Raw genomic sequence first — 136,778 nt, 5'->3', positions numbered from 1 at the left:
ACCAAACAGTACCTGGCAGGTTGAAATCCCCAAGAACTATTAAATGGTCTTTGTCAGATAGCGAGGAAGACACAGTTTTTAAGGCGGACAAGTGCTGCTCGTATATTAATACATCCGAAGTCGGTGGAATATACGAGCAAGTGACATAAATAGACTGGCCGGGAAGAATCAGTCTAACACAGAGGAATTCCAAGTCTTGTGAAACCTGGACTATGAAAAGTTCCGACGTGAAGTAAGAGTTTACTGCAATCAGAACGCCTCCTCCAGGCCGAGACGAACGATCATTCCTATAAATTGTGTACCTATCTGCCAAAACTTCGGGACTAAGAATGTCCGGCTTTAACCAGGTTTCGGTAAACACAATAACATGGGATGAAAATGTGAAACTATCCATAAAAAGAGTGCTCAGCTTACTACGTAAGCCGCGAGCGTTTTGATAGGCTACAACGAGGGAAATTAGTTTTTTGACTGCGAGGAATTGCAGTGGGAAGAGGTGGGCAGAGCAGTGGAGGAATGAGCAGAGGAGGAAAGAGTAGAGGAGGAAGGAGCACTGGCCTCACTACTAGGAAGAGTTATGGGGGGCCTATTTTTCTTTTTAGCCTTAAACTCTTTAACAACCAGGTGCTCTGGCCAAAATTTGGAAGAGCAAATGGTCTCGAAATGAGTTGGAGACACGCTAATCTTGAAAGAGGATATCTCCCTGGCATAAGAGAAATTAAACTTCTCCACCTTTAAGCCATCGGTTTTATTTTGCTTTGTATAAAAAGCAGTTACATCATTAGATGTGAGGTCAGGGCAAGCCGAGAGACAAAAAAACTTGCCGCTTTGGTGGGACTCCCACCAGAGGTTTTGGCACCACAGGTCTGATACCTGTGACGGCAATATCCGGTGGTCCGGGACGTTTATTAACTGGTGGGATCGAAATAGATGGGATGGGCTTTGGAACGGACTCGACAGACACGGACGCTACAGTGCTAACTGGCTGCATGTTCTCCGAGATGATCGATTCGGTAGCCGAAACTTGATCACCAGCAGCTGTCGTTGCCATTGGAGTGGCAAACGAAATTAGCTGCTGCACTATCGGAGTGGACGGAGACAGTTGATCAGCAGCGAGCGATCGAGGGACTGGCACTTGCAGATCACGAGGAGTGACTTTTTTGCGCCTAGGAGACTCATTCAGCAGTTTAAAACCGCTGAATTGAGACTCCATGGCTAGAAGCCGATCGTACTGCTTCTCAAAGCCCACGGTCAGCTCCTTAAAGCCCTTTCGCGTCTGCTTCATAAATGTGACCATGTCATTCTCGACAGACCGACATGCCTCGCAACTGTAATGCAGACCATTACGCTTAGAAATTGCGTCACCCACGATGCCTGAAAACCCAATACATTTTGCGTGCACTACATTATCGCAGAGCCAGCATGGGATGTTCGGCTGGTCGTGGGTGATCTGCTTCTTGTAGGCCTTAGCGGAACACACAACCACGTATTCCATTATTTCTATTATTTATATTAAATATAGAAATAAACGAGAAGGGACGTGTGAGACGCTTCTTACGCGTCACAACTTTTATACCCGGCACTCAGTACTACATCTGCACTTTAGCGGTTATTTGTCAAATTTTACATTTTTTCTTCATCTGTCATCTACATCAACAACACTACTCAAGCCAACACGCTCCTTTAGCTCGCCACCCTCCCCTAAAGACACACACTGCAGAGTCGCGGCAGGGGCAGTGGCAGAGGCAGAGGCAGCGGCAGAGGCAGCGGCAGAGGCAGTGACGTGTCAGGGGCCAGGCCATAAACAGCGCGAAGCAGAGTGTAAATGCTGCGGGACGGGGTGGGTTTGGCCACTGAAAATTAATTTCTCCATTGTGGCTATAATAATGATCCAATCGGATCCCAATTTGGTGATCTGATAGATATGGTCATTCCCTACGGAATGGCGTTTTTAGTTTTCTGTTATCTTTAAAATTGGGGATTTGGGAGGTTTTCGCCCTTTTGCGGGGGCGGAAGGGGGCGGGGCTCATTTTTGAAATACACTGGTTTCAGTGTGAGCATACAGCAGTCTGGTGCCAAAATTTGGTGGCTCTAGCTCTTATAGTCTCTGAGAACTAGCCGACAAACAAGACGGACAGACGGACAGACGGACGGACGGACAGACGGACAGACGGACAGACAGACATGGCTCAATCGACTCGGCTATTGATGCTGATCAAGAATATATATACTTTATGGGGTCGGAAACGTTTCCTTCTGTGCGTTACATACAACCGTTATCCGCACAAATACAATATACCCTATTTACTCTTCGAGTACCGGGTATAAAAAACGAAATAAATAAATGAAATAAATAAAAATTATTTTCTCAAAAAAAAACAAATAGCAGTGAAACCAGTGTGCCGACAAATGCAAATAAGCAGTGCTTAAAACGGGATCGAAAACAGATGAGCGCAGAGAGTAGAGAAAGAAGAAACGCAGCGACAGCTAGCGCGCGCTACTGCACAGAAAGTATTGAGAGCGAGAGAGGGAGAACAGTTATTCGAGCTAGAGAGTGGAAGGCAGAAGCGCAACTACAAGAGAGAGCGGCTAATAGTGAGGGCGTACTTACAAAAAAGAAAAAGCACAAACACACAACCAACCGACGCACAAATTAACACGATTAAATTACAATTCTAAACAAATAAAAGGCATGCAATCGCGCATTAGAATATGTAAGAAAAGTGGCAAGTTATTAGGCAATTATTAGAAGAGTTATTTTGAAAAAAAACCCGTTGTTTATCCAAAATAGAAAGGAAAATACGGAGCGCAAAAAAAAAACACGTCTGGTCACTACGAAAGAGAACGAACTTACTTGAACTATCTATCAGATCACCGAATCCATATCAGACTCGATCATTATTATAGCCATAATGAAGAAATTAATTTGCACATTCACCCTCTGCTTCGCGCAGTGTGCGGCTTCAGGGGAGGGGGGCGAGCTAAAAGAGCGAGCTAAAAGAGTTTTGTAGATGTAGATGACAGATGCAGAAAAATTTTAAAATGTCAAATGTAAAATTCGAAAAAAAAACAATAAGGTACAGGTACACTGACTGAGTACCGGGTTGTGACGCGTAAGAAGCGTCTCACACGTCCCTTCTCTTTTTAGTTTCAGTTAACCATACATATATACATTTGATTTCCAGCCGTGTTTGTTTCCCGCGAAATGGGGATGCCAGCTCGGGCAAATATGTTAATTATATATGTTAGCATATATGTTAGTATTCATACCCGGGACTCGAAGAGTAAATAGGGTATATTGTATTTGTGGTGAATAACGGTTGTATGTAACGCACAGAAGGAAACGTTTCCGACCCCATAACGTATATACATACATTTATTCTTGATCAGCATCAATGGCCGAGCGATTGAGCCATGTCTGTCTGTCCGTCCGTCTGTCCGTCTGTTCTTCCTGATGAACTCCTAGTACTCAGAGACCATAAAAGCTAGAGCCACCAAATTTTGCATCCAGACTTCTGTATGCTCACACTGTTACAAGTGTATTTCAAAAATGAGCCCCGCCCCTTCCGCCCTTGAAGATAAAAGAAAACTAAAAACGCGATTCCGTACGGAAGGACCACATCGATTATTATTATAGCCAGAATGAAGAAATTAATTTGCAGTGGCTAAACCCTCCCCGTCCCGCCGCTTTTATTTGTGTTTTGCCCTTTCTCTCATCCACACTCTGCTTCGCGCAGTGTGTTGCTAGAGGGGATGGGGTGAAAAGTGTTGCAGATGTAGATGACAGATGAAGAAAATATTTAAAATTTGATAAAAACCGCTTAGGTACAGATGTAATACTGAGTACCTGGTATAAAAGTTGTGACGCTTAAGAAGCGTCTCACACTTCCCTTCTCGTTTTTTTATTGTTTCGTTTTTTATTTTGCAAGTTGCGCAAAAACACCAAGACCGACTGATTTTGTGGCCAAGCGATAAGAAGATCATCGTAAAGAGAGCTTCTGAACCGCAAGGGCGTAATGAGCAAGTAGTGGAAAGAGAACAAGTCATGGGTCCAACACAAGACATTGGGTTCTTGATCTCGATTAAAGCATTGGATTCATGATACATGATGTACACAAAAATCAACAACACCCTCAAATACCAATAGCTGAATTTATTTTAGGGAAAGCGCGTAAATGTGGGAGAAGCGTGATTTTACTCATAGTCATACTCACACTCAGCTCAAACACAACTGTTCGTGGTGTTTAATTTAAAAACGAATATATGTACATACATACATACATATGTATTTGCGCGGAACTCAGTTGCGCGCTAAACTTTTCAATCGTCGGGCCACACCAGTTTCACCAGGCTGTTCGAGAGAAATGGAATCGTCGGCGCTTACATCTGTAGGCCTCCTAATACTGCACGCCATTCTCCCTGTAGGGGAGGCGGCTCTACCGTATCGCTGTAAGCAGAGAATACGAAAACACATGCACACATTTATACATACATATGTACATACATACATACATACATAAAAAACACGCCTTATTTACCGAACTCGTACAAACATTTGCTTCCTCAGCATCTTCATCGTATCACTACAGTCAGCACTTTTGCATGGACACACAGACTGGGCGCCAGCTGTATGTTGGTGAGGTTTTCACACGCCTGGGCCTTTGCATTAGGGTTCAGTGCCTGGGCACTCTGCAGCTCTGGGAGGACAGGTGAGGTTTTAATGTTTTGCTATGGACTCTAAAATAGCTCAACACTTTTCCTGGTTCAGTTGCTTGGTGCCGAGCTCCATCAAGGGTGACTGCAAGCCCGTTCCGCCTACAGAGACTAATTTTGAATACCCCAGGTGCTGTCCGCTGTACGAATGCAAAACATACGAGTCGAACGCGGAAGGAACATTGAAGCAAACCAACACTTATGACCACAATGGTTCGCTGCGCATGTCGCACCTTACCGAAGTGATAGTCATAAACAAAAATTCGCGGTTAGATCAGGAGGACACTCCTATAGTGCCAATACGCAGAAACCATGTGTAAGCTATGCAACCTACATAGCTTTTTTGCGTTTAGTTCTAATTGATATTGTGATTGTGTGGGATTTAACCTTAGTTAGGTGTAGTATCAGCTATTGCGTTGTATGTGTATGGAAGGAAACAATAAAAAGAAGGAAATGTGGACATATGTATGTACATATGTACAGTGGCTCCATCGCATAATCGGACAAAAGTTTCCCCTGTACGAATGTGCTCAAAAAGTATAAAGAAATGCGTTAAACCAACCGTTTTTTCACTTTTTGTACAATTTTATAGTATTACCTATCCAAATCATAAATAAAAACTAAAACTTTTTAGTGAGAACAGTTAGTTTTAATCGAAAAACCAAAAAAGTCATGTTTTGAGACTCAACGCATAATCGGACAGGGCAAACATGACAAAGGAAAATCCCGTTTTTTTCTAAAAATCAATCAAAATCCCGGTTTTTCTTATCGAATATATGTATGCAATGGATGCCTGGATATATACCAGACAAAACAAAAACAATTTGTATGCCCACCTCCCCAGGAGAGCAATCCTTTTTCGAAATTACGCTTGCTATAGACATAGACCATGGAAGGAAAACTGCTCGGAAAATAGCCGAATGGGTTGAAAAAGGCTAATCTATGGTTCACTACATAAATATAAGGTTCCATAATAAGTTCAGGCTGGTCAAAATTATTCGGGAAGGCCACGGCTAAATTTTATATGAGCCAAAACGGCATTCGATAGTAAAAAAAATTAGTCAAAATAACGTTAAAAATTCATTAAAATTAGAACTTACTTCAAAATCGATCGGGAAAAGGTTTTCCCAAAGAGTGGGCTTAAGACATTAAATTGGTACCATTACTATGAGAGATTTCCCCGAAATAAGCCACTAGGGCATACCCAACGAAGCAAACGAAGTAAGTAAATCGACAACTTGTACTGAGAAAATTAATATGTCGAATAAGATAATTTGATGCTATATCACATAAAAATCCAATTTTTTCGATTGTGTTTATTATTAAAAGATATTATTGAATGAATGCTCCCAAAAAAAATTGAATGAAGAAATTTATTTGCAGTGGCAACCACCAGCCCGTCCAGCAGGGTTTTTATGTCTGGCAAATTCTCTCATTCCACACTCTGATTCGAGCTAAACGAGTGTGTTGGCGTGGGAACTGATGATGACAGATGAAGAAAAAATTTAAAATGTAAAATTTAAAAATAAAACACTAAGGGACAGATGTACTACTGAGTGCAGGGTATAAAAGTTGTGACGCGTAAGAAGCGTCTCCCTTCTCGTTAGCTCTATATACATATGTACATATGTACCTTTCGTAGCATTTCTCCAAATTTTATTTCCCTTAACATAAATGTAATTTGTAGAGGTCCTCAAAATAGGCATATTTTGGGAGATGATTTCATTATTGTTGGACTCAAATCTTTTTCCGCCGAGATATTTCTTGAGGTTTGGAAACGCGATATAGTCACTAGGGACTAAATCCAGAGAATATGGTAGTTAAGGGGATAATTTATTATGGATGGATTTTTGCCATGGAAACTGGACATGTCTGCAACCAAGCGCAGCAACCATCTTTCCAAAAATTGTTCATACCCAATTGATCATTCAAAACTAAAACCCCTTAGCGATGGGCAACCACATCACATATGTAGCTTCCAGAATATCTTGCAATTTTAATTTTGCCTGGGATAAAACCATAACTGGGACTCCAGGATGTGGGGCTATTGAAGTATATAGTGGTGAGTCCCCATAAAATGTATCAAGATTAGCCTTGGATTCATTGGCGGTTTTTTTTTCGCAAACAAATATTTTATATTCACATCAAATTCATATATTTCAATTTTTTTTTAAATCCAAAAGTGGCAAAACCGTGCAATTTCCACGTCTTTGTTGGACCCCTCTGGCATGTCCGAGAAGCTAGTGATTGCACTTTCCTGTTTACTTCTTATGAAGGTTTTAAAAATATTTACACTGGTCTTTGGTTTGTTATGATCCGCCTTTTTGCCGACCTGGTGTATCGTTCCCGGATAGCTCTCGGGGAAGTCAGGGGTGTTTTCGACCCGATATCCAGGGGACGGACTAAAAGCCTAGTACCACTAACCAAATAGTATAGTAGACTCTCGACTTGGGCCAAGCGAAACGTCACCGCTCAATGTGCGTCTCGGAGTCCCGGGCCTCTGCCAAAGTCCCAGCTACAAGTATTAGTGCGTGTAGAACACGCAGCTAGAAGCCCCAGCTACATTTGTATAAGTGCGTGTAGCCAATGATTTTTTAGCGCTCCAAACCTGTTTTGTCTTGATTCACACGGACGCTGCAAGTAATGTATGTGTTGGTGCGTTGACTTGCTGAACTGCGATGGAACGAAAATTCGCTTTGATGATTTGATTTTGTTTTCGGGGCTTGGCGTATGAACCGGACCTGCCGCAACATGTGCAGAATGAGGGGTGGGGGTTGGTGGACGGACCCTTGGGGGTTGGAAAAAATAAATATAAAAATAAAATATAGTAAATAGTAATAGATCAAGAATACAATACTATTTGGTTAGTGGCCTGGCGTACAGCCGCTAGAAAGTAACTTGTGCGCACAAAAATTTCTTATCGGTTCCATACGAATATCATCTCTGATTTTTTTAGCGTCCCCTTTTTTCGATCTGAGTACTAGGCTTAAGGCCATCAAACGGCAAAAAAGGAAACAGTTATTATAGATTAATGAGATTATTTTGAATTTATTTGCATTATAAATTTTTTTAACTTATTTGAACGCCAGTATCTTTATGTTGCCAAGACACAGACCCGGCTGGGCTGTTAACAAACTGTTTAAGATGTTTTCCGTTTGGGACCAAGTACTGCTCCACAGGGTCGTGCCAAGGGCCGATGGCGACAATTTGGACTCGAAACTATCAAATTTTGAATAGGAAGGGTGCTTGGACGCGCCGTTTTACATCTTAGCCACGAGCGCAAATATTCCTTGGCACGGCCACCAAAGAAGGCTGCAGATGTTATTCCCAGCCATATGCAAATTCTCTGTCATATTTTCAAACTGCGGAATATGCAAAGGGTATCGTTTCATGGGTTTCCATAAATGAACACATATTTACATATATGATTTATAATACTCAAATGTATGGACAACGACCGTCCTGGTTTCTTTCCTGCAGATATGGGTTTAATCAAAGTTGTCGTCGTCCTCCTCCTCCGATCATGCAAGAGCCGCCAGTCTCACTAAAATAATCTCGTGCATGGATTCATTTTGCATTCATTGTTTTATTAACCTTTTATTCAATTATCACACATTTTCAAAAAGGTAAACAAACCAACACAGCTGCCTGAGAAGTAAGAAGGAATGCGGCTTTCACCTCTGGTCACACTCTGCTGCAAGCATGGATGGACTCCGGTTACATTGATTGTACAAATGGAAATTAACGAAGAACTATAATTTTTTGTTGTTTGTTTCTTTTTCTTTATTTTATTTCATATTATTTTATATGTGACGAGTATGAGCCTGTGAAGAATTAAGTCCAAAGACATTATATTTGGCTAAGTGTGTTCCGGAAATAAATATACATATGTAAACTGCGAGTGAGGTTTGTAGTGAATGAGCTCGTATGATGTGTGATTGGGCTTGATGGGCGCTGGGAATGGTGTTAATATTTGTGTCTATGTTCTAAGTGAATACACGCGGGTGGGTGTAGAGTGTGTGTGTGTGGTGTCTGTGGCATGTGTGTGGTATTCTGGGTGCCGGTGCGGATCCGGAGTCTTCATCTGGATCTGGCCGCCGTTCTATCGGTTTTTGCACCTCCCTGCCGTGCTCCGGCCGGGCCAGTCTTGTCGCTGACCCAGCTGTCGTCTCCCTGCTTGGTCTCCGCTGACGCCGTCTCCTCCTTCCTGCGCCGTCGCCGCCTCGTTTCAACGGTTGTGGGATAGTGTTTTCCCTTGGTGTAGGGGTCTCTGAAAACGAACTCCTTCGTTTTTTTTTTTTTGTTTTAGCTGTTGCTGACGATGTACATGCGGCCTATCTTTGCTCTTCCCGGAAACTGACCCTCGCAATCTTCTCTTTCCTTCTCCATCCTTGCCACCGTGCTCCATCCATGCAACCCTCTTACAGCCTCCGAGGATCCACAATAGAGGCCGCTGTCTCCCCTCCTTCTGCAGCCCTGTCTGCCAACGGCTCCTTCAAAATCCGTCCATAACAGGTTTTGAGCCCTGACTTGATAGTTTTCGCTATTTGTTTTAGCCTGTTACCATTCTGGTACTGGGCATGTTGGCATTTAAGAGTCTGCGTAGAAATAAAATGCTTTTTATACACGGTACTCGAAGAGTAAATAGTGTATATTGTCTTTGTGCGGAAAAAATGTAACACACAGAGGGAAACGTTTCTGACCCCATTAAGTATATACATATGTCTATTCTTGATCAGCATCAATAGCCAGTCGATATACTATGTAGCCAATTCTGTCTGCCCGGCCGTCTGCCCGTCCTAATGAGCACCTAGTACTCAGAGACCATAAGAGCTGGAGCAACCAAGTTTTGCATCCAGACTTCTGTACTATCCCACCATTTCAAATTTAAACTCGATTCAGTTGAATGCTCTTTTGACTTATCGGTCTGTCCATTAAATGGAAAGAATAGTACAAGTGCCTATGTAGGTGTGGCATCAAAGAGCATACAAAAATTGGCAGATGTTTTAAGAAAGTTAAAATTACGCCAATATATCTTGGAAAATAGACATTCTCGCTAGCCGCTATTTTAAAAATGTTGATGTATTGGGAAAATAGCTGAAAATAAGGCGTTGCCACGCCCATGTTCTAACATACCATCGTCTCATTAATATAAGCTTATTAATATAAAACACTACATAGACAAATTTTGTTTCGTTTTCAATTCATTAAGTTTGGCCACAACAAGTGGTCAATTTCCCCATAGTGCAATGGGTATGCGAATTCGGTAATCAAAGCTTTAGTAAAGTGCGCAGTGCGAGTAATGAACAACTTATGTTTTTAACTGTAAACAAATTGCTGACTTATGGAAACAGAAAGACAATGACTGACCTTTGACAACATATTATGATAGCTCAAAACAAAAAATAAAGGAAAAAGTGAGATCCTTAAAATTCGTCCTTGCAGGGCATGCGATATATCACATGAAAGGTATTTTCTTAAGGATCAGGAATATATGTACATCTATGATAACAAACCACTCACTTCGAAGGATAATCAAGTTAACTTTTATTTTCAACTTTTAAAAGAAAAGTTACGGAATAACTCTTATTTTCAACTTTTATTATATAAATCAAGAAAGACTTATTTTTGATTTTTATTAAAGAAATCAAATTTAACTCTTATTTTTGATTTTTAAAGTATAAATCAAAAATAACTCTTATTTTTGATTTTAAAAGTATAAATTAAAAATAACTCTTAATTCTGATTTTTATTGAAAAAAATCAAAAATATGTGTTATTCGTAACTTTTATATAAAAAAGTTGTACATATAAGTTTTTGGCTAATATTGATAGCCATGACTGAAATATAATTTTCTGTATACTCCATGTTGCTCTAACATATGTCCTTCACACTGATTTATTTACTTCAATTTAGCCTTCATAACTGTTATTTGCGGTCTCTGGTATGTAAATTATCTTTATGTCGTGTTGGTCCGAGCTGCGGTATGCGTTGCGTTGGCTCCGGCGGCAGCGATCGGGTTCCCGTGGCCCGCTCTTGTAGCGGGGGACGGTGGTTGCCTTGGCAACTGGGTCTTCTACAGAAGAACTGCCCTCTATTTCGTTGGCCCTTGTAGCGGGGGACGGTGGTTGCCTTGGCAACTGGGTCTTCTACAGAAGAACTGCCCTCTATTTCGTTGGCCCTTAAGGCTCAACAATATAATAATATCAAAGCACGTTTTACGACTCGTGTCGGAGTTATGTGAACGCTCCGTTCATTTATTCGTCCAATTCTAAACTAAAGCTTACTTCTAAACCTACACCGAAACCTAGCCGGCAAGCCGGCCGCGCACACAAGAGATAAGAGCCGCCCGCGCGTAAACAAAATCACGCGATCGCTGGCGCCCAATCAGATAACAGAGCCGCCCGCTGCAACGGCATCTACTGCATCGGCGCCCTCCGTATCGGACTGGATAAGTTAGGGCGGCACATGATATTTCACATTTCTTGTGCGCTAAGTTAGGGTGGCCCATGTTATTGCTTATGTGTTAACTTGTACATACATATGTATGTACATCACATCTGGCTCCGCTGTACGAGACAGAGAGAGAGAATGAGTAAGCGCTGGAATACCATTGTTGGTTCTGGTTCCAGCCTGCAACTAACAATTTTTTTTTATTGCCAGCGTTTAAGGATGCTCGTTTATCTAATAAAACTAGAAGGGACGTGTGAGACGCTTCTTACGCGCCACAACTTTTATACCCGGCACTCAGTACTACATCTGCAACTTAGCGGTTATTTGTCAAATTTTACATTTTTTCTTCATATGTCATCTACATCAACAACACTACTCACGCCAACACGCTCCTTTAGCTCGCCACCCTCCCCTAGAGCCACACACTGCAGAGTCAGGGCAGAGACGCGGCAGAGGCAGAGACGTGTCAGGGGCAGAGGCCACAAACTGCGCGAAGCACAGTGTGAATGAGAGAATGTGTAAAAAACAAATATAAGCTGCGGGACGGGGTGGGTTTGGCCACTGCAAATTAATGTCTTCATTGTGGCCATAATAATGATCCAATCGTATCCCAATTTGGTGATCTGATAGATATGGTCATTCCCTACAGAATGGCGGGGGCGGCAGGGGGCGTGGCTAACGTTTCCTTCTGTGCGTTACATACAACCGTTATTCGCACAAATACATTGTACCCTATTATACAATATACCGGGTATACAAATTTTGACCTGCGGGAAATCCTCTCAGACTCCCTTGAAAATGCTAGAATGCTAGAACATTGTTAGGCACAGTCTTTTTTAATTTTCCAGTTGAGTTTTCTTATATTATTCAAATAAAAATAAAAATTTTGGGGTCTTAAATTTGCTGGCAATATGTTCCTTCATAAAAGAATATAATTCTGTTGGCTTTTTCGAGTCCGCAGTAGACGTTATATTTTTGAAGTTTCCAGCGATATCAGGGTGAAGCATCACAACTCCATTACATTATATTCTTACCCTTTTGCGATGTTTGAATCGATTTTTTTCCCAGCTCTAGGTGGCCTAGAAATAGCTAGATAGAAATTAATGATCCAAATTCATCGATCTGATAAATATGGTAATTTTCTACCATATTGTGACATTTTTATACCCGGTACTCGAAGAGTAAATAGGGTATATTGTATTTGTGCGGATAACGGTTGTATGTAACGCACAGAAGGAAACGTTTCCGACCCCATAAAGTATATATATTCTTGATCAGCATCAATAGCCGAGTCGATTGAGCCATGTCTGTCTGTCCGTCCGTCCGTCCGTCCGTCCGTCCGTCCGTCCGTCCGTCCGTCTTGTTTGTCGGCTAGTTCTCAGAGACTATAAGAGCTAGAGCCACCAAATTTTGGCACCAGACTGCTGTATGCTCACACTGAAACCAGTGTATTTCAAAATGAGCCCCGCCCCTTCCGCCCACGCAAAAGGGCGAAAACCTCCCAAATCTACAATTTTGAAGATAACAGAAAACTAAAAACGCCATTCCGTAGGGAATTACCATATCTATCAGATCACCAAATTGGGATCCGATTGGATCATTATTATAGCCACAATGAAGAAATTAATTTTCAGTGGCCAAACCCACTCCGTCCCGCAGCATTCACACTCTGCCTCGCGTTGTTTATGGCCTCTGTCCCTACACGTCTCTGCCGCTGCCTCTGCCGCGACTCTGCCCTGACTCTGCAAAGTGTGTCTCTAGGGGAGGGTGGCGAGCTAAAGGAGCGTGTTGGCGTGAGCAGTGTTGTTGATGTAGATGACAGATGAAGAAAAAATGTAAAATTTGACATATAACCGCTAAGGTGCAGATGTAGTACTGAGTGCCGGGTATAAAAGTTGTGACGCGTAAGAAGCGTCTCACACGTCCCTTCTCGTTTTGTTTCTCGTTGTTCTTTAAAGTTGTTCATGCCACAGATTTTAGTACTTTGTTGGGGTGGAAAAGGGCTGGGTGAATCTTTGAAATACAGTTGTAACGGTCTGCAAAACCATCAGCCATGATGAACAATTTTGTTGCTCTAGCTCTTCTAGTCTCTGGGTACTAGTCGCTCAACAGGACGCACAGACAGTCATGTCTATCCTCTGAGACTGACACATGATTTTTTTTTTTTCGACTTTTTCCGAGTGTTTGAATTGAATATTTCGTAAAAAATACCTCACAAAAATCAACATTTTTGCATTTCAAAGCTTAATAATTTCCAAACGGTAAGCTAAAACCCCAACGTGATTGGGTATAAGCACTAAGCAAACAACATATAGGGACTGCAAATCGACTAAAAAGTGGCTGCCTAATCAGTATAGTGGATTGGCTCACAGTGTCTTCGGCTCTTGGTGAGAGAGCCTGCGGCTGAAGAGTTTGGCGTGGGCTCTCTTGAGCATTGAACGCAAAGCGACTCTCGCAAAATTTCATTTCATACATATGTACATGATGGCAATGCGTGTATCTATTATCGACTTCATTTGCGTTTTCGTTTTTAGCGCTTGTATACATATTCAGATGTTTAAACCCGTTACCCCTTTCATCCTAAATTATATAAAGCATATAAAAGTCACACAAAATATATTTATTTTGATATTGTGGGGCAAGCTTCTTCATAAAGTCTTGAGGGTATTCATTGGAATGGTATGTGAGCTCAAAAGCAAAACAACTCGAGAAGGGACGTGTGAGACGCTTCTTACGCGTCACAACTTTTATACACGGCACTCAGTACTACATCTGCAACTTAGCGGTTATTTGTCAAATTTTACATTTTTTCTTCATCTGTCATCTACATCAACAACACTACTCACGCCAACACGCTCCTTTAGCTCGCCACCCTCCCCTAGAGCCACACACTGCAGAGTCAGGGCAGAGACGCGGCAGAGGCAGAGACGTGTCAGGGGCAGAGGCCACAAACTGCGCGAAGCACAGTGTGAATGAGAGAATGTGTAAAACAAATATAAGCTGCGGGACGGGGTGGGTTTGGCCACTGCAAATTAATGTCTTCATTGTGGCCATAATAATGATCCAATCGTATCCCAATTTGGTGATCTGATAGATATGGTCATTCCCTACAGAATGGCGGGGGCGGCAGGGGGCGTGGCTAACGTTTCCTTCTGTGCGTTACATACAACCGTTATTCGCACAAATACATTGTACCCTATAATACAATATACCGGGTATACAAATTTTGACCTGCGGGAAATCCTCTCAGACTCCCTTGAAAATGCTAGAATGCTAGAACATTGTTAGGCACAGTCTTTTTAATTTTCCAGTTGAGTTTTCTTATATTATTCAAATAAAATACAAAATTTGGGGTCTTAAATTTGCTGGCAATATGTTCCTTCATAAAAGAATATAATTCTGTTGGCTTTTTCGAGTCCGCAGTAGACGTTATATTTTTGAAGTTTCCAGCGATATCAGGGGTGAAAGCATCACAACTCCATTACATTATATTCTTACCCTTTTGCGATGTTTGAATCGATTTTTTTCCCAGCTCTAGGTGGCCTAGAAATAGCTAGATAGAAATTAATGATCCAAATTCATCGATCTGATAAATATGGTAATTTTCTACCATATTGTGACATTTTTTTGTTTCTCGTATCTTTAAAGTTGTTCATGCCACAGATTTTAGTACTTTGTTGGGGTGGAAAAGGGCTGGGTGAATTATACAATATACCGGGTATACAAATTTTGACCTGCGGGAAATCCTCTCAGACTCCCTTGAAAATGCTAGAATGCTAGAACATTGTTAGGCACAGTCTTTTTTAATTTTCCAGTTGAGTTTTCTTATATTATTCAAATAAAATAAAAAATTTGGGGTCTTAAATTTGCTGGCAATATGTTCCTTCATAAAAGAATATAATTCTGTTGGCTTTTTCGAGTCCGCAGTAGACGTTATATTTTTTGAAGTTTCCAGCGATATCAGGGTGAAGCATCACAACTCCATTACATTATATTCTTACCCTTTTGCGATGTTTGAATCGATTTTTTTTCCCAGCTCTAGGTGGCCTAGAAATAGCTAGATAGAAATTAATGATCCAAATTCATCGATCTGATAAATATGGTAATTTTCTACCATATTGTGACATTTTTGTTTCTCGTATCTTTAAAGTTGTTCATGCCACAGATTTTAGTACTTTGTTGGGGTGGAAAAGGGCTGGGTGAATCTTTGAAATACAGTTGTAACGGTCTGCAAACCATCAGCCATGATGAACAATTTTGTTGCTCTAGCTCTTCTAGTCTCTGGGAACTAGTCGCTCAACAGGACGCACAGACAGTCATGTCTATCCTCTGAGACTGACACATGATTTTTTTTTCGACTTTTTCCGAGTGTTTGAATTGAATATTTCGTAAAAAATACCTCACAAAAATCAACATTTTTGCATTTCAAAGCTTAATAATTTCCAAACGGTAAGCTAAAACCCCAACGTGATTGGGTATAAGCACTAAGCAAACAACATATAGGGACTGCAAATCGACTAAAAAGTGGCTGCCTAATCAGTATAGTGGATTGGCTCACAGTGTCTTCGGCTCTTGGTGAGAGAGCCTGCGGCTGAGAGAGTTTGGCGTGGGCTCTCTTGAGCATTGAACGCAAAGCGACTCTCGCAAAAATTTCATTTCATACATATGTACATGATGGCAATGCGTGTATCTATTATCGACTTCATTTGCGTTTTCGTTTTTAGCGCTTGTATACATATTCAGATGTTTAAACCCGTTACCCCTTTCATCCTAAATTATATAAAGCATATAAAAGTCACACAAAATATATTTATTTTGATATTGTGGGGCAAGCTTCTTCATAAAGTCTTGAGGGTATTCATTGGAATGGTATGTGAGCTCAGAAGCAAAACAACTCGAGAAGGGACGTGTGAGACGCTTCTTACGCGTCACAACTTTTATACACGGCACTCAGTACTACATCTGCAACTTAGCGGTTATTTGTCAAATTTTACATTTTTTCTTCATCTGTCATCTACATCAACAACACTACTCACGCCAACACGCTCCTTTAGCTCGCCACCCTCCCCTAGAGCCACACACTGCAGAGTCAGGGCAGAGACGCGGCAGAGGCAGAGACGTGTCAGGGGCAGAGGCCACAAACTGCGCGAAGCACAGTGTGAATGAGAGAATGTGTAAAAAACAAATATAAGCTGCGGGACGGGGTGGGTTTGGCCACTGCAAATTAATGTCTTCATTGTGGCCATAATAATGATCCAATCGTATCCCAATTTGGTGATCTGATAGATATGGTCATTCCCTACAGAATGGCGGGGGCGGCAGGGGGCGTGGCTAACGTTTCCTTCTGTGCGTTACATACAACCGTTATTCGCACAAATACATTGTACCCTATTATACAATATACCGGGTATACAAATTTTGACCTGCGGGAAATCCTCTCAGACTCCCTTGAAAATGCTAGAATGCTAGAACATTGTTAGGCACAGTCTTTTTAATTTTCCAGTTGAGTTTTCTTATATTATTCAAATAAAATAAAAAATTTGGGGTCTTAAATTTGCTGGCAATATGTTCCTTCATAAAAGAATATAATTCTGTTGGCTTTTTCGAGTCCGCAGTAGACGTTATATTTTTGAAGTTTCCAGCGATATCAGGGTGAAGCATCACAACTCCATTACATTATATTCTTACCCTTTTGCGATGTTTGAATCGATTTTTTTCCCAGCTCTAGGTGGCCTAGAAATAGCTAGATAGAAATTAATGATCCAAATTCATCGATCTGATAAATATGGTAATTTTCTACCATATTGTGACATTTTTTTGTTTCTCGTATCTTTAAAGTTGTTCATGCCACAGATTTTAGTACTTTGTTGGGGTGGAAAAGGGCTGGGTGAATCTTTGAAATACAGTTGTAACGGTCTGCAAACCATCAGCCATGATGAACAATTTTGTTGCTCTAGCTCTTCTAGTCTCTGGGAACTAGTCGCTCAACAGGACGCACAGACAGTCATGTCTATCCTCTGAGACTGACACATGATTTTTTTTTCGACTTTTTCCGAGTGTTTGAATTGAATATTTCGTAAAAAATACCTCACAAAAATCAACATTTTTGCATTTCAAAGCTTAATAATTTCCAAACGGTAAGCTAAAACCCCAACGTGATTGGGTATAAGCACTAAGCAAACAACATATAGGGACTGCAAATCGACTAAAAAGTGGCTGCCTAATCAGTATAGTGGATTGGCTCACAGTGTCTTCGGCTCTTGGTGAGAGAGCCTGCGGCTGAGAGAGTTTGGCGTGGGCTCTCTTGAGCATTGAACGCAAAGCGACTCTCGCAAAAATTTCATTTCATACATATGTACATGATGGCAATGCGTGTATCTATTATCGACTTCATTTGCGTTTTCGTTTTTAGCGCTTGTATACATATTCAGATGTTTAAACCCGTTACCCCTTTCATCCTAAATTATATAAAGCATATAAAAGTCACACAAAATATATTTATTTTGATATTGTGGGGCAAGCTTCTTCATAAAGTCTTGAGGGTATTCATTGGAATGGTATGTGAGCTCAGAAGCAAAACAACTCGGGAAGGGACGTGTGAGACGCTTCTTACGCGTCACAACTTTAATACACGGCACTCAGTACTACATCTGCAACTTAGCGGTTATTTGTCAAATTTTACATTTTTTCTTCATCTGTCATCTACATCAACAACACTGCTCTCGCCAACACGCTCCTTTAGCTCGCCACCCTCCCCTAGAGACACACTTTGCAGAGTCAGGGCAGAGTCGCGGCAGAGGCAACGGCAGAGACGTGTCAGGAGCAAAGGCCATAAACTGCGCGAAGCAGAGTGTGCTGCTATAAGCTGCGGGACGGGGTGGGTTTGGCCACTGAAAATTAATATCTTCATTGTGGCTATAATAATGATCCAATTGGATCCCAATTTGGTGATCTGATAGAAATGGCCATTCCCTACGGAAAGGCGTTTTTAGTTTTCTGCTATCTTCAAAATTGTAGATTTGGGAGGTTTTCGCCCTTTTGCGAAGGCGGAAGGGGGCGTGGCTCTTTTTTGAAATACACTTGTAACAGTGTGAGCAAACAGAAGTATGGATGCAAAATTTGGTGGCTCTAGCTCTTATGGTCTCTGAGATCCAGGCGCTCAACAAGACGGACGGACAGACGGACGGACGGACAGACGGACAGACAGACATGGCTCAATCAACTCGGCTATTGATGCTGATCAAGAATATATATATACTTTATGGGGTCGGAAACGTTTCCTTCTGTGCGTTACATACAAAGGTTATTCGCACAAATTCAATATACCCTATTTACTCTTCGAGTACCGGGTATAAAAAGCCAAACGTCTCAAGCGCTAAAAATTAAAACGCTTAGAGTCGAGAATAGATACACGCATTGCCATGAAGAAACTATATAAGGAGGTCTCGTCGCCAAAAATTATGGAAACGTGCGAGTGAAAAGTGCGAGTGAAAGGGCTCTCGCTGTAAGTGTGAGGGCAACGACAATGGATTGTGCTGATTAATCATTTAAAGGCAATGTGAAAAAACATAATAATTGTTTCATAATTTAATTTTTAATAGTTTGCTACATAATAGTAGTCTGAAAAAATTTTAAAAAAAATTTGTCCGCAACCAACCTTCCGCGTCGACAAGCAAACGAGCACTGAGAATTAGGATAACCAGCGAGTAACTCTGCCACCGACGAGATCTCCTTTTATAGTAGCTTCATGCGCCAAACTCTCTCAGCCGAAGGCTCTCACCAAGAGCCGAAGGCACTGGGAGCCAATGCACTATACTGATTAGGCAGCCAGTTTTTAGTCGATTTGCAGCCTCTATATGTTGTTTGTTTAGTGACCATACTCATGTACATATGCATATGTACAATTACTCTGCAAACAATTTGGCGAGAAGAGTCTACAAAGCTAGAAGATTAATCTTCGAAGCGATTGCAGACGATCGTTTGGCGAAAGTAAACGTTACAGCTAAGACGAGAGAATAAAAGAGTAAGCAACTAAAGTAACGGTGCCACGCAGCTTGTGGGCTTCAACAAAAACAAATTGCATTGCTTTGCAGATTAGAGCTTTGAGATCAGAGCTTAATCGTTTTGAGTTGCGCAAAGATCATTCATGATTTTACTTAAGAGCAGTTCGGAAGTGCAAACAAAAAGTGAGTAAATTAAGAAAACATTTGTAACAATAAATGAAAATTAAATGATTTAATGATGTTTGTAAGTGTATTAGTTTCAACGATCAGTGACAAAAAGGAAGGAATACAATAGATAAAACATAAAAATTAGCAGCAGCATGTGATGCATTAAATGCAGGCCCAGCTGCAGGCTGCTGCATCAGCACCATCATCCGCGGAGGACCCAGGTAGTGCCTCATGGTACTGATTGCATTGGTTTCGTAATTTATATACATTTAATGGTATTTATGTACATACATATGTATTAACAAGAAGGGACGTGTGAGACGCTTCTTACGCGTCACAACTTTTATACCCGGCACTCAGTACTACATCTGTACCTTAGCGGTTTTTTGTCAAATTTTACATTTACCCTACAACACTTCCGAAAGACTCTTCTGGAAGTGTCTTTCGACAGAAGATAAGAAAGCGATATCGCTGCCAATCATTTTAATCTTCTTGGCGAGTCGCCTGGGGACTCTTCCGCGATAGAAATTGTTTGCAGGTTACTAATCGTTGGCCCTAGAAATGTAAGCACGTCAGAGCTAGTCAGGTTACCAGTAAGCAGGGATTGCGAGATAATGGAAAACCCTTAGTAACTCATCAGTTTATTCAATAGTAATATAAATATATAATCGATCTGTCTCCGAAACATGTGCTCTGGAGGACTCATTATCGGCGCTGCCCTCCGCTCAATACGGTGGCAATACGGATGAATATGTTTAATACATCAAGGTAAATGGACATTGATCTGGAGCAGAAACAAGAATAATTAAGACTAGTTATGAAAAATATTTATATTGACTTACGCATTGATGGGGTCGAAGGTGGTATAAGAGTATTGGGGATGGACCTCAGCCTTTCGGACCATTCTCTGTGTGTCGTAAAGCAGAAAGCCACTGAAAAGTACCAGACCACCGTATAGGGATATCGATGCCAGACCTAGGAAAAGAATATTATTTAAGGGTGGATTAAACGATTGGATTTCACAGGCATTGTTGAGTACTTACCAACACCTAGTGCTGTTGTTGGCGGCAGCCACATAGAAGCCAACGAGGAGGCAAAGACAAATCCCAGTCCAACAGCCAACGGGCCACCCATGTACAGGAACTTATCGCTTGGCGCACATGCAGCTATTGTGGACAGGCCACCTGCAATGCCTCCCGTATAAAGAGCAGCACGACTCAAAATCGGACCACCAATGAAGCAAAGAGGTGCGATGACTGCACCTAATATGACGCAGTGGACTGCCCACGCGAGGTGCTTCGTCCCTAGGCCCGGATGGTACTCAATTGAACGCGCTACTGCCCCACTGCCAATCACCAGCGCTAGCGAAGCAATAGACCACTGTTCGAATAAAATAAATGTTTTATGTTGGCTTGGATTAGCATGAAGGGGCAGTTGCACTGGTGCGTACTTACCAGGAAGCCGCCGCGCGAGGCCAACGATAATATTCGGGGGGAACGAAAAACAGCAGCTGCAGTGGCTGCTGTAAGTAAGCAAGATCCACCGAAGAAGGCGTACGTGCTCTGGATGCGATCCTTTACATATTGTGGCCACATTCTTTATTGAAAAAATAAAACGGATATAGACTGCATACCATCTGCAACCAACTGACACTTACATCGCATTATCGGCAATGCTCGTATGCTTGCCCAGGCCCACGCCATAATAGCAGAGGGCTCCCAACCCGACAGCTGCTGCACCAGCAGCGGCACCTTTTCCCATCGAATACGCTAGAAGTTGGTGATATTGAACTGATAACACATGAACTGCATATATGTAAATATTATATTTACCTACCGTTGGCACTTGGTTTAGCCATCAGTTTATCTTTCAGAAATCGCTGGCGCAGCTGATGCTCCTGTACAGGAACGCGTGTTCGTACCGGGCCGCGAGCATAGTTACGTACAACAGTCAGATTAAGTTTAGATTTAAGAAAAACCTGCGAGATCTGCTGACCGAGGAGGTTGCTGCCCGGACGGGCTGCTGACAAAACAAGTCGCAACATTATGATGTTGTGATGAAATTCGCTGATCCAAACTGTGATAAGCTTTTCCCCTTATTAGTTAACTGGTGCAGTTTATTGTGTGTTCTTAAGTGTTATGTTGAGTGTTATATTCCTTTGATATTTTATTATTGTTTTTTTTTGTATTTAATCGCTACAGCGAATTGGATTGTCGAACGATGATGAATCCGGCAGGGTGACCGTTTACGGTATATTTTAAACTTTTCGGTATATTTTGACGTCGAAATTGAGTCGACGGTTTATGTACGGTATATCGGTATACATAGGCATATTTCGACAATTGTTCAGTATATTACGGTATATTTGAGAAAGTAGCACATTTTTGAGAAGATTACAAACAGATTTCAAACACTCACCAACAACCATCGATAGTCAAGAAAATATCGACAGCCCTATCATCGAACTGAAGTACCTGGTCAATGCGGACTCATCGTCGTGCGACCATCCAATATCGCGTCAGCGATTAAATACCAAAAAAAAAAAAGATTTCAAACAAAATTATAGACAGGACTGTGTTGCATTCGAAGGAGATGGATAGGCGAAATACTGGATATGGGAGTATTTTTTTGGAGGTTGGCAGGTCGATAGGCGAAGGGGCAAGGCGATCAACGGTGCCGGTAAGAGAGAGGGGAGATTTTAAGAGAGGCTCCAATATATTGCGGGATCCACGAGCCAGCTCACCCACACCCTCAAATGAATGCCATGCCATGAACCTAGTTCAAGGGCAATAGAAGAGAAGAGATCAGCTGCATTATGAGGGACTGCATAGACTCAGCTACGCTGAGCATGCAGTTAGTGGGGAAATAACCATCGCCAACGTGGAGCACCAAATTGGGAACAGATCAGAAAAACAACAAGCTGACCAGCTGGACAAGCAGAGGAGTTTTTATCCGCATCCAAAAATAGAAAAGATAGAACAGGCTGGCCTCCTGGATTTGGCAACATTTTGGCTCCCCTGTCCGGGCGCGAGCACAACAGCGCCACCAACAGACAGATAATAAATAAATAAAAACGCCCACCTTGCATACATAATTAACATATAAATATTAAACGTAATATTCAAAATTAATTAACCGTCCCATATATATTTATTCCCCATATTTATGTAACCATTTATATATAGTTTTCGTATATATATTTATTTCATTATTTATCTTTATTTTCTGTAACCAATTATTTTCCACCCAATAAAATAAGTTGAAGAGGCGGGAATAGGCGGACGCGCCACCAAGATTTAGTGTAGGGATTTATAGTTAAGAATGTGTTAAGTTTTTGAATTGAATATTATAACGTTGAAATGAATTGCTAGATGTGTTTAGAAGGGTGGGGGAGGGGACCACAGCGGCGAAATGGAGATCAGCCGCCGCACCTGGGAAGGAGATCTGAGGTACTCTGAGTCGGATCTCAGATTGAGTACGTAGGAGATAGACCATCGGCACCTCAGACTTGTCCGCGTCTGTGTCGGAGAGATAATTGTCCGTTAGATGTAGAGTAACGTCCGTTGTATTTTTTTGAATTCTCGTTTGCTTTGGTATTTGTTCGAGATGTCCGAACAGTTGGTTTGTTTGTGCGACTTGGGGGCCTGTGAAATCCCTATCCCTGGGATGACTGGCTAGCCGGCCTTGCCCCAAAACCAAAACAGGTTCGTAACACGTTTGTCGAGGAAAAACGTTTAGCTGCCAATGTCAGAACCGAATGATCGTAATAGCTCCTGCTTCAGAGCACTACCTACCGTTTCGTGAAATGGGCTTATATTGCCCGTATCAAAAGCTTTCGTGTGAGCGACTATGTTCTGAAGAGACTTGAATAAAAATCGAATTTAGAAATCGATTTACTAACAATAATGTTATATACAAATATGAGAGAAAAATGGTTGGACAAATTACCTTAACCCAAAGCAAATTGAAGGGATTACGATAGTGAATAGGGTGAATATAAAGGAAAATAAAATTTTGTATTTTAAGGTCCACGAAGAAAGGAAAGTTATCTCCAATTAAGATATAATATGGTGATGATACTTTTTATTTGAATAAATACATTTCCACGGTATCTTTTACGGTATATTTTTGGAAAATGAAAAAGTATATTTCGGTATATTTTAGAAATATACCGTAAAATATACTGATGAAAAATAATTTATTTATTTCAGCCTAGTACTCAGATAGAAAAACACGTTTGCTAGCAAACTGTGGAATATATTTTGCTTGCAGCAGAGTGTGACCAGAGGTGAAAACCGCATTCCGTACGACTACACTTCTCAGGCAGATGTGTTGTTTTGTTTACCTTTTTGATAAAACAATAAATGCAAAATGGATCCATGCAGGAGATTGCTTTTAGTGGGATTGGCGGCTCGTGCATGATTAAACCCATATCTGCAGGAAAGAAACCAGGACGGTCGTTTGTCTATACATTTGAGTTTTATAAATAATATAAATATGTGTACATTTATGGAAACCCATTAGACGATACCCTTTGCATATTCCGCAGTTTGAAAATATGACAGAGAATTTGCATATGGCTGGGAATAACATCTGCAGACTTCTTTGATTGGTGGAGCAGCAAGGCCGTGCCAAGAAATATTTGCGCCCGTTGCAAAGTTGTAAAACGGTGCCTCCAAGCACCCTTCCTATTCAACATTGGATAGTTTCGAGCCCAGACTGTCGCCATCGCCCCTTGGCACGACCCTGTGGAGCAGTACTTGGTCCCAAAAGGAAAACAACTTAAACATTTTGTTAACAGCCCAGTCGGGTCTGTGTCTTGGCAACATGAAGATACTTGCGTTCAAATACGTTAAACAAATTCAAAATGCAAATAAATGCTATATATATGTATATATATATATATTTATAGAACCAATAAAATTTGTTTCATTTTTTTTTTGCCGTTTGATGGCTTTGATGGCTAAACGAGCTTAAGTCGTTTAGAATCACTGTGGTCATTTATCTTTCAACTTCAGCGGCATTGTTGCCTCTATTTGATTGAGACTTTACTATCTGTTTGCTGGGTACCCTCTCGGAATATAGAACAGATCTATGTATATTTGTCGAGCTGCTAGCAACATACCACCGAATACCACACAAATACTATCAATCTATCTATCATCCTATCGTCTGATTTTTTAGATTTTAACGGCCAGTTAGTTTTTCGATCTGAGTACTTCCTGGCGTACAGCCGCTAGAGAGTAGTTTGTGCGTGACAACATTTCTTATCGGTTCTATACGAATATAATCCCAGATTTTTCTAGCGGCCCCTTCTTTTTATCTGAGTACTAGGCTGTAAAGTAGAATTTTCCGAATCTTATGGAAATTCGATTAATATATCCGATAAAATGGTTTATTCTTTTAAAATATCAATAGAAAAGCTCTTTAAATAGCAGGAAACTAAACAATGATTGCTGGTTGCTGATTACTTAAGTTGATTACCGTATGATGTGAATTCTAGTTTAGGAGCGAGTCTCATTTAAAAGTGTTATCCACTTTCAATTCATATTGCCAACTTCTCTGTCCTTTCAGGCGATACATTTTGATAATCTACTCAGAAGTGTATGGCCACAATTAAACGAATATAAAGAGGCTTGCACATTGTGCACCTATAATCCATTCAGAAAGGTACTCAATGTGCATTGTTCCGCGTGTGTTATTTTTTATCCTGCATCGCCGTAAAAGCTATTATTAAACCCGATTTCGAATCGTTGCACTAATCTACTCGACAAAATCCAACTTTTTTTCCGCTTCGAACCAAACCAACTTTTTCTGATAGACTGGGGGCTTCAAATGTTTTTTAAGAATTATAATTTTTTTCTATGGCAGAACTTTTTTTTTTAAGAATTTTTAAAGTCTGGTATTATTTTGTAACAGTTTTTTTAGAGGTAGCGCTTTTTTTCACGTAACTTAAGTATCTTACATCTGGTTGTAGTGAACTAATCTGTTCTAAGAAGCTGATAAATGCATCTATAAAGTGCACCCAAAAACTTCATGGTTTTAACTTACCGTTTGAAAAATGTAAAAGGGTTGATTTTTGGGAGGTATTTTTTACGAAATTTAGTCTTTGAAAACTCAGGAAAAGTCGAAAAAGAATTCTGTTCAGTATTTTTATGTACAGTTGCTTTAATTGGGAGTGGTTTAAGGTATTGCTCATTAAAATCTATGGAGAGACGGCTGAGCTAAAATTGTTCAAACAAAACTAAAAAAATAAAAAAAATCCAAAAAAGTACCTGTTGGAGGGTGAGCGCCCAACTGCCAGAGTATTTCTGACCTCACACTCGAAAAATACTGAAAATATACTAAAATTATAAAAAATCCTTAACTATGTCGGTATTTAACGGAAAAATACGGTTTTTTGTTGGTGGGTTGAACGATCTAGCTCAGCCGTCTCTCCATAGAGTTTGACAAGCTATACCTTAAACGACGCCCAATTAATACACCAATATATAAAATAAAAATAGTGGAGACAGGATTTAATTTTTTTTAGACTTTTCCCGAATTTTTAAAGTAAATATTTTTTAAAAAGTAACTTACTAAAATCAACATTTTTGCATTTCAAAGCTTAGTATTTTTCAAACGGTAAGCTAAAACCATAAAGTGTTTGGGTAACCTTTATAGATCCATTCATTAGCTCTAAAGAATGACTAAGTTTATTACAAACAGATTTAAGATACTTGAGATGTGTGAAAACAATACCAGTTTTTTTTTAATTCTTCAAAAAAAGTTCTGCCATAGAAAAAAAAATGTTTATCAAACCATTTCTGAGCCCCATATCTTTCATAAGAAGTTGGTCTGGATCGAAGCGGCAAATCGTGTCGAGTAGTGCTATCTGACATTGTGTTGCCTTATTTAGTGATAGGATATTTTTTCCTTCAATATCCTTACAATGTCCTCCGCGAACCATTCTGAAATTCTAGCAACAACAAATACAACCGGATAGACAAGAAAAGGTATTTTATATCTTCTATTGCCTTTAGTTAATGAATTGTTACCTTCGTTTCTTTTATTTTTTCCAAGACAAACACTGGGTCTTCATACTAATCAGGATACACTGCTAAAAAATCTTACGAAAGAAGCCCAAAAGAGGGTCCTATGTGAAGCATCAATTTCCTGGAAACAAGCACAGTTGCTTTCATGTAAACAACTTGTACCGAAATATTTGGATTGAACTTTGAATGCGCCTGTCGTTTCTATAATTTTTTCCATCACTCTACATATATGTATGTAGATGTCAATGCAAGTATGTATGTAAATATATGGTATGTATGTATATAAATATAATGTATATTCATGTAATATCTGTGTGTATAAGTTTTATGCATTATGTTAATTGCTTAGCTTAAAGCGAAAATATTTTTGATATGCGAATGACTGAGAACATTCCAGCACTTTCTGCGCTTACTGGTATACCTGAAATCGTTCTAAGATCATCTTAAACTGCGGCCCACCTCTATTTGGTTAACGCAAATGCCTTTGCGTTTGGCGTGAAAAATGACTAGAAGCCGTTTTAAGCATGCGTAGGCCGCGGATCTCGGTTTGATCCTTGTCCTTGAGGTATTCGGACTTTCTGGGCTTAGTGAAAGACATCCATGAAGGGAAAGTAAGCCTGTTCCGGTTCTAGTATATCTACCAAGAAGCAGACAGTGCCGGCGACTCCTTCATACAGGCTGTGTGGGTTATCTGGGATCCGAGCCCTATGTTTGAATTCAGAGTTGGTCAGCAGCTCCATGAACTTGTGCGCCCTGTAAAGGTACTTCATTTCGTTGGTTAGTCGGAATAGAAGCAAAAACACATAGCCGTTGCCAGCCACTCCGTGGCAGATGCCTGGACCTTTGCGAAGGAATCCCTTTTTCCAGACCAAATCGGCAGAGCGACGCAAGGATGTCAAGTACTTCTCCTCCTTAAATATCAAGTAGGCCTTTGCCAGCATGTAGACCGCCCCCGGAGCTCCGTGGCACCAGTGTACTAAGCGCTTGTCTCTTCCCGACCGCAAGTCTTCTAGCGCCACCGGAAAGTTGCCTTCGGCGTCCTGTAGAACGAGAAAGTAATCAATGGAGCGCTTGATTTCACGTAACTCGGCTGCCGGAGCTGATATTGGCACTGTGCGAAACCAGGGACTGTCTAGAAGCATATGAAGAATAGAACACAGTCCGTGGGCTGCTCCCAAGTACTCTGTTCCATGGTACTGGAACATCAGGGGCAATGGGGAATTGTTCATCTTGCTGTACTCGCGACCGCTTGTCACAATCATCTGGCAAATAGAGATTAAGTCGTCGTCGGTGATCTTCTTATCGGGTAGAACGTCGTTCAGCCAATAGCAGCCGGATAGGTAGCCGGCTCGTCCCACCAGCACCTCATCGCAGCCGTATTTTGTATGAATGAACTCCTTGCTGGAAGGAATACCTGACTTAAAGTTCGCCAGGTCGTTGGACAGCTCCTCGGTGTCCTTTGTTGCGTGTGATATGGCTACGGATACGGCATAGATTCCAGCATTGCCACAAAGAAAGGAGTAGCGCTCAGCAGACCGTTTCTTGAAGCGTTCAGCATTTGCCTTGGCATTCCGAATGAAGGCGGACGCATGCTGAAGTGCAGGAGGGTAGAGATCACGCGTCTGCTCGCAGCTGGCCAGCTTCCAGAACATGAAGGCGATGCCGGCATTGCCCACATACAAATCCCCACGGTCATCCTCGTCGTCACTGTTGGGATGACAATGCTCCAAAATAGTATCCACGTAGGTACAGATGAGATTTTTTATGTGTTCCTCATCGCTGGCGAACGCCGTGTTCTCGCCGCCAATGAAATCATGGAACGGGTTTTTTAAATATCGGCGTTCCATTTCCGTATGAGTACCACTATCCTGGTCAGGCGGTCAGTTGACTTTTCTGTTAAGCGTCCTGTTTTTTAGAACTTTTAATGTGCCTGTCAATGCAAAGAAAACTTTAGTAAAGGGCCGCTAATCGATCTGCCCGCTTAAGGCGCGGCCGGTGTCTGGCTCTCTCCTCTACACCCGCGTCAGGAACGAAATGTAGTTTTACCTGATATGAAAAATACCTGATAAGCGTATCGATTTGTAGACTATTTTGGGTTTGTTCTGTGGAAATATATGGTAATCCACTAATGTCTAGATAGGAAATGACTATATTTTTACAATATGCTAAAATTGCCGGGTTTTGGAGAGATTTCGGAAGTACTAACCAGCTCAATTTGAAACATTTACACAATAAATTGGAAATCCTGGCATCCTTAGCCCTGCTAAAGTCTACTAAAGTAGCGAGATGAGACTATCGCCTGCTAAACATATTTTAGCTTATCGATATATTCGTGCGAAAACATTAATCAATGGACGCATTTCATTACATTTAAGTGTCAGTCTAGTCTTAAAAATATACAACTATAAGGCCTGTCTCCAGCAACGCAAAAAAATTCCAGTCTGCTATATATTTTGTTGGTGCGTGAAACGTAACTAAAACAGGCTGACGAATCAGCTGTGTTTTATAAACATGTATACTGCAGTGGAAGTTTGAAATTTAAACTGTAAATAAACGAGAAGGGACGTGTGAGATGCTTCTTACGCGTCGGAACTTTTATACTCGAAAATGTTACACCTTTTCTTGATCTGTCAGATAGATGTAGATGTAGAACATCACTTGTCACGCCAACACGCAATTTTTGCTCGCCACTTCCGCTAGAGCCGCACACTACACTAAGCAGAGATCCAATCTGATCCCAATTCGGTTATCTGATAGATATGGTCACACAGTGGCGTTTTTAGTTTTATTTTATCTTCATTGTGGCTGTGGGAGATTTTCGCGTTTTTGAGGGGGCGGGGCTCATTTTTGAAATACACTTGTAACAGTGTGAGCATACAGAAATCTGGATGCAAAATTTGGTGGCTCTAGCGTTTATAGTCTCTGAGATCAAGGCGCTTAACAAAACGGAAGGACGGACAGACAGACAGACATGGCTATTGATGCTGATCAAGAATATATATACTTTATGGGGTCGGAAACGTTTCCATTTGTGCGTTACAAACATCCGTTATTCCCTACAAATACAATGTACCCTATTTACTCTTCGAGTACCATGTATAAAAATGCAAACGGTTTCCAGGTTTCTATACTATATGGTTATTGGCAGTACTCAGATCGAAAAGCTAACTGGCCGATTAAATCTAGAAAGTCAGCCGATAGAATCTTGTGGTATTCGTTGGTATGTTGCTAGCAGCTCGACAAATATACATGGATCTGTTCTATATTCCGAGAGGGTACCCAGCAAACAGAGAGTAAAGTCTCAATCAAATGGAGGCAACAATGCCGCTGAAGTTGAAAGATAAATGACCACAGTGCTTCTAAACGAGCTCAAGGCCATCAAACGGCAAAAAAATGAAACAATTATTATTGGTTATATACATATATATATATATATATATATATATATATATATATATTGCATTTATTTGCATTTTGAATTTGTTTAACTTATTTGAACGCCAGTATCTTCATGTTGCCAAGACACAGACCCGACTGGGCTGTTAACAAAATGTTTAAGGTGTTTTCCTTTTGGGACCAAGTACTGCTCCACAGGGTCGTGCCAAGGGGCGATGGCGACAGTCTGGGCTCGAAACTATCCAATGTTGAATAGGAAGGGTGCTTGGAGGCACCGTTTTACAACTTTGCAACGGGCGCAAATATTTCTTGGCACGGCCTTGCTGCTCCACCAATCAAAGAAGTCTGCAGATGTTATTCCCAGCCATATGCAAATTCTCTGTCATATTTTCAAACTACGGAATATGCAAAGGGTATCGTCTAATGGGTTTCCATAAATTAACACATATTTACATATATGATTTATAATACTCAAATGTATAGACAACGACCGTCCTGGTTTTTTTTCTGCAGATACGGGTTTAATCAAATTTGTCAGCGCTTATTTCGTTGATTGTCCTCCTCCTCCGCTAATGCAAAAGCCGCCAATTCCACAAAAAGCAATCTCCTGCATGGATCCATTTTGCATTCATTGAGCTGCCAGAATGGAGAAATTCATTTGCAGTGGCTATCCCCACCCCGCCGAGCAGCTTTTTTTTATTTTTTATAAATTCTCTCGAATATTAGCCTAAAATCTATGTATCTATCCTGCTTGCTGTTCGCGAACGGTTCGGTTAAACGTTCCGCACGTCATGCGGCAGCGCCCTTTGGTCGGTTGGACAGGAGGAGGGCTGAGTTCTGCTGTGTTCCGCGCATAACAGGCTTCGGCTTGGTGTCGCATGGGCCACTTGATAGTGCAGTCATTGCAAATCAACGTCTAAACAATCAATAGTCGAGTCGAGTCATCAACTTTCGCCTTAAAAAAATACGAAAATCTGTGGCAATCTCAAAGCCAGAAAGCCAAATGAGTTTCGTAGAAAATTACCATATTAACCTGATTGCCAAATCTGGATCAGATCAGATTAATTTTATTATAGTCAGAATTAAGAAATTGTTTTGCAGTTACAAGGCGTCCCCAAGTTGGATTTACTTACAATTCATACATAAGTATGTACATACATATGTATGTGCACAGACAATACATACATATGTACTGACTGAGTACCAGGTATACAACGTTAATTCTCGTTTTAACTTTTACAGCTTTCGTCGATTTCGAATAAACCCTATTATTTTTCATACCCGGTACTCGAAGAGTAAATAGGGTATATTGTATTTGTGCGAATAACGGTTGTATGTAACGCACAGAAGTAAACGTTTCCGACCCCATAAAGTATATATATTCTTGATCAGCATCAATAGCCGAGTCTATGTCTGTCTGTCTGTCTGTCCGTCTGTCCGTCTTGTTTGTCGGCTAGTTCTTATAGACTATAAGAGCTAGAGCCACCAAATTTTGGCTCCAGACTGCTGTATGCTCACACCACTAAGCAAACAACTCATAGAGACTGCAAATTGAGAAAAAACTGGCTGCCTAATCAGTATAGTGGATCGGCTCCCATTGGCTTCGGCTCTTGGTGAGAGAGCCTTCGGCTGAGAGAATTTGGCGTTGGCTCTCTTGAACATTGAACCCAAAGCGACTCTCGCAAAAACAAAGTTTTGTTTCCTCTTCAAGTCTGCTTCGCAATTTCATGTGTGCGGTGACACATATGTACATACATATGTACATGATGGCAATGCGTGTATCCATTCTCGACTTCAATTTTTAGTGCTTGAGACGTTTGGCATTTTTCTGTTGTTCTGAGATCACATATCCTTTTTTTCAAACTTGCGACTTTATGAAGCAGCTTGCCCCAAATAAAAATAAATTGATTTTGTGTATCCCCTCTATGCTCATATATTTCTTAAATACATTTAGGACGAAAGGGATAAACGGTTATAAACATCTAAATATGTATACATATAACAACAATTGACTTGGCGTTGCAAATATTTTCCATTAGAGTATTCAGCGTACACTGTGTGAATAAACATAAACATAAACATGTGTGAAGAGACACACACGAGACTGCGAAAGCGACTTGAAAAAAAAAAAAAAATAAAACAAAAAAATTGTTTTTCTTTTCAATCTCAAGAAGTTGGTTCTCCCTCTTCTCTTTCTAATTACTTAATTACTCGGTCAAATTTCACTGTACTTAATGTACAATGCTACAGGAACTACCTACTTCGATGCAGGATACGTTTTTCACAGGACCCTTAACAGTTCTACAGCTTTGTAAACAGTAAGCGTAGAACGTCCCCACATCCATCCTCGCTATAATTTTTGAATATGTCGCCAAACAATGATCAGGCAATCGCAGATCTTTTTGCAACATTTTTTCAAACCACCTATTCCCAGGAAAGCTACCCAGGTCATGTGTATCCATATAGTTTACCAAGGTCGATGGCATTTTTTGCCCTTTGGTTAATGGAAGCTCCTAACTTCATGAACTTCAATTACTTAAGCCGGTATTTTCACCGGGCCCTGACGGAGTTCCCGGCTGTGTACTCAGGTACTGTGCCGAGTCTTTGTGCGGACCTTTGCTTAAACTATTCACTCTATCCATCCATTCTTCTAGCTTTCCCCCCATCTGGAAGGAATCCTTTATAATTCCTCTCCATAAGAGAGGTAACAAGTCTGAGGCTAAAAACTATAGAGGTATATCCAAGTTATCCGCTATTCCTAAAATGTTCCAGCAAATTTTAACTTCGTACTTGCAACATCTTTGCAAATCACTTTGTATATCTCCAGCTTAGCACGGATTTATACGGCGACGATCAACAACCACTCATCTTTTAGAGTTTACCTCCTTTATCATTAAAGGCTTCCAAGGTAACTTGCAGACGGATGTTATTTACACTGACTTCAGTAAGGCATTCGATTCTGTAAATCTTGACCTTCTAGGGTTTCCGCCCAATCTTTTGACATGGATTTCTAGCTACCTGTGTTCTAGGTCTCAAAGAGTCCTCTTCAAAAACTCCTTATCTTAACCTGTTATGGTTACTTCTGGAGTACCACAGGGTAGCCATTTAGGTCCCTTACTTTTCACACTCTTTATTAATGACCTGCCTTCTGAATTGACAAATTCTCGAGTACTTATGTATGTATGTATGCGGATGATGTTAAGCTCTGCGTCCAGTATAAGGACATTTCATCTCACTCTCGCTTGCAATCAGATCTCAATAGCTTTCAGTCATGGTGTAGTGCAAATATGTTACACCTTAATGCTCGATGTTCAATGTAATGACTTTTAATCGCTCCAACCCCTTCCTGGCCCCTTACACCCTCTGCGGTAGTTCTCTTGAGAGAATTATATTGGTTGATGATCTAGGTGTTAAACTAGACCCCAAGTTAAAGTTTTCTGAACACATTTCTACCATGGTAAATAAAGCCATGGGTGTGCTTGGGTTTATAAAGAGGTGGTCAAAGGCATTTGATGACCCCTATATAACGAAGACTCTCTATATCTCGCTTGTTCGTCCGATTTTAGAATACGGCTCATGTGTATGGTGCCCTCAGTACAACATACATCAGGACCGTATTGAATCAGTACAAAACAACTTTTTGGGGTCGTTTGCGACCCCATAAAGTATATATATTCTTGATCAGCATCAATAGCCGAGTCGATTGAGCCATGTCTGTCTGTCCGTCAGTCTGTCCGTCTGTCCGTCCGTCTTGTTGAGCGCCTGGATCTCAGAGACCATAAAAGCTAGAGCCACCAAATTTTGCATCCATACTTCTGTGTGCTCACACTGTTACAAGTGTATTTCAAAAATGAGCCACGCCCCCTTCCGCCTCCGCAAAAGGACGAAAACCTCCCAAATCTACAATTTTGAAGATAGCAGAAAACTAAAAACGCCATTCCGTAGGGAATGACCATATCTATCTGATCACCAAATTGGGGCAGTATTGGAACCTCAATGAAGAAATTAATTAGCAGTGGCCAAACCCACCCCGTCCCGCAGATTATATATTTTTTTTGCATATTCTCCCATTCACACTCTCCTTCGCGCAGTGTGTGGCGTCTGCCCCTGCCGTTCCTCCGCCTCTGCCATAGCCGTGGCTAAACCCACCCCGTCCCGCAGCTTATATTTGTTTTTTGCACATTCTCTCATTCACACTCTGCTTCGCGCAGTGGCCGCACACTGGCCGCCGGCCGCTGGCTCTGCCTCTGCCGTGAGTCTGCAGTGTGTGGGTCTAGGGAAGGGGGGCGAGCTAAAGGAGCGTGTTGGTGTGAGAAGTGTTGTAGATGTAGATGACAGATGAAGAAAAAATTTAAAATTTGACAAATAACCGCTAATGTACAGATGTAGTACTGAGTGCCGGGTATAAAAGTTGTGACGCGTAAGAAGCGTCTCACACGTCTCTTCTCGTTTTAGCTTTGTCTTGTTTCTGATTTTGGTAATTTTTGCTTGCTTAGCTATAGTTGCTCTAGTTTAGTTGTGTTTAGCTCTAATTTTCTTCGAATTTTCCTCTTTCCTGCATGCTCGCGACCGGTTCGGTTAATCGCGCCGCGCGTCATGCGGCAGCGCCCTCGGTCGGTCATTGCATATCAACGTCCAGACAAAGCGAGAAGGGAAGGTATTACTGATCGGGTATCTGCCATTTCAGTTCAGATAGCCCGAATCCCATTGAGTTTTTGCGGTCATTGAAGTGCTTGAAGCTTTGGCCATTCAGTTGCTTTTTTGACAGCACCTGGATCGGGCGGACGAATAATAATTTTGTTGCGGTTTTTCGTTGAAAGCACTTATGACCGAGATAAAGATGCAGTTCATGTTCACCCGGCTGATGCGATCAGTAATAATCCTGGCACTTACGATTCGAGTAATGGAGGCTGCAGAGAACAGATTCCCCCTTTCTATAATACATATAAACGACTTTCATGCCAGGTAAAGTATTACAGTGTTAAGAGAGTAATAAAATTTAATTAAATTTATGGCCCCGCATCGCGACTGCCATCGCTGAGGCAGCCGTAAACAACGGCAGTCCATGCCAGGAGCTTATCAAAAACATTTACCGCACTCATGTGAAAGCACGCTGATACCCATAGTGATTCTGATAACGATAATGCCATGACAAAGATAGCTGATCCGAGTCACCCAACACCAGCCCAGTCCGAGTGGATTCTAATCCCGATTCCCTTCTGCAGATTCGAGCCCACGGACACGAGTGGCGGGGTCTGCGACGGCGACGAGGAATGCATCGGCGGCTATGCCCGGACCGTGTACACTGTTAAGCGCCTTCTCGAGCAGCAGAAGGAGTTCAACCCGATCTACATAAATGCGGGCGATAGCTTTCAGGGTACGCTCTGGTACAACATTGGCCGCTGGAACGTCACCCAAGAGTTCCTCAATATGTTACCGGCGGACGCCATGGTGAGTTGGAGCGGAGCACATCCACTGCTAGGATCTGGCAATGGTTTGAATTGTCGAAAAATTCCGATTTTTTATATCCAATGCTCATTTGTATTCGTTTTTTGGTGGATGTGTGTTACCAATACCAAGATGTTAAATGAGAGACCAAAAAGCTTTTCTATGGCGGTTTTTGATATTACGCCCCGTAGACAGAGGGAGGTTCATTTCTTCATTCTGGCTACAATAATGATTCAATCGAATCTCAATTTGGTGACCTGATAGATATGGTCCCTACGTATTGACATATGTATTTATTTCTCTTATCTTATTTTCCCTTATCTTTAAAATTGTGGATACAAAAGATTTTCGACCTGTGTGGAGCGGAAAGGGGCGAGGCGAAAATTTGAAACGAACTTGATTCAGTGTGATATCACATGAGTCTTAACACAAGTCTAAGCTCTTATAGTCTCTAAAAACTAGGCGTCAAACAAGAGGGACAGACGAACGGCCTGACATATACTATACCGACTCGGCTATTGATGCTGATCAAGGATATATGTATGTATGTATATACTTTGTGGGGTCGGAAACGCTTCCTTCTGTGTATTACATTTTTCCGGGCATGATAACTGATGTGATATTAGGAAAGAATGCAGAAGACTACCGTCCCTTGGCGGTGGCCCCTTTGGGCTATGCCAAAAAAGTGCGCCTTTTACTTTAACTCTATTGTGGTTATGAAATGAGTTACAATGATTCAATACACTTTTACACGTGTCCTTTTCTATATATCAGCAAGCGCAGACGCAGGGTGCTTGTTAGTTTGGAATAAATGGGTCGAATGCATGGCGTTTTTCTGCTGTTGGCTAGTGTTATTAATGATGTTTTCATTTTAGACGCTAGGTAACCACGAGTTCGACAACGGGGTCGAGGGCGTTGTTCCCTTCCTAGAGACCATTGACACAAACATGCTAGTGGCCAACATGGACTGTGCACACGAGCCCACCATGGAGAGTTTGTACAACAGTTCTATGATCATAGAGCGGGGTGGTCGCAAGATTGGACTTATTGGCGTTATACTGGAGACCACATACGTAAGTAGTAGATCCACTTGTTATCTATTGGCGACCACGATTGATTTCTTCTTTCATATAGGACCTGGCCAACACAGGAAAATTGATTTTCCGAAACGAGAGCGACGCCATTCGCGAGGAGGCACAGCAGCTAAAGGCCCAGGGGGCCAACATAATTATCGTAATCTCGCATTGCGGCTTTGACGTAGACAAGGAGATCGCAGCCAACGCCGGTGACTGGATCGACGTAGTTGTCGGCTCCCACTCGCACACCTTTCTGTACACTGGCGACCCGCCAGGTCCACACAAACCAGCGGGCGACTATCCCACCGAAGTCATCCACAGCTCCGGACACCGCGTGCTCATCGTCCAGGCTTCGGCCTACGCCAGATACGTGGGCAATCTGACTGTCTACTTCGATGACAACGGCGACGTTCTGGATTTTGAGGGTGCCCCAATTTACATGGGAGCAGACGTCCCCGAAGGTGAGTATGGTGCTAAGGCTGGGGCTTTATAGCGAAATCGCGCTCCGCAAGAGCCCTGGACTGATCCTCGGCCAATTCTTCCGTGCGTTGTGCTTTGTGTTCGCCGTAGATGAGGCCGTTCTTGATGTTATTAAACCTTGGAAAGAGGTCATCGATAAGCAGGGTAAGGTCGTTATTGGCACCACCAAAGTAGATCTGACTAAGGACGACTGTGGTGCCGGCGAGTGCAACCTAGGTAGCTTTTTCTGCGATGCCATGGTGCATTCCGTAAGTTGAGCTCTCATCCCAGTGCCGTCTTTGCATTACACCTCGCTCTCATACCTTTTAGTTCATCGGACTCTCGCCCTTCGATCAGAAGGCCTGGACAAATGTCTCCGCAGGCCTAATGAACATTGGTGGTCTGCGTGTGAAGCTCCCCCGGGGCAGTAAGTACATTGCGATGGCATGTCCACTGATCGTCAGTTGACGTTGACTGCACTTCCTCCATACAGATCTCACCTACGCCCACATGGTCAGCATGTCCCCATTCGAGAACACGCTAGTGGCCTACAATCTTCCTGGTAGCAGGCTCGTCGCAGCCTTAGAGCATGCGGTGAGCAAGATCGACCTAGAGAACGGGGTGGCCAGCTCTTACATTAACCTACAGTTCTCGGGCATTAAAGTCAAGTACGACTACACCAAGCCTGTCTATTCGCGTGTCGTTTCCGTCTATGTTCGCTGCGCTGACTGCGAAACCCCCGTTTACGAGCCCCTAGATCCGTACAGGCTCTACCGACTTACCTCGCCGGACTTTCTTCAACAGGGCGGTGATGGCTACATCATGCTAGCAGAGGGCACAGACATCCAGTACGTCCGATCCTCTCCTCCCTGAATCCCTACCCAATTACACTGGTCCAATAAATTAATTTACTCTTTGACTCCAGGCGGGGCGTAACGGACGTGGATGCTTTGATCTCTTACACGGCCCACATAGACCCCATTTACGTAGGACTTGAGGGACGCATTACTGCGCTTAACTGATATTTTTCGAGCCCAGAATGAATTTGTAATTGTTTAACTTTTTCCAATACATTTGTTTTTGTCGTAAAAATTAAAAATCAAATTGTTCATTATTCTTGAAATTCTTAATACTTATTTCTTAATATTGAAACCACGTAACACAAGCAATATGATATGAAATAATTTGGCTTGATTTCAAGATTTAACGGTCTTGCAGTCCCTGCGGCCCTGGCAAGCCAAGCTGGAAGTCGCATCCAATAGAATTGTGGGACAGAGCCGAGTGTATCTTCAGCAAAAAGAGTGCTCGATGGGGGAATGCAACCTGGGCAATCTCTACACAGACGCCATGCTGCATGCAGTGAGTCGACCATTCGATATCGAGAATGCAGAAATTCACCATTGCAAGTATCGTTAGTTTCTTAGGGATGCAAACGCTTTCAGCACTAATTGGAGCAATGTGACCATTGCCTTAACAACGCAAGGAAACTTCCGGGTGCCCATTCCAGCTGGTAGTAAGTTTGAAGTTTTTTACACGAATAGCACCGACAATTTATTTGAGCCCACTTGAATCACCCAACAGACATAACATACAAGCAGCTGGTTGCCATGTGCCCGTGGGAAAATCGCTTGGTTTCCCTGACTCTACGAGGCCAGCATCTTTGGGATCTGTTGGAAGACAGTGTGGCGTCGATGAATGCCAGCTCGTCGGCGCCGAAGTCGTCCCGCTTCCTACAGGTGTCAGGAATCCGCGTAGACTACAACTTAACGGCTGCCTCTGGTCAGCGTGTCGTTAGTGTGCGCGCGCGATGCTCCAACTGCGAAGTTCCCGGTTACAGGCCCCTCAAACTAGCCAAGACGTATCGTATAGTGGTCATGGAATACCTGGCCAATGGCAAAAACGGGTTCAGCTTAATTAGCGACAATGCTGGGCATCTTGAGTAATGCATTTTCGCATACAAGTGTATTCTGAATGAAATATTTGTTTCCACAGGATGGGGCAGTTTGACTTGGATTCCCTGATAGACTACATGCTTGCAGTTGGACCTATCATAATAGGCATAGAGCAGAGAATCAATTTTGTGAATACTTGAGTCGCACGGGTTTAAAGTTTAAACATATGTATGTATGTAGTTTTAAAATGTTCATTAAATTGTGTTGATACCAAGTCCAGTCTGATGAGTTTCTTTCTTTCCTTCCAGCCGGAATACGTAACGTCCCACGCATGACTTCGCTTTATCGGAACAATCGTGTGGTCATTTTTCTTTCCACTTCGACTGCGTTTTTGCCTTCATTTTATTATGTTTGCAGGGAAAGACGGATGGAAAGAAAGCTATTGATCCAGATGAAGAATATATGTAAATAATCTTTATGGGGTCGGGGGTTCTTCTTCCTGTTACATTTATCGTCGAAAAATACAATATGCCCCATTTACTCTTCGAGTACCGAGTAAAAATGTAAGTCAAAGAGTGAAAACAATTTAATGTTTTTCTATAAATCGAGTCGATATCTTTAAATCTTTGAGTTAAATTAACGATATATTTATAAATCAAATTTGTATTGCGTTAAAATATGGCTGGCGGAACTGTTTTGATTGGTTTATTTAACATTTTCTGACCAGAATGTAGATCTTTTCAGAAATTATAGTCACCCCAGGAACAAAGTAAACAAAGCCAATCGACTTCCTGCTGCTAGTAAAATACATTGCATAGTTTAGCCTAGTACTCAGATCGAAAAACACGCTTGCTAGCAAACTGTGCAATATATTTTGCTTGCAGCAGAGTGTGACCAGAGGTGAAAACCGCATTCCGTACGGTTACACTTCACAGGCAGCTGTGTTGTTTTGTTTACCTTTTTGAAAATGTGTGAAAATTGAATAAAAGGTTAATAAAACAATGAATGCAAAATGGATCCATGCAGGAGATTGCTTTTAGTGGGATGGGCGGCTCTTGCATGATCGGGGGAGGACAATCGACGAAATAAGCGCTGACAAATTTGATTAAACCCATATCTGCAGGAAAGAATCCAGGACGGTCGTTGCCGTTGAGTATTATAAATCATATATGTAAATATGTGTTCATTTATGGAAACCCATGAAACGATACCCTTTGCATATTCCGCAGTTTGAAAATATGACAGAGAATTTGCATATGGCTGGGAATAACATCTGCAGACTTCTTTGATTGGTGGAGAGGCAAGGCCGTGCCAAGAAATATTTGTGCCCGTTGCTAAGTTGTAAAACGGTGCCTCCATGCAACCTTCCTATTCAAAATTGGATACTTTCGAGTCCAAATTGCCGCCATCGCCCCTTGGCACGACCCTGTGGAGCAGTACTTGGTTCCAAAAGGAAAACAACTTAAACATTTTGTTAACAGCCCAGTCGGGTCTGTGTCTTGGCAACATGAAGATACTGGCGTTCAAATAAGTTAAACAAATTCAAAATGCAAATAAATGCTATATATATATATATATATATATATATATATATATTTATATAACCAATAAAATTTGTTTCATTTTTTTTTGCCGTTTGATGGCTTTGATGGCTAAACGAGCTTAAGTCGTTTAGAATCACTGTGGTCATTTATCTTTCAACTTCAGCGGCATTGTTGCCTCCATTTGATTGAGACTTTACTATCTGTTTGCTGGGTACCCTCTCGGAATATAGAACAGATCTATGTATATTTGTCGAGCTGCTAGCAACATACCAACGAATACCACACAAATACTATCAATCTATCTATCATCCTATCGTCTGATTTTCTAGATTTAAAAGGCCAGTTAGTTTTTCGATCTGAGTACTTCCTGGCGTACAGCCGCTAGAGAGTAGTTTTTGCGTGACCACATTTCTTATCGGTTCTATACGAATATAATCCCAGATTTTTCTAGCGGCCCCTTCTTTTTATCTGAGTACTACTAGGTTTTAGCCAGCAAACGTGTTTTCGGGTCTGAGTATTTGGCTTTAATGCGGTCTAAAATTTTCCAATAGTATCGATACTATCGATAGTGGACTCTACCGATGGTGACCAATATCGATGTTTTCCCAACCAGAACGTGTCGGCACATTCGTAGCATTTGCGTCAAATAATTTGAATTGAATTTAGTCCTCTGTTTAAATACCTTGCTAATTCTATTAAAAGTAAGTAAAAATAAATAGCTTTAAGTGAATACGTCATTCGAGTGTTCTGGTGTATTTGCGCGCAGCTTTCGCTGAATTTTTATATATCTCTGAGCGTGTTGGCGCGAACCTGTTATATAATAGGGAACAATCTAGGCAAAGGCTCTGCAACTCATGTTTTTATGACTTCATTGGTACATTTTCGAAAATTGTGCCCCGTTTACCATAAAATATGAATGGTAATCCAAAATGCTGCTCCTTGCACATGTCGAACAAATTTTACACTGAAGAGAAATGTTCAAGAGCCGGGGCACATGGTTTTCCCCTAATCGCCGGTATATCAACACAATTTCACATATGTCAGCGAATTGCAAGTGGCCACTGGCAACTGGGGAGGCCGGGCAATGGCTTCGCCTCCTCTCATCTTATTTTAGTGTTTCGTAATAGGGTCCCTACTCGGTTTTCGTTGTATCTATTTTATAACATGGGTTACATAAACGATTTCTTCTGGAATGCTCGGTGATGTTTCTGTTAGTGTTGGCCTCGAACAATTGCTACGACGGCTTGCCTACAAATGCTGGCAGCCCGCACCCCTGAGAGAAATCAGCAATGAAATCAAATTTGTTGTTTTTATACCCGGTACTCGAAGAGTAAATAGGGTATATTGTATTTGTGCGAATAACGGTTGTATGTAACATAAAGTATATATATTCTTGATCAGCATCAATAGCCGAGTCGATTGAGCCATGTCTGTCCGTCCGTCCGTCCGTCCGTCTTGTTTGTCGGCTAGTTCTCAGAGACTATAAGAGCTAGAGCCACCAAATTTTGGCTCCAGACTGCTGTATGCTCACACTGAAACCAGTGTATTTCAAAAATTAACCCCGCTCCCTTCCTCCCCCGCAAAATGGCGAAAACCTTCCAAACCTACAATTTTGAAGATAAAAAAAAACTAAACGAGAAGGGACGTGTGAGACGCTTCTTACGCGTCACAACTTTTATACCCGGCATTCAGTACTACATCTGCACCTTATCGGTTATCATACATTTTTTCTTCATCTGTCCTCTACTCCAACAACACTACTCACGCCAACACGCTCCTTCTGCTCGCCACCCTCCCCTATAGCAACACACTGCAGAGTCAGGGCAGAAACGCGGCAGAGTGGCGGCAGAAGCAGAGACGTGTCAGAGGCAGAGGCCACAAACTGCGCGAAGCAGAGTGTGAATGAGAGAATGTATAAAAAACAAATATAAGCTGCGGGACAGGGTGGGTTTGGCCACTGCAAATTATTTTCTTCATTGTGGCTACAATAATGATCCAATCGGATCCCAATCCACACACCGTTTGTGTGTGAAGACGAACGCAAAACGGAACATTTCACTGTATTGGTATTGGTACGAATCACTGTAATACGCGTGTACGTGAGGGCAGCGCAGCAGCAGCGCCTTGTCCCGCACCCATGGGATAGGGCCGTGCCGAGCCCTGATGTACATATGTAGATGACAGAAGAAGAAAAAAATGTAAAATTTGTCAAATAACCGCTAAGGTGCAGATGTAGTACTGAGTGCCGGGTATAAAAGTTGCGTAAGAAGCGTCTCACACGTCCCTTACACGTTCACACGTTTTTACGCGTCACAACTTTTATACCCGGCACTCAGTACTACATCTGCACTTAAGCGGTTATTTGTCAAATTTTACATTTTTTTCTTCATCTGTCATCTACATTAACAACACCGCCACCCTCCCCTATAGACACACACTGCAGAGTCGTGGCAGAGCCAGCGGCCGGCGGTGCGTCAGTGCGGCCACTGCGCGAAGCAGAGTGTGAATAGGTCTGTGGTCTTGGTGGCTCTAGCTTTTATAGTCTCTGAGATCCAGGCGATCATAAGGACGGACAGACAGACGTGGCTCCGTCGACTCGGCTATTGATGCTGATCAAGAATATATATACTTTATGGGGTCGGAAACGTTTCCTTCTGTGCGTTACATACAACCGTTATTCCCCACAAATACAATATACCCTATTTACTCTTCGAGTACCGGGTATAAAGATATTAAATTCGCCACACAAAATTTGCGGGCACCACGTGCACGTGCTTGTGCTTGTTGTTGGTTTTTATTTGATTCTTGATTCTCATCATCCATTGATCTCTCTACATAGATGTTCCGCTTACCTGTTGCACTTGCACGAACCTCCATCAGCCGCCAGCTGGCGATGCGGGGCTACGCGAAGGACGTGAAGTTTGGCGCCGAGGTGCGCGCCATGATGCTACAGGGTGTAGATGTGTTGGCCGATGCGGTGGCCGTGACCATGGGACCGAAAGGTCGCAATGTAATCATCGAGCAGTCGTGGGGATCTCCCAAGATTACCAAAGACGGTGTAACTGTGGCCAAGTCCATCGAACTGAAGGACAAATTTCAGAACATTGGTGCTAAGCTAGTCCAGGATGTGGCCAACAACACGAACGAGGAGGCCGGCGACGGTACAACTACTGCCACAGTTCTAGCTAGAGCTATTGCCAAAGAGGGCTTTGAGAAGATATCCAAGGGCGCCAATCCCGTTGAGATTCGTCGCGGCGTAATGCTGGCGGTAGAAACCGTCAAGGATAACCTCAAGAGTATGTCGCGCCCTGTAAAGACTCCCGAAGAGATCGCCCAAGTTGCCACCATCTCAGCCAATGGCGACCAGGCCATTGGCAATTTGATCAGCGAGGCCATGAAGAGAGTCGGACGCGATGGTGTCATCACAGTCAAGGACGGCAAGACCCTCACAGATGAGCTGGAGGTGATTGAAGGCATGAAGTTCGACCGTGGCTACATCTCGCCCTACTTCATCAATTCTTCGAAGGGAGCCAAGGTTGAGTTTCAAGATGCTCTCCTGCTTCTTTCCGAGAAAAAGATCTCCTCGGTCCAGAGCATTATTCCTGCACTGGAGCTGGCGAACACGCAGCGCAAGCCCTTGGTGATCATTGCCGAAGACATCGACGGCGAAGCCTTGAGCACTCTGGTGGTGAATCGCCTGAAGATCGGCCTTCAGGTGGCCGCCGTCAAGGCCCCCGGCTTCGGGGACAACCGCAAGTCCACCCTAACAGATATGGCCATCGCCTCTGGTGGCATTGTCTTTGGCGATGATGCTGACCTCGTCAAGCTGGAGGATGTTAAGATCAGCGATCTCGGGCAGGTAGGGGAGGTGGTCATTACCAAGGACGACACATTGCTGCTGAAGGGCAAGGGTAAAAAGGAGGACGTCCAACGACGCGTTGATCAGCTCAAGGACCAAATTGGCGAGACCACCTCCGAATATGAGAAGGAGAAGCTTCAGGAACGCCTGGCTCGTCTAGCCTCCGGTGTTGCTCTGCTTCGCGTTGGCGGCTCCAGCGAGGTTGAGGTCAACGAGAAAAAAGACCGAGTACACGATGCCCTAAATGCCACTCGCGCAGCTGTCGAAGAAGGAATCGTTCCCGGTGGTGGCACCGCCCTGCTCCGCTGCATCGAGAAACTAGATAGTGTAGCCGTTCAGAATGCCGATCAGGTAATAGGATGCTTTTCAAACAATTAAGCTTCAATTGAGTTATATTATCATTAATCTTCTTCAGAGCCTTGGAGTGGACATCGTGCGCCGAGCCCTGCGCATGCCCTGCATGACTATTGCCAAGAATGCCGGCGTTGATGGAGCCATGGTCGTGGCAAAGGTAGAAACTCAGTCTGGAGATTATGGCTACGATGCCCTGAAGGGTGAATACGGCAACCTAATTGAGAAGGGAATCATTGACCCCACGAAGGTGGTGCGCACGGCCATCACGGATGCCTCCGGTGTTGCCTCTTTACTGACCACAGCCGAGGCAGTTGTGACTGAGATTCCCAAGGACGATGCTGCCCCAGGAATGCCCGGCATGGGTGGAATGGGTGGCATGGGAGGAATGGGCGGCATGGGTGGCATGATGTAAGCCTATATTTTGAGTCATGATGCAGGACGTCAGCAGAGAAAAAGCGAGCCGGGTCTAAAACTTTACCCCACCAGCAGTCGCAGCGAGCATCCCCATTATCCTTTACGCCTGTGAATCCAGCTATTCTCATTCACACACACATTCTCTTCCTTAATGGAATTTAGTTTTTCTTTGCATTTACCCTTTGGCAAACATAGGAGACACATCAAAAGGCTGGATGCTGGCTCGCCAAGATTTCGTTCGCTTCATTGTCGGCCGTCACCTCCATTGTGCTACACGTTTTTTTAACTATTCCTTAATTCTATTTTTTACATGTTATATATGTAAAGATACCGTTAGTTGTAAAATTTAAAATAAAGCAGAAGTTACATTGAGGAAATCCTAAGGGTTTAAAAGTGGCATGCAGATTTCTGGGTGTGCGTTTGGTGTGCTTATGACTTCACTAGCTGTCTATGCATTGTTGGAATTTTCGTGGCTTTCTTCCCGGCTGAGGTTCGCCGATATGTACATAACTACGAGGATAACTCTCCAAGGACAGGCAACCGAATCAATTCAGTGAAATCCGGCATATGCACTTTCATTTTTATACCCGGTACTCGAAGAGTAAATAGGGTATGTATATTGTATTTGTGCACAAAGTGAATGTATGTAACGCACAGAAGGAAACGTCTCCGACCCCATAAAGTATATATATTCTTGATCAGCATCAACAGCCGAGTCGATTGAGCCATGTCTGTCTGTCCGTCCGTCTTGTTGAGCGCCTGGATCTCAGAGACCATAAAAGCTAGAGCCACCAAATTTTGCATCCATACTTCTATGTGCTCACACTGTTACAAGTGTATTTCAAAAAAGAGCCACGCCCCCTTCCGCCTCCGCAAAAGGGCGAAAACCTCCCAAATCTACAATTTTGAAGATAGCATCATTCCGTAGGGAATGACCATATCTATCAGATCACCAAATTGGGGCATTATTGGAGCTTTACTATAGCCGCAATGAAGAAATTAATTAGCAGTGGCCAAACCCACCCCGTTCCGCAGCTTATATTTGCTTCGCGCAGTGTGTGGCGTCTGCCCCTGCCGTTCCTCCGCCTTTGCCATAGCCGTGGCTAAACCCACCCCGTCCCGCAGCTTATATTTGTTTTTTGAAAATTCTCTCATTCACACTCTGCTTCGCGCAGTGGCCTCACACTGGCCGTCTGCCGCTGGCTCTGCCTCTGCCGTGAGTCTGCAGTGTGTGGGTCTAGGGAAGGGGGGCGAGCTAAAGGAGCGTGTTGGTGTGAGAAGTGTTGTAGATGTAGATGACAGATGAAGAAAAAATTTAAAATTTGACAAATAACCGCTAATGTACAGATGTAGTACTGAGTGCCGGGTATAAAAGTTGTGACGCGTAAGAAGCGTCTCACACGTCCCTTCTCGTATTTGTAAGGTTTGTGGTGTCTGTTAGATGTGGATGTGTGTAATGCCCATAAGGAAGCTTTTCCTACCCCCTAAACTGTATATTGGTGATCATCATCTGTAGACGAGTCGATATGGCCATTATCTGTCTGTCTGCCCGTCTGCATTGTTTGACAGCTAGTTCCCAAAGACTATAATAGCTAGATTAACAAATTTTGTGTGCAGGCTCCTACGTTATCAAACTGAAGGGGTTGTTTCAAAATTTCGCCACGCCCCCACAAGGTGAAACGTGTTAAAGTAGAGACAAAACGAGTAAAAGTAGATGCGCGAAAACAGAAACGGCTTACTACGGTCCTCGTTATATTTATATTTTACCTGTATGAAACCTAGCCATGTTAGTTGGTGCCCCTGTTCTACATTTGGACCTGCCTTAATTATAATTATCTCCCTTCGATGACAATGCTCGACACTTCAAAAATTTTCTGAAAGATTTGGGGCATTGCAATTTTTTAATGAATTGTGATTGTTTTTCCACCAATTTTAGCTCAGCCGACTTTCCATAATGAGCAATGACTTAAAGGACGACGAATTAATGCACCTATACACAAAAAAGTGAATTACGCAGGTAGCAAACGTGGGGGAGGAGCACACCTTCGTAGGTCGTAGGTTACTTCGAAGCTCGATAGTCCAGGCCCAGTGAAATCAGCGGAAGACATAGATACGTCCCTAGAGACACTATCCAAGGAACTATTGGATGCATACCATGCATCATGTCCACCCTCGAGAACAAAGATAAATACTAAACCCCTCTGGTGGAACCGGGACCTCTTCCTCCTAAGGAATAACCTCAAGGAATTCTTCAAGCTCGCCAGACAAGCTAACGAACAGATTATCGACGAGGAATGCATAACCCTACTCAGGGATTACAAGAAGGAAATACGTAAGGCAAAACGTAACTCGTGGAGGAACTTCTGCTCCAATATCGAGAGAGTGCCTGAAACAGTGAGACTCCGGAAGCTGCTTTCAAGCAACCTACCATACAGAGCCACCTCATGCTAGAAAACGGACAATGGACAGAGTGCACCGCAGAAGCCTTACAGCACTAACGGAAACTCACTTCCCAACATGCACCGAGGTCACTAATTTCGAAAACCATCACGACATAACAACTGAGGTACAACAATCCCCACGGATCTTACAACCTCTCGGAGAATTCATTGGGCTATAGATTCCTTTACGGCCATGAAAGCGCCTGGACTGGACGGAACATTCCCAGCCTTGCTGCAAGTGACCAAAGAAGCAATCACCGCAATATATACGGCATGTTTAAACACAGCCTATATCCCAATCCAATGAACAACCTCTCGAGTTGTCTTCCTCCCAAAGGTGGGAAAGTGCAGCCATATGAGCCCCAAGCATTATAGACCGATAGGCCTTACCTCTTTTCCACTTAAAACACTGGAAAAGTTGTTGGAAAGGGGGACTGATGTCAACCAACCAGAAAGCTTATACCAAAGGGAAATCGGTGGAACCGGCACTTCACTCGCTAGTAGCTGCCATCGAGAAAGCCCTTCATAACAAAAACGAGAAGGGACGTGTGAGACGCTTCTTACGCGTCACATATTTTATACCCGGTACCCAGGCAGTATACATGTACCTTATTTTTTTTTTCATTTTTACATTTGAAATTTTTAATTACACTTGTATCAGTGTGAGAATACAGCAGTCTGGAGGAAAGACATGGCTATATAGACTCGGCTATTAATGCTGATCAAGAATATATACAAATACTTTATGGGGTCGGAAACGTTTCCTTCTGTGCGTTAAATTCATCCACTTTTCCCCACAAATACAATATACCCTATTTGCTCTTCGAGTACCAGGTATAACAAAGGTATATATCAGGGCTCGGCACCCATACAATTAACGAGCCGCTTTTGCGTTTGTGTGTGAAGACGCACGCAAAACGGAACATTGGTATTGGTACGAATCACTGTAATACGCTTGTACGTGAGGGCAGCGCAGCAGCAGCGCCTTGTCCCGCACCCATGGGACCTATCCCAGCCGTGCCGAGCCCTGGTATAGATATACTGACTGAGTACCGGGTATAAAAGTTGTGACGCGTAAGAAGCGTCTCACACGTACCTTTCCGTTGTTTTTAATTCTAATAATATTTTAATATTATTTTGTTTTTTTGTTGTATTATTATTATTTTAAAAAATAATTATATATGTATGTATGTATATACATATGTACATATGTATGTATGTATATGTATGTAAAAATGTATTTTTTTTATTAGCATTCGTATGTGGCTTTTTATAAACTTGTTTTCATTTTGAACATTTTTGAGTCGATTCCACTGATTGGGAGTGTATGTACATATGTATATGTGGGTTCTTTTCGCTTTCTTTATGCATGCTCACGGAACGGTTCTTAATGCATACCACGGATGTGCTATGGAATGATTCCATTAAAAAGTTCCGGAACGGTTCTTAATAGGTTCCTATGGTACGATATTATATGCATGCCATAGATGTGTTCTGTAATGCTTTTTTCGGAAACTATAACTGGAATGGATATCCGAGCGTTTACGAATTTGGAATTACAACAACCACCAGTTCTACATATGTACATACGTTCCAACAGAACCGTTCCTAACCACATAGAACAACGAGAAGGGACGTGTGAGACGCTTCTTACGCGTCACAACTTTTATACCCGGCACTGAGTACTACATCTGCACCTTAGCGGTGATTTGTCAAATTTTACATTTTTTCTTCATCTGTCATCTACATCTACAACACTTCTCACACCAACACGCTCCTTTAGCTCGCTCCCCTTCTTTAGACCCACACACTGCAGACTCGAGGCAGAGGCAGTCGAGAAAATGTGAAAAAAACAAATATAAGGTGCGGGACGGGGTGGGTTTACCCACGGCTAAGGCAGAGGCGGAGGAACGGCAGGGGCAGACGCCACACACTGCGCGAAGCAGAGTGTGAATGAGAGAATGTGCAAGAAACAAATATAAGCTGCGGGATGGGGTGGGTTTGGCCACTGCTATTTGTTTTTTCTTTTATCTTCAAAATTGTAGATTTGGGAGGTTTTCGCCCTTTTGCTCATTATACCCGGTACTCGAAGAGTAAATAGGGTATATTGTATTTGTGCGGATAACGGTTGTATGTAACGCACAGAAGGAAACGTTTCCGACCCCATAAAGTATATATATTCTTGATCAGCATCAATAGCCGAGTTGATTGAGCCCTGTCTGTCTGTCCGTCTTGTTTGTCGGCTAGTTCTCAGAGACTATAAGAGCTAGAGCCACCAAATTTTGGCACCGGACTGCTGTATGCTCACACTGAAACCAGTGTATTTCAAAAATGAGCCCCGCCCCCTTCCACCTCCGCAAAAAGGCGAAAACCTCCCAAATCTACAATTTTAAAGATAACACTAAACTAAAAACGCCATTCCGTAGGGAATGACCATATCTATCAGATCACCAAATTGGGATCCGATTGGATTATTATTATAGCCACAATGGAGAAATTTTCAGTGGCCAAACCCACCCCGTCCCGCAGCATTCACACTCTGCTTCGCGCTGTTTATGGCCTGGCCCCTGACACGTCACTGCCTCTGCCTCTGCCTCTGCCGCTGACTCTGCCGCGACTCTGCAGTGTGTGTCTAGGGAGGGTGGCGAGCTAAAGGAGCGTGTTGGCGTGAGTAGTGTTGTTGATGTAGATGACAGATGAAGAAAAAATGTACAATTTGACAAATAACCGCTAAAGTGCAGATGTAGTACTGAGTGCCGGGTATAAAAGTTGTGACGCGTAAGAAGCGTCACACACGTCCCTTCTCGTTTTTGAAATACACTTGAAACAGTGTAACAGTGTGAGCATACAGAAGTATGGATGCAAAATTTGGTGGCTCTAGCTCTTATAGTCTCTGAGATCCAGGCGCTCAACAAGACGGACGGACAGACAGACATGGCTCAATCGACTCGGCTATTGATGCTGATCAAGAATATATATACTTTATGGAGTCGGAAACGTTTCCTTCTGTGCGTTACATACAACCGTTATTCGCACAAATACAATAAACCCTATTTACTCTTCGAGTACCGGGTATAAAAAAGGTCTGATTCCCGTGTGTTTCACCCCCTGTAAATTTGAAGCGAGAACGTCACGCATAAAGAACGCATGCTTAGAGGAAAAGGGAGCGATACAGAAGTACTGTTTGGAAACAACAAAGTCCGACTGGGATGTTGTGCTCAAATATGTTGCTTATTCGCTTTTTTGTTTGTTTTATTAATTATAAATACATTTAATAAAAAAAAACCTAAATTATGTAACGCTTAGATGTTTAAAATAAAGAAAAAATATTTTGTATATACCCCGCATTCAGTTACAGAGGAGGTCCCAGGAGGAGGTCCTGCCAAAAAGAGAAGGGAGAGGAGATGGTGCTGTTCTGCGATGAACGACGACATAATGGCAGTATGGGAGCTGGTCCCGCCTCTTAGGCCCATGGCTATGATTTGACTACCATCCGCTCCCGCTTGTGTTCGCGCTCTAGCTCCTAGCATTTGCGCTTGGGCGTGCGACGCTTCACGCCGCAGTTTTCGACCTTTTTACTGCCCTTGGCGATGGCCAGCAGCTTGACCAGCTTCTTGTGCGAGTCGCCCACTATCCACCCGTGCTTCTGGTATTGCTCGCTCTCTTCAAAATGCTTCACCGCCAGCGGCTCTGGATTCTGTTGCCCCTGCTTTTGTTGTTCCCTCAGTACCGCTGCATCTGGCTCACCATCGGCCTTCAGACGACCGAACTCGTCGTCGCTGGAGCTGCTCCAGTAGTATAATTGCTTCTCGCTCGCTGGCCGCTTGCGTCTTGCTGGCGACTGTTTGTTCGTCTGTGATTTCCGCTTCGTCTTCAGATTCTTGTTGCTGCTGATGCTATTGTTGTTGTTGTTGCTATTGGTTGTGGCGGTGGAGGAGGAGCAGCTTCTGGCTCCCGGCAGAGCAGGAGGAGGAGGAGGTGGTGCTATACTATAGCTGCTGCTGCGCGACTTAGTCCGCTGAGTAGTTGACATTGGCAAGGATTGCCGCTGAGATGCGTCTTCCCCTAAAGGAACTTCGAGGGCTCCAGTCAGAGGCGGTGGCTTGTACTTGGTCTGCTGTCTGGAGCTTCGCGTCCTAGCCGGTGTCTCTGTTTTGGACTCCACCAACTTATCCCTCTCGCTCTCTATATCGTTCCCACGTCTTTTAGTGGTGCCAGCTGACTTCGCTGTTGGAGTCTTAACCTTGGTGGGAGCTTTCGATTTGGATTTTGATTTGGATTTTGATTTGGATTTTGATTTAGATTTTGGAGGCGGCTCTGGTGCAGGATCGGACCGAGGATTCGGGTTGGCTCGCTGCCGTGCCCTAGCTGTAGTCGCCGTCTTTGGACGATCCAGTACTGGCACTGGCACTAGCACCGGCGGTTTCTTTGTGGCGCTCTTCTTCCGCCGGGCAATCACGGAGGGCGTTGGGGTCTTCTTGGATGCCGCTGGCGACCGAATTGGCTCTAGATGGTTGGCGTTTGCTTCGATGGTTTTGCGTTTGCGACGCTGCTCCTGCTGTTCCTTTTCCTCGATGAGGGCTATGATGTCCTTGGTGGACAGGAACTCCTCGTACTCGTCAGAGCTCCACGTCTCCACCAGCTTCTTGGGACGGTTGGTTGCGCAGCGGCGCTTCGACTTGCGCTGGCCCTCATCGATCAGCTGCTCGATCTCCTCCGGGCTCATTCCCAGCTCCGACTGCAGCTTGCTCAGATCCTTTCGTGGCTTCCGAGAAGCTGATGGGGTGGAGGCTGTAGCAGAGACCGAAGCCGAGACCGATGCTTCGGGTGGCTTAACAATAATTATGGGGGAATTAGCTGGTGGGCCTGTTTTGGCCTTTTTAGACCTGCTTCGCGGCAATGTACTGGGAGCGGGCATAGCTGCTGGAACGGTCGGAACTGCCGGCGCTGCCATGGGCTCCTTCTGATGGTGTGGGTGGGTGTGCGGTTGGGGATGATCCCGATCCCAATTCGCCATACCCACTGGGGACTCTACCTCTGATGCCTTGGCCGCACCTCCGCCTCTAAGCTCATCGAAGATCTGGTCAAGGTTGGCCTGGTTCTTTGGCAACGCCTTCATCTTGGCCAACGTCGGTCCTTCCATCGGACTGGGAAGCTGCTGGGCAGAAGTTGCTACCGCTGCTGATGCTGCCTTGGTGCTGGCGTGCTTGAAGATGCGGCCCATGATTAAGGATTTATTCTCGAATGTCTTGGCCGTGGCTCGGCTGGAGCTGCTGCTGCTTCCGCTCCTGCTACGGGTATTCTCCTGCGATGAGGGTGAGGACGTCGACGAGCTGGACGGGGACACAGCCCTGTCCACTGCGCTCGGCGGCACCTCCACAAGAGCTGCATCCTCCGTCCTGACCACACATCGCGCCCCTGGTTTCGGCTCCTGCTCTGGCTCCACGTCGCCGTCGCAACTCAGAGTGCCAAAGTCATAGTCGTCACGGTCCGAGTAGCTGACGGTGGAAACGCTATTGTTGTCCTGCTCTTGAAGCAGGTTCACGCTCGTCTTCGGCTTCTGGAACATGATGGTGGCCTTCTCCTCCAGTCCGATATTCTTGAACGGCCGATCCGGTATGATGATCCGACCGCAGGCGGGCGGCAGTGTCGCCGAGCTGGCAACTCCCGCGGCTGCTTTGATGATGGACGCGTGCATTATCGTCTTTGATGAAGTCGAGCTCTGCTGTTCCACCGGCCGCGTCGGCATTGGCGTTGGCATCGGCGTTGGTGTCGTTGTTGTCCTAGTGCCTGTATGCGTACCAGTGGGCGTTGGCGTTGGTGTCGGCGTCGGCTCTGAATGTGGATGGGGATGGGGTAGAGGTGGTTGTGGTTGTTGCTGCTGCTGGTGTTGGTGCATGTGGTGGTGCTGGTGGCTGGCTGACGGCGCGGCAGCTGCAATTGGAGCACTGGTTCCAGGGAAACTCCCTTGGGAAAGATGCGGCATAAAGTCACCGCCAGGCTTTTCACTGCCCAACGCGATGTCCGCCAGCTCAGTGAGCTTGCAGACGCCACGCCCGGTCTTAGCCAGCTGTAGGTTTACCATGTCCAGCTGCAGGTTGACGTTTTCATAACCCTTCATGGCGGCCTTCGTCTTGAACCGCGAGGTAGTCGCCGAGAACTGCGAGATGGCCGAGTAGCTGGGCGACAGCCGATTGTGGTTTCTGCTGGGAGAGATATAGTCAGTCACGAGGAACAGGAAGCAACAAGGAGCAAAAGGCAAGCGACTTACGTCGGGGTTGTTGTGGGTGTGGCAGCGGGTGGATTGCGGAACAGCTGCTGGATGACTGGTTGATGGCAGACAGTGGGTGCAGCTTCTCCTGGCATTCTTTCTACACCATGCGAAGCCGGAAACGGATGCGGAGGAGGTGTCGGAGACGAAGTTGGCGGTGGCGACGGTGAAGCTGGATGCGACAGAGAACGAGACAGAGAGGGCGAGACTGGAGGCGATAGCGATGGCGAAGCCGGAGGCGGAGCCGACGCAGATGCCGGAGTCGGGTGCGGCTGTTTGCGCCCGGCAGTAACGATCACGGATGTCGTGGCCGGCGCGGAGCTTGTGGTTGGTTGAGCTGAAGCTGTAACAGCGGCCGCTGTGGTGCAGCTGGACAGGCGAGGCGTCTTGGCACTCTTGAGGATGTTGCAGCATTCGTAGAAGAGCCGCTCGTCTGGGTTCAGATTGAGGCGGGCGGCGGAAGTTCCCGGCGGACTCTGCTGTTTGTCGTGTAGCCGCAGACTGGCCTCAGTGATGACATGATGGACTTGCTCATTCAACTGCTGCTGCTGTTGCTCCTGATGGTGTTGCTGTGGCTGTTGATGTTGCTGCTGGTGCTCCACCTGAGGGATAATTTGAGAGGGCGGCATCAGGACCGAGACACGAATCTGTTGTGTCGTTGTCGTTTTCGTCGTCGTCGTCATCGTCGCTTGCTGGTCCATTTGTGTTTGCTTATCCCCGTAGTCAAGCCCCTGCTCCTGCCCCGGCCCTAGCTCAAGCCCCAGGTCCAGCTGTACCGCAAGGTCGCGTGGACTCGATGGCGCCGTCTGGGACTGAAGGTACTCCTGTTCGGAGAGCTTGGACACGTGGGCCAGGGTCATATTGTGTTTGGTCAGAGAAGTGGCCGTAAAGAAGGATTTGCCGCACAGGGAGCACGAGTACTTTTCGGCATCGACGTGGCTTCGCTGTGTGCGCTTCTTGGGCCGGGTGAGAAGGACGCTGCGACGTCTACGGCGCCGCCGACCACGCCCGCTGCGACCCAGGTCCTGCGAGTAGCTGGTGTAGACGCTCATCTCGTCGTCCAGGTCCATGTCCATGAGCTCCGTGTTCGTGTTCTCGTCGCACATGGAGCCGAAGTTTGAGTGTTCGTCGTTCAGGTTGGGCGCACTGCGCACACTCATGGACGTGGGGGGGCGATAGAACTTGTCCTGGTCTGGATCCAAATCCATGCCGCCCTCCTGCTCCCCCTGGTCGAACTTGTCGTGGGCAAACTCGAAGTCTTCGTTGGTGGTGGCCGACATGATCTTCTCGTTCACGTTTTTCGCTATCTCCGTGAGGTAGTTGTCCTCCTCCTCAGCGTTATCATTATCTCCCGCCGAAGGCACGTTTGGTGTCGGCGCTGGGGCCCTGATTGAGAGCTGTCCATGCTCCGGCTGCTCCTTGTGTATGTTTTTATTTAGGCGAGGATCGCGACTGAAGGTGGCCGCCGCTGCAGGAATTGTCCTCTCCCTCTCTTTCTCCAGTTCCACTTCTAGTTCTAGCTCCGCCTCCCGCTTTTGGTACATTTGCTTCTTGGCTGCGCTGCTCAGAATGCTCGGCCGTAATATGGAGGCTGCCGACGGCTGGCCGGCGGTCGTGACTGCCGGCAGGGCTGCCGTATCTTTGGCTGCCTCCTTCGCCCCCTTGGCCTCCTTGGCCAGTAGCTGTTTTTCGATCCCAATGGAGAAGGACTCCAGTGTCGACTTGAGCATGCTGATGTTCTCGTTGGTCGCCTTTCCGCCGGCAGCTTTCCCACGGCTGCGGTAGTAACAGCTCTGTCGCCGCTTCGGTCGCCCTCGGACAGGAGGCACCGAAGTTGCCTCTGCCGCCTCTTTCACAGTCAGGTTCCGGGATAGCTTCGATGAGGATGTGGAGGTGGAGTTGGAGGAGGGGGCCATGGCTGCGTTCCGCTTGGTGCTGGACATAAGCAGCATGCCTGTCAGCAGCAGATCCTCGCTCTTCTCGTATGCCAAGTTCTCCAGCTTCTTGAGGTTGTCTCGACGGGCGTTGTCGATCTTAAAGCTCTCCAGCAGTTGGTCGGCCACAATAGCTGCCAGCTCGTTCTTTCTGCGGCGACGCTGCTTCTTTTTGGTGACGGGCACGTGCTCCTCCACCACTCGCTGCTTTACCTCCTGCTCCTGATCCTCCTGCCCCTGATCCTTCTCCTTCGCGCCCAGCTCTTCTGACGCTTCCAGAGTGCTCGCCGCCGTGACCGACTGATCCTGGACACTGGGCAGTTCGGACTGCGCCAGACTGTGGAAGCCCGAGGAGGTGTTGTTGTTCATGTTGCTGCTGTGCTCCTCAAGCAGCGAGCTGCAGTTCGTCTCGACCGTGGAGGTTGGCGTCACAGCCACAGCCATGCTCGAAGGCAGTGCAGGCGCAACGGAAATCACGGACACAGCCACAGAAGGAGCCGACAATGGAAGCGTCTCTACAAGCGCAAACGGTTCTGGAGGGGACCGAGCAGGCAGCTCTAGCTCCGGCTCTGGCTGCAGCTGCATATCGATCTCCAGCGTTTGTTCATTTACACAGTCCACTGGAGGAGGTTCCACCACAGTCGACAGCGGCTGAGCTGGTATCTGGGCTGCGGGCACGGGAGCTATCGAATGACCTCCAGGCAGGTGCGCGTCTGCCTTCGCCTCTCCGTTCACGGGCGGCTTTGACTGAAGCTGATGGCACTGCAGTCGTGGTTCAACTGGGAGCTCCTCAATAGCGAGCAGCGCGGAGCGACAGTCGATGGTCTTGGAGCGCATGGAACGCTTTTTTGGCGTCAGCAGGGTTTTCGCTGGTGTCGTGGTCTGGGGTGGGACTGCCGTGTCGGCTGAGCTAGCCACAATCTTTTCCCCCATCAAGATCGAGGTAAATAACATGCCACTTGCGGTGGTTGTGTCGGTGCCTGCCGCTGTGACCGTAGCTGTTGCTGTGGCGGTGGCTGTGGCAGTGGCTGTCGCTGGAACTGTTGCTGTGGCAACAATGTAGTTTATCGGCTTCGGCAGATTAACATCTTTTGGTGGCAGATTGAAATTCGTTTGCTTCTGCCTCTCCTTCTCCTTTCCCTTTTCCTTTTCCCTTTCTCTTTCCTTTTCCTTGTGATCGTCGTCAGGCAGAGCGGCTTGGACTGCCAGGATCACCGAATTGATGGCGTCGTCAATGTGATTGTTGACCACCTCATCCATGCGCAGGCATCCCTTTGGCATCCCCTTGCCGATGTTCTCCTTCTTGCCGACCGACGCCTCCGCCGAGCGTTTCTTTCCACCTGCTGATTTTGGCAGATGTACGGGGATAGCGGAAGCGCTACAGAGGCTCAAATTGGATGGGGAAACACCACTGCCGGTACCTGTCACCGACGTAGTCCCAGTCCCAGGATTGCGCACTTGGGGTATCTTGAGCAGGTCCAGGTTGGAGTAATAGTGCGAAGCCAATGAAACCGTTGCATGAACTGTACCTGTACCTGCACGTGCACTTGCACGTGGCCCAGGACCTGGCCCTAGAACATTTACTGGAAGGCCTTGCACTGCTGCCGAAGATACGGCAGCAGCTGGTCCCAAGGGAAGCGGCATAGGCATCGCCATCGGAATCGGAATCGGCAGCGGCATTGCCTTTGGTGTTGGCATTGACATCTCCTGGGGGACTCTCATTGGAGCCGCAACCGGACCTGGTGACGATTTCCGCGCTGACTTCTTGGACAAGTCGAGCGGCTCCATGTCCATCTCCAGGCCCAGCACGTTGCGGGCCTCAAATCCGCAAATAGTCTGCCTCCGGGCCGGCACTCCACTCGATCGTCCGTGATGCAGTCCAGTCTGTAAGCCGTCACGTTCGGTGCTTGGCAGTATTGGCTTCTGGAGGCATCCGCGTTGGCTGGTCAGGTTCAGGGGTTGCTCCATCACGTACATGGTGGAATTAACGTTCGGATTCGAATTTTGATTTTGATTGGCATGCGGATGGAACTGTGCGTGTGGAAGATACAAGGGGAGCTTCGGCAGCAGGTTAATGTTACCTTGCACTGAAACCGAACACGAACCCGAACCCGAACCCGGACCCGGAAACGGACCTGCCAACGATGCTCCCATCCCATGCAGTCCGAGGGGAATGGGAACGGGCCCGGGTACCGGCGCGATCAATGGTTTTGCTTGTGGTTGTGGTTGTTCCGCTGGATATAGCTTTAAGGCAGCCACCGTCAGTGATGGGGCTGCCAATTGCTTGCTTGCTGCTTTGGTGGTGGTTCGCCCCGGAGTGGCGGGAAGTGCAGAGGATGCTAGAAGCATCAGGGTGGGAGCAACGGGAACAACGGAAGCATCAGCAGCCGGAGCGGAAGTATAAAGCACACGGACAGGAAGTGCAGGCGGGACTAGCTCTGAAGTTTCAGTATATTGCCTCTCCAGATGCTCGGAGACTGGCCCTGCATCGGGCTTGGGCCCCATTGCTGCATCCACCTTGATGATGCGTCTGGACATAGCCTTCCGCTTGGGCGTTTTGGCCTCCAGTAGCTCTCTCCCTGCAACAGCTTTCGGGGGAAGCGTCGTCTCTGTGTGCATATTGCATTCTTGCTCCTCCTCTTTTTCGAGGATTGGCGGCGGTAGCCGTGGCGGGAGCGGTGATGCTGGCGTCACCTGCTCAGTCTTCAGCTTTTCCTCTAGCTTCCCAGTGAGCATGGCAATGCAGTCACTAATCCTCTTGCTGCGCTTCACCCCTGCAATTGAACTGGGCTGTCCAATGCTAACCGAGAGTCTGGGAGCAACTGGCGAGAACTTGTTGGCCGCGGCAGGAGCAGGAGCAGGAGGAGCAGCAGCAACAGCAGGAGCAGCAGCAACAGCAAGGGCAGGAGTGGTCGGCGGCGTGAGCATCGGCGGCTTGCTGGGCGTTGCCGAGGCAGCTTCCCGTTGCTCGTGCCGCTGTCTTGTGCATCGCTCCAACTCCAGCTCTTTGCTGGATGCTGTGGGTGGATGAGGCTCTCCACCTGTTGGTGCTGTATCGGGATCCACAGCTTGAGGAGCAGCCAGCGCTGGCTTGGCCTCAACGGGAGATCTCAAATTGACCGGGAATGTGGCTTGTGGCTTTACCTCCGGCTGCGTCTGTGGCTGCGAATGGGCCTGCGGTTCTGTCTGGCCCTGCGGCTCTGATTCAATGACTAACAATGCAGGGGGGGATTTGTCCTCTGATCTGCGATCTCCCTTGGCGACCAATTTGGACTTTACTTTCTGCTTCTTCTGCAGTATTTTCTGCTTTTTCTGTTTTTTGCGTCGGCAGCGCTTCTGTTGCCCTGCAGACACTGCAACGGCGGAGGCGGCAGCCACCACCGAGGACCGTGTGTTGCGAATTAGGTGCTGATTGTATATCTTCTTTGTGCTCCTCTGCTGCTTCGACATAGACTTCGACTTGTTCTTCGACTTGCGCTTGGCCTTGTTGTCCACGGGGAATATCTTCTTGCAGACGCGCTTGGGTGGCAAGTTCTCCAGCATTTTGCGTATGGACTCAGCTTGAATAGGATAAGAAAAAAAAGCAAGTTAAATCAGTTTCTGGGCAATGCTGCATGGATCTGGTACTCACCATCACTGGGTCTCTGACGGGTGGAGTTCTTAATCTTTGATGAACTGGAGCCACTCTCCTCGCACTCGCCATCTCCCTCGCCCTCCTCCTCGCCATCGTCCTCATTCTCATTCTCGTTCTCAGCCTCTCCCTCTCCCTCGGCATCAAGAGAGTCCTCAAGCTTTTCCTCAAGCTTCTTCCGGTTGGACAACTGTCTTAGCGGCTTCTTTGAGCAGGGGCGACGCTTCTTGGTACCGCAGTAGTAGCGATATTTTCGCTTCTTGGCCAGCGACCAGATGTAGTCGCCAGAGCAGTCCAGCATATGGCGGTAGAGATCCATAAGGCCGCTGCACTTCCGTCCGCACTTTGTGCAGCTCGACGGAGGAGAAGAGGATGAAAGAGTCGACGATGTGTTGGCTGTGTTGCAAGTGGAGGTAGAATGGGAATGGGAGTTAGAGGTGGAAGTAGAGGATGAGCTTAGCGAACAAGACGAGGAAGAGGTCGTCCCTGTCCCGGAAGCGGGAGATGCCTGCTGCTGTTCTAGACCCGACATGGGCGTCGGCGTCGGTGTGGAAGCCTCGAACGACGACCTGGAAGAAGTGGACGAAGAGGTGTTCTCTTCCTCGTGTTGGACACGCTCCTCCTGCTTGTGCTGCGGCCAGCGAATACAGTTGCTATCCGCCGCGAACCGGCCCAGCGCCCGTTTAGGTATGAATAGATGGCGCAGCAGGTTCCCCGCCAGCAGCTCCCTGCCAACCACCTCGTAGTGCGTGGCATAGATGTGCGAGTGACGGAACGTCTTGTGCTCCTCCAGCGATTTTCGCTTGTCAAACTTGGCCCCGCAGCATATGCACAGATAGAGACGTGGTCGCGCCCATTCTCCACTCAGCACCAAAGAGGACAATGTCATGTTGTCCTGGTCCTGCTCTCGTTCCCTGATCCTTTCCAGGCTGGCCCCTTGACTAGGCTGCAGCTGAAGCAGAGAGAGAAAACTCTCGTCGGCGAAGTTCTGGTCCAGCAGATCATCCTGGACACCCTGGACACTTCCGTAGTTCTCCAGCTTGGCATCCTCCTCTTGCTCGCACTTGATTATCGCCTGTTCGTTCTGCTCGAGGATGATGTGCGGTAGAAGACGATGGTCCAGAATAAGATTAAGCTGCTCGAGCAGACGCTGCTGCTCCATTTGCATTTGATTTCCAGCATCCCCATCAATGCACGCACCCCTACCGCCACCGCCGCCATTGCAGGTGCGGGCGATGGCGAGAGAGACATCATGCTTCTGGCGCATGGTCAGCTGCGTCCACATATCCAGCTTTGAGAGATCGCGCAGGCCAAGGAAGGTGGGCTGCTTAAGCTTCTTTACCAGCCGCCCGCCCTCGTTGATGATGGTGAACTTCTTCACATAGTCCCACTTCCACTTCCAGCTGTGCTTCGTATGGGGCCGGCGCCGAAACTTTGCCGGGGGTAGAAGCTCTGCCGTTGAGCCGAACTGTTCCGATGTCAGCAGAGTTGGGTAGGCACTAGCGTGGCTCATTTGAGTAGTACCATGCAGCATGACCAGATCGGATGTGATTGTGGCAGTGGCTGTAGATGTGGAGCCAAAGCCACAGCCAGAGGAGCTGCTTGAGGTTGAGATTGATGCTAAAGTTATGGGGGAGGTGAAGAGCCGTCCATCGAGATAGTTCTGCAGATTCTGTTGGACATTCAGGATGACGTCCTTGTAAAAGTTTTCATCGAACACATGCGAGCTAGCGCTGTTGCTGGTGCTACAACTGGAGCTGATTGAGACACAGGCTGAGGAGCTGGGCTGTCGGAAGACAGAATCAGGAGACTCATCCGGATGGGCTTGCCCATGGCCTTGTCCCACGGGCTGAATGGTAGTCGCCGGCATATGCTGTTGGTGCTGTCGCTGGGCTGCCGCCCGACTGCTGCTCCTTGACTTGTGGGGCATGGCCAGGGGCGGCTGCTCGTCTTCCCCTGCTCGCCGCTGCCTGTTGCGATGACTGGGCAATCGGTTCTGCGTGAGACCAAGGCGGAACAGCACCGGCTCGTCGGCTCCCATCAGTCCGGGCTTTGGCGATTGTAGCTCCTCGAGCTGGTGGTGATGTCGACGGTGGCCGGTTAGCTGGTCGGCGTCATGAAAGCGCAGTCGGCACGGGTGGCAGCCAAAGTACTTGTCTGAGTGCATCTGAATGAGATGGAAGAACAACTGATCCAGATGCTTCACGGGCAGACAGATCTGTGCCAGCATCGAATGCTTCCTGTTGCCTGAGCAGTGCTGGCATCCGGGAAATCCTCCAGGCGGATGGCAGCTCCCGGAGCTGCTGGTCGAGCGACCGCTGCAGCGTCTCTCCTGTCGCTCCGTGTGGAACTTCTCCACGTGCTTGCCCTGCAGCTTGCCAGAGGCGAACTTTCTATCACAGTACAAACACAAGACTTTTTTTGGGCCGGACCCCGACCCCGAACCGGGGCCAGAATCAAGGTCAAGGTCTCTTTCCCGTGGCTGCTCCTCTATAGGAAGCTGAAGCCTCTCCACCAGACCGGGTAAACGCTCAAGGGGTAATCTACAGATCAGAGACGTTTGTTGCTGAGCCCTTGGCACCTTTTCGTGTTCCTGTTCCCCTTCCAGTGGCAGTGACTTTTGCTGTTGCTGCTCTGCTTCCTCTTCGTCTGGTTCATTCCTGTGCTGGCGTTTCTTTCGTCCGCATAGACCTGCTTGCGACGGTCTTATTGCCGCTATTGGTCCAATTGGATTCTTGCCAGTGACCTGCTCCTCCGACAACTTAAAGCCCCGGCGCAGGCCGAAGCGGGACATTGTCTTCATTAGGAAGCCACTAACCAATTCGTTGCACAAACTTATATTTATATTTCTGCAAAGTGAAAAAATACAATATCATTAATTTTTATAGTATCTTATTCGATTTTTTGTTTGTTGACAAATAAACAGCAACTACGAGAAGATGACGAAGAAGAAGATGGAAAGTGGCAACACAACTACACACACACGCACACACACACACAACACCCTCAGACACACAACACACACACACCAAACATTCACACGTTTATGCTCATTCCACTCAGAAACAACTCCAAAAAAAGTGCTTGAGCCACACACAGTCACAGTAACAATCATGGGGTGGAATATGAACCTGCATACAAATAATAAATTGATCATTTTGTATTTGTTGTGTTTACCCGTTTACGTTTTATGATTTAGAAAAAACTGCATGTGCCGCCTTCTGTTTCAATTTGTTGTTTCGATTTAGGCTTGTTTGATTCCGTTTTATTTTGTACATGCCCCAGTGTGGTATTGCACTTTAATTCCTTTCCTTCCGTATGGCGTCCAGCCCACTTGGACCGTATATTGTAATTTAATTTGTTCTCAAAAAATACATCGTAGAGCATTGCATTTGTTTTATTTGTTATGTACTTATTATTTTTTTTCCACCCTAACAACTGCGTTAGGAGGTATCTAACGTTTAGCCGAAATCGATGCGTGCGTAGAGCAAAGGAACGGAAAGGGGCAAAGGCAGGGGCAGAAGACGACGACGGCGGCGATGGCGATGGCAGAAGGACGACGATACTGTCACTGAGGAGTGTGGCAGTGGTGAACAAGAACGATTTTTCTCTCTTGCACAAGAAGCAGCGGCGGCTGCAGATAGCATTTTTATCCATTTATTATATGTTAACGCTATCCCATTGATGGGTGCGTGCCCTTTTCATCCACTAATTCAGTTCAACTATTTAACTCATATTTATATATTGTTAACGCACGAACACATATCAGATTTGATATCTAGTTAAATGTGTTTTCTTATGAGAAGTGTAGGGTAGAGGTGTCAAACCCTCGGGAGAACTATCGATAGTATCGATGTTTTGTTGCCAGCCGCAAGCAACGATTTTTCTGCGAATATCATCATACTATCGGGCTACTTGCTGCCGCGTCCCCATTACTACTTTGAAGTTGTCCTTGTGTGGAAAAATGGACTGGACTGGTAATTATAATAATTAATTCGATTGAAAAGAACACATGATATTTTATTTACATTTTGTTTGGGCAAAAATAAAACTTTCAGCTTCAATGAAAGAAAACCATTTTAGACCGCCAAATAGTTTCTGCACGTAAATAGGTACGAAGTAATTTGTGGGTCTATCATTGAGAAAACATGCCAGCATATCGAAAATTAATTTAATTTCGCATAAAATATATTCTTTTTTAAGCCTAGTACTCAGATCGATAAAAAAGGGGTCGCAAAAAAAATCAGGGATGATATTCGTATGGAACCGATAAGAAAATGTTGTGCGCACAAGTTACTTTCTAGCGGCTGTTCGCCAGGCAGTACTCAGATCGACAAAAAAACAGGCCGAAAAAATCTAGAAAGTAAGACGATAGTATTTTGTGGTAGCGATAGTATTCGTTGGTATGTTGCTAGCAGCTCGAAAAAATAAAGATCTGTGTTATATTCCAAGAGGGTTGTAAAACGGCGCCTCCAAGCACCCTTCCTATTCAAATTTGGATAGTTTCGGGTATAAAAAAAATGCAAAAGGTTTCAAGCGCTAACAATTAAAGCGCACATGAAGTCGAGATCATAACCGACGACGAGAACATAAATTGGAAAGATGTACATATGTACATATGTATGTATATATATATACATATGTATGTGTGTACATATATGCATATATACATACATATATACATACATTTATATTTATCTGAAAAGATTTGTCTGTAAAAGATGGATTTGGTAACAATGTTGATAATACGGCAGCAACGAAGTCGAGAAGCGACGGCGTTTCCATAATATGCATACAATTTTGAATAAAGCTGTATAAAATCTGCATTTAAAACAAATACAGCATTCAAATACAATAACAACTTTTATTGGTATATTTATTTTTTCCAACCCCTAAGGGTCCGTCCACCAGCCCCCACCCCTCATTTTGCACATGTTGCGGCAGGTCAGGTTCCTACGCCAAGCCACGAAAACAAAATCAAATCATCAAAGCGAATTTTCGTTCCATCACAGTTCAGAAAGTTAGCGCACCAGCACATACATTACTTGCAGCGTCCGTGTGAATCAAGACAAAACCGGTTTGGAGCGCTAAAAAATCATTGGCTACACGCACTTATACAAATGTAGCTGGGGCTTCTAGCTGCGTGTTCTACACGCACTAATACTTGTAGCTGGGACTTTGGCAGAGGCCCGGGACTCCGAGACGCACATTGAGCGGTAACGTTTCGCTTCTAAGAAGTTGAGAGTCTACTATACTATTTGGTTAGTGGCTGAATGAACAATCTTGAAGGTCGATTCTACCGATGGAGAACCGAAACAATCGATGGTCGGCTAATTTGTCAACCATCGATAGTATCGATTGCGCTATCGATATTTCTCCCAACCCTACACTGCTGTAGGCTGGTTTTGACAAGTCATTTTCCCATTTTTTAAAATAATAAAGTCTGAGGAGATATGCCGTACAACATGGACGTACTTGTGACTGAGAAGGTAAATATATTTTCTGAGCATATTCTGAACATAGCATAAGCTGTTAATTTATGGACCAGGACGAAGTCTGCGATTCCAAGCCGAAAGATGCGCACAGCTCTTTGGATGAATTGGACATTGATGATTTGTATGTGCGTTACAAGGTAAATATGCGTACAAATTCGCATTCGCCCAGATATAGCGATTTAAGCCAAACCCTCTTTTAGAAACTTCAAAGAACTTTGGAGTTCATAGAGGTGCAGGAGGAGTACATCAAGGATGAGCAACGTAATCTAAAGAAGGAATATCTACATGCCCAGGAGGAGGTGAAGCGCATACAGTCGGTTCCGCTGGTGATTGGGCAATTCCTGGAGGCGGTCGATCAGAACACGGGTATTGTTGGCTCCACAACCGGATCTAATTACTATGTCCGCATCCTGTCCACTATCGACCGTGAGTTGCTAAAGCCATCGGCTTCCGTGGCGCTGCACAAGCACAGCAACGCCTTGGTAGATGTGCTGCCACCCGAGGCGGATAGTTCTATATCAATGCTACAGCCTGACGAGAAGCCCGACGTAAGCTACGCCGATATTGGTGGCATGGACATGCAAAAGCAGGAGATTCGCGAGGCTGTCGAGCTACCCCTCACCCACTTCGAGCTGTACAAACAGATCGGCATCGATCCCCCCCGCGGTGTCCTCATGTACGGACCGCCTGGCTGTGGCAAGACCATGCTGGCTAAGGCCGTGGCTCACCACACTACCGCCTCCTTTATTCGTGTGGTCGGATCAGAATTCGTGCAGAAGTACCTCGGCGAAGGTCCGCGCATGGTGCGCGATGTCTTCCGGCTGGCCAAGGAAAACGCTCCAGCTATTATATTTATTGATGAGATCGACGCGATTGCAACCAAGCGTTTCGATGCCCAGACCGGGGCCGATCGCGAGGTCCAGCGCATATTGCTGGAGCTCCTAAACCAGATGGATGGCTTCGACCAGACCACCAATGTGAAGGTGATCATGGCCACAAATCGCGCCGACACCCTGGATCCTGCTCTGCTGCGGCCCGGACGCCTCGATCGCAAGATCGAATTCCCGCTCCCCGATCGCCGCCAGAAGCGTTTGGTATTCTCCACAATCACCTCCAAGATGAACCTCAGCGAGGATGTCGATCTGGAGGAGTTCGTTGCGCGACCGGACAAGATCTCTGGTGCCGACATAAACGCCATCTGCCAGGAGGCGGGTATGCACGCGGTGCGTGAAAATCGTTATATCGTTCTCGCCAAAGACTTCGAGAAGGGCTACAAGAACAACATCAAGAAGGACGAACAGGAGCACGAGTTCTACAAGTAGATTTCAATTAGGGCCCGCACCTCCCCCTCCAGCACTTTCTTATCCAAAAATCTTCATACCTACCACATCTACCTAAAAATAATAATGTATCAGTAATAAACAGGATTTGTTTCTATTGCCATTCCGTTCTCCATTCAACTATTCTGTGGCGATCCCCAAACCCTTCCTCAGAAAAAGTACATGCATATTTATACAACATGGATAAGGACGCAGGACTTTTATTTAAAGTGGTCTAAACAAAGTGATACAGATAAAGAATAACTAAGCAGAGCAGAGCAACAGTATGTAGGTAGGTGGACATTTAGAAAGCAGATCTTTCAATCAGATAGATTGCTTCACATAGGTACGGTGCGGTTTCATTCTGCCATTGATTCATTTAATTTACTTCATTAACGAGTTGACGACGGCATTCACATTGATGGCTTTAAGGTCCGCATAGGTCTGGCCGGTGCCGACAAAGACGATGGGCTGACCAGTGATGTACGTCATGGAAATGGCGGCGCCCACTTTGTCGTCGATGGTGTCGAATTTTGTGAGAACAATCCCGTCGATTATGTGAGGTGTTTCGTTAGAGGAGTAGTCGGCGAGGGACTGGTTAAACTTGACCAGCTGATCGACAGCTTCATTGCCAACGAGAGCCTCGCCCACGAAGAGCACCAAATCAGGATTATTCACCTTGATCAGCTTGGAGAGGGAGCGCATGAGGGGCTCGTTGTCCTGCATGCGCCCAGCTGTGTCCACCAGGACTACGTCCACCTTTGTGTCGTGCGCAAACTTGATGGCCTCCAAGGCAATGCCGGCGGCGTCCTTGCCGTAACCCTTCTCATACAGTTGGACCATAGTGCGGTTGTTGTGGTTGGCCGCCGGATGCAGGGCATTCAGATGGCGTGTGTGGGTGCGCAGTTGCTCGACGGCTCCGGCGCGGAAGGTGTCGCAGGCAGCAATTAGCACGTTAAAGTCATTCTCAATCAGCCAGAAGCAGATCTTAGCTAGATTCGTCGACTTGCCCACACCGTTCACCCCGCAGAAGATGATTGTGTACGGCTTGCCGCCACGATTGGACTCCAGGGCATCCCGTATGATGTCGATTCGCCGCTTGGGCGACAGAATGCGGACAAGCGACTGCGTCAGTGCCTCTCTCACCAGGCTGGCAATGCTGTCGAAGGTCCCCATCTGCTTGCCCTCGAGGCTGGTGGCCACTGACTCGCACAGCTTGACCGCTATCTCGGAGGCCACGTTCTTCGATATCAAATGATCGCGCATCTTCTCCAGCGCCGGTTTCAGATCGGCCAGCACTATGGTCTTTCCGCCAACGATTCCCCTGAAATAGGACAGCAAACCACCTCCGCGCCTGTCCTTCTTTGGCGCTAGTGAATGGCTGTTCATATCGTCCTCCTCGCTAGAGTCCTCCGCACTATCTACATCTTCCTCGTCCTCCACATCCAGGTCTGGGATCACGCCATGCATGGTACCCACCAGCTACCCAAATAAAGGTCACAATTAGTTAAAGACAGAGAAATCGACAGAGTGAGTGAGAGAGAGAATGAGTAAGCGCTGGAAGGGGAGGCTTAGCCATTGCAAATTAGTTTCGCTATTTTTTCTACAATAATGAACCGATCTGATCCAGAATAAATACACTTTATGGGGTCGAAACGGTTTTCTTCTGTTATCCCTAAACTGTAAGAGTAGAGGGTATGAAAAGGATAGAAAAGCAGGACGAATAGTTTTCTTTGGAAATTATTTTACCTTTCATTTGGAGTTAGCTCATATTTTGCATCCAGGGTAGCTTCTTTTTCTCTCATTCGAAAGCATTTGTCTGGTGGTATATGTACAAATGTATGTGCAAGTATTGCAGCATGCACGGCTCTGCTATAATTGCAACTGACTTGGCTTAAAACAGGTTCAGCTTAGGAATTCAACCTCTGCCAAAACACTTAACGAATGCACCAGATAGATCATGATGTACATAATTATACAAGGTTGCGTACTCACTCTCTTTCGTGTCGGAGCAATCATACACATGCACACACACACACACACATCCAATCAGATCGACCAAACCAATAAGATTAATCTTTATGAAGATAATACCCACCAACTGTTCATGATTATGCCCGTTATGCATACATATGTATGTATGACCATCCATGCACTCATACATATGTATCTTTTAATTCGTGTAAAAGTTACACAGTGATTGCCGCCAATTCAATAATGTTTCGTTTAGCTTGCTGTCTACGCACCACAAACCCATTGCTAAGCATGTGAAAGTCGATCCAACTGCATAATGTTCAGACTCCATAAGGTATGTGCACATGTCTGTATATAGTATATACTATATACATACATACATAAGTAGATTCTTGATCTGCTCTAGAGAAACCGAATTTTGTGTTCGCACCTCGATATCTCAGACAGAAACGATTGCTTCTAAAATTTCTTAAATATCGAAATTGGATGTCACCTATAGGGATAAAGATCAAACTGGCTGACTGCCCGGCATCCCGCGCTCTCTTTCCTGGCTCCACACCGTTTGCGCTAGAGTGCTAATCTGCACTCACCTCGTTGTTGACGCTCTGGTACTGAACATCCTCGGGCGAGTCCTTTGAACGATCGAGAAGGACGGCATCTTTGGAGTTGCCGCCAAGATCCCATACTCTTGGCTTCTTTCCGGCCTTCTCGGTGGCTCCCTGCTTGACAGGAACGCTTAACTTTGTATCGGCCGACTTCTTGGTGGGCGTAAGTTTTTCGCGCAACTTTCGACGGTTTTCTTGTATAATGTCGTCCGTTGTGAGTGGTGATGATGAGGGCCGAGATTTGGGCTGCGTCGGGCTCTCCTGTATGTTGACACGCTTCTCGACAGGCTTTTTGTCATCCTGTATCATGGATGCGACGGTTTTCTTCGATTTTTGCGACTCATTGTAGGAGCGCATAGCCTTGGGGGCCTTCACCTGTTTCGAGGATGCTTCTTCGGCCGCGGTGAGCACGCTACGGAACTCGCCTTCAAAATCGTATTCACTGCCCAGGCGCTCCAGGGTCGGTGTACCGCCGAACTTCTCCTTAAAGGCGAACTGCATGTCGGCAAGAAAGGCATCCAAGTAACTGAGTTTGATGACCTTCTGAAAGACAGCCGCATATACCAGATCCAGCTCATTGTCCAGCTTAAACTGCACCGCCAGTTGATCCTCCTCAAAGTATTTGGAGTCTGTGTTTCGCTCCTACCAACGAACAGCAGAGATCAATCATCAATGTGCATTGGATGAGCAAAGCAGCCACAGCACAGCAACATAAACAGGGCTTACCTCCAGAATCACGCCACGTATGAGGCTGTTTATGCATGACGAGAAGTTGATTCCAGAGGTTTGTGAGTTCCAAAGTACTACGCCGCCCTTTGTGAATATCACCACAAAGTCTAACATTTCAGCTAATCCTGTTGCTCGAACAATGGGCATCCACGTCACGTAATCTATGTGACCGCGGACTTGTCAATAAAATATACCGTCCAACCGTTAAAAATATACCGAAATATACTTACTATCTTATTAATCACAACGGGCCGAAACCGGCCTAAGTGTGTCGGGATTGTGAAATCCCGACAACCGCCTCAACCCATAAAGCAACTATATAAGGAGGCCTCATCGGTGGCAGAGTTACTCGCAGCTTTTCCTTACTGTCAGTGCTCGTTTGCTTGTCGACGCGGAAGGTTGGTCGCGGACAACATTTTTTTTCAAGTGTTCATATTTGCGCCCAAAAATTAGTTGGTGCAGTTTATGCGGCAAGGTCGCGAAAGATTTGAAAGTGGTTCATGTACCGAAATGTTCAGAGAGAGCAGATTATTAAAAATTAAATTATAAAACAAACAAAACTCGTGTTTTTACACATTGCCTTCAAAGGGTTAATCAGCGAGAGCCTTTTCACTCGCACTTTTCACTCGTACAAATGTCTTAAAATTGCCGACGAGACCTCCTTTATAGTTTCTTCATGCCTCAACCTAACTACTTTCTCATTTTGAAAATATGCGCAAGAAAATACGGCGAGTCTCGTCAACATACAGTGTGTCTCTGTTGTTAATTTACAAAAATGTTACCATGCCAAAACATACATAAACTAATTGGCTAGTTTTTAGGATTTCCTTTTATTGTATTCTATGATCTCATTATGTTTTCTTGTCGAGTTGATGGCAGATGGCAGAGTGCCGAGTAGCAGTCATTATGATTACGCTCCGTTAGACTTCAAATCGAATCTATATGAAATCCATCAATATACCTCCATATAAGATCAAGTGCAGTGGCAACGAGTCGTGAGAGTGCCAGTGAAAATAAATGCAATTTTCCGAGACAAATTCTGAACGACGCCGAAGGGAAGGGGTTGTGCGCGGACAAATTTGTTTGTCCATTATCGTTTCAGAGTGGTCACATTTACAGCTCACTGCCATGACCATAAAGAAACTATAAAGGAGGTCTCGTCGGCTTTGTAGAGGGAAACGTACCAATGCTGTCAATAAGTGCGAGTGAGAGGGCGTGCAGAGAGAGAGAAAGCAACTTTACAATAATAAGAGTACAAGCTGCTCATACTTGCCTCCTTTATAGTTGCTTTATGGCCGGCACCCATACAATTAACGAGCCGTTTTTGCGTTTGTGTGCGAAGACGTACACAAACGGAACATTCAATGAATTGGTATTGATACGAATCACTGTAATACGCGTGTACGTGGGCGGCAGAGACTTGTCGTATACCCAATAGATGGGGCCGTGCCGAGCCCTGGTCTAGACCAAAGGACAAAGATATGTATAATTTCACTCCACTTGTAATGTGCTGCCCAATAATGAAATTTGGCTGCATACAAGTACGAATAAAGACTCGAAAAAGCATAGTAGTGGAAAATGTGTCTCGCATTTATTAATGGGCAGGTCAGGGCAAGCCCAAAGCAATGCTCTGAAAAATGTCACGCATTTCTTTTTACAATTGGTTCTTATTGCTAACGCGATGTTATTCCTTTAAATATAGAAACATAAATGATTTTAGACCCCTTCAATACGCTTTCACAAACATATATGTTGTATGTATGTATGAAAAGGGGAGAGCAGAAAAGACATTCGCTGAATGCACATAGGTATTTGTATATATGTATGTAGTGTAATGCCAGCTGTTAACGAAAAAATATCTATTTGATGTATTCTAGTATTGATGATTGTTATTGTTCTGGTCCCTCGACATCTGCTCCATTTACGATCCCACAATAATGTTGTTGATGGGGATGTGTATCAGCTTGACGAAAAAGCCAATAAAGCCCATGATGCAGAAGCCAATGGCAGTGGCGATGGCAATTTTCTGGAACTCCTTGCGGTCGGGCTTAGTGCAGCGTTTTACGAGACGGATCGAGTCCTTGGCGAAAGCGCGACCTGGCTCAGCGAACTTAACAACTTTGTCCATGTTACTTTAGAATTTAATAGAAACTGAAACGAGATAGTGGGAATTGAATCAAAATCAATAAAAATATGCCACTTCCACACGAATTACAATACGAAGTCAGCGTCGACGTCGACGCCGACGTTAACAACAGTGAAGCTGGCGACGTGGCAAATGGCAAATGACGACGACATCACAGGTGAAATTTTGTTGCCGTTTCAGCTTGGAAGGTATTGTCTGTGAACTGGATTAAAGGCCCTTAGGCTGAAGAGTTCCACTCAAATGTTTCACTAAAATTATTATTTAAACATAATTTTCAACTATGTGAACAGTTTTCGTAGACATTCAAGAAAATGGTAAAAATGCACCATCAAAAAAAAAAAAAAAAGATAAATGCTTTAGGGCGTATCGATTTAACGAAGTATGAATTTTGTTGCTTGAGGAAGTTTTTTGCATTCAAATTTATGCTTTAATTATTAAAACTCGCAAAATAAAGACGCACGCACCTGCAAACGGTTCAAAAATGTACACTGGAATGAATAATGAATAGGTTACGTTTCGTTGTCGTGTCAGCCTTACAAATCGTGCCCAGTTGATATTCCACGTCAAAATGTCAAATAAACAGAGTTGCTTTGATGCATAGGAGCTGCCAGTAGGACTGACATATTTCGATATTTTGTGCTCGTTGCAAAATATCGCAGCTTGTAACTATTGGCGTAAGTATACTTTTTGTGGGTAAAGATGATTTAACAAGCAGAATTAGTTTCCGTGGTTTACTCAATGTGCACCCAATTATATAGCGACAGCATTACGTCGAATATTGTCAACAAAAATACACATTTCCTCGTTAGGTGTCTCTTTCGCTAATTACATAAATATGTAGTTTTACATGTAAACTACAAACGCAAATGTATAGTTGTAACTTGCAACACTTGTGCTCAGTTTTTGTTGAGCATTTTCTTTCGACAGCGCCCGCGCGATCAACGTCATTTGCAACTAAAAAAAGTACAAATGCGAATGAACGGTGTCGTATTTCGGCATAGTTGTTATCGTGTGTTGCCTTAATTTGTTGCTGGTGCGCAATATATCTACAAGAAAAACCCTTACACAGTTCCGCAAAAACACGCAACCACAAATACATAATTATATACATGTGTATTAGCATATGTATATACGGGTGTTTGACACAGTCCAACAACAAAAGCCGTTGCTAATTTTTGTTGATAGTACTGTTATTGCGGTTGTCATTAAATCTCTTTCTAAAATTTAGAGGTAAGTAACTAATGCTTTACGTTGCCAAGCTTCCTTTTGGACATCTGCGCAAATTTACATATGTGCACATACATGCATATACATATGTACATGTATTTCTATGCGGCATACTTTTTTACATGCATATACATATGTACATATTATCAATATAATTTTATATAAACATAATATACTTCGTACTTATACATTGGGCCATATAAGCAGCAGACACTTTAAAATGAGTGCCCAGCCGAGTCCCTGCATGAATCCTCAGCAGCAGCAAAGCGAGCAGGAGAAGGTAATGTAGAGCAAAGTATTTTCAACACTTAGAACTACAAATTACCTTTTACAAGGGTTTGTTAGGTGTACCAATGGATCAACGAATTGGCGCACCCGGACACTCGCGAGACCGCTCTGTTGGAGCTAAGCAAAAAGCGTGAAACCGACTTGGCTCCCATGCTGTGGAACAGCTTTGGAACGGCATGTGCTCTGCTTCAGGAGATTGTTAACATATATCCGTCTATAACTCCGCCCACTTTGACGGCACATCAGTCGAACCGTGTGTGCAATGCCTTGGCCCTGCTCCAGTGCGTCGCCTCCCATCCGGAGACACGCACAGCCTTTCTGCAGGCGCAGATTCCACTCTACTTGTATCCATTTCTGTCGACTACTTCGAAGACCAGACCCTTTGAATATTTGCGTCTGACCAGCTTGGGCGTGATTGGGGCCTTGGTTAAGGTGAGTCGTTCCTTACCAATTCCCATTATACACAACTAAGTCTTCCGACCCTTTCAGACCGACGAGCAGGAAGTAATCACGTTCTTGCTCACCACGGAAATTGTTCCTCTTTGCTTGAGCATTATGGACAGCGGCTCAGAGCTGAGCAAGACTGTGGCCACCTTCATCATTCAGAAGATACTGCTTGATGAGTCGGGCCTGTCGTATATCTGTCAAACCTACGAACGCTTCTCGCATGTGGCCATCACCCTGGTACGTATCAATCGATGCAAAGTCCATGTTTAAGTCATCATTCACATACGCCCACATCTATACTATATACTATTACAACACCACAGGGTAAAATGGTGATCCAGTTGGCGAAGGAACCATGTGCCCGTCTGCTGAAGCACGTAGTGCGTTGCTACCTACGTCTCTCTGACAATACACGGTATGTATCAAGGCGCTACACTATAACTACTTCTAGAACAAAACTAAAATTTCTTTGTGCAGCGCTCGCAAAGCCCTTGGACAGTGCTTGCCGGATCAGCTTCGCGATGGCACTTTCGCTCTGTGCTTGCAAGATGATAAATCCACGAAGCAGTGGCTTCAAATGCTACTGAAGAACCTCGAGCTGGGAAACACCCCACAGCAGATCGGCATGTCGCCATTGGGCTCGTAGATCACAGACAAGCCAAATCTCGTTTGTCTAAAGTATATCATTTGCATCTTGCATGACTTCCGCGCCCGCACCCGCAAAACGCGCCTTTCAAATCGCTTCTTATCAATTAAATCCATCAATTAGTTATAACCGGACAGAACGTCTTGGTAATAAGTTTCCACGAGATTGCATGTGCTTATCCTAAGCAAAGATAAAATATGCAGTTTCTTATTCTACTAGAATAGAATTTATAATGAAAATAAAAAACCACACCATAAAACTATTGCTGCATCGCTCTCACTCACGTGCGCAACCCGCAGTATGTATGTACATACATACATATAAACATACATATACATATGCAGCTACTGTCATCCCGCTCTGATTAGCGTCGGAGAATGCAAGACTGCGGTGTCAAGCCTGAAATAAAGACACTTTCATTGAAAGACACAATCAGCAGGAACGGTAACGTACACGCTCGCATATATTTAATTTACAATAATTACAACGATAACAGCTACATATTATGCATACAACTACTTGGCGCTGCGGGTGCCAAAAAAGACAGAGAGAGAGACCACTATGTAACATTAACATCATCAAAGCGCCTCCTACTGCTGTACTACAATGCCCCAAGTTAAGGATATTGTACGTAATTACACACAAAGGCTTTATCGGATTAGATTATTAAATACATACATGTATTTATATATTTATGTATGTATATATGAATATAAATGTATAAACATATGTATATATACATTAATGTATACCAATATCAATAAATACGCATACTTAGGCATGTGCAAGTTCCAAGATCACATTTAATAGACAGGGGCAGATAAAAAACACTCGAATGTGCCAAGAAAATGTTTAGTTTCGAAATGCCAATTTAATTGGTCTGCTTGGATGGACCAGCGACCGCCGATGCTCGCCGCGCCATCTCTGCGTGGCCCTCCGCAGTCTGAAGGTCGACTGGTGGAACTTGCATTTGCGGCAAGGCCAGCAACTGTTCCATCAGGTCAAAGCCACTCTTCCAGACCAACAGCTGCGCCCGCAGCTTTAATTTGTTGCGGTTCCGAATCAAATGCTTCTCCATGGCGAAGCCTTGACGGGCGCAGGCAAAGTCACAAGCCCGCTGTCGCAACACGGGGCAGATGTCGTTGTTGCCGTCGCCCACATAGAAGACGTGGTCATAGCGGATGCTTCGCCGCAAATCCTGTTCAATGACAAAGTGCTCAAGGACGCGCCCTTTGCAGAGATTGCTGGCGCTCAGCTTACACTCGCTCTGCTGGTGGTGTGGCCGCACCTGAAGCTGCCCATTGGAGTCGAACTCGGCGGGGTTGGTGAAGATGGCCACGAAACAGTCGGCCATATTATACGCCTTGACCCACTCTTCGATAAAAACACTGTTCGAGTCACTGATGATGATCATGTCGAAGTTAAGCTTCTTGTGTAGATGCTTAATGAGGCGCACAAAGCCTGGCACCTCCGGTATGACTCGGATGGTGTCGCGAATGCGCGCCTCCGTGACTTGTTGCACATGCAGCAGACGAAAAACCTCGGACATGTACTCGGTCCAACAATCGTTCTCCACCAGCTCGTTGAGGGTCCGTGAGCTGACCACTTCCGGAGGAAGTAAATCCCTCACCACAGTGTCCGTATTTTGGGCTACAATCGTGTGATCAAAGTCAAACGCTGCCAGTCGTCGCCGTTGCTGCTTTCCCAGCCTGCAAGCCATAGCTTCCGTGGCAGGTGCCGTCGACGACATGTTCCCCTTATTACATAGGTACAGTCGTTATCTGGTGCAGTTTTTTGTGTATTCTTGAGAGTTATATTGACTGTTATATTCCTTTGATAATTTATTTATTTAATTTTTTGTTTCTATTTAATCGCTACAGCAAATTGGATGCAGTGTGACCGCGAATTTATCGATAAAATATACCGTCAGAGCCTCGTAAATATACCAAAATATACCATTGCATCTTCAAAGTACACCGTAAATATACCGTAAATCTTCAATAATTTTCCTCGATTTTGATATTTCGATTAAGATTAGCAAATACTTAATACTTTCAGAACTAGACCTCTACTTTTATTCGTTTAATCAATCAATTATACGTAAGATTGGCTAGTTTTCATGACTTCCTTGTATTTTATTTATGAAACTTAAGCTTGGTACTCAGATCCGAAAACATGTTTTCTAGCAAATATGCTATATATTTAGCCTACTGGCTCAGATCGAAAAAAAGGGGTCGCAAAAAAAATCAGGGATGATATTCGTATGGAACCGATAAGAAAATGTTGTGCGCACAAGTTACCTTCTAGCGGCTGTTCGCCAGGCAGTACTCAGATCGACAAAAAAAACAGGGCGAAAAAATCTAGAAAGTCAGACGATAGTATTTTGTGGTATCGATAATCTTTGTGTAGTATTGATAGTTTTGTGTGGTATTCGTGTGGTATGTTGCTAGCAGCTCGCAAATTAAAGGTTTGTTTTAATTTCCGAGAGGGTACCTAGCGAACACAGAGTAAAGTCCCAATCAAATGGGACCGTGCTACCGTGCTTCTAAACGACCTTAACGCCATCAAAAGGCAAAAAAGGAAACAATTATTATAGATTAATGAGATTTTATTGAATTTATTTGCATTTTTAATTGAATTAACTTATTTGAACGCCAGTTGCTTCATGTTGCTAAGTCACAGACCCGGCTGGGCTGTTAACAAAATGTTTTAAGTTGTTTTCCTTTTGGGACCAAGTACTACTCCACAGGGTCGTGCCAAGGGGCGATGGCGACAATCTGGGCTCGAAACTATCCAATGTTGAATAGGCGCCGTTTCACAACTTTGCAACGGGCGCAAATATTCCTTGGCACGGCCTTGCTGCTCCACCAATCAAAGAAGGCTGCAGTTGCTGGGAATAACATCTGCAAATTCTCTGTCATATTTTAAAACACCGGAATACTTATGCAAAGGTTATCGTTTCATGGGTTTCCATAAATGAACACACATTTATATGATTTATAGTACTCAAATGTATAGACTACGACCGTCCTGGTTTCTTTCCTGCAGATATGGGTTTAATCAATGTTGTCGTCGCTTATTTCGTTGATTGTCGTCCTCCTCCGATCATGCAAGAGCCGCCAGTCTCACTAAAATAATCTCCTGTATGGTTTTCGATCTGAGACTAGGCATTTTGCTAGCAGCATAGTGTGACCAGTGGAACGGTTACACTGCTCAGGAAGCCGTTTTGCTTTGTTTACTTCTTGAAAATATGTGAATAGTGTCTTTTGCATTAGCGGAGGAGGAGGACAATCAACGAAATAAACGCCGAACACATTGAGTAATCCCATATCTGCAGGAAAGAAACCAGGAGGACCGTTTGTCTACACATTAGTATAGAAAAGAAAATCATATAAATTTGTGTATGAGTATGGAAACCTAACAATACCCTTTGCACATTCCTCAGTTTGAAAATATGTTTCAAGCGGCATCAGTATTCTTTGAGAATTTGCATCTGTCTGAGAAGAATATCTGCTTCTTGGATTGGTGGGGAGCAAGGCCGTGCCAAGGAATATTTGCGCCCTGGGCGAAGTTCTAAAACGGCGCACCCAAGAGAACTTTATATTCAAAATATTCAAAACAGCACAGCCAGGGGTGTGTATTGTCAACATTAAGCTACTGGCGTTAGAATAAATTAGAAATGCGACTAAATTAAATATATTCTCAGTATTCTATAGTAATTGTTTCCTTTTTCGCCTTTAAGATGGCCTCAAGTTCCGCATTTTTCTTTCTAATTCAGTGGCATTTTTGCCTCCATTTTATTGAGACTACTTTCTGTTTGCTAGGTAGACTCGCGGAACATAGTTGTTTTTTTTAGACGTGTTTTAACTTTACTTAAGATCTGTCTTTTCTCAGACAATTATTAAATTTCCTCTCTTTTGGTTACTTGGCAATCTTATCATTATCACGGAACATAAAATAAATATATCTCTTTCCAGCTGCTCGAAAACTACCATCGAATACCATCGGTTTTTTCGGACTAGTCCGCTAGTTTTCTTTTGTATCTACTTACTACCTGGCGTACAGCCGCTAAAAAGTACTTTGTGAGCGACAACATTTCTCATCGGTTTGATACGAATATCATTCCTGATTTTTCTAGCGGCCCCTTGTTTTGCGAGTTTGCTTTCTTGTTTCGCTGCGGTATTTGTAGTATTTAATCGGCTGGTTTTTATACTCGGTACTCGAAGAGTAAATAGGGTATATTGTATTTGTGCGAATAACGGTTGTATGTAACGCACAGAAGGAAACGTTTCCGATCCCATAAAGTATATACATATATTCTTGATCAGCATCAATAGCCGAGTCGATTGAGCCATGTCTGTCTGTCCGTCCGTCCGTCCGTCCGTCTTGTTTGTCGGCTAGTTCTCAGAGACTATAAGAGCTAGAGAAACCAAATTTTGCATCCAGACTGCTGTATGCTCACACTGAAACCAGTGTATTTTAAAAATGAGCCCCGCCCCCTTCCGCCCCCGCAAAAGGACGAAAACCTCCCAAATCTACAATTTTGAAGATAAAAGAAAACGCCATTCCATAGGGAATGACTATATCTATCAGATCACCAAATTGGGATCCGATTGGATCATTATTATAGCCACAATGAAGAAATTAATTTTCAGTGGCCAAACCCACCCCGTCCCGCAGCTTATATTTGTTTTACACATTCTCTCATTCACAGTTTATGGCCTCTGCCCCTGACACGTCTCTGCCGCTGCCTCTGCCGCGACTCTGCCGCGACTCTGCAGTGTGTGTCTATAGGGGAGGGTGGCGAGCTAAAGGAGCGTGTTGGCGTGAGTAGTGTTGTTGATGTAGATGACAGATGAAGAAAAAATGTAAAATTTGACAAATAACCGTTAAGTTGCAGATGTAGTACTGAGTGCCGGGTATAAAAGTTGTGACGCGTAAGAAGCGTCTCACACGTCCCTTCTCGTCTGGTTTATATTCTGCTGATCTGAGAACTCACTGCAAATTCTGGCTGCAAAATGCTCTGTCGAACAAAACAATGGGTTGATTTTTTAACGTTTGTATGGGAAGATCATCCCTGATTCTATCGCAAGAAAATCTACTGGGCATGAAGCAATTAAATATATATCTATATATACATATATTATATATAATTGCTTCATTCTTTTACCGCCAATTTATCGCCCCAAATATACCGATATAAATATGTGAGCTACCCTGTTCATCGGTATTAAGAATCAAAAGGAGTTATAACTGATCTAGCGAAATCAAAAAACAGAATATGTGTCGATTGTGTTCTTTTTCATATTTGATCAGCTACTATATCCCACATATATATACAATTTATGTTCAGCATTCAACACAATTTAATATAGAGGTATATTATTATAAATGTATATCGATATATCGATATCACAATAAAGCATCCCTACTTCTTAGCATTACTTTTTCGACGACGGAATCGAAAAGAAAAAACACAAGCAGGCGAAGCAAAGCATGCAATTTAATAATGAATTCTTGAAATTGTTCTACGCTTGCCGAACGAGTTGGCGCTTACGCATTCGCGCGGTTAAAGTCGCAATTTGATTTTTTTAAGACAGTTTAATTCGATGTCTCCCTGCTCATGTCCAAATCGTTAGAAGTGCGTGGAAAAGTGTACGAAACCAATACACGGAAAGTGGGACAACGGCAGCCGAGAGAGCTCGTTGCGCTTGTCTCCGCTGTTTGTGTGCGTGCGTGTGTGTAGCTACAGTCTTCTCAGCCCTGTCTCCCTTCGAGTGCTTTAAAATTGTATTTCTTGATTATTGTTGCCTCTACAATATTAAATGAAACAATAAAACAAAGAGCCAAGGAATGTCGCACGCTTGAGTAGGCCAAATCATATGAAGAAGACAAAACCTTAATATGTCCACAAATAATTTATGTCAATGCAGAGAAGGCGATTGATTGATTTCCTCTACTCCATCTTCTTTTGTCTGACTGACCGACGATTTTGCCGCATGGTGAGTTCGCTGCTGCTGTTCTTGGGTCAGGGCTTCGGCGTCGCTTTTTTTATTTATTTGTTTGCATTGCTTGCACATTTTTGTTGATGTTGCTGCGTTATATGTAGACATTTTCTTTTCAGACGAACGCTTACAAGCGGCTGACAAGGGAATTGAGTTGCGGGTGTGTAATGCAATGCTTGCATGTTTCATTTTAACTGTGTGTGTGCGTGTTTTTGTGCAGCATGTTTTTGCTCGAGTGTGTGTATTTTCTACACTCCATGCATCCAACCATAAGTGAAGACAACAGCAGCAGAAACAACAACGGCGACTCGACTGTGGTGAATTTCATTGGCATGTTGAGTTTACCCCGTGCGTATCAGTGTTGCCAACACACATTAGAACAGGCCAGAGAAGAGTTCGTTCGGATTTCTCAACAATTCTTTTCTATGCTCTCTGCCTCGCTCTGTATCTCACCCCATGCAGCAGCTGTGTGCGCATGTTCTTAACGCTTATTATTTTTAAACTCTGCTTGGATTTTGCGCGCATTTTTCTGTAATGTATTGCTCCCGTAAAACAAGTCTGTTCCCAATAATTCGCTTCACGTAACCGCTGTATCAATACCAGCAGCCTAAGCCATGACGAAACTTTCTGCTGCCTCCAAAAGGAGGATCTCCCAGAGATCCTCCCGTCCCAATCTTATCCCCGTATTCTTACCCTTTCTGTCTCGTTTGCTTGTTTGTAACATTATTATAAAGACCCTCGTGTGGCTCAATTGATTTACCTCTGATTATCATGTGATGGATGGGATGGATGGACATCGTTTTAAGTGCTGTGTGAGAGTGTGGGAGTGGGCTCGGGGGAACACACAATAAACGTATAATTAAGAGGATAATCACATTGACGCTTGCTTTCACTTGCAGGCTGGCGACACCCGGCGGCAACAGGATAATTGGATATAGCAATGAATGATTTACGTCACCAGCAGATGGTAGCACCGACATCGTCATCAGGATCAGGCACGGGAACGGTCATAGCAGTGGGATCATCAGGGCAAATCAATTCCAGCGTAAAAAGTGCGACGAGCACCACGAGCGAGGAGGAGCAACGCGTGAGCTCCACATCATCGCCGGCACAGCGGGAGCATCAGCTGAATGCCGAGCAGGAGCAGCAGCAGCAGGAGCAGCAGCAGCAGGAGCAGCAGCAGCAGGAGCGGCAGCAGCAGGAGCAGCAACAACAACAACAGCAACAGCAACTGGGAGCAGAGGAGGTCCTGCAACAACAGCAGCCGGGTCATATAACCAGCACTACAGCATCGCCGCCGCCGCAGACGCCGACGCAGCGCGACGATGCCCAAAGCTCTGCTGCAGGAACAAGAGCATCAGCACTTGCATCAGCAGCGAGCGGCGCCGCAGCCATGGCTGCCACGGCAGTTGACGTGAAGGGCGACGAGGGGAGCAGGGGTGGAAGCATCCAAGGGCACAAGATTATCCTGAAGCTATCCAAGCACTCGCACACCGCTCCCAATGAATCTCAATCCGTTGAAGACGATAGACGAGTGGAACCATTGCGCATTCATTTACCCAGCAGCATCGGTGGGACGGGCGCCAAGCCGCAGGACGCGTCCGACGCGGATGCCTCTTCGTGCTCCTCCTCCTGCGCCGAGGCGGAGGAAGAGCTGAGCAGTCTTAGCCAGCATCGTCCAACCCCAAATCCCCGAAGCACTCCACACATTGTGCCAAAGCTCACAATCCGGGCAGCCAATGAGGAGCGCGTGGGCAGCGTTGTGCCTAAGCTGACCATCAAAATGCCTGAGAATCCCGCTGCTTCCTCTGGCTCTGGCTCTGGCTCCTGCTCGACAGATGGCAGTCTATCCAACTGCCTTGGCCGCAGTCAGTCAACGACGCCAGCCAAGAGCGAGGCACATCTGTCTAGCCTCTCGCCCGCCTCCGCCTCTTCATCATCAGCATCGTCCTCTTCCTCATCATCGTCGTCGTCCTCCTCACTGTCGATGACAATGGTGGAGATGCAGACGGTCCCTAAGCTAATGATTAAGACCACCCTGGCCGGGAGCAGCTGCATCAGCAGCAACAGCGAGGAGCAGCCGCAACAGATACCAAAGTTAACCATCAAGACGGGCGGCAGCGGCCAGGAGCACACGCACACGGTGATCATGACGCATGACCTCAGCAACGCTCAGAGCATACCCAAGCTAACAATCAAAACCAAGTCTATCGATATGGAGGACAGCTCCGATGGAGGACAAACCCTGGCCAAGGTCGAGCATCAGCACCAGCAGCAGCCCCTACCCAAGTTGACCATTAAGAATCTGTGCTCGCCGAAGCACAAAGTCCGGGCGGTGCTTGAGGAAAAGCCGCCTTCTGCGTCCAAGCTGGCCACACACACGGCAACTCCTATGCCCACGCCCATTCCAATTTCGAACGGCGGGGAATCAAACAGCAGCCAGGAGTTTTGTGGTTTCTCCGATCCAGATGGGGAGCAGATGATGGCGGACGATATGCGTCGAAACTCTGACGACATGGACATTGATGAGTCCTTGTCGAAGGAGCACGATCCCAAAATATTTCACAATCTGCCGCCTCTGCAGCCGGCAGCCTGCAATGGCCTGGCCATTGAAAACAAACCCAAGAAGTACAAGACGGTTGCTTCCAATCCACATGCAAATTCGAATCTGCCACAGCAGCAGCACAATGTTGTGGATCTAGTTGATCTAACATCATCGCCATCGCCAGGGTCCTCGCCTGCGCATGCAAGCATCGAATTCTCTGGTCGCAGCCTGCCTCTCCGTCTGCACATGGCTCCCGCAGGAACAACACGCGGTCCCGGGTCGCCCAATTCTAACATTCTGCTAAACCAACTGACGGGCCCAGCGAAGACCCAGTTCTCCACGGTCTCCTCCAAGAGTAATAACTCCAGCAAGTATCCCCAGCTGACTGAACGGCTTATGGCGAACGGAGGAGGTGTGAGGGTCGGAGCAGCAACCACAGCGGCAGTATCTGAGGGTGGCGCTCAGCTTTCGGGCGTGGTACCTACAGCGCGCTCATCGAGCCCCTCGCAGTCTATTATTGATTCTATTGAGATTCTGGACACTCCGGAAGGCAGTCCGCATATCACCTACATGGATCATCCCCCATTGCTCAACAATCACCACGATGGGATCGAACAGGAGCGGCAGGAGGAATTGGAGGGACTGGAAGAGCTCGAGGAGTTGGACAACAACAATGAGAATCATATGAAGCGCAATAGCTGCGACGGCAGCGAATCTCCCAGCGTAAGTGCTTTGCCGTTCATAGATCTTGCCTCTGACCCTCTTCATTCCCTTCCAATAGATCCCGCGAAGCAAGCAGAGACGATTGGACAACGATGAGAACGATCAGCAAACGCATAATTGCCATGAGCCTGGAAAGAAATCAAGTTCCATCGAGATGGTGCAGATGCAGACGCAGACAGGGCAGCCGTCTCACCGCTCCCGCAAGCAAAAGCACGAGAGAATTCTCAACACAGACCTAGAGGACGGCCTGTTTCCTCCATCCGGGCCTCCAGGTCCCGGCCTTGACTCTGGCTCTGGACCTGATTCAGGCCATCCCCCATCGACATCGTCAGATGGAATCCAAAATGGAACTCTCTTCACCGATTCTGGGGCGGCGGCGAATGCCAACTCCTTGGAGTTGCAGTCAGAGCGGCAACGAAATCCGCCTGCTCCCTCAGAGGTGATGACCACACCAGCACCGACGTGCAAGCGACGTGGCAGACCCAAAAGGAATCAAAATTCAGATCTGTCCGCGCATCTGTTACCCTCGACTCCAGCCCTTGCCACACCCATCCATGATACCCATGACATTCATGGAAGCCAGGAAACCAAGGTTAGTAGTGCTGTGAAGTCTCGCCGGGTGCAGCTACTCCGCAAGCGGTTGGCCATTGATATGGTAAGTATGGGCCAGGAACAGCGGCCGGAGGCAGCATCGATCCCACTGATGGACGAGCAAGAGGTCGATGATTCGCCGAGCGCATTGGGAATGGTGATGTATCGCGATCATCGCCAGCTGAGAGCCACGAGGCGCACCCAAACTCCTAATTCGAAGGTGCTGAATCCTTCCCAGCCTACGCCCAAGACCACCAGGAAGCGTCAAAGCAAGGCCAACTCTATCAAGCTGTCGCTCCAGCAGCAACAGTCGGAGCGGCAGGAGCCGCCGCAGCCGTTTCCTCCCCCTACACTCAGCTTGGACCAATTTGGCGAGACGGAATCCAACAACAACAACGACAGCATGGCCTTTGCCCTGGCAGCTCAAATTGATCTGACCATGTGCTCGTCCAGCTCGTCGACCTCGTCCGGGGTACCTGCCACCAGCTGCCAATTGGGAGGTGGCAATGGACACGGCAGTGGAAGCAGCTCAACTATGTCCATGTCCTCGATGCTGCCGCCCACAACGATATTGTCGTCGTCGGATCCTCTGCCGGATGTGGTCTTCCAGCCCAACGACTTCTCGTCAATCATGGCCACGCAGCAGCTGCGCTCGCCACGCCCCTGCAGCATCAGCGGCGGTAGTCAGCTGGACTCCCACGACGAGGAAAACTATACTAGCGCGCTGGACAACTCTGGTGGTAAGAATAGTATCTGCAGTCTCGAAGAAGCTGAACTCTCAACGTATCTTCCTTTACTTTCAGACGAATCCGGCTCGATAACGATGCAAATGCTTTCAATGGCAACTGCCGGCTGCGTTACTTCCACACGCGGACGCGGCCGGGGACGTGGCTCGAGAGGTGGTGGTGGCGCTGGTCGGAGCAGCCACAGTGGATCCTCTTCATCCAATCGGGCTGGTGGTAGCTCCAGCAATGCCTCCTCCGCGGCGTCGGGCCAGCCGCGGGCGCCACGCATGAGTCGGGGGGCCAGTGCCGTCGCCAAGGCCATTGCCATGAGTCGGCCCCGCTGCGTTGGTGGACTGAAGCACACACCCGACCCCCAGAGGCTTAAAGGCCTTTTTAGTCCGGTAAGTGATGGATCCACGTTTATGCATCCTTCGAGCCATAAGCCCATTGCTATCCGTATCCCATTGAATGGCTAGATATCCAGTTCATTTTCATTCATACACATGTACATACATATGTACAAATCATATAATAATGTGTGCATGCACCAAGCACCACCAATCACCGATCCGATCCAATGATGGTTATTATTATTCCGAGTCGCAGGCCACCGTTGAGTCGTTTTCGATTGTTAATTTTGTTGAGTATTGAAGCTAATGTTTACTTCAGACTGTGATATGTGTAAAAGGTACAAATGTGTGCTTTCCAGTGCAGTGCGGTGCTGGTTTTTTTTTGCTAATTTCGGTGCATGGAGTTTATGCATGGTTTCTGCTACAAGACGCCCTGATGCAAACATCGTGTCGAAATTAAAATCTAAGTGTCGCGCAGCAGCATTTGCAACAGTTATAAGATCATACAATGCACATATGTACCATGTACATATGTACATACATATACATAATTATTACACATATTATGATATGTACATATGTACATATATATTTAGATGAATAGCAGCCAGAAAACAACAGGTACAGAGCGCAATACTGTCTGGCGTTTGCTGTGATTTTATTCAGCTGAAGTTGTTATTTGTCACACGCGCTCCTACACTAACAAAAGCGTATACGTTCGCCTTTCTTTAGGTGTTGGTAATGTTCGTTGGTAATGCACCAATTCGATGGGTAGGTATAGTCCACCTTCACCACACTTGCTGCTGATTTCTGTGGGAATCGCTGATGGTTTTTCATTGTCATGTGCGAACAATTGCTCTCTCGCTCTGGTTGGCCTGCCTCTATCGACGAGCGCTTCCTCGACTCAACAAAACTTTCTAGATTTGATTTTTTCTACACGCTGGCAATGCCGCGCACGACTTGTGTCAGTGCTGCATGTCAGAAAATGTGCAAAATGCAGTTGCACAAAAGCTCACCAATGTATGTACATACAGTGGGGAGCAATGATGAGTACATGTTCACATTAACTGACTTTCGTCGCCCATAACTTCTAAACGCATTATGCAAACGTAACCAATTTTTTTTGTAGATATCAATCACTTTATCCTTAACAAATAGGCAATCGCAGAAATATACAAATGTGAAGCTTTTAAATAGCGAAAAATAAAGAAATAAAAAAAGTCGCATGTACTCATTTATGCACTTTTCGTTGTTTTCACTTATTTAATATTTCAAAATTTTCTAATCAACAATATGCCTGCAGATTTTATGTTAAATATTTTTTTTTTATATTCTAGTAATACTAACATCAAATTAAGACATTTCTCATAAGAATCGAAGCAGATTTCATGAATTTATTAAATAGTGCCTATGTTGTACCTGAGACAGAAGAAATAAATAGTAGGTTCCTCACCTAAAATGATTCTTAACGCTTTGAAACATGTTACCAACAAGAAACTCGTGAAAGAATTGGCGCAATATCCACATTTTGGTTGAAAATGCTGGTTTCTGAGAGCAAGAGGGGTCCTTTTAAGCCGGCCACAGAGCTTAAAAGGGATCTTAAAAAATTTCCAAAGATAAGCACCTAAAGCACACCTAATGAAAACGAAAACCCTTTAACTGACATTAAAATCTAATAATCATGCTGAGACACGCATCATGGTATGTGCATGCTTTTCGCATTACGGAGGTGGTATAGTACCCGTGCTCGAATCGATGATGACTCAACATGTCTTTGTTGTTATATAATAAAACAACAATATACAGCTCTGTTTTCCATTTTCTTACTTTACTACTACCTTCTTACGCTAGTGGGTATATAATTTGATGCGTGAAGTATTGGGAGGGGGCGCCCCACGCGCGCGGTACTGCCGCAAAGCATTGCTTCGCACGCTAACAATATACACCTGTGTTCAGCTGTGCGATAAAATAGTAGTGCCGCACCTCACCACTTTCAAAACTAAGTTAATACCCATCTCTCATGATCTACATGTTTCTTGAGGTTTAATATTTAGTTTTTTATCAATTTTGATTTAATTTCTTCCTTGCTCCTCCTGCCTTGAATAAATCAATAAGGTCCTGCCCAAGCTTTAATAGGATTTTAGCCAATAATTTTATAACCACTTGCTCTCACTTTGCTCTGGTTGCCGAAGTTGCATTTATTATAATGCTTTTTTCATTCCCCCATAAGATTTTGATGACATTCAGATCCAGGGACTGATTTCAGCATGAAAAAAAGCCGATCTTTTCAGGTGAAACCCAATTTCTGGCGAGCTTTCTGGAGTATTTCGGATCATTATCTTGTTGAAAGATCCTTTTTAAAGGTGTTTTCAACTGAAATATGAATGTAATGTATGAAAAAGTATGCTGGCTCACACAATTTTTGGAAATACTCCAACGAAAGGATAGGAAGTGGCACTTCATATGGGCTGGAACTCATAGGGCTCAACCCAACAGGCCCAATACTGTTTTTTCAAGAATTTGTGCACTAATCTGAACGCCAAACATATTATTTTTGGTATTTCTTACCATATTATGCAACTTTACACTCATCAGTCAAAAATATTTTTTTCACAGCTCACACAGCTCAGCCACATTCTTTCTTGCGAACTTTAGCCGTACACCCCTAAACCTTCAGAACCAAACGCGTAGCTTTCTGGGACTTCTTGCAATTAAATAATGTCTAGTCAGTCGTATACTAACTGTCATAACACTTACAGAGCGATATAAAATTGTTTTCATTATTTTTGAGGATATTGAAAACCTTGACCTTGCCTTCGTTCATCTTCGACCAACCTCTAAAAGATACGATTTTCGAATAAAAGATCAGTTTTCAGGGATCTTCTTCAAGTTAAAATGGTTAATTTCAATAGTAAGAGCACATCGAACTTAGTTTTCAATCCCATTATACCTCTTGGCTTTAGTTTTTAATCAAAATCTAAGGTATCCTCTACTGGAGCAAACCAAACAAAGATTTTTTCAAAGCTCCAAAAACAAAAATAGCGCCGTGTCAAAAAATGTATTTCATCAAAATATTTAATATAATATATTAAGTTTATTGATGGTGACTTTTAAGAATTTATTTTTTGTTTTTTAATTATTTTGAATTACTTGAACTTAGCACTACTATTTCAATGAACAGCCCATTTCAAGGGTATCCGTCAAAAGTTATGAAAAACAAGAAGATGGAAGGTAAATATGTAGGGATTTCTTTGGTATTCTAAAGCCTACACTCCACTCTATTCAAAAAGGTATCACTTGTTTAATTTGAAAGTCTGGAAATGTCTCAAAATGTCTTTGAATGTGATGAGGTGCGGCACTACTATTTCATTGAACACAACTGTATGCCTTATATGCAAATAAAAAATGCCGTCGATTTGTGTCTTTTCGTCAGGAAAATGACCCAAAACAGACCCTATAGATAGCTATAAGGGGTTTTAAAACAGTGCCGAGTCGGTATAGCCCTGTCTGTCCGTCCGTCTTGTTGAGCGCCTGGATCTCAAAGACTATAAAAGCTAGAGCCACCCAATTTTGCATCCAGACTTCTGTATGCTCCCACTGTTACAAGTGTATTTAAAAAACGAGAAGGGACGAGTGATACGCTTCTTACGCGTCACAACTTTTATACACGTTACTCAGTACTACAGCTGCGGCGTTTAAAATGTAATTTCTCTTTTTTGAGATATTTTGTTGAAACAATGGTTCTAATGAACGTTTTTAAAACTATTATATCAACTTTAAAGCTTAATTCAACTTACCCGAGAGAAATGGTATGCTTTGAGGGCTTCAGTTGGAAATATTTGGAAGGAAAGGAATTATTCCGGTATTTGGGCGGAAACAAAAATAGCACCAATTTCATAAAAGCTCAAATAACTTCAAATGTATAAGAAATGTTATAAATTTTTCATGACTATAATTTACTTTATTTGTATTCAAAGGTAATTGATGTGTTTTAAAGCTTTTGGCAGAAAAAAAAGGCTTAAAGTGATAAAATGTAACCTTATGTTCGCTTCTTTCCTGGGAGATTCATCTCCACAAATCTGGCAGAACACCCAAATGTCAAACTTTTTTATACCCGGTACTCGAAGAGTAAATAGGGTATATTGTGTTTGTGCGAATAACGGTTGTATGTAACGCACAGAAGGAAACGTTTCCGACCCCATAAAGTATATATATTCTTGATCAGCATCAATAGCCATGTCTGTCTGTCTGTCCGTCCTTCCGTTTTGTTAAGCGCCTTGATCTCAGAGACTATAAACGCTAGAGCCACCAAATTTTGCATCCAGATTTCTGTATGCTCACACTGTTACAAGTGTATTTCAAAAATGAGCCCCGCCCCCTTCCGCCCCCGCAAAAGGGCGAAAACCTCCCAAATCTACAATTTTGACGATAAAAGAGGTCGAGCCAATAGAGTGTGTTGGCGTGAGAAGTGTTGTATATGTAGATGACAGATGAAGAAAAAATGTAAAATTTGACCAAAATTCCCGCTAAGGTACAGATGTAGTACTGAGTACCGGGTATAAAAGTTGTGACGCGTAAGAAGTGTCTCACACGTCCCTTCTCGTTTCTTTTATTATTTTTCTGCCCTTCAGTCGCCCCAAGTTTTTGAGGAGGACACCCGGATGAGCGCCGATCTTGGGAACAGCAACCAATCCATAATGGGGAGCCTAATGGAACCTCCGCTGACACCGCAAAAGTACGTTTGTAACTAGTAGTTAGTAACGCCTAATGAGATCCCCTAGGAGGTAGGGAAGAACGGAACTACAATGTTATATCTTCCCACAGGCAACCCGATTTTCTTAACAATGAGGAGTCGCAGTCATCGGTTTTGAGCAACGTGAGCGTGCTGGACACAAATCAGGGTCAATCCGTTGACGCCATACTTGGGTCAGCACTGAAACGTCCAAAGAAAAAGAAAATGGAGATTTGTGTAGCCGAAGAGTAAGTGCAGCCTTTATCAGCTATTCCATCTCAATAAATTAATATTCTTTCGTTCTAACAATGCGCGTGCAGCACGGACTTTAATGCTTCTAGCATTGCCGAGTACGATTGGCCTCCACCAAAGGGCTGTTGCCCGTCCAAGAATCGGGATACTTTTATGATCCAAGAGCAGGTAGCCCTCTATCTTGGGATAAACAGCTTTAAGCGCAAGTACCCGGACCTGCCTCGCCGCGCGGTCGATATGGAGGAGCGCAACTGGCTGCAGGAGAAAGGATTGGTCAGCGAGAAGATGTGCGACCTGGGAATCACCGCTGTGTGGGCCTCCGACATACTGGATATAATGTACGCAGACTTCTACGACAAGTACGAGGACTACAAGGAGTATATCCGTCTCAAGCACTTGCGTGAAATCGAGGCCAAGCAAAAGGCGCTCGGCCTCACAGTTGGCACTGTCCGTGGACTACAGGCCAGAGACCGAGCCATGCTCTCCGCCAGCAAATGGAATGTTTACTTCAACAAGACGTGAGTTACAAGAGAAGAGTTAAAAATGCTTTTTTGCTTCTAATTCGAATTTTTTCAGCCGCAAAGACGAGCGTCTGGCCTGCCTGGACCTACAGACTTTTACGATGAACCAGCCCCAGCTGCGAACAGCTCCCACGACTACCCGCCTACATCGCTCGATTGCAAGCGGGGTGCGGGAAGCAGCCGAGGCGCAGAATATTCTGCTGCCCCCAGATCTGGTTTTGTCCACGAGATGATCATTACGATGAAGCCTACTGTCAATCGGACTATGCGTATCCGCTCCCCGTGGTTCCGGACCAGTTCTCATTCGGCTACCGCAAATTAGACTTCGTCGAACTGAGGTAAGCCAATCTATACTGCTATTTCGCAAATTGCAACCATCCAGTAAATTTGTTTTTCCAATCTATTTTAAGATCCCACCCATTAGATACAGCACTGGATAAGCCACAGTCACAGTCGCAGGTGGCAGGGCTGGAAGTTCAGCTGCGTGAGCGCATCAACGGCGTGACCTGCGCAATTGCCGACAAAGTTGATGTCTCGGCATCCGAGGCTCAGCCTGCATCCAAGCCAAAAGTGTCGGTTTCTGTCCGCCGCAGTCGCCGGTCTTCTCGGCAGCAGTCGAACAAGGTGCGAACGGCCAGCAGCTCTAGCATATCCTCCTCCGCCTCCCTCTCATCCTCCTTCAGCGACACCAGCAGCAGCAGCAGCAGCAGCAGCAGCAGTGATACAGTAAGTGTGCGGTGAAGCCGACCAACAGCCGTTAGATCAGTTTTTAGAGCTACAAATTTAAACTTCAGGATAATGACGATGAGAGCGACTCCAGCATCTCGAGTAGCTGCATCTCAACAGCAGGCTCGAGTGCTGCGGCCAGCGACGATGAACGAAATGAATCAGCCCGTTCCCGGCTATCGAATTGCGGCGTGTGCCTACGTACTCAGCACCGTAACGCCAGGGAGATGCCCGAATTCTTCATACGCTGCTACAGTTGTCGACGGCGGGGTAAGTCCCAGTCCACCTTCTCTTCTTCATTCTGCATTATCCCCTCTTTATCGTATTCACTCGCTTTGCAGTCCATCCGAGTTGCATTGATATGCCACAACGTATGGTGGGCCGCGTGAGAAACTATAACTGGCAGTGTGCCGGGTGCAAGTGCTGCGTCAAGTGCAAGAGCAGCCAGCGGCCCGGCAAGATGCTCTACTGCGAGCAGTGCGACCGAGGCTATCACATCTACTGCCTCGGCCTGAAGACGGTGCCAGATGGTGAGTAGTGAACATCCAACGAGCACCAGCAGGAGGCTAGATTGGTTGGCAGGACTAATTTCAATGTTCGATCTGAATTACAGGGCGATGGAGCTGTGAACGCTGTTGTATCTGCATGCGATGTGGCGCCATCAAGCCCGAAGGCCTGCCTCAAGTATCTGAATTGGCTTCGCCCGGTGAAGCCGTGGCCGGCGCAGAGGCGACGAAGGCCTCTCCTCGAAACAAAAAGATGAAATGGATACACGAATATCGCATCGACCACATCACAAAGCTGCGGGAGCATGCTGCCATGTTCTGTGTGCCGTGTGCGAAGAAGCCGGCCAAGCGACACGCTCCACAGGGAGTAACAGCACTTGGTTCAGCAGTCTCGATCACAGTCCCAGTAATAGCAAGTCCAGGTTTAAGCCCAAGGACCAATGGAAGCCAAGCCACATATCCATCGCCAGTGGCTGCACTGAGTCCCAAACTCCCTGTAGTGGTTAGTGCATTGGTAACCACTACTTACGAGGAGGAGGCGGCAACGAAAACAACCACAACAATGACAATGACAGAAAGGCGACAGCAGCCGCATGGAGCAACTTCCAGTATCACCATGATGGAGTGCAGCAGCTTCAACCGTAGCGGAGTCAGTGAAGATTCAGGAATCACCAGCGCAGCTACTGCAACAGCCACAGCTGCTTCTTCACCAGCGCTCACAGTCACATCTGGGACGGGAGCGGCCACAGGAGCTGCCACAGCAATCGGAATATCGCCGCCTCCGGTTGTTGCCTGAGTGGGGGTTATTCGTTATTGTGGCAAATGCACTTTAACGAACTTATAGAACTTATCCTCGGACTCCCAGGTCCGGTCCAAATGCCAGCTCCTCCCTGTAAAACCCTACAACGCAACCACACATGCATAGTATTGAAGAATGCGTGACGAGAGACGAGATGGGACAAGAGGAGTGAATGTGAATCAACTAAAAAAGGACTTATTATTATTATATTTTACTGTCAGTACAACGTACTATTCTAATGTTACTTAACGTTGTTACCTAATGTTACAAACACACACACACACACACACACACACACACACACACACACACACGCGCACACACACACACGCGCGCACACACACACACACAGCATTCGGTGGACGAAGACATGTATAACTGTTCTCAAATCGCCTGGACAGCCAGCAACCTTCGTATTTCGCTCTTCGGCGATTCACTTCAAATAAATTAGTTAAATTGCGTGCATGGACATGAACATCTACATGTAAATACATCGATGTCAATGTTCTTGCATATTTATACATTATATTATTATCTTAACGGCGAAGGAGCTGGATTGAAACGCTTTTTTGAAACACTGGATTCAAACAGCTTTTCAGCATCTGCATACCTAACGTTTAATTCAATTTTTTTTTATTTAAATAGTGTGTTAAATGTTTGGCTAAAAGTTATCTCTGTGACTCATACGTAAACCCCCCCCACACACCCATCCAACCCATCATCCACAAACACAAATTTATTATTACCCTAACCCATTGCTGTGCTATATAATTTTACATATATGTGTACGCAATACTCTTTGGTTTTGTAATATCTTATGCGCCGAATTTTTCAAGTTGTATGTACGTGTATCTATCTATAGGGATAAGGATTGTAAGCCCCGTTAACATTGTTAGTAGTTAAGCACATACGTGAAGCAGAGCAATGTCTTATTCGGGATGTTGGACTGCTTGTTTATTTTTTAAGATTTGAGTTTCGATTAGTTCTGGTAGTGTGTAAGTCATGAAAAAGTTGAGCTTCGTTCGAAGAGAAGACCGAGACGGTTAAGAGAGGAGTAACTCTGTAATTTTAATGTAATTTTAAAAAAATGTATTATACATGTAATTAATGCTATCACAGGCGTACACACAGATGCAAGCAAATACATGCGGATATATTTATAACTTTAAAGAGTAAGCACAGAACAAGTACGTAAGTCATGCAAATCGACTAGAGAAAACAGAGATCAGAGAAGAGCAGAAGTAGACGCAAAGCAGAAGCAAAAGATTGAAAAGGTAAACTATGTGTGAAATAATTTTAGATACAGTATCTGCTGCGGGGGCAGCAGCAATAGCGATCGATAAGTAAATAGTTAGTAGTAAGCATCAAGTCTACTTAACCAGAAGCGGATACAGATGCGATGCGATATGTGTATTCGGTAAAAATCTACTTTTCCATGAAATCTAATGCTTAAGTTTTTATTAAGTGAATAATGATTATATACATCCGAGAAAGAGTTATGTGTAAGTTGAATAAAACATCAGCATTAACATTAAAGTTAGCATCTTTGCCTTGCTTCTATTCATTCACCAAGCGATTCTTGACAGCAAGCGCTTTTCCAGCTCGTGGCCATCTCGCCACCCCACTACCGAGCAACTCAGCATTTTGCCATGTGCCACCATCTTGCTGTGCAGCTCAAACCCGATTCGAATGCAAGCGACGTCGCCGGGACGGAGGCTCTTCATGGGACAAAGATCATTACAGCTGTCGCCAACGTATATTACTTGCTTATAGACCTCGCCACGTCGCATCTGCTGCAGCACGCCTCCCTTACATAGGTTACGGGTACAGAGATCACAGCCGATCTGGTCTTCGTAGGGTAGAATCAGCAGCATACCGTCCGCCTGAACGCAGGCAGCATTGGTCTTAATGTCGGTGAACAGGCAACTGATGCCGTACGACTCCAACCACTCGGAAATGAAGAACCAGTTGGCATCGCTAATAATGCACATGTCGACGGTAGGAGTTCTGTTCAGGCGCCGCATCAGATGAAGCATACCTGGCACCGCCGGAATGCTGCGTATTTGCTGGCCGACTGATGTACTCGAATCAACTTTGTGCTTTTCATGCAGCAGCTGGAGCACGAAATTAATATAGGTCTGCCAGCCAAACTTCGGTAAAATTTGGAGCAATGAAATGTTGCGCCTCGCTTTCGGCAGAAGTTGGCTTACCGCCAGGTACGAGTCTTGCTGAATAATGGTCTGGTCAAAGTCAAAGGCAACCAGAATGCGACTACCGACATGATCGCCCTCGCCCCTTTGGCTTTGGCGGCTCGGGCAGCGCCAGAGCCTGCTCCCAGCACTTCTAGGTACAACAATTTTCGAAATAAACCACATTTTAAATTTTAATGACAAATAACTCCATTTTGATTTAATACAACAGGTCAAAGCACATAGATATAAATAAGTATATAGGCTTATGCGAATGTTTAGACTTCGCGACTTTAGACTCCAGAGCATCTTCGTAGCATTAATAAGGGATGCATGCATGCATGTACATACTTATGTACACATACATACGTACATATGTACATAAAATCATTTATACAAGTAAGAGAAACAATTTCTGCCCAACACCTTGAGATCCGACTGTTTCGGACAACCCCATTCATGCATTCCCACCAATTTACAGTATTGGCTGATTATTCTTTAACATGCAACATTATGTAATAGCGTAAATTTAAGTATTGTCCACGGAAATATGTTTTTGTTTCATATTCTGCGAAAGCTCCGTTTCCAAAAGGTTCGCTTAAATATGTTCATAAGTAGTAGCGTAGCTGTGTACAGTGGGGAGCAATGTACATGTTCACAATAACTGACTTTCGTCGCCCATAATTTCTAAACGAATGAAGGAAAGCACACCAATTTATTTCGTGTATTAATAACTAAATAAAAGTGGATGTCGTTTAGCCATTTTCAGTAAGCTACAAAGCTATAAAAATAATATTTCAAATTTCTCGATATTGTTTCTTCAGTCTCAGGTACAACATAGGCACTATTTAATAAATTCATGAAATCTGCTTGGATTATTATGAAAAATGTATTAATTTGATGTTAATATGACTAGAATATAAAAAAAATATATTTAACGTCAATTCTCAATATTGTTGATTAGAAATATAAGATAACGAAAAGTGCAAAAGTGAGTACATGTGAGTTTTTTTGGCTTGTAATTTTTCGCTCTGTTAAAGCTTTTAATTTCTTCTTGTTTGCATTGCCTGTTTGCTAAGAATACAGTTATTAATACACGAAATTGGTGAGCTTTCCTTCATTCGTTTAGAAGTTATGGGCGACGAAAGTCAGTTATTGTGAACATGTACTCATCATTGCTCCCCACTGTATATGTTCCATCTATAAAACAAACTATGCAAATGCTTATAAAACAGCAAGTCAATATTGTATCGTATGTATATTGTATATGTACATATATATGTATGTATCGTGTTCGTCAACAAACATTCCACACATTAATGTTGGGTATCTGTAATCAGTAATTTCATTGGCTAACTATAAACGAGGAGGGACTTGTGAGACCCTTCGTACGCGTCACAGCTTTTATACCCGGTACCCAGTCAGTATATCTGTACCTTAGTTTTTTTTGAAGTTTTATATTTTACATTTTGTCTATATCTGTCATCTATATCTTCAACACTTCTCCCACCCACACGCGCTTTTAACTTGCCACCCTCCCCCAGTGACGCACATTTCATGAGGCAGAGTGTGCGAGCTAGAGAGAATGAGCAACAAGCAACAAGCAAGCATAAGAAAAGATGCTGGACGGGGTGGGGGTAGCCACTGAAAATTAATTTCTTCATACTGGCTGTAATAATGATCCAATCTTATCAAAATTCGGTGATCTGATGGATTTTCGGACATTTCCTACGGAATTGCATTTTTAGTTGTCTCTTATCTTTAAAATTGTGGATACAGCAAAATTTTCGCTCTTTGTGTGGCGTAAAAGGGCTGGGCGAAATTTCGAAACAAACTTGACTCAGTGTGATATCTCATAATCTTTAACCAAAATCTTATGACTCTAGCTCTGATAGTCTTGAGAACTAGCCGTTAAACAAGAGGAACAGACGAACAGATATAGGCTATTGCTGCTGATAGAGAATATATATAATTTGAGCGTTACATACCCCCCCTTTTTCGAGCACAAATACAATATACCCTGTTTAATCTTCGAGTACTGGTTATAAAAATGGAGTTTGGTTTCAGTGCATCAAGCGAACTGTTCCAAAAATGTTGTCCAGGTGGAAGGCAATACGAAATGTTTCTACATTTTCTCTGGGTTCGCCATTTCATTCTATTTCATGGGCAAAGTCCATTTAAACTGTCGTCTGAACGTTCTGAACGGCTTTGGAGAGTTCCACCTTGGAGGGAATCAAATAAAATGCAGGCGACAATGTCTCGCCGCAAGGACACTGGCAGGCTAAAACGGCATATTTAAAGGAATGGTATCAGCAGTATATCTATACAATAGCATTGTAATAAAACGAACCATTGATCCAGCTAAAGTTGCCCAACTTTTGCTCACACTTGGGGCAGTACAGACGTCCTTGGGTGTTGAGCATAACGCGGTGCATCCAGGCAATGGGCTCTACAAACAAAATGCTGCGGCAATGATTGCTCTCGTGACCTGGCGAGGTCAGTGAGGATTGGCGTATTCGCTCATCAACCTGTTCTAGCATGCGGGGTGCGCTTATTTTTTCCGATTGGGTCTGGGCTGGCGCTGGCGTCTGTCGGCTGGAATCTTCATTGCGGACAGCCGACGGTGCTCCCTCCAGAGGGGGCCTGTCCCGCGGTTTGTGCTCGAGGACATGCGACTTGGAAGCCAGAACGCGACGGCAACGACGACAACGAAAAACAATTGGCTCTGGATTTTCGCGCGTTATGTCTGGATCTGGTCGCACAACGCTGTGGAAACTCTGCGGTAAAATTTTTGCCTTCCGCATTTGCTCCCCAGCAAGGCGCAGGCGATGCATTTTGTAGCGCTGGTAGTTGGGGTCGATTTTGCATCCCATGCGCCGAAACAGCTTCAGTTGATTAATAAAGCCTGAATTCGGTTGCACAAAGCGTCGCTTGGCCTTGACCAGCTCGAAGGCGGGTTGGAAGTTCAGATTGTGTCGTTTCATCATATAGGCAATTACCGTCGAGGAGCTACGACTTACTCCAAAATAGCTAACGGCCCAGTAGGAAACGGAATATTATAAACTAATTTCAGCTGATTCGGATGGCGATGTGAACACGACATGCTTACCAATGCACCAGCACAATGCCCTGCTGATCCAGCGCTGAACTAATAAAGTTCACGCAGCCTTCTAGATGCTGCAATATGTCTTCGCGCGGCATGTCAGCAACTAAAATGGCACACTTCACTTCAATTGGGATCTTGAGCAATACCCTCCGGCTCCACTTACTTTGAATGTATTTTGTTGTAAGGAAGCTAGCCTCTAAAATGTGCTGCGGCAGTGGTACCGAATCCAGCGTGAGGATATGGGTAATTTTAAACGACTTCAGTGTTTCCATATGCGTTGCAGCCGTCAAGTTGCCTAGGCAATCAGCTTGATTGTGACAAAATTAAGCGTTGACCTGGACCAGTTATGCTTACCCAGAAACAAGCCCGTCTCGATTTCATCAATGCTGACAGGCCCACCATCAAAGTCTTCACGTGCCAGGGAGCCAGAGTCCTGCGGCTTGCCCGACGACCGCGCCTGATGTTTTTGAGCCATTTCTATTGACAACTATTGCGCCCAGGAAGACAGCGATCCCAATGCTCACTATTTGGAATTGGAACTATAAGCATGCTGGATACAGACCAGATCGGTATTAGAATCGAAGCTACGTCCGCACGGAGTTCAAGAACTGTTGCTGGTATATCGATACACCGATACAGCACATATCGATACACAGATACACAGGTATACGATACACAGTGCTTCCATGCCAAATACTTGTTTAGGTTTTCGCATCTCTATCAGATGTTGGTCTGAAAAGTATACTTGGTAAATATTAACATCATTCGATTAGATAAATACGGCGAGACATCAATTCAATTAGTGAGAATGACTACGCTGCGACCATTCACCTGTGACGATCTTTTTAAATTCAACAATGTGTAAGCTGCGTGTGCAATGTGGAGGACTAATGGAGGCAACAACTTAATCTACTCTATTCACGTGTTCATTCAGGAATTTTGACCCACTTACGGAAACCTACGGACTGTCGTTCTATACGCAGTACCTGGCGAAGTGGCCGGAGTACTTTCAGCTGGCCGAGTCCCCCAGTGGTCAAATAATGGGATACAGTAATTCACACACCACGAAATGTTCCATCACAATATTCCAAAAATAATGTGCCTATCCTTTGCAGTTATGGGAAAAGTGGAGGGACACCTAGACAACTGGCACGGACATGTGACGGCTCTAACTGTGTCGCCCGACTACAGGAGGCTCGGTCTAGCTGCACTCCTGATGAATTTTTTGGAAGACATATCGGAAAAGTAGGCACTGAGCCTAGTCCCTCAGAAGGGAACCGAATAAGAAAAAATCATTCAACTGTTTTGTCTCTCTAGGAAGCGGGCGTACTTTGTTGACCTGTTTGTGCGCAAGAGCAACCAGGTGGCCATTAATATGTACAAGAACCTAGGCTACATCATTTACCGCACCATACTAGAATATTATTCGGGCGATCAAGACGAGGATGCATATGGTAAATCAGTACACACTGTACTTTGTCTAAGTACTTGCTAAATTTCCTCCCCTCACCGCAGATATGCGAAAGGCCTTGTCGAGGGATGTCAACAAGAAATCGGTGATACCGTACACGCAGCCTGTACGATTGGAAGATATTGATATGAATTGATCCTTTTATTAGTATTTAGATATAATTCGTAAATAATCTAAGTTTTACTCTGCTAGTCTGGTTGTAACAAGAAATTATATCCCATTCACTGCTTGCAAACCTACAATGAGATCCCACAAAAACTTTTGTTTAATACCTCTTGACTTTTCAAACATTAAATTGTATTTTAAATTACTTAAAGATTTATTAAGCTGACGCGTAAATAACCGTATTTGAATAGAATGTTCAACACTTCTAAAGGTAAATAACGTAAGCGACTTGTTAAGCTCACATCTGTAAATTACAACAAGTACCTTAAAGTACACCCGCATCCTTTTGTAGTGCTTACGTATGATTTTCTTTAATTTTCTTAAACGTTTATTGCAGATAAACATGCGCGAACTGCGTCGGCAAACCCATCACCAGCACCAGCAGCAACAGTCATTAGAATAGTGTGTACATATGTACGTACATGCATACATACCCTGCAGTACGGGTCATCAATGTGTAAGCGACAACACATCGATGCCAGCGTCATTTACCTACATATGTATCTGACATAAGCGATGTTTTTCCATACAACAAACTGATGTCGTAAACACAAAGATGTCCTAGGAGCGTAAGGGATGACGTCATCGAGAGCAAACCGATTTATAAGTGATGAATTTCCCTAAAAAGGAATGCATTAATAAGTGATGAATTTCCCTAAAAAGTAATGCATCAACAAGTGAAGGTTTTTCTGATTTTATTTTAATTTATTTATAATTGAGGTTTACACTCAGTTTTGTTCTGTGTCATTTCACAGAACCTTTTAGTTTTTTGCGTGATCTTTACCTGAATCACCTCTGACATTAAATTAATTAATTAACATAAATATGTATGCACCCGGTACTCGAAGAGTAAATAGGGTATATTGTATTTGTGGGGAATAACGGTTGTATGTAACGCACAGAAGGAAATGTTTCCGACCCCATAAAGTATATATGTACATATATTCTTGATCAGCATCAATAGACGAGTCGATAGAGCTCTGTCTGTCTGTCCGTCCGTCTGCCCGTCCGTCCGTCTGTCCGTCCGTCCGTCTTGTTTGTCGGCTAGTTCTCAGAGACTATAAGAGCTAGAGCCACCAAATTTTGGCTCCAGACTGCTGTATGAGGTAAAATCTACAATTTTGAAGATAAAAGAAAACTAAAAACGCCATTCCGTAGGGAATGACCATATCTATCGGATCACCAAATTGTGATCCGATTGGATCATTATTATAGCCACAATGAAGAAATTAATTTGCGGTGGCCAAACCCACCTCGTCCCGCAGCTTATATATGTTTTTTACACATTCTCTCATTCACACTCTGCTTCGCGCAGTTTTTGGCCTTTGCCTCTGACACGTCTCTGCCTCTGCCTCTGCCCTGACTCTGCAACGTGTGGCCACTAACCAAATAGTATAATAGATTTCCAGCTTTGAAGAAGCAAAACGTCACCGCTAAATGTGCGCCTTGGAGTCCCAGGCCTCAGCCACTAACCAAATAGTATAATAGATATCCAGCTTTGAAGAAGCAAAACGTCACCGCTAAATGTGCGCCTTGGAGTCCCAGGCCTCTGCCTGGAGTCCCGGCTACAAGTATTAGTGCGTGTAGAACACGCAGCAGAAGCCCAAGCTACATGGGTATTAGTGCTTGTAGAGCGCGCAGCTAGAAGCTACATTTGTATAAGTGCGTGTAGCCAATGATTTTGTAGCGCACCAAACCGGTTTTGTCTTCATTCACACGGACACTGCAAGCAATGTATGTGTTGGTGCGTTGACTTGCTAAACTGTGATGGAAAGAAAATTCGTTTTGATGATTTGATTTTGTTTTCGGGGCTTGGCGTATGAACCTGACCTGCCGCAACATGTGCAGAATGAGGGGTGGGGGTTGGTGGCCAGACCCTTGGGGGTTGGAAAAAATAAATATACCAATAAAAGTTGTTATTGTATTTCAATGCTGTAATTGTTTTAAATGCAGATTTTATACTGCTTTATTCAAAATTGTATGCATATTATGGAAACGCCGTCGCTTCTCGACTTCGTTGCTGCCGTATTATCAACATTGTTACCAAATCCATCTTTTACAGACAAATCATTTCATTTCATTTCATACAACTTTTCAACTGCTGTTCTCGTCGTCGTTTCTGTTCTCGACTTCATGTGCGCTTTAATTGTTAGCGCTTGAAACCTTTTTTTTTTTTTTTTTTTTGCTTGTGAGCTAACATACCATTCAAAAATGAAAACCCTCAAGACTTTATGAAGTAGCTTGCCCCTCAATATCAAAATAAATTTGTTTTGTGTGACCTTTATATGCTTTATATAATTTAGGGTGAAAGGGGTAACGGATATTAACATCTGAATATGTATACAAATAATGAATTGCGGCAATCGACTTTGCGATACAAATATTTCCCATTAGAGTATTCAGAGTCACGGTGTGAACAAGCAAGAAGTTTTGACGGAACGGGACATGGAGACATGTTTGATGGCAAGGCGGCTGCCTTGCACATGTACACACACATTAACACTTGCACATTTTCCTCCGTCTCCCATCGGCAAATCGAGATTTGGACAACTGACCTCAAATTTGATGCCCAAGCAAGGCACTAAAATCTGCATAGACCCACCGCGTACTTTTTTTTTTTTATGTATATAAAAATATATATATATGTTTATATATTTATATATATATTGTATATATATATATTGTAGTAGTAATAGTAATAGAAGAATATATATATACTATATATATATATATACTCTATATAGAAGCCGCCTTGCCATCAAACATGTCTCCATGTCCCGTTCCGTCAAAACTTCTTGCTTGTTCACACCGTGACTCTGAATACTCTAATGGGAAATATTTGTATCGCAAAGTCGATTGCCGCAATTCATTATTTGTATACATATTCAGATGTTAATATCCGTTACCCCTTTCACCCTAAATTATATAAAGCATATAAAGGTCACACAAAACAAATTTATTTTGATATTGAGGGGCAAGCTACTTCATAAAGTCTTGAGGGTTTTCATTTTAAATGGTATGTTAGCTCACAAGCAAAAAAAAAAAAAAAAAAGGTTTCAAGCGCTAACAATTAAAGCGCACATGAAGTCGAGAACAGAAACGACGACGAGAACAGCAGTTGAAAAGTTGTATGAAATGAAATGAAATGATTTGTCTGTAAAAGATGGATTTGGTAACAATGTTGATAATACGGCAGCAACGAAGTCGAGAAGCGACGGCGTTTCCATAATATGCAAACAATTTTGAATAAAGCAGTATAAAATCTGCATTTAAAACAATTACAGCATTGAAATACAATAACAACTTTTATTGGTATATTTATTTTTTCCAACCCCCAAGGGTCTGGCCACCAACCCCCACCCCTCATTCTGCACATGTTGCGGCAGGTCAGGTTCATACGCCAAGCCCCGAAAACAAAATCAAATCATCAAAACGAATTTTCTTTCCATCACAGTTTAGCAAGTCAACGCACCAACACATACATTGCTTGCAGTGTCCGTGTGAATGAAGACAAAACCGGTTTGGAGCGCTACAAAATCATTGGCTACACGAACTTATACAAATGTAGCTTCTAGCTGCGCGCTCTACAAAACACTAATACCCATGTAGCTTGGGCTTCTGCTGCGTGTTCTACATGCACTAATACTTGTAGCCGGGACTCCAGGCTGAGGCCTGGGACTCCAAGGCGCACATTTAGCGGTGACGTTTTGCTTCTTCAAAGCTGGATATCTATTATACTATTTGGTTAGTGGTGTGGCTCTAGGGGAGGGTAGCGAGCTAACGGAGCGCGTTGGCGTGAGTGGTGTTGTTGATGTAGATGACAGATGAAGAAAAAATTTAAAATTTTACAAATAACCGCTAAAGTGCAGATGTAGTACTGAGTGCCGGGTATTAAAGTTGTGACGCCTAAGAAGCGTCTCACACATCCCTTCTCGTTCAGTAGTCTGAACACTCTATATGTTGTTTGCTTAGTGATTGAACGCAAAGCGACTCGCAAAAACAAAGTTTTATTTTTCCTTTTCAAGTCTGCTTCGTAATTTTATGTGTGCGGTGACACTTACATACATAAATGATGGCAATGCGTGTATCTATTCTCGACTTCATATGCGTTTTCATTTTTAGCGCTTGATACGTTTGGCATTTTTGTGTTGCTTCTGAGCTCACATACCATTCCTTCAAACTTGAGACTATATAAAGAAGCTTGCCCCAAAAAAACATTATAAACAGTTATAAACATCTAAATATGTATACAAATAATGAATAATGGCAATTGACTTGGCGTTGCAAATATGTTCCATTAGAGTATTCAGCATACACTGTGTGAATAAACATAGAGAGACACACACGCGTAAAAAGCGTCTCACACGTCCTTTCTCGTTAGTTTTCTCTTATCTTCAAAATTGTGAATACAGCAGATTTGCGCGGGCGGAAGGGGGCGTGGCGAATTTTTGGAATACACTTATAACAGTGTGAGCATACAGCCATCTGGAAGCAAAATTGGGTGGCTCTAGCTTTTATAGTCTCTGAGATCCAGGCGCTTAACAAGACGGACGGACGGACGGATGGACGGACAGACGGGCGGACAGACGGACATGGCTATATCGACTCAGCTATCGATGCTGAATATATATACTTTGTGGGGTCGGAAACGCTTTCTTCTGTGTGTTAAATTTTTTCCGCACGAATACAATAAAACTGCCATTCGGTAGGGAAGAGCCATATCTATCAGATCCCCAAACTGGGATCAGATTGGATTACTATTATAGCCAGAATGAAGAAATTAATTCGCAGTGGTCAAACCCTCCCCGTCCAGAAGCTTTTTTTGTTTTTGCACATTATCTCATTTCATACTCTGCTTCGTGCAGTGTGTGGCTCTAGGGGAAAGGGGCGGACTAAGAGAGCGTGTTGGCGTGAGAAGTGATGTAGCTGTAGGTGACATATGAAGAACAAATGTAAAATTTGAGAAAAAATCGCTAAGGTACTGATGTAGTACTGAGTACCGGGTATAAGAGTTGTGACGCGCAAGAGGCGTCTCACACGCCCTTTCTCGTTTCGTTTCAATAACGGTCTTCCTTTAGCCTAGCATGAGTCAATAATGTCCTGCCAAGAATTCTTTAGAAACTTGCCAAAACTGCTCTCTGGTTGTAAAAGCACGTTTAACATTCCACTATAAGATTTCCATGGAATTTTGGTCTAGGGACAACCTTTTCGGATCAAGTTCAATTTCTAGCAAGCTTTCTTGCGTGTTTCACATCATTATCTTGTTAAAAGATTCTTTTGAGAGGGATTTTTCAAAGGGATGTTGACTGTATTCTATTAAAAAGTACTTTGGAACACAAGACTTTATGAAATACGTCATCGCCTGGCTAGGAATTACTATTTCACATGGGTGAAGCTCATACGGCTTATCCCAACATTCCCAATGTTGTTTTTTTCAAATAGGCAGTAATACGATATCTATGAACGTCAAACATATTCTTTTGATTCTTCCTTAACATGTAATAAAACTTAAGACACATTAGTCAAAAGTATTTTTTGGCACCATCTTATAAAAGACAAGTTTGTAGCATAAGAAATCAATTTTCAGGGGTCTTCTAGTTGAAATTGTTATGATTTCCTCTACGCACTAAAAACCGCTATGTCAAAAAAAGTCTTTCATACAAATATTCATTTATTTCATTTATTCAAAATATTCTGCAGCTGCCGGCAACTCTTGCCTTCGCCAACAAGCTCATCAATTGTTGGGGACTTTAATGCCTCATGAGGGCACTCGCGGCCATACTGGGTCGTCCGGACTAGCTTTACCTTACCTTAGGTTAGGTTAGGTTGAGGCGGTCGTCGGGATTACACAATCCCGACACACTTAGGCCGGTTTCGACCCGTTGTGATTCCGCTTGGATCTTTTCCTCTTCTCCTCCCGTTTGTCAGGGTGTCAACAGTGCTCCCATCCAGACGCTCTCACAAAGTTTGCTATCTTCCTGGGGCCTATAGTAGCCATTTCTGAAATGTCGTTAAGAAAAGGTGAGCCCAGATATTTTAGCCTCCTTCTACTGAGAGCCGGGCAGGAGCAGAACAGATGTTCTACTGTCTCCTCCTCGTCCTCGTCTCTACAGCTACGACAGAAGTCGTTATAGGGGGCACCCAGCCTATTTGCATGGTTGCCTATTAGCACTAAGCAAACAACACATAGAGACTGCAAACTAAGATAAAACTGGCTGCCTAATCAGTATAGTGGATCGGCTCCCATTGGCTTCGGCTCTTGGTGAGAGAGCCTTCGGCTGAGAGAATTTGGCGTTGGCTCTCTTGAACATTGAACCCAAAGCGACTCTCGCAAAAACAAAGTTTTGTTTCCTCTTGAAGTCTGCTTCGCAATTTCATGTGTGCGGTGACACATACATATGTACATACATACATGATGGCAATGCGTGTATCCATTCTCGACTTCAATTTTTAGCGTTTGAGCAGACGTTTGGCATTTTTCTGTTGTTCTGAGATCACATACCCTTTCTTTCAAACTTGCGACCTTATGAAGCAGCTTGACCCAAATAAAAATAAATTGATTTTGAGTATCCCCTCTATGCTCATATATTTCTTAAGTACATTTAGGACGAAAGGGATAAACGGTTATAAACATCTAAATATGTATACATATAACAACAATTGACTTGGCGTTGCAAATATTTTCCATTAGAGTATTCAGCGTACACTGTGTGAATAAACATAGAGAGACACACACGAGACTGCGAAAGCGACTTGAAAAGATAAACAAATAAATTCTTTTTCGGCACAGCTGCCATGACTCCACTTATAACTCTGTTTATTCACACAGTGTACGCTGAATACTCTAATGGAAAATATTTGCAACGCCAAGTCAATTGTTGTTATATGTATACATATTTAGATGTTTATAACCGTTTATCCCTTTCGTCCTAAATGTACTTAAGAAATATATGAGCATAGAGGGGATACTCAAAATCAATTTATTTTTATTTGGGTCAAGCTGCTTCATAAGGTCGCAAGTTTGAAAGAAAGGGTATGTGATCTCAGAACAACAGAAAAATGCCAAACGTCTGCTCAAACGCTAAAAATTGAAGTCGAGAATGGATACACGCATTGCCATCATGTATGTATGTACATATGTATGTGTCACCGCACACATGAAATTGCGAAGCAGACTTCAAGAGGAAACAAAACTTTGTTTTTGCGAGAGTCGCTTTGGGTTCAATGTTCAAGAGAGCCAACGCCAAATTCTCTCAGCCGAAGGCTCTCTCACCAAGAGCCGAAGCCAATGGGAGCCGATCCACTATACTGATTAGGCAGCCAGTTTTATCTTAGTTTGCAGTCTCTATGTGTTGTTTGCTTAGTGCTATTAGCCAGTGCCCTGTAAGAGGCACCCTTATGTGGCTGCGAAAATGCCTGGTGCGACTCATGACTCATGCCTGGACTCTACATGACTCATGAATCTACACAGAGCGATGCATAGTGCCACGTGTGTATACGAGTGTTGATACTAGTAAATAGCTAAATAGCTATTTTAGGATAACGTAACGCACGTATGTATGTACATAAGAATGAAGAATTGTCTTCATGACAACGATAGTTTAATCAATATTTAATGACGCACTTATTATGGTGAATGAATAATCAGTTTGCAGAAAAAAATGGCAAAGAAGGGCGGAGTGCAACAGCTTCAAGCGGACATCAGTACGGACGAGGAGTTTGACAAATTTCTGCTGCGATCCGGGTTGCTTGGTATGCCTTGGAATGGCGCTGGGACTGAGACTGGCACTGGGACAGTCTGACTTATTTATGGTCTGATATCTATGCAATCTTTTTCTTGCAGTTCTCGACATATACTCGGAATGGTGTGGTCCCTGTCTGGGAATGGTGGGAAGTCTGCGTAAGATCAAGCTGGAGCTTGGAGGCGACAATTTACAGCTGGCCATCGTAAGACTAGGCTTTGCTTTCCCTGTTCATTCTCATTCTATCTTTTGCTTGAAAAATAGTGCAAGGCCGGTTCCATCTCCTATCTGGAGAGGTTTAACAAGAAGAGTGAGCCGACTTGGATGTTTGTCACGGTAAGTGCATCTGTCACAGATGGAGAATCGTTCTTGTATGTATGTATGTATGTATGTATGTATCTTGTATTTTGTAGAACGGAAAGGCCATCAACATCATGTTCGGCACAGACGTGCCCAAACTGGTGGCCATTATCACCAAGATGCTACGGTCAACCATGGCCAAGGAGGTCCATCAGTGCTATGAGATCACTGAACTACAACCCATCGAGCTGGAGCAGCAGGAGGTGACAAAAAAGGCTCTACGGCTGGCCGAGAACATTGAGCTGGAAGAGTGCAAGAGGAAGCGCTTGGAACACCTGAAGTCTGTCACTGACTGCATCATGCAAAACCTTCCCGATATTGGGATAACTGTCTTTGGACCACAGGTCAACCGGGAAATGTTCAAGAAGCTGTCGGAGCCGGCCGATCCACTGAAAATTCAGTGCAAGGATCGTAAAGTCTTTCCCATAACGCCCAGTGACTTCACCACTGTGAACTTTGCTGCTGAGAATCCACTGGCGAGCGATGTCATCGAGCATTTGTACGACAAGGAGCTGCTGATGTGCTTCTGGAAGGTGGACGAGGCTCTAGGCAGTCCGCCCAACATTCTGCGGCAATACGCCCATGAGCTGACCAAGGAGACCATAAAGCCACCGGATGAGTTCAATGAGGAGGAGATCACAGTGCCACCCATAATAGTACCGCTTGAGATTAATGTGCAAATTAAAAGAAAAGGTAAGTGGGTGCTATGTGTTCATGTGTAACTATGTATGTATGTACATATGTATTTGTGTAATGAGGGTCTGAAAAGGAGGCAGAAATATTACGCGTCGAAGATCTCAATGTCAATATGGAAGAGGACAAAGGCGAGGTGGAAATTGAAGCAGCAGAGGATCGGTACGATGTGAAATCGGAGGACGCCAAAAATGATAAGAACATCCGCATTCCTCCGATTTGGGTGCCCAGTGATCAGCGCACTCATGCAGCTCTAATTTACACATATTTCCGGGGGCAAACAACTGCTTTTTTACCGCCCGACCCTGATCCGGAGCCACCACACATTGTGATGTCCTTCGACGCCTACAAGAAGAAAGATCTGGACATTCTCCTTGTATCCTGGCGAGAAGACATTCCGCTTTATGGCTTCTTCACCAGCGACAATCCTCAGACCGCGGTTTTCATAGCCAATTCGGTCGAGAAGTACAATGCGAAACCCTACGTACCGTAAGTATCTGAGCAACTACCGAAAACCGTCCGAAATGCATTTTAACTATCGATCTTTTTCCCAAACGATCGAAGCACCGATAAGATCGTCCTGAAGGTGAACAAAGTCAAGACCCAGACTCTCCCTGTGTTGATGTCTTACGGCCCCAACTATGTAAGTGCCAACTCGGTCGTTGGCCACGAGGAGGCATGTCAGTTCTTCCCGGACAGTTACAAATCAGCATTGCAAGAGGAAGCCGAATTACACGCAGTGAAACCTGAGAAGCCAAAGAAACGCAAAAAGGTATCAAATTGCCACAAATGATCATGAATGATACTAGAACCATTTCATATACGTATGTACATGTAAAGAACAAGAAGGGAGCTGATGCAGAGGACACCAGGAAGGTAGACGTTGGTCTTTCAGAAGAAGAAGCACTACTGGAATCAGATGAAGCGGCAAAGACTACTCCCGAGGAAGGTGCCTCCACGACAAGTAGTGGAGAGGACAGCTGCGAGAGTCGGCCAGCCACTGCTGATGGCATCAACTCCTTTACAGACCGCGGCTCAAGGGTCACAACAAAATGAACGAATTATGATTCTTGTCATAAAACTGATTGAACCTCAGTTTTAAGTTAATTTACAATGCGACCTATTCATTGTCAAAGATGAATTTTATTTTGCGTTTCGGGGAAAATTCCGTTTTTATACCTGGTATTCGAAGAGTAAATAGGGTATATGGTATTTGTGCACAAAAGTGAATGTACATATGTAAGTTAACAAGAGTTAACTAAATTTACCACTGGGTGGGACGAATTCTGCATTATTGTAAAATGAGCAGTTTCGTCACCCGTGGGATCGTTGTCGTCGCGATCGCCGGATGCCGCACGAGGCGCAAGGTCAGCACTCTTGCTGGGCAGCGACGAGCGCCGTGGCCAGCAGCTAAGGGTCCGCAACTGGGAAGATTAGAGTTCTTAAGTTAGTTTTTGATATTCAGCCGAGTGGCGATGACATGTAACTTCTCGCCTTACGAGCATTAATCACTCCTTACATTCATTTGATAAATACAATAAATAAATAACACTTTGTAACTCCCGTATTATATATAAACATTACTGGCGCCCAACGCGATCGAACCACCCCCGAGAGAGTAAAATAGTGCGAAGACAACGCCCGCTAAGTGAAAATCGGTAAAAAGTGCAAAAGAAATAAACCAAAAGATCGACAGTATCGAGTGCGGAGACAACGCCCACTCTAGAAAAAAGTAAGGGATTCAAAAATCATTAAGCGAGGAGACAAAGCCCTCTGAGTGAACATTGCCCAAAAGTGAAAAAAAGGGTCAAACCAAAAGACCGAAGAACATCAAGTGCGGAGACAAAGCCCGCTCGAGAACAAATAAAAAAAGAAGACGATGAAACAGTGGAGCGCGGAGACAACGCCCGCTCCACAACACGAACATTAAAACTGCGTGCAACAATTGCACTAAAAAGCTCGTAGCCTCGGTTGGAAATAAAAGGCATTTAATCAATCCCAAACTGTTACACCAGAGCGGACGACTATGGGCAGCGGCGACAATAGAAGAGAGGAGGACAACGCAGAATAATATAAGAAATAATATACCAAGTGGAGGAGAATAAAAGAGGAACATGTAAGTGAAACTTTTCTTCAATTATCGCCGAAAAAGTAAAAAGTAAAAACAAAACCAAACAGATAAAATGTTTTTATACTCGAAAATATTCGGCCGTCATTGTTCTCAAAAACTGCGCTAAGCGCCGGTAAGAAACTTAACACCGCACCATAAATACATTGTTGTCGGCGGGCAACAACAACGACATTGTGTTTGATGGAACTTGAATTTGATTCCTTAAGAAAATAAACAGTAACAACGGCCCGGCGGAGCTGGATCGTGTGTCGTGGGTCAGCCACGACAAAGACAAACGAAACGCTAGGGGGCGACCGAGAAAAATTCCGTTTATGCATATTTCTGATTTATAGAGATTGTTCGGCGGACTCAGTTTAGACCTTGAAATAGAACCCGTGGGAAGAGTAGAAAGAATGGACCCTGATCAGATCAAAGCCGTTATAGAGGCGGCGGTCAGCTCTGCGCTAGCAATACAAAAAGCTGACTTTAATCGGCGTTTGCAGGCTGTAACTGACCAGCTGCAGGCTGCAAGAGTTCAGGCCCCCGAGGCCAAGGCCTACGAGGCGGTCACATTGGATCGAACGGTCCAATGTGATGAAGCTCTGGATGCGGTAAAAACGCTGCCGGAATTCAATTGGGCCCAGAAGCAGTATGTTTCCTGGCGCCAGGCAGCAAAAGCTGCCTATAAGCTGTACGAGGGTTTTGTAGGAAGCTCGAAGCACTAACAAGCGGTCTTAATAATCAAAAACAAGATTAGCGGGCCCGCTGACTCACTCTTAGCGTCGTTCAACACAGGGTTGAACTTTGAGGCAATAATCAATCGTCTCGACTTTACATATTCGGACAAGCGTCCGATACACCTGCTAGAGCAGGAGCTTGCCACACTACGGCAGGGTGGATTATTCAACAATAACTTCTACGAAGATGTTGAGAAGAAGCTCACCCTTCTGAAGAACAAGACAATTATGTCACAAGACGCCGCACAGGCGCAATACATTAACGAAAAGTATAGAGCTGACGCACTCCGTGTCTTCGTTTCAGGCTTAAGAAGAGGCCTCACGGATACACTATTTGCGGCACAGCCTGCGGACTTGCCGTCGGCCTTGGCCTTACGCAAGAGCTTTAGAAAGCAAACCACAGAACCGAACAATCAAAGACAATCAAAGAACCCGTTCTACACGAACAATCAGGGGAACCACCAAACAGGTGGAATCCGTAGCCAAGACAAAGTAGAGATGATGGATGTTGATCCGTCTTCCTCAAAATTCCGTCAGCTAACTGCCTTACAAAAGCAACAGGGGCACAACCCAGGCCTACCGGCTACATCAAACCCTAATAACGGGCACCAACAGGGTGCGTTTAAAAGGCCAGCTGGATCCCAGAGATTTTCCGACCAGCGCAGGCAGAGGATCGATCACCTCGCTCAGGTGGACGAACAACAATACGAACAGTTAGCATCGGAAGCAGTGGCGGAGATTGATGAGGACAATAGTGCAGGGTACGACAGTGATACTGTCAATTTTATTTTGTTCGTCAGACGAACAGTAGCAGGGAGAACGCTAAACCTTTTAACAGACACTGGGGCCGCGAAAAATTATATCAAACCACTAAAAGAACTTAAGGGAATTGTCCCTGTATAAGCCCCATTTGTTGTAAAATCCCTGCACGGCTTCAATAAAGTAGAGAAAAAATGTTTCCTAACCATATTCGGCATTAAATGCCCGTTCTTTATCTTGCCGGAGCTGTCAACTTTTGATGGCATCATAGGGCTCGACACGCTAACGGAAGCTGGCGTCAACATAAACCTGGGGACAAAAAATCTCCACTTTGGACAGGAATCTAAAAGGATCCTATTCCACAAATGCCCCAGCGTTAACTTTACAAAAGTGGACGACAACGAGGTCCCGCCGGCAGTTAGGGACGAGTTTCTCAGAATGATGTCCAGCCGTATAAAGGCATTTGCAGATCCGACTGAAATGCTACCCTTCAACACAGCCGTAGTAGCCACAATTAGAACCGAGGACGAAGAGCCAATCTACTCGTAAATGTACCCCTTCCCTGTAGGACCCACTGATTTCGTCAATGACGAAGTGAAGGACCTAAGTATTGCGGAACAAAATCATTCGGCCTTCCAGGTCTCCGTACAACAACCCCATATGGGTTGTTGGGAAGAAAGGCACTGACGACTCGGGCTCAAGCAAGAAGCGGCTAGTCATAGACTTCCGCAAGCTTAACACAAAAACCATACCAGACAAGTACCCGATGCCTTGTATCTCCATGATACTTTCAAATCTGGGGAAGGCAAGATACTTCACTACCCTTGACCTGAAGTCAGGATACCACCAAATCACGTTAGCTGAACGTGATCGTGAAAAGACCTCATTTTCAGTTAACGGAGGCAAATATGAGTTCTGCCGTTTGCAATTTGGTCTCAGGAATGCATCAAGCATCTTTCAACGGGCCATCGATGACATATTACGGGAGCATATCGGTAAGATATGTTACGTGTATGTTGACGACGTCATCGTATTCTCAAGAAGTGAGGCGGATCATGTCAGAGACATTGACACCGTGCTTGGCAGCCTCCACGACGCGAACATGAGGGTGTCAAATGAAAAATCCCAGTTCTTCAAGGGACAAGTGGAATTCCTTGGCTTTGTGGTGTCAACCGAGGGCACGAGAACAAGCCCCGATAAAGTCAAGGCTATTCAGGAGTTTCGAATACTCTCCACCCTGTTTGCCGTAAGATCATTCCTGGGTCTGCCAGCTTCTACAGATGTTTTATAAAAGACTTCGCTCAGATAGCAAGACCTATCTCTAGCATTCTGAAGGGAGAAAATGGTAAGATCAGCAAACAACGCTCGAAAGCCATTCCCATACAGTTTGATGAGGTTCAGAAACAGGCCTTTGATAAACTTAGGAACATTTTGGCGTCGGAAGACGACTTCAACCAACCGTTCGACCTAACCACTGATGCCTCATCCAGTGGCATCGGGGCGGTACTGTCGTAAAATAATAGACCCATAACCATGATTTCTAGGACTCTGAAAGACAGAGAACTAAACTATGCCACCAATGAAAGAGAGCTTCTGGCGAAAGTCTGGGCCCTAGATACGCTTCGTCACTACCTGTACGAAAAGAGTGACATCAACATCTACACAGGCCATCAGCCATTTTCGTGGTTTCAGATAGAAACCTCAATTCCAAGATAAAACGTTGGAAGGCGAGAATTTATGAATGCGGCGCAAGGGTCTTGTACAAACCAGGCAGGGACAATTACGTAGCGGATGCGCTGTCACGACAAAACATCAATGCGTTAGAAAGCCAGAGTCGATCCGACGCAGCAACAATTCATAGTGAAGCCTCGCTCACTTACGTAATTGAGGCCACAGACAGACCAGTAAACTGCTTCAGGAATCAGGTAATCCTGGAAGAGTCAAATACCCCTTCCAAGCAGTTTCACATCCTCTTCTCCGAAAAGACCCGTCACAAGATCGACTTTGCCTGTCGAGACACACTTCTTGCGTCCATCAAGGAAGTGGTAAAGCCTGGAGTCGTTAACGCCATTCATTGCACTCTGCCAACTTTGGCGTTTGTACAAAACGATCTAGTAAGAGCCTTTCCGGACACAAAATTTCGATTTTGCAAGACCTTGGTGAGGGACATCACCAACGACGGGGAGCGAAGAGAGATAATGACAGCTGAACACAATCGGGCGCACAGGGCAGCCCAGGAGAATGTGAAACAGGTACTGCGTGATTATTATTTTCCAAAGATGGAAAAAATCGCAGCAGAAGTGGTGATAAACTGCAGGATATGCCAGAAAGCCAAGTATGACCGGCACCCTAGGAAGCAAGAGTTAGGGGTGACTCCAATTCCGGCAAGGGTAGGCGAGTTGATTCATATCGACATTTTTTCCACTGCAGGGAAGTACTTCCTCACTGCAATTAACAAATTTTCGAAGTTTGCAAAACGCAGCAGATTGTTTCACGCACGATCACAGACGTGAAAATACCAATTTTAAAATTGGTAAACACCTTCCCAGCTATTAGAACCATCTACTGTGACAATGAGGCAGCTTTCAATTCAGAGACCATTCGGTCTTTATTCGGTCAGCACATCAAACGGACAAGTGGAACGCTTCCATAGCACCCTCTTAGAAATAGCCAGGTGCTTCAAATTGCAACGCCAGGTGGACGATACGGTTGAACTAGTTATTCTAGCGACCATCGAATATAATCGAACCATCCACTCTGTCACAAACAAGACACCTATGGATGTGGTCTACGCAAGTTGCGACCTTGGGGAAGAAATTATGTTGAAGTTAATAAAAGCACAACAAGAACAGCTAGATAGGAACAACCCGGCCAGGCAAAATAGGACCTTGGATGTAGGCGAGCAGGTCCTGGTGAAAACCAACAGGAGGTTAGGGAACAAACTAACTCCCCTCTGCGCCGAACAAAAGGTAGAGGCGGACCTGGGAACCACCGTTCTTATTAAAGGGAGGGTGGTCCACAAAGACAATTTGAGGTAGGTAAGGAGTTAGGTCTGGGAAACCAGGATTCATAGCACTAAGTTCAAGTCCACTAGGACAAGTTATAGTAGGACTAAAGAAAGTATAGTAAATAAGCCGTTGTGTTTCTCATTTCTTATAGGTCGCCCGTTGAATATTTCTGCCTCCTAACAGTCTTGACCTTGACATCCACGGCCGACTCAAAGCTGACAGACTACACACACGCAGACTACATCCCCATAATTGACGGACGGACAGTAATATGGAACCTTCTACATCCAACACTCCACGAACTTGACAGAGTATGACCGATGCATTCAAGAGACAATAGAAATGACTGGCGTTTTCCCTCAGACACACATGAGGCAAATATTAGAGACAGACACGAAACACCTACTGACGTTAACTGCGGCTTTAGGAGTTCATCACAGGCATGCGAGGAGTTTGAATGTCCTGGGGTCAGCACTGAAGGTAATCGCAGGGACTCCGGACTTCGATGACTTATAACAGACAAGACAAGTCGAGTATGATTTAATAAATGCAAACAATAGACATATAGCCATAAATTCAAGGAGTCAACCACAGATAAATGCCCTTACCGAAACCGTTAACCAATTATTAAAAGTAAACAAGCAGGAAGAAATTAACACTGCCCATCTATATGAAACACTCTTAACTAGAAACAGAATGTTGACGCTCGAATTGCAGAACTTAATGATCGCCACTACGCTGGCTAAAGAGAATATCGTGAATCCGGCTATCATTGATAGCGATGACGTAGAGGCGATTTTGAGGAAAGGTTCCACCGATATCAGTGTAGCCCAACTTTTGGGCGCTGGTAATGTGAGGGCACTAGCTAATAAGGAATTATTCATCTTTGTAATTGAAATGCCTAGACCTAAGCTCATTTATAAGAAAATAACCATCTACCCAATCGCACACGAAGGCGTAACGATCCATCTACCTGAGGACGTTATAGCAGAGTGCGGCAGCAAGATCATCGCTGTCTCATCATGCAAGGGGCCCCCATCATTAGCCTTCTGCAAGTAGGCACCGGCGAATAGCTGCGACCAAGAACTGCATGCTGGCGCTATGGCTCACTGCGACACCCAGCCGAATAACCTGCCCCCGATCTTGGAGATAGTTGAGGGTATCGTGGTAATCAACGACGCCACCGCCATTGTGACCACCGACGACGGCCCCGAGCGAAATGTTAGGGGAACGTACTTGGTAACCTTTGACCAAGTCGCTCACGTCAACGGGACAAAATACATCAACTTCAACAATGCGCCAAAGAGAGTACCCGGCGTAGCTACCTCGGCGAGGATTAATGTCACCCGCCACCAAACGCTGTTGAGCCTGCCGTATCTTCACAAGCTGAACGAGGAAAATCTGCAGCACCTGACCAAAGTCGAAACAAACCTTACGATCGGTCCCGTACTGGCCGCTGTCGTGGGCGTGGCCGTGTGCGCTGCACTAATCGGCGTTTCCTGGTGGATGCGGCGCAGGCAGCAGAAGGGTAACACCGTCGCTATCGAGCAGATTCTGAAGAGCATTAGCTTGACCGAGGACGGTCAAGTCTTGAAGGAGGGAGTAGTTAACAAGAGTTAACTAAATTTACCACTGGGTGGGAAGAATTCTGCATTATAGTAAAATGAGCAATTTCGTCACCCGTGGGATCGCCGTCGTCGCGATCGTCGGATGCCGGCCGCCACTGGACACCACACACGAGGCGCAAGCTGAGTACTTTTGCTGGGCAGCGACGAGTGCCGTGCCCGGCAGCTAAGGGTCCGCAGCTGGGAAGTTTAGAGTTCTTAAGTTAGTTTTTGATATTCAGCCGAGTGGCAATGACATGTAACGTCTCGCCTTGCGAGCATTAATCACTCCTTACATTCATTTGATAAATACAATAAATAAATAACACTTTGTAACTCCCGTGTTATATCTAAACATTACTTGTACATATGTAACGCACATAAGGACGCGTTTCCGACCCCATAAAGGATATACATATATTCTTGATCATCATCAATAGCCAAGTCTATATAGCCATGTCTGTCTATCCGTCCGACCGTCCGTCTTGTTGAGCGCCTGGATCTCAGAGACTATAAAAGCTAGAGCTACCGAAATTTGTAGTGGATACCTGCACCCCGTCCAGAGGCTTTGGTTATTTTGTGCACATTCTCTCACTCCACACTCTGCTTCGTGCAGTGTGTGGCTCTAGGGGAGGGGGCCGAGCTAATAGAGCGTGTTGGCCTGAGAATTTATGTAGATGTAGATGTCAGATGAAGAAAAAATGTAAAATTTGACAACTGCTAAGGTACAGATGTAGTACTGCGTACTGGGTATACAAGTTGTGACGCGTAAGTAGCGTCTAACACGTCCCTTCTCGTTTTTTTATAGTTTTATCTTCCCATTATACCCCAAATGCAAGGGTGTATATTTAAAAAAAACTTTCCAGTTTAAACGCCTGTAAAATCTGTAAAAATTATACAATTTGTTTACGCCAAATTAGCGCAAAGGGCTTATGGCCGGGAGTAGTATGATTGAACGCAAAGCGACTGTCGCAAAAACAAAGTTTTGTTTTTCCTTTTCAAGTCTGCTTCGTAATTGCATGTGTACGGTGACACATACATATGTATATACATGATGGCAATGCGTGTATCTATTCTCTACTTGATATGCGTTTTCATTTTTAGCGCTTGAGACGTTTGGCATTTTTGTTTTGCTTCTAAGCTCACATACCATTCCAAATGAATACCCTCAAGACTTTATGAAGAAGCTTGCCCCACAATAACAAAATAAATATATTTTGTGTGACCTTTATATGCTTTATATAATATAGGATGAAAGGGGTAACGGATATAAACATCTGAAAATGTATACAAATAATGAATAACGGCAATTTACGTCGGGTTTAATATTACATTTTTTAACCCAAAGAGACCGAACACTTTCGTTTTTTGGAAATTTGAAAAGTCGTACAGAAAAATGCTCGCTGGCATTCCTGTATCCTTGCAAGCAGGACTCCATAATACACCTGGCTCCAACTTGTCAATGGTCCTTTTTTGGTATTTCCATTTTAATTATTACACAATTTGTTTTTTAATTAATGAATAAGTACCTAAGTCATAATATATATAACTATGTATGTATATGTGTATGTATCTAATATGTAATATTATATTGATATGAATAGTATATGGATATGGTATGTACTTATATTATAATTGAATAATAGGAAATGAATAAGATGTGTATATATGTATGTATGTACATATGTAGGTTATAATAGGATATTTATATAAATGAGATATGTATGTTCATATGTACTATAAGAATATAATAATAATATTTCGCAATATCGCAAAGGCACGCTTGAAATCGACTTGTCGCAATGAAATCCAGCAAAGAAATGACTTGCCATCGGAAGAGCCATCATCATCAATGTATGTATTTAAAAATGTATGTATGTGTAACCGCACACAAGAGACTACGAAAGCGACTTGAAAAAAAACGAAAAGGGACGTGTGAGACGCTTCTTACGCGTCACAACTTTTATACCCGGCACTCAGTACTACATCTGCACCTTTGAAATTTTCCATTTTTTCTTCATCTGTCATCTACATTAACAACACTGCTCACTCCAACACGCCTTTTTAGCTCGCCACCCTCCCCGTGAGCCACACATTGCAGAGTCAGGGCAGAGACGCGGCAGAGGCAGAGACGTGTCAGAGGCAGAGGCCACAAACTGCGCGAAGCAGAGTGTGAATGAGAGAATGTGTAAAAAAAAGCTGCGGGACGGGGTGGGTTTGGCCACTGCAAATTAATTTCTTCATTGTTGCTACAATAATGATCCAATCGGATCACCCAATTTGGTGATCTGATAGATATGGTCATTCCCTACGGAATGGCGTTTTTGTTTTCTGTTATCTTCAAAATTGTAGATTTGGGAGGTTTTCGCCCTTTTGCGGGGGCGGGGCTCATTTTTTAAATACACTTGTAACAGTGTGAGCATACAGAAGTCTGGACGGAAAGACAGACGGACGGACAGACAGACATGGCTATATCGACCCGGCTAATGATGCTCATCAAGAATATATGTATATACCTTGTGGGGTCAGAAACGCTTCCTTCTGTGTGTTACATTTTTCCGCACAAATTTACTCTTCGAAAACCGGGTATAAAAACTGAGAACTTGTGAACTATCGTATTCGACTGTTCTAACTGTGCTTTTATTACTCTCGATATACTATCGGTATATCGATATTCCAGTTTTGTGGGTAGGAAAGTATTCAGTCGGCTGTTTTCCCAAACGCAAAGATTAAATTTGGTAAATTTGAATTGTGTAATTTCTGTATTCAAACACAAATTTGTTGTAAGCATTGATTATTCGATGGATCCCAACTTGCGTAATGTAAGTACTGATAAATGATAGAATATTTGCGGTAGTCCTAACTACACTCGCTTTTAGCTGAAAGATTTTCTTACATTATACAATAAAGTCACTGAGCTGTGTTTTAGCCGATGCGTTGACAACCTCAATCAGCGCGAGTTGGGCGGCCAGGAGGTGAGTAAAGCTGTGCACTTGTTAATTCCCAATCCTCATCGAGTGCTACTCTCAATCAGGACAGTTGCGTGGACAGATGTGTCACCAAGTTCGCTCGCTTTAACCAAAGTATGATGAAAGTCTATGTAGATGTACAAACAACAATAAATACAAAGCGCATGCAAGAAGTTGAGGAGAATGCCAGAAAGTTGGAGCAACAACGAAAGGAAGACCGTCAAAAGGAGGAGCAAATTCAAAGGGAAGCCGTTACCGCTGGCACTTCTGTGTTGACGCCAATTCCTCCAGCCACCTCAGGAAATTTATCCATGTAACACTAGACTCGAGACGGTATGCCAAGCCGCAGCTGTTCCTTCTAATTTAGATAGTTAAATAAACCATAACGAACCATTCAAATAGAAACCAACACTCAAATACACACACGTTATACCTCCAATACGACACACGATGCCAGCCAAAATTTGCCTGCTTGCTCTCATTGGTCTGCCGGGAGCGGGCAAGTCTGCACTCAGTAACTGGGTCCTTACTAACAAGCAGGGTTCTCTGAATACATGTCAAATTGTTTACCTGTGCTACGACGACTACATCAATACGCGAGCTGAAGTGTCATATAGGGAGCAGCGGATGGTTATTCTGAACATTTTAGAACAGCTAATACTTTATATACAAGGTGCCGCAGATTACCCACCACAAGTTCGCCGACCGACCATCAATAGGAGCAACTGTGACTACCTTATCTTGTGTGACGACAACTTTTATTACAGCAGCATGCGCTATAAGCTCTATCAGCTGTGCTGTACCTATGGCTGCATCTATTCCCAGATTTACATTGCGACCCCATTGGCTTGCTGCCTTCACGCGAATTCAGCGAGGGGATCAGACTGCGTGCCCGAACTAGTTGTCCGTAAAATGAACGACCGCCTTGAGCCACCCGGCCATGACGCTTGGGAGTGCAATAGCCTCACACTTCCAAATTTTGATACTGAATCTGTGTCACATTTGATTTTTCCGTTCATCATAAAATTATTCCATTTCCCAACGCTACTGCCCCCTCGCATCCGTTCCCCCACGCAAACACAGATAAAGTCCCCAGCACATTGCCTGGATTTGGCACTGCGGGCAAGCATAAACGTGCAGCTACAGACTCTGGTCGAGGCAAATGCTAAGAAATTACTCAGTATGGAATTAAATATGAAACGAAAAGAAATATTAATACAATTTCGGGCTAAAACGAACGGCAAGCAAACAGATGCTGATGGTTTGAATTTGAATTACTATGTAAATCTGTTGAAATAAACTAATTCTGGTTGTATGGCACACATTGATATGGAAATACATGGTTATTTTTTTACATTTACTTCTACAGTGGGACTCAGGGATTGGACTCAACGCTGCACAAAAAGTTTATAAAACAATTTATGTATGTACAAATATTATTAAAACTATTTATTTAGGCAATAAATAAATTTACATTTACATAGGGTTTCCTATGCATTGACGACTTAAACTACCTTCACTTGGCTTATGTCGCGCTTCTCAATCATACGCATCTGGTTTTTCTTCATGCGTTTAATCTTTGAAGGATTCTTAATAACTTGTACGATTTCTGAGCGACGCTCGTTGGCCAAGCGACGCTCTGCGTTTTCCACGCGACGCTGGTGACGTTGAACGGCTGCTTCCTTCCTTTGAGTCTTAATTTCCTTTGATTTATCCTTAATGTTGCGCAATTCATCACGCAGGGCCGTCTTTTTTTCAAACGACAGGCGGTTTACGCTTTTCTTAATTGTGCTGAATCTAAACAATAAAAAAAAAATTAGTTTATTTGATGATTTATGTCCCGCTGCAGCCAAGTCCTCACTTTTGTTTCGGAGTTTTCCAGGGCCGATTGGATTTCGGTTGACCTCGTGGCACATTCGCCTGAAGCTGCGTTTTTTTAGTATTCGGCATTTTCTGTGGTATGGTTCTTGCGCTTGCAGCATTCGTTGTCTCAGCTACGGCTTTGCTCATTTCTAAACCTTAAATTTCTTGTTTTTTGTCAAACAAATGAATCTAAACAATGCAAACAGTGCACGTGTTAGTTAGTTGATCGATATATCGATTAAATGTATTCAATAATATGTTATCGATATGGATATACTGTAGATATGGATATACCAGAAAACTTACCCAATTAAATACTTACATCGCTAAGAGAAAGGAGATTTGGTTTATCTTTTGTCGACAGAATCAAGACACGAGGAAGCAAACAATCAAAATAGGCGCATTCGGGCTGAAAAATAGCATTTAACGAAGACGATTTAAAACTTATGAACGCAGTCGAACGAAAACTGAATATATGTACATTATAATTTATTAATCTAATACTCGTTACTCATTTTATCAATTTATAAGGAGATAAAACACATGTTTATTGCATTTCTGTCCCGCTGGTTTCTTTTCCAGCATCTATTGGTGTTTATTGTGTTCGGATCTGATTACTCGTCTACTAAAAGCTAGACGAGTACTCGGCTTAAATTTTGTCAGAATGTGCCATATATGTATATCTCTCGGTGCGTAATTTAACCAAAATGGGCAAAGTGCATGCTCTACGGTCACACTCTTTTGAGTTTATTACCAAAAGGAAATCAACTTAAAACATTTTGTTACCAGCCCAGACGGGTCCGCGTCTTGGCAACATGAGCTACAGGCGAAGTTATTAAGCAATTTAAAAATGCGAATATATTCAATATATTCTTAGTCATCGTTGGTAATTTTTTCCTTTTTCGCATTTACGATAGCCTCAAGCTCTTCGAAATGACCGGTGATCATTTTTCTTTTAATTTCAGCGGCATTTTTGCCTCCATTTTTTGTAGACTTTACGCTTTGATCGCTAGGTAGCTTCGCGGAACATAAAACAAATGTATCTTGTCCGAGCTGCTCGAAAAATAACATAAGCTGATTTTCTAGGATTCATCGGCCAGTTTTTCTTTCGATCTAAGTATTTCCCGGCGTACAGCCGCTAGAAAGTAGTTTGTGCGCGAAAATATTTCTTATTGGTTCCAAACGAATATCATCCCTAATTTTTCTAGCGGCCCAAAGGCAGGAGTGTATTATTTCAGAGTGAATATGGAGTTTAGAAGACATAAATGCACTTTGACAGAAACTCAATAAAAAATGTTTCTATCTCCTTCTATATATATCTGCGATTCGGCGACAACAAATATAGCGCATGTGAGTACTATGCTTAAATTGTTTTTCCAACACACAGGTCTGATTTCTTATCGTTTCCATTTGAATTGTATCCCTGATTCGGTCGATAAAAAATGAAGCTGATCTGTGTACTGGGCCATAAACTGAGTTAAGTCTATCATTCCTTTTTATACCCGGTACTCGAAGAGTAAATAGCGTAAATTGTATTTGTGCACAAAGTGAATGTATGTAACGCACAGAAGGAAACGTCTCCGACCCCATAAAGTATATATATTCTTGATCAGCATCAATAGCCGAGTCGATTGAGCCATGTCTGTCTGTCTTTCCGTCCGTCTGTCCGTCTTGTTTGTCGGCTAGTTCTCAGATACTATAAGAGCTAGAGCCGCCAAATTTTGCATCCAGACTTCTGTATGCTCACACTGTTACAAGTGTATTTCAAAAATGAGCCCCGCGCCCGCAAAAGGGCGAAAACCACCCAAATCTACAATTTTGAAACTAAAAACGCCATTTCGTAGGGAATGACCATATCTATCAGATCATCAAATTGGGATCCGATTGGATTATTATTATGGCCACAATGAAGAAATTAATTTGCGGTGGCAAAACCCAAGTCGTCCCGCAGCTTATATTTGTTTTTTGCATTCTCTCATTCACACTCTGACTCACGCAGTGTGCGGCCTCTGCCTCTGACACGTCTCTGCCTCTGCCGCGTCTCTGTCCTGACTCTGCAGTGTGTGGCTCTAGGGGAGGGTGGCGAGCTAAAGGAGCGTGTTGGCGTGAGAAGTGTTGTTGATGTAGATGACAGATGAAGAAAAAATGTAAAATTTGACAAATAACCGCTAAGTTGCAGATGTAGTACTGAGTGCCGGATATAAAAGTTGAGACGCGTAAGAAGCGTCTCACACGTCACACGAGTCATCTACATCAACAACACTACTCACGCTAACACGCTCCTTTAGCTCGCCACCCTCCCCTAGAGACACACTTTGCAGAGTCACAAATACAATATACCCTATTTACTCTTCGAGTACCGGGTATAGAAATGTAAAATTTGACAAAACACCGCTAAGGTGCAGATGTAGTACTGAGTGCCGGGTATAAAAGTTGTGACGCGTAAGAAGCGTCTCACACGTCCCTTCTCGTTTATTTACTCTAATTACCTATTAGATAAAAAAAGAAGTACTGAAATGTTTTTGTTATCAAAGTACACACTATAATTTAACAAGTTAAAACTTTGCCTCCTTTATTGCTTTAACCTTTATTTACAGACGAATGACGTATTTAGGAGACCAAATATGAAGTATTTTGTTTATTTACTCATAAATTACCTACATATGTACCATAAATTACATATGTACATATTTACGATTAAATAATAGAACAAATTTTGAAAATGTTGAATATTGAAAATAAATAATATACATGAAGTCTGTTTTCATTATTTCAAAGAATAATTCTGATTTATGTATTTTTTCCATGTTGGTGGGACTATCCCCATAGTCTGGTGGCCTGGTGAAGGTGTTTCATGCTTGCAATTTAACTTAAAACAACAAACAAAAATAACTTGAAACAAAAAAATCTTTTTTGAGGGAGAGGTACAGACCGTTACTCACAAACACATCTCCCAAACGGAGCGACTAGTTTGTATAAAATTGTTGCTGTATATTTAGTAGAAATGCCAATAGGTGGTAGAGTTGTTCACAATCGTACCACTATCCACTTTTTTTAGTCGGGATTTTATTACCTTAAGATGAGCATGTACATATGTATGTACATATGTAAATATGAATATGATTTGACAGAGTCAAAGTATAGCCTAAAAGAGCCTGGAAGTACCAGTTACCAGCGCGACATAGTCTTTGGTTGCTGTGAACAATGCTTATTCAAAAGTTACAATTGATGCTATGGACAAAGAAAGTCACCATTGCCGTGCGCTCAAATTAAAACATAAGTCAGATGCTATGGAGTGCTCACCAGAAACACTGCAAGTACCTGCAATTAAAATACACCACCAAAAACTATTTAACGGCTTCATCATCGGAACGGATCCATGGATACTGCAGAGCAGAATTATCTAATCCAAACTTATTCCTGAACAATAGCAATAGTTCACAATACCGCGGAAAATGAATTGCCGTGTCATATATGTATGTACATATGTATGTATGTATGTACATTTGTCAATATATACATACATATGTGTCCGTCTGCTTGCATCTAAAATTACCATATTTCTCTAAAACAAGAATATTCAAAATGCTAAATAGCTATTTATGCTTCTATGATTCAAATTATAATTCAAAATAATAAATTGAATTAATTCAAATTCAAACAATATTTTGGTTGGGCGAATTTTATTATTTTTTTGTATACGCTCAAAGACTCTAGGGTCTTCATTATCTATTGAGACGTATGGTTTACCGTTAAGTTTCCAAGAGATAACGTGTTGTGTTTCCTCTGAATCCGTAATAACATATTATCCATGAGTTGTTCAAACATAAAATAAAATGTCTATTTCACTATAGGATTTGACGTTTAAATTTAAATTGTCCGATAGCAGCCAGTTAATTCAGGCCGAGCGATTCGGTTGCATCTTTGGCATAATCTACATATTTATATACATATGTACATACATTCAGAAAGAGTGCGGAATTACGACGCTAGTTGAACCTGTCACACTTCTCTGGGGTTGATTCCGAGGCATGGGCAGTCTTTTGCCTCCGATTGCGTGGTTGTGTCGCGAGAAGCGCCTCATTGTGTTGGTCGACATTGTAATGGTAGAAGAAGGACTTGCCGTATTCGAAGGATGAAATCATGATTGCACATGCGGGCGCCACCTTGAAGAGACGCGGTCCGAGTCCAGCGAAAATTCCGCGCACACCGCCCAGGCGGTATATGCTAGACAGGCGGGTCATCACCGACTTAGTGGCCACATTTTTAGGTAGATTATCTGCCGTAATGCAAACAGAACCATAGTCAATGCGTAGGGATCTTGTTGCAGCGTCCGAGATAGCAATAGGCCTACCTGTGAATATAAATTTCTCTCCAAACTCGATTTGCTCATGGGTTTTAATCACATCAAACGGTGTGGTAATCATGGCAGCGACCTAAAATATTTAACGTTCGATTAAAAACCATTAAATGCAAGCTCATTACATACCGAGCCCGATATTGCTCCCGCTGCGAAACTGAAGCCGAACGTTGGTTCGACCACATTAAAACTGCTTTTAAGGTACTCGTAACAGGTCCAGTAGATGCCCGAAAATGGGACATCGCGTAGTATTGTTGGCGGCAGTCCACGCCACAGCCCAACAAGTCCCTGGGACTGAACCACCTGGCGGATGGTGCCGAACATTTCAGCGTGCGTCATCCTCTGGGACTGCATTTTGGTGCGTATCAATTCAACAGGACTGACGCAGGTCACTGCTAGAATGCGAGCTGTCACGCCCGCCATCAAGGGAACAAGCATTGGAATGTCACGGACATCGGCTGTGTTTTTAACTGGGTCTATGCTTGGCAAGTACTTGTAATGGAAGTCCGTAAAGCGAGCTTTCAATTGTTCGTAGGCCACAAAGTAGATTATGGTCGAGGGCAAGGCCGAGATTAGAGTAGGACTCAGTCCAGACCACAGCGAAGGAACTCCCTCTGAGCGACTTATCTTAATGAACGCGTCCTGCAAAGTCCCAGCAAACATATTTATACTGCATTTATTTATATGTATGCATTGCATACTTACAATGGTGCCAGAAAACTGCGGAGCAGGCTTGAACAGTGTGGGGTTAGGCGTGCCAGGACCGCATGGACAGATGTGATCCATGAGGCCGTTGCAATATAGAAAGCATTTATTCGAAAGCAGGGCCGACTGTTGAGCCTGCAAGCGTGTCTTGATCACATCCAAGGGTGTCACTGCAATCAATAATATAATGAATACCAGCAGCTTAAACATCATATTATATATACATTTACACAGTTAAATTTACAGTTATTGTACAATCACACAGACTTACTAAAACAGGCGGTCACCATGGCGCCAGTGCAGGCCGATGCTACTTGCTGAAGTGGTCGTATGCGAAATCTGGGATCTGTCATTTTCGCCTTTGAGTGGCTTCCCGCCGGTACTACTCCATATCTGCCTGCCGTTGCCGAAAGAGCCGCGCTTGGTTCCCTGATGGTCATGGTTCTTATTATACGCGAGACAACGTGTTCCTGGGTAAGCTTGTTGGGTGAGAGATGGTGTTTTCGGCGCACGTTGCAGGGTTGTTAATTTCATATATTGAAAAAATCTGGCAGTCAGGCAAGTCTCTTAATCATTGTGAAATTCCAGGTCCAAAATAACAGATTTTTACAGTCCGATTTGATTCATTCCGATAAGCGATGGTGATGCCGAACAGCTGTTCCAGCTTTTCGATATGCACAGTCGATCCTAATTTTTATACCCAGTACCATGAAGTAATTCCACCCTGTTTGCAAGTGCGACTGAAAGGGCTCTGCGCTGTAAGTGTGAGTGAAACGAAACCATCGTGTGATGGATTAACCCTTTGATGGCATGGGGGTTAAAGTTGCCCAATACGAGAAAATGAGTTTAAGTTATTTTTTTAAATTTGATTTTTTAATAAGCTACTTCTTGAAAGTAGTCGTTATTTGGCTTTTTAGTAGATTTTGTATTAATTATTAAAATTTTATTGGCAAAATTCGAAAAGTCATTTTCAGCGCGCATATGCTTAATATGGGGGTTAATAGGGTTGAAAAAAAATCGAAAAAATTCGTCCGCGCACAACCTTTTGCATGAACAATCGAGCACGCACTGAGCAATTATAGAAGGAGCAAACCCGAACGCCGACTCGTCGGCACCTCCTTATATACATACATAGTTACTTCATTCCCGGTACTCGAAAATGTTGCAGTCGAAGGAAATCGATCGGCAAAATACTGGATTTAGCAGTATTTTTTTTTTATGGTTGGTAGGGCGATAGGTGAAGGGGCAAGGCGATAAACGGTGCCGGAGAGAGAGAGAAGGAAAATATAAGAGAGGCTCGAAAACATTGCGGGATCCACGAGCCAGCTCACCCACACCCTCAAAGAAATGCCATGCCATGCCCTTGAACTTGGTTCAAGGGCAATAGAAGAGATGGGATAAACTGCATTGAGAGGGGCTGGATAGAGCAGCTACGCTAAGCAGGCAGGTAGTAGAAAAATAACCGTCGGCAAAGTAAAGCGTAAAAAGTGTGTGTGACCGTGGAGCACCAAATCTGGACCACTTTGAGGGATCACGGATATCAAGCTGACCAGCTGGACTAGCCAGAGGATTTTTACCCGCATCCAAGCAAAAAGTGAGTCCGCTAAGAGGGAGAAAGTTCCAACGATTAATATTGGAATAATCTTAGGGAAAAGATAGAGCAGGCTGGCCTCCTGGATTTGCCCAAATTTCCATTCCCCGGCCCGCGGTATTGGTCACACCCCTGCTCGGGCGCGAGCCCGCCTCAGCAGCGCCGCCAATAACAATAAATGAATTAAAATAAATACGCCACCTAAACACACACCGACAGATAAATAATACACAATTAAATGCGCCCACCATAAATACATAAAATAAATACACAAAAGCGACAACAGATAATTAATTAAATAAAAACGCCTACATAAACACATACACCTTAAAAACGCCCTGATATACCAAAATTCATACATAAATACCCATATAAATATATATCTATGTACATATGTATATATATAAAAGAAAGTCGTATTTGTTACAAAACTTATAACTCGAGAACGGCTGGACCGATTGCCATGGTTTTTGATTTGTTGGATTTGTTTTCGTCCCGAGTAGCAGAAGACATCTTAAAAACAACTTATGGCCTGTTTGTTACGGCCTTAAAGCCAAAACTTTGTTTTTTTCTGAAGACATCATGTGTGTGTTCAGAAATTTGTCTAAAAAAGTTCATTTGTTCATTTGTATTTGTTTAATCATATTTAATATTTGTTTTATTTATTTGTATAATTTTGTATTAATCATTTTAATACCAATGCCGCGTCCTAGAAGATCTAATCTTTCCCAGCGAAGCCGTAATGCAATTAGGCAACGGAATATCGCGAGTAAATTATCTGATGGAGAACGAGAAATTGCACGAGAACAGCGCCGCGTTAGTATGGAGCAAAGAAGGGCCTTAATTCGTGCTTCTCAAACACAAGAGCAAAGAGAGAGAAATCGTCGAGCTTTAGGAATGCCAGCGCCAGATCGCTGAATGAATGACGAATTTAATAGAGAATTGGAACGTGAACGTGAATATGATCCACATGAACTAATCCAATCAGTTCAAACGAATGTACCTCTGTTGAATCCTAAGCAGAGGGAAGTCTATAATACACTGATTAATGCAATTGATGATGGAAATGGCGGCCTTTTTTTTTTGGATGCCCCCGGTGGAACTGGGAAGACATTCCTCATGTCATTGATTTAGGCCACTGTACGTGCGAGATCCGAAATTGCGGTAGCAATTGCTTCTTCTGGAATAGCGGCCACATTGTTAGACGGATGCCGTACGGCTCACTCAGCGTTAAAATTGTCATTAAACCTTCAAACTACTGATCAACCGACATGTAACATTTCGAAAAACTCTGCAATGGCCAAAGTTTTAGTAGCATCAAAAATCATCATATGGGACGAATGCACAATGGCGCACAAACGCGCATTGGAAGCACTAGACCGAACATTAAAAGATCTGCGCAATGACTCGAGATGTTTTGGTGGTGCAATGATTTTATTATCTGGCGATTTACGACAAACCGGATATTCCCGGATATCATTGCTAACCACAAAAATACTAAATGGTTAAGTTCATTGGTTCATTCAAATTTGAATGAATACAGAGTACCTACGATTTGATTTTGAATTATAAGATTGAGGTCATCTGCATCTTTATTTTTAGCGGCCAAAATTGCTCGCTCTCTTAACCATTTAGTATTTTTGTGGTTAGCAATGATATCCGGGAATATCCGGTTTGTCGTAAATCGCCAGATAATAAAATCATTGCACCACCAAAACATCTCGAGTCATTGCGCAGATCTTTTAATGTTCGGTCTAGTGCTTCCAATGCGCGTTTGTGCGCCATTGTGCATTCGTCCCATATGATGATTTTTGATGCTACTAAAACTTTGGCCATTGCAGAGTTTTTCGAAATGTTACATGTCGGTTGATCAGTAGTTTGAAGGTTTAATGTAATGACTATGTAACAAACGAAGAAGAAGCCACTAATTATCCAACTGAATTTTTAAACTCCTTGGATGTGCCTGGTTTACCACCGCACAATTTAAAACTTAAAGTTGGCTCTGTAGTCATCATGCTTAGAAATTTAAACCAACCAAAACTGTGTAATGGAACGCGTTTGGTGATAAGAAAACTGATGAGCAATGTGATTCACGCGTCGATACTTAAAGGAAAATGTACAGATGAGGAAGTTCTTATTCCAAGGATTCCGATGATCCCAACGGATATGCCCTTTGAGTTTAAACGAATTCAATTTCCGATTCGTCTTGCCTTCGCCATGACGATCAACAAATCACAGGGCCAATCCTTGACTATTTGTGGCCTCAATCTAGAAAATGCATGTTTTTCTCATGGTCAATTGTACGTGGCATGCGTGTCGGCAAACCATCTGCTTTATTTGTTCTTGCGCCTGACCAAAAAACAAAGAATGTCGTTTACCACAAAGTGCTTGAATGAAAATCCTATTACCATCGCATTGGATCATTGCAACCTATAGAAGATGCACAGCATAAGTTCTTGCAAATATACTTCATGGGCAATATGGAAGAACAACTTGACAGGCGTCAAGGGATCAACACAGCTACGAAGAGAGCAATTCTCCAAGATCTGCAGCAAATGCTTCATGAACATCATGCATTGGTCAGGCTTTTCAGGACTGCTTTAGAGCGCATGCCAAGTGTTTGCAATTTGGTCAAGTCAATTAAATACATTTGCAAATATGTCACGAAAGGTTGCGACATGGCGGTTTTTGGTACTTTTTTGTTTCTATCTATATAAACATATTATTTTTTACCATTGTTTTACGTTCATCAAAGCCTAAATTAGTTCAGCTAAAAAGTAACACGACATTCATTGACTGTTAGGCGGTGCGAAGTTCGCCGGGTCAGCTAGTTTTGTATTAAAGATCAACATATGTATCTACTATATGTTTATAAAAAAAGTTTTTAATTTTCTTCTACAGTATCCTCATAAAAATGAACTTAGGCAAAATAAAGTTGAATACTTCCTTGTTCCTATTTCCATTAAATAAGACCATTCGTACAGCTCCAGCTAAAATCCAACACAGGTGAAACACTTGACACCCTCCGAAACGCCATACAGCGGGACCACCATTTTCTCATCATAGGCAACATTTATTTTCGCAAGGCCAATCAATCAAAAATATATCTTATATGGGCTCTCTAGTCAAATCACATTCTCTAGAAATGAATCTGGCCATGGGTATCTCCAAAAGTCTTCCGGAAAATAAATGTAACATATCTTGAGAAAAATCGTATGGGTCATCGTAGGGTGCCTATTGTTTCACCTGTGTTGGATTTAAGCAGTAGCTGTACGAATGGTCTCATTTTAAGGGAAATATGAAAAGAGGTGGATTAAACTATATTTTTAGTGACAATTGGCATCCATTTGGTAATAATTCGATGTCAAACTTAACCCATCCAAAAAAATTACACAAAAATTAATCTTTTTTGGATCATATCTGGCTCATAAACTAGCTGAAAGTTTGGGTTAACGGTTAGTTTACTTGAGTTGCATGAAGCCTGTGTACAAATATTTGAGTAAGCATACGGACGACCAAAATTGCATCGAGGGAGTTATTGCTATCGGTACTGCTTGTGGAGGGGGTCAATATTAATTCATGGGGAACCAATACCTTGAGGGAAATATTGTTCCTAGGCCTCTTAGTCATCATAAATACTAAATTAAGCAAACAAAATTTTTATTGTACCTTTATGTTACCTTTAATATTTGATGTTTATTTAAATATTCGGATGGCTGTACGAATAATTTATGTGCGAAAAAAAGGTTTGTTTAAGTTAATTTTTATAAGGATACTGTAAGAGAAACACTTTTTTTTTTAATTTTTTATAAATTTTTATAAAAGCAGATATGTTGATCTTTGATACAAAATTATCTTCTTATGTTTACGTTTACCGTTTACCGTTTACGCCAAGTTAAACATAGGTGTTCAAACTAGGGTGATGATGGTGTAAGAATAATATGTGTGCTTACTGTATGTACACATGTATGTACATACATATAACACTAAGGTTACATACATAAATAGATATGAATGAATATGTATGTCCAAATATACAGACTGAGTACCGGGTATAAAAACTAGGACGCATACGAAGCATAAGTATCTACTCATTTAATAGTACAGGTTTTAATATATGAACAAAAATTGTGTGCTTTTCTTAATTCGTTTAGAAGTTACGGGCGACGAAGGTCAGCGATTGTGAGTACATATGCATATGTATGCATATACATATAATGTATTACTTTTCATTACAACTTTTTATAAAACTGCCTTACCACACTTAAACGAGAAGGGACGTGTGAGACGCTTCTTACGCGTCACTACTTTTATACCCGGCACTCAGTACTACATCTGCACCTTAGCGGTGTTTTGTCAAATTTTACATTTTTTCTTCATCTGTCATCTACATCTACAACACTTCTCACACCAACACGCTCCTATAGCTCGCTCCCCTTCCCTAGACCCACACACTGCACTTTGAAGTGAAATTATAACGTTTTGAAATGAATTGCTAGTGTGTTTAGTATGGGGGGGAAAGGGGACCACAGCAGCGAAATGGAGATCGGCTTCTGCAATTGGGAAAGGAGATTTGTAGTTGTTCTGCGTCGGAGAGATGTGTCCGTTAGATTGTAGAGTAAAGTCCGTTGAATTTTTTTTTTTAATTATCGTTTGTTGGTTCGAGATGTCCGAACAGTTGGTTTGTTGTGCGACCTGGGGGCCTGGGAAAAACCTATCCCTGGGATGACTGGCTAGCCGGCCTTGCCCCAACACGAATAGTGCATAGGGTATAATGTATTTTGTTACGAACCTGTTTTGGTGTTGGGGCAAGGCCGGCTAGCCAGTCATTCCAGGGCTGAGTTCTTCCCAGGCCCCCAGGTCCCACAACAAACCATCTGTTCGGACATCTCGAACCAACAAACGATAATTAAAAAAAAAATTCAACGGACTTTACTCTACAATCTAACGGACAACATCCCTCCGACACAGACGCGGACAAGTCTGAGGTGCCGATGTTCTACCTCGGGCGTACTCTACTTGAGATCCGACTAAAAACAACTACGAATCTCCTTTTCCAAGTGCGGCGGCCTTTCTCCATTTCGCCGTCGTGGTACTTTTCGCCCCCCTATACCAAACACACTAGCACTTCATTTTAAACGTTATAATTTCAACTCAAAAACTTAACACATACTTAACTATTGTTCCCTACACTTAGTCATGGTGGCGCGTACGCCTACTCCCGCCTCTTCAGCTTAAATTATGGGGTGGAAATTTAATGGGATTACAAAAATATAAATAATAAAAAAATAAATATATATACAAATACTACATTTATGTTACATTAATGGTTGGTCAATTTATATGGGGACGGCAAATAAATTAAATATTATATATAATATATATTTATGTTTGTTTTTCTTCTTCCCGATTTGGTTCTATATTTTCCCTAAGAGTTTTCCAATATTAAACGTTGGAATTTTTTTCCCTCTTGAACGGGCTCACTTTTGCTTGGATGCTGTTAAAAATCCTATGGATTGTCCGGCCTATCAGTTTGTTTTTCTTCTTCCCGATTTGGTTCTATATTTTCCCTAAGAGTTTTCCAATATTAAACGTTGGAATTTGTTCCCTCTTGAACGGACTCACTTTTGCTTGGATGCGGTTAAAAATCCTCTGGATTGTCCGGCCGATGAGTTTGTTTTTCTTCTTCCCGATTTGGTACCGATTTTCTGTTCCACGGTCACACACAAAAACGATCTAACGCTGCCGATATTTATTCTTCCACTAACTGCATGCTCAGCGTAGCTGAGTCTATGCAGACCTTTTAATGCAGCTGACCTTCTCTTCTATTGCCCTTGAACCAAGCTCAAGGGGATGGCATGGCCTTTCTTTGAGGGTGTGGGTGAGCTGGCTCGTGGATCCCGCAATGTTTTCGAGCCTCTCTTATATTTTCCTTCTCTCTCTCTCCGGCATCGTTAATCGCCTTGCCCCTTCAACTATCGCCCTGCCAACCATAAAAAAAAATACTGCTAAATCCAGTATTTTGCCGATCGATTTCCTTCGACTGCAACAATTTGTACGGAAAAAATGTAACACAGAAGGAAGCGTTTCCGACCCTACAAGGTTTATATAATTCTTGATATATATTCTAGATCAGTATCAAGAGCCGAGTCGATTTAGCCATGTCTGTCTGTCCGTCCGTCTGCCCCTCCGTCTTTTTGAGCGCCTGGATCTCAGAGACTATAAAAGCTAGAGCCACCAAAAGAGCGTTTTGGCGTGAGATGTGATGTATATGTAGATGTTGATAAAAGATGTAGAAAAAATGTTAAATTTAAGCCGTTAAGGTTTACTACTGAGTACCGGGTATAAACGTAAGAAGCGTCTCACACGTCCCTTCTTGTTCTTCTTAAAGGCAGGTATCCAGCAAACAAAAATGCCTGCCAAACTTCATATAAAAAAACTGCTCCATGAATTTTTCGTTTACCTTTTCGTTTCTTGAGTATCCAGAAACGAAAACGAAAACCACAGATTCTTATAGTTTTGGAGAGCGGTTGTGGACTCAGATAACACTTAAGGAAAACATAGTTTACAATTATTTCTGGAGTGAAGAGTGAAAAATGGAAGAAGCAACTGTGCGCAAAAACGTAAAAGAGAGTCGAAATAGATCGTCGGAGTAGAAAAATACTTTTCCCAGTACTCTTTGGAGAATGAAATCATTTTACTAAAATTAACTAAATAACTTTTTTTATTTTGCGCACTTGTCTGGACGTTGATATGCAATGACTGCACCATCAAGTGGCCCATGCGACACCAAGCCAAAGCCTCCTCCCGCCCAACCGACCGAGGGGCGCTGCCGCATGACGCGCGGCGCGATTAACCGAACCGGTCGCGAGCATGCAGGAAAGATAGATGTTAGGCTAATATTCGAGGAAAATTAGAACTAAACACAACTAAACTAGAGCAACTATAGCTAAGCAAGCAAAATTATCAAAGTCAAAAATTAAATTAACTACGGGAGAGGTAGGCTAGTATAAGAGATTTAAGAAGAGGAAGGGAGTGAGTCGAGGATATAATGTGATAGAGAGAATTATAATCCGAGCATAACACTCTAAAGGGCTCGTGCAAGGCATAATTCGATCTACACATTGGAAGGAACAAAGGAATATAGTTTCTAGTGGGTCTAATGGGAATCGGTAAGTTTACGCGGCTCAACAAGTCAGGGCTGTCTACCTCCCCCTTGATCAAGTTGTGCATCAAAATTACACCAAGCATTTTTCTACGACTAACTAAGGATGGAAGATTTATTAAAAGAAGTCTACTACGGTAGGATGGCAGTCTCACAGTTTCATCCCAGTTGAGGCCCCGTAGGGCAAATAAAAAGAAGTTTTTCTGTACTGATTCAATACGGTCCTGATGTATGTTGTACTGAGGGCACCATACACATGAGCCGTATTCTAAAATCGGACGAACAAGCGAGATATAGAGAGTCTTCGTTATATAGGGGTTCCTTTTACCACCTCTTTATAAACCCAAGCACACCCATGGCTTTATTTACCATGGTAGAAATGTGTTCAGAACACTTTAACTTGGGGTCTAGTTTAACACCAAGATCATCAACTAATGTAATTCTCTCAAGAGAACTACCGCAGAGGGTGTAAGGTGCCAGTAAGGGGCTGGAGCGATGAAAAGTCATTACTTTGCACTTCGAGGCATTAAGGTGTAACATATTTGCACAACACCATGACTGAAAGCTATTGAGATCAGATTGCAAGCGAGAGTGAAATGAGATGTCCTTATACTGGACACAGAGCTTAACATCATCCGCATACATAAGTATTCGAGAATTTGTTAAGACAGAAGGCAGGTCATTAATAAAGAGTGTGAAAAGTAAGGGGCCTAAATGGCTACCCTGTGGTACTCCAGAAGTAACCATGACAGGTAAAGATAAGGAGTTTTTGAAAAGGACCCTTTGAGACCTAGAACACAGGTAGCTAGAAATCCATCTCAACAGAAGACAGTGGTTTACAAAATCGAATGCCTTACTGAAGTCAGTGTAAATAACATCCGTCTGCAAGTTACCTTGGAATCCTTTAATGACAAAGGAGGTGAACTCTAAAAGATTAGTGGTTGTTGATCGTCGCCGTATAAATCCGTGCTGAGCTGGAGATATAAGTGATTTGCAAAGATGTTGCAAGTGCGGAGTTAAAATTTTCTCGAACATTTTAGGAATAGCGAATAACTTAGATATACCTCTATAGTTTTTAGCGTCAGACTTGCTACCTTTCTTATGGAGAGGAATTATAAAGGAATCCTTCCAGATGGGGGGAAAGCTAGAAGAATGGATGGAAAGATTGAATAATTTAAGCAAAGGTTCGCACAGAGACTCGGCACAGTACCTGTACACAGCCGGGAACTCCGTCAGGGCCCGGTGAAAATACCGGCTTAACTAATTTAAGTTCATGAAGTAAGGAGCCTTCATTAAAAATAGGGCAGAAAATGCCATTCGACCTTGGCAAACTATATGGATACATAGTGCCTGGGTAGCTTTCCTGGGAATAGGTGGTTTGAAAAAATTGTGCAAAAAGATCGGCGATTGCCTGATCATTGCTTGCCGACATATTCAAAAATGATAGCAAGGATGGATGCGCGGACGTTCTACGCTTACTGTTTACAAAGCTGTAGAACTGTTTAGGGTCCTGTGAAAAACGTATCCTGCATCGAAGTAGTTCCTATAGCATTGAGCATTAAGAACAGTGAAATTTGACCGAGCTATTAAGTAATTAGAAAGAGAAGATTTTGAGATTGAGATTTTTTAAATAGTCTTGATTTTAGGTTCTTTAGACTGGATAAACTCTTTTTGGTGAACCAAGGAGGTTTCGCAGATCTCGTCGGACATGAGAGTGGGACACACGTGTCAAAATAATGGACA

General features: G+C 43.9%; 20 protein-coding genes across 31 annotated transcripts; 10 read left to right on the top strand and 10 right to left on the bottom strand.

The window, feature by feature from the left end:
- The first annotated feature begins 4,273 nt into the window (after positions 1 to 4,273).
- Positions 4,274 to 5,213, top strand: LOC117898572. 2 transcript variants are annotated; one of them, XM_034808076.1, is made up of 3 exons: positions 4,274 to 4,446; positions 4,568 to 4,706; positions 4,766 to 5,213. In XM_034808076.1, exons 1-3 carry the CDS (start codon positions 4,281 to 4,283, stop codon positions 5,028 to 5,030), a joined length of 570 nt encoding a protein of 189 aa, XP_034663967.1. In that variant the 5' UTR covers positions 4,274 to 4,280; the 3' UTR covers positions 5,031 to 5,213. The 2 variants fall into 2 exon arrangements, with proteins under 2 accessions (XP_034663967.1, XP_034663956.1); XM_034808065.1 differs by having other exon boundaries at positions 4,276 to 4,446; positions 4,565 to 4,706; positions 4,766 to 5,209.
- Positions 5,214 to 20,014: 14,801 nt separating this feature from the next.
- Positions 20,015 to 21,538, bottom strand: LOC117898505 (growth hormone-inducible transmembrane protein). The gene is made up of 6 exons (XM_034807961.1): positions 21,171 to 21,538; positions 20,992 to 21,103; positions 20,789 to 20,930; positions 20,378 to 20,714; positions 20,177 to 20,309; positions 20,015 to 20,118 (listed from the first exon to the last, which is right to left on the bottom strand). The coding sequence occupies exons 1-6, from the start codon at positions 21,376 to 21,378 to the stop codon at positions 20,040 to 20,042; spliced, it is 1,011 nt and encodes a 336-aa protein (XP_034663852.1). The 5' UTR covers positions 21,379 to 21,538; the 3' UTR covers positions 20,015 to 20,039.
- Positions 21,539 to 26,647: 5,109 nt separating this feature from the next.
- Positions 26,648 to 28,632, bottom strand: LOC117898471 (lanC-like protein 3 homolog). Of its 2 annotated transcripts, XM_034807915.1 has the most exons (3): positions 28,575 to 28,611; positions 28,415 to 28,500; positions 26,648 to 28,298 (listed from the first exon to the last, which is right to left on the bottom strand). In XM_034807915.1, exon 3 carries the CDS (start codon positions 28,213 to 28,215, stop codon positions 26,953 to 26,955), a length of 1,263 nt encoding a protein of 420 aa, XP_034663806.1. In that variant the 5' UTR covers positions 28,216 to 28,298; positions 28,415 to 28,500; positions 28,575 to 28,611; the 3' UTR covers positions 26,648 to 26,952. The 2 variants fall into 2 exon arrangements, with proteins under 2 accessions (XP_034663806.1, XP_034663797.1); XM_034807906.1 differs by having other exon boundaries at positions 28,415 to 28,632.
- Positions 28,633 to 34,500: 5,868 nt separating this feature from the next.
- LOC117898452 (apyrase) lies at positions 34,501 to 38,871 on the top strand. Of its 2 annotated transcripts, none has more exons than XM_034807863.1 (8): positions 34,501 to 34,729; positions 34,990 to 35,215; positions 36,088 to 36,285; positions 36,347 to 36,749; positions 37,949 to 38,106; positions 38,164 to 38,260; positions 38,329 to 38,686; positions 38,740 to 38,871. In XM_034807863.1, exons 1-8 carry the CDS (start codon positions 34,590 to 34,592, stop codon positions 38,837 to 38,839), a joined length of 1,680 nt encoding a protein of 559 aa, XP_034663754.1. In that variant the 5' UTR covers positions 34,501 to 34,589; the 3' UTR covers positions 38,840 to 38,871. The 2 variants fall into 2 exon arrangements, with proteins under 2 accessions (XP_034663754.1, XP_034663764.1); XM_034807873.1 differs by lacking the exons at positions 37,949 to 38,106; positions 38,164 to 38,260; positions 38,329 to 38,686; positions 38,740 to 38,871 and adding exons at positions 36,859 to 37,016; positions 37,078 to 37,174; positions 37,241 to 37,595; positions 37,673 to 37,863 and having other exon boundaries at positions 34,509 to 34,729.
- A 1,884-nt stretch (positions 38,872 to 40,755) lies between these two features.
- Positions 40,756 to 45,187, top strand: LOC117898442 (heat shock protein 60A). The gene is made up of 3 exons (XM_034807851.1): positions 40,756 to 40,884; positions 43,023 to 44,393; positions 44,458 to 45,187. The coding sequence occupies exons 2-3, from the start codon at positions 43,023 to 43,025 to the stop codon at positions 44,806 to 44,808; spliced, it is 1,722 nt and encodes a 573-aa protein (XP_034663742.1). The 5' UTR covers positions 40,756 to 40,884; the 3' UTR covers positions 44,809 to 45,187.
- A 5,220-nt stretch (positions 45,188 to 50,407) lies between these two features.
- On the bottom strand, positions 50,408 to 62,993 carry LOC117898397. Of its 5 annotated transcripts, XM_034807776.1 has the most exons (5): positions 62,500 to 62,993; positions 59,088 to 61,936; positions 53,523 to 59,016; positions 51,572 to 53,457; positions 50,408 to 51,523 (listed from the first exon to the last, which is right to left on the bottom strand). In XM_034807776.1, the coding sequence occupies exons 1-5, from the start codon at positions 62,742 to 62,744 to the stop codon at positions 50,775 to 50,777; spliced, it is 11,223 nt and encodes a 3,740-aa protein (XP_034663667.1). In that variant the 5' UTR covers positions 62,745 to 62,993; the 3' UTR covers positions 50,408 to 50,774. The 5 variants fall into 5 exon arrangements, with proteins under 5 accessions (XP_034663667.1, XP_034663675.1, XP_034663649.1 ...); XM_034807784.1 differs by having other exon boundaries at positions 50,408 to 53,457; positions 62,265 to 62,993; XM_034807758.1 differs by having other exon boundaries at positions 50,408 to 53,457.
- Positions 62,994 to 64,431: 1,438 nt separating this feature from the next.
- Positions 64,432 to 66,028, top strand: LOC117898487 (26S proteasome regulatory subunit 6B). Of its 2 annotated transcripts, none has more exons than XM_034807936.1 (3): positions 64,432 to 64,576; positions 64,636 to 64,719; positions 64,783 to 66,028. In XM_034807936.1, the coding sequence occupies exons 1-3, from the start codon at positions 64,541 to 64,543 to the stop codon at positions 65,902 to 65,904; spliced, it is 1,242 nt and encodes a 413-aa protein (XP_034663827.1). In that variant the 5' UTR covers positions 64,432 to 64,540; the 3' UTR covers positions 65,905 to 66,028. The 2 variants fall into 2 exon arrangements, with proteins under 2 accessions (XP_034663827.1, XP_034663818.1); XM_034807927.1 differs by having other exon boundaries at positions 64,526 to 64,576; positions 64,624 to 64,719.
- A 63-nt stretch (positions 66,029 to 66,091) lies between these two features.
- Positions 66,092 to 69,367, bottom strand: LOC117898426 (signal recognition particle receptor subunit alpha homolog). Its single transcript, XM_034807818.1, has 3 exons — positions 69,207 to 69,367; positions 68,466 to 69,122; positions 66,092 to 67,383 (listed from the first exon to the last, which is right to left on the bottom strand). The coding sequence occupies exons 1-3, from the start codon at positions 69,354 to 69,356 to the stop codon at positions 66,286 to 66,288; spliced, it is 1,905 nt and encodes a 634-aa protein (XP_034663709.1). The 5' UTR covers positions 69,357 to 69,367; the 3' UTR covers positions 66,092 to 66,285.
- Positions 69,368 to 70,778: 1,411 nt separating this feature from the next.
- LOC117898596 (protein transport protein Sec61 gamma-2 subunit) lies at positions 70,779 to 71,957 on the bottom strand. Its single transcript, XM_034808146.1, has 2 exons — positions 71,820 to 71,957; positions 70,779 to 71,360 (listed from the first exon to the last, which is right to left on the bottom strand). Exon 2 carries the CDS (start codon positions 71,335 to 71,337, stop codon positions 71,131 to 71,133), a length of 207 nt encoding a protein of 68 aa, XP_034664037.1. The 5' UTR covers positions 71,338 to 71,360; positions 71,820 to 71,957; the 3' UTR covers positions 70,779 to 71,130.
- A 295-nt stretch (positions 71,958 to 72,252) lies between these two features.
- Positions 72,253 to 74,225, top strand: LOC117898528 (CCR4-NOT transcription complex subunit 9). Of its 2 annotated transcripts, none has more exons than XM_034808001.1 (6): positions 72,253 to 72,585; positions 72,790 to 72,862; positions 72,928 to 73,302; positions 73,360 to 73,554; positions 73,641 to 73,732; positions 73,795 to 74,225. In XM_034808001.1, exons 2-6 carry the CDS (start codon positions 72,803 to 72,805, stop codon positions 73,961 to 73,963), a joined length of 891 nt encoding a protein of 296 aa, XP_034663892.1. In that variant the 5' UTR covers positions 72,253 to 72,585; positions 72,790 to 72,802; the 3' UTR covers positions 73,964 to 74,225. The 2 variants fall into 2 exon arrangements, with proteins under 2 accessions (XP_034663892.1, XP_034663900.1); XM_034808009.1 differs by having other exon boundaries at positions 72,787 to 72,862.
- Positions 74,226 to 74,741: 516 nt separating this feature from the next.
- On the bottom strand, positions 74,742 to 75,848 carry LOC117898541 (pyridoxal phosphate phosphatase PHOSPHO2). Its single transcript, XM_034808022.1, has one exon. The coding sequence runs from the start codon at positions 75,711 to 75,713 to the stop codon at positions 74,835 to 74,837; it is 879 nt and encodes a 292-aa protein (XP_034663913.1). The 5' UTR covers positions 75,714 to 75,848; the 3' UTR covers positions 74,742 to 74,834.
- A 3,554-nt stretch (positions 75,849 to 79,402) lies between these two features.
- LOC117898421 (supporter of activation of yellow protein) lies at positions 79,403 to 93,975 on the top strand. The gene is given in 14 exon segments (XM_034807807.1): positions 79,403 to 79,618; positions 79,808 to 79,965; positions 80,868 to 83,236; positions 83,295 to 84,567; positions 84,631 to 84,953; positions 89,534 to 89,637; positions 89,727 to 89,882; positions 89,955 to 90,404; positions 90,463 to 90,625; positions 90,627 to 90,745; positions 90,818 to 91,133; positions 91,202 to 91,403; positions 91,475 to 91,663; positions 91,747 to 93,975. Coding segments are annotated over 12 exon segments (6,312 nt in total). The 5' UTR covers positions 79,403 to 79,618; positions 79,808 to 79,965; positions 80,868 to 80,908; the 3' UTR covers positions 92,436 to 93,975.
- On the bottom strand, positions 93,968 to 95,447 carry LOC117898518 (pyridoxal phosphate phosphatase PHOSPHO2). The gene has a single exon (XM_034807988.1). It carries the CDS (start codon positions 94,964 to 94,966, stop codon positions 94,004 to 94,006), a length of 963 nt encoding a protein of 320 aa, XP_034663879.1. The 5' UTR covers positions 94,967 to 95,447; the 3' UTR covers positions 93,968 to 94,003.
- A 665-nt stretch (positions 95,448 to 96,112) lies between these two features.
- On the bottom strand, positions 96,113 to 98,341 carry LOC117898502 (dual specificity protein phosphatase MPK-4). The gene is made up of 5 exons (XM_034807948.1): positions 98,088 to 98,341; positions 97,897 to 98,028; positions 97,737 to 97,836; positions 96,978 to 97,657; positions 96,113 to 96,908 (listed from the first exon to the last, which is right to left on the bottom strand). Exons 1-5 carry the CDS (start codon positions 98,206 to 98,208, stop codon positions 96,805 to 96,807), a joined length of 1,137 nt encoding a protein of 378 aa, XP_034663839.1. The 5' UTR covers positions 98,209 to 98,341; the 3' UTR covers positions 96,113 to 96,804.
- Positions 98,342 to 98,432: 91 nt separating this feature from the next.
- Positions 98,433 to 99,515, top strand: LOC117898574 (N-alpha-acetyltransferase 20). Its single transcript, XM_034808091.1, has 5 exons — positions 98,433 to 98,594; positions 98,668 to 98,783; positions 98,849 to 98,978; positions 99,051 to 99,187; positions 99,249 to 99,515. Exons 1-5 carry the CDS (start codon positions 98,542 to 98,544, stop codon positions 99,338 to 99,340), a joined length of 528 nt encoding a protein of 175 aa, XP_034663982.1. The 5' UTR covers positions 98,433 to 98,541; the 3' UTR covers positions 99,341 to 99,515.
- Positions 99,516 to 106,803: 7,288 nt separating this feature from the next.
- LOC117898434 (thioredoxin domain-containing protein 3 homolog) lies at positions 106,804 to 109,259 on the top strand. 2 transcript variants are annotated; one of them, XM_034807830.1, is made up of 7 exons: positions 106,945 to 107,121; positions 107,213 to 107,316; positions 107,376 to 107,447; positions 107,525 to 108,164; positions 108,230 to 108,653; positions 108,729 to 108,936; positions 109,005 to 109,259. In XM_034807830.1, exons 1-7 carry the CDS (start codon positions 107,031 to 107,033, stop codon positions 109,218 to 109,220), a joined length of 1,755 nt encoding a protein of 584 aa, XP_034663721.1. In that variant the 5' UTR covers positions 106,945 to 107,030; the 3' UTR covers positions 109,221 to 109,259. The 2 variants fall into 2 exon arrangements, with proteins under 2 accessions (XP_034663730.1, XP_034663721.1); XM_034807839.1 differs by lacking the exons at positions 108,729 to 108,936; positions 109,005 to 109,259 and having other exon boundaries at positions 106,804 to 107,121; positions 108,241 to 108,439.
- Positions 109,260 to 119,048: 9,789 nt separating this feature from the next.
- LOC117898586 (mitochondrial import inner membrane translocase subunit Tim10B) lies at positions 119,049 to 119,678 on the top strand. The gene is made up of 3 exons (XM_034808134.1): positions 119,049 to 119,204; positions 119,262 to 119,357; positions 119,417 to 119,678. Exons 1-3 carry the CDS (start codon positions 119,184 to 119,186, stop codon positions 119,666 to 119,668), a joined length of 369 nt encoding a protein of 122 aa, XP_034664025.1. The 5' UTR covers positions 119,049 to 119,183; the 3' UTR covers positions 119,669 to 119,678.
- Positions 119,679 to 119,768: 90 nt separating this feature from the next.
- Positions 119,769 to 120,865, top strand: LOC117898550 (L-seryl-tRNA(Sec) kinase). The gene has a single exon (XM_034808035.1). The coding sequence runs from the start codon at positions 119,802 to 119,804 to the stop codon at positions 120,648 to 120,650; it is 849 nt and encodes a 282-aa protein (XP_034663926.1). The 5' UTR covers positions 119,769 to 119,801; the 3' UTR covers positions 120,651 to 120,865.
- LOC117898580 (coiled-coil domain-containing protein 86) lies at positions 120,786 to 121,445 on the bottom strand. The gene is made up of 2 exons (XM_034808122.1): positions 121,213 to 121,445; positions 120,786 to 121,148 (listed from the first exon to the last, which is right to left on the bottom strand). The coding sequence occupies exons 1-2, from the start codon at positions 121,359 to 121,361 to the stop codon at positions 120,857 to 120,859; spliced, it is 441 nt and encodes a 146-aa protein (XP_034664013.1). The 5' UTR covers positions 121,362 to 121,445; the 3' UTR covers positions 120,786 to 120,856.
- A 3,418-nt stretch (positions 121,446 to 124,863) lies between these two features.
- Positions 124,864 to 126,931, bottom strand: LOC117898460 (solute carrier family 25 member 40). 2 transcript variants are annotated; one of them, XM_034807894.1, is made up of 5 exons: positions 126,551 to 126,928; positions 126,280 to 126,449; positions 125,704 to 126,216; positions 125,569 to 125,650; positions 124,864 to 125,493 (listed from the first exon to the last, which is right to left on the bottom strand). In XM_034807894.1, exons 1-5 carry the CDS (start codon positions 126,717 to 126,719, stop codon positions 125,204 to 125,206), a joined length of 1,224 nt encoding a protein of 407 aa, XP_034663785.1. In that variant the 5' UTR covers positions 126,720 to 126,928; the 3' UTR covers positions 124,864 to 125,203. The 2 variants fall into 2 exon arrangements, with proteins under 2 accessions (XP_034663785.1, XP_034663776.1); XM_034807885.1 differs by having other exon boundaries at positions 124,864 to 125,650; positions 126,551 to 126,931.
- Positions 126,932 to 136,778: the final 9,847 nt, after the last annotated feature.

Source organism: Drosophila subobscura, chromosome A (assembly GCF_008121235.1).
Source record: "Drosophila subobscura isolate 14011-0131.10 chromosome A, UCBerk_Dsub_1.0, whole genome shotgun sequence".
In the NCBI taxonomy this organism is placed as follows: domain Eukaryota; kingdom Metazoa; phylum Arthropoda; class Insecta; order Diptera; family Drosophilidae; genus Drosophila; species Drosophila subobscura.
Note: the sequence above shows the minus strand (reverse complement) of the source record. Positions and strands in the feature narration are given on the sequence as shown.

Bases quoted from the DNA above. Each gene is read 5' to 3' on its own strand.
- LOC117898586 (XM_034808134.1), top strand. From the start codon at position 119,184: ATGGATCCCAACTTGCGTAAT. The intron at 119,205-119,261 runs GTAAGTACTGAT...ACTCGCTTTTAG, and splicing joins TGGATCCCAACTTGCGTAAT to CTGAAAGATTTTCTTACATT. The intron at 119,358-119,416 runs GTGAGTAAAGCT...ACTCTCAATCAG, and splicing joins GCGAGTTGGGCGGCCAGGAG to GACAGTTGCGTGGACAGATG.
- LOC117898580 (XM_034808122.1), bottom strand. From the start codon at position 121,361: ATGAGCAAAGCCGTAGCTGAGACAACGAATGCTGCAAGCGCAAGAACC. The intron at 121,149-121,212 runs GTGAGGACTTGG...TTTATTGTTTAG, and splicing joins TGGAAAACTCCGAAACAAAA to ATTCAGCACAATTAAGAAAA.
- LOC117898471 (XM_034807906.1), bottom strand. From the start codon at position 28,215: ATGGAACGCCGATATTTAAAAAACCCGTTCCATGATTTCATTGGCGGC.
- LOC117898541 (XM_034808022.1), bottom strand. From the start codon at position 75,713: ATGTCGTCGACGGCACCTGCCACGGAAGCTATGGCTTGCAGGCTGGGA.
- LOC117898487 (XM_034807927.1), top strand. From the start codon at position 64,541: ATGCCGTACAACATGGACGTACTTGTGACTGAGAAG. The intron at 64,577-64,623 runs GTAAATATATTT...ATAAGCTGTTAA, and splicing joins ACGTACTTGTGACTGAGAAG to TTTATGGACCAGGACGAAGT. The intron at 64,720-64,782 runs GTAAATATGCGT...ACCCTCTTTTAG, and splicing joins ATTTGTATGTGCGTTACAAG to AAACTTCAAAGAACTTTGGA.
- LOC117898442 (XM_034807851.1), top strand. From the start codon at position 43,023: ATGTTCCGCTTACCTGTTGCACTTGCACGAACCTCCATCAGCCGCCAG. The intron at 44,394-44,457 runs GTAATAGGATGC...AATCTTCTTCAG, and splicing joins CCGTTCAGAATGCCGATCAG to AGCCTTGGAGTGGACATCGT.
- LOC117898518 (XM_034807988.1), bottom strand. From the start codon at position 94,966: ATGCATGCATCCCTTATTAATGCTACGAAGATGCTCTGGAGTCTAAAG.
- LOC117898460 (XM_034807885.1), bottom strand. From the start codon at position 126,719: ATGACCATCAGGGAACCAAGCGCGGCTCTTTCGGCAACGGCAGGCAGA. The intron at 126,450-126,550 runs GTAAGTCTGTGT...TATTGATTGCAG, and splicing joins CATGGTGACCGCCTGTTTTA to TGACACCCTTGGATGTGATC. The intron at 126,217-126,279 runs GTAAGTATGCAA...GGGACTTTGCAG, and splicing joins CGCAGTTTTCTGGCACCATT to GACGCGTTCATTAAGATAAG.
- LOC117898550 (XM_034808035.1), top strand. From the start codon at position 119,802: ATGCCAGCCAAAATTTGCCTGCTTGCTCTCATTGGTCTGCCGGGAGCG.
- LOC117898505 (XM_034807961.1), bottom strand. From the start codon at position 21,378: ATGTTGCGACTTGTTTTGTCAGCAGCCCGTCCGGGCAGCAACCTCCTC. The intron at 20,715-20,788 runs GTAAGTACGCAC...TTATTCGAACAG, and splicing joins CCTCGCGCGGCGGCTTCCTG to TGGTCTATTGCTTCGCTAGC. The intron at 20,119-20,176 runs GTAAGTCAATAT...TTTCTGCTCCAG, and splicing joins ACCTTCGACCCCATCAATGC to ATCAATGTCCATTTACCTTG.
- LOC117898397 (XM_034807758.1), bottom strand. From the start codon at position 62,744: ATGGATAAAAATGCTATCTGCAGCCGCCGCTGCTTCTTGTGCAAGAGA. The intron at 61,937-62,499 runs GTACATAACAAA...TTCACTTTGCAG, and splicing joins GGGTGGAAAAAAAATAATAA to AAATATAAATATAAGTTTGT. The intron at 53,458-53,522 runs GTAAGTCGCTTG...TATCTCTCCCAG, and splicing joins ACACCCACAACAACCCCGAC to CAGAAACCACAATCGGCTGT.
- LOC117898452 (XM_034807863.1), top strand. From the start codon at position 34,590: ATGACCGAGATAAAGATGCAGTTCATGTTCACCCGGCTGATGCGATCA. The intron at 36,286-36,346 runs GTAAGTAGTAGA...TCTTTCATATAG, and splicing joins TTATACTGGAGACCACATAC to GACCTGGCCAACACAGGAAA. The intron at 38,107-38,163 runs GTGAGTCGACCA...AAGTATCGTTAG, and splicing joins CAGACGCCATGCTGCATGCA to TTTCTTAGGGATGCAAACGC.
- LOC117898572 (XM_034808065.1), top strand. From the start codon at position 4,281: ATGTATTTGCGCGGAACTCAGTTGCGCGCTAAACTTTTCAATCGTCGG. The intron at 4,447-4,564 runs GTAAGCAGAGAA...TTGCTTCCTCAG, and splicing joins GGCGGCTCTACCGTATCGCT to CATCTTCATCGTATCACTAC. The intron at 4,707-4,765 runs GTGAGGTTTTAA...TTCCTGGTTCAG, and splicing joins CTGCAGCTCTGGGAGGACAG to TTGCTTGGTGCCGAGCTCCA.
- LOC117898426 (XM_034807818.1), bottom strand. From the start codon at position 69,356: ATGCCCATTGTTCGAGCAACAGGATTAGCTGAAATGTTAGACTTTGTG. The intron at 69,123-69,206 runs GTAAGCCCTGTT...GTTCGTTGGTAG, and splicing joins TACGTGGCGTGATTCTGGAG to GAGCGAAACACAGACTCCAA. The intron at 67,384-68,465 runs GTGAGTGCAGAT...TTATTTGGGTAG, and splicing joins ACCAGAGCGTCAACAACGAG to CTGGTGGGTACCATGCATGG.
- LOC117898528 (XM_034808001.1), top strand. From the start codon at position 72,803: ATGAGTGCCCAGCCGAGTCCCTGCATGAATCCTCAGCAGCAGCAAAGC. The intron at 72,863-72,927 runs GTAATGTAGAGC...AGGGTTTGTTAG, and splicing joins AGCAAAGCGAGCAGGAGAAG to GTGTACCAATGGATCAACGA. The intron at 73,733-73,794 runs GTATGTATCAAG...TTCTTTGTGCAG, and splicing joins CGTCTCTCTGACAATACACG to CGCTCGCAAAGCCCTTGGAC.
- LOC117898434 (XM_034807830.1), top strand. From the start codon at position 107,031: ATGGCAAAGAAGGGCGGAGTGCAACAGCTTCAAGCGGACATCAGTACG. The intron at 107,317-107,375 runs GTAAGACTAGGC...CTTGAAAAATAG, and splicing joins ACAATTTACAGCTGGCCATC to TGCAAGGCCGGTTCCATCTC. The intron at 108,937-109,004 runs GTATCAAATTGC...GTACATGTAAAG, and splicing joins AGCCAAAGAAACGCAAAAAG to AACAAGAAGGGAGCTGATGC.
- LOC117898596 (XM_034808146.1), bottom strand. From the start codon at position 71,337: ATGGACAAAGTTGTTAAGTTCGCTGAGCCAGGTCGCGCTTTCGCCAAG.
- LOC117898502 (XM_034807948.1), bottom strand. From the start codon at position 98,208: ATGGCTCAAAAACATCAGGCGCGGTCGTCGGGCAAGCCGCAGGACTCT. The intron at 97,658-97,736 runs GTAAGCATGTCG...CTGGGCCGTTAG, and splicing joins GGCATTGTGCTGGTGCATTG to CTATTTTGGAGTAAGTCGTA. The intron at 96,909-96,977 runs GTTCGTTTTATT...ATGCCGTTTTAG, and splicing joins CAACTTTAGCTGGATCAATG to CCTGCCAGTGTCCTTGCGGC.
- LOC117898574 (XM_034808091.1), top strand. From the start codon at position 98,542: ATGACTACGCTGCGACCATTCACCTGTGACGATCTTTTTAAATTCAAC. The intron at 98,784-98,848 runs GTAATTCACACA...TATCCTTTGCAG, and splicing joins TGGTCAAATAATGGGATACA to TTATGGGAAAAGTGGAGGGA. The intron at 98,979-99,050 runs GTAGGCACTGAG...TTGTCTCTCTAG, and splicing joins TTGGAAGACATATCGGAAAA to GAAGCGGGCGTACTTTGTTG.